Source organism: Pinus tabuliformis, chromosome 2_2 (genome assembly GCF_031772625.1).
Source record: "Pinus tabuliformis cultivar Carrire ecotype Pingquan chromosome 2_2, CPIR1, whole genome shotgun sequence".
Taxonomy (NCBI): Eukaryota; Viridiplantae; Streptophyta; class Pinopsida; order Pinales; family Pinaceae; genus Pinus; species Pinus tabuliformis.
Genome location: NC_142300.1, coordinates 953,817,320 through 953,961,498, shown reverse-complemented (window position 1 = coordinate 953,961,498; position 144,179 = coordinate 953,817,320). Strand labels below are relative to the sequence as shown.

The 144,179-nt window shown below is 36.4% G+C and overlaps 1 protein-coding gene and 1 pseudogene across 2 annotated transcripts; one reads left to right on the top strand and one right to left on the bottom strand.

Annotated features, from left to right (window-relative positions):
• Window positions 1-25,960: 25,960 nt before the first annotated feature.
• On the top strand, window positions 25,961-26,439 carry LOC149196371 (uncharacterized; annotated as a pseudogene).
• Window positions 26,440-33,333: 6,894 nt separating this feature from the next.
• LOC149196370 (ran-binding protein 1 homolog c-like) lies at window positions 33,334-125,310 on the bottom strand. 2 transcript variants are annotated; one of them, XR_016254664.1, is made up of 6 exons: window positions 124,964-125,310; window positions 38,722-38,873; window positions 38,442-38,567; window positions 34,069-34,155; window positions 33,883-33,975; window positions 33,334-33,710 (listed from the first exon to the last, which is right to left on the bottom strand). XR_016254664.1 is itself a non-coding variant. In XM_089405533.1 (5 exons), the coding sequence occupies exons 1-4, from the start codon at window positions 125,137-125,139 to the stop codon at window positions 33,908-33,910; spliced, it is 522 nt and encodes a 173-aa protein (XP_089261659.1). In that variant the 5' UTR covers window positions 125,140-125,310; the 3' UTR covers window positions 33,334-33,710; window positions 33,883-33,907. The 2 variants fall into 2 exon arrangements, 1 of the variants encoding a protein (XP_089261659.1); XM_089405533.1 differs by lacking the exon at window positions 34,069-34,155.
• Between the last annotated feature and the right edge of the window lie 18,869 nt (window positions 125,311-144,179).

Sequence of the window (144,179 nt, the reverse complement as noted above, 5' to 3'; positions counted from 1 at the left end):
ATAAAAGAAGGCCACCACTGAACGCTGGACCGGAGACGTAGCCCTGCAGGATAGCGTGAACTCCTTATTAATTGTTGTGTTCTTATATTTTCTTACTGTGTTTCTCTACTATTTTCCATATTCCCAGTGTTTGTGCATTTTGCAATCTGATTTATCTGTTGCCTAAAATGACACAGACACACACCAGCACATGAGTCTGTAATACCTTCATTCAATAATTAATTAACTGAGGTCACTCAAGGGTGATTTCAGATCAAGTGGTATCAGAGCTTTAGGTCGTAAAGGTTAGACAAGCTTGTGTTGGTTTAGTTATTAAATGCTCACTAGATCAAAGCTCAAATTAGGAGAAGGAGAGTTGGTCAAAACTAATCCTAAAATTGGGAGAGTCTATCCTCGGAAGACAATGTCAGAGGAAGGTTCTATGGGCCCAAACCCTCAATTCATAGAAAGTTTCCTATCCATAAAGTCCGTGGTAGAAGAAATGTATAGGGACTTTAGAAAACACAAGGATGAAGATTCATCAGGCTCTAAACAAGACAAAGAAGAAGATGAGTCTCACTTCCATGACCACTCCAAAGGAAAAGGGAAAGAGGAAAGCTTCCTCACACCTCCTAATAGCCCTGTGCATAACACGAAAGCATATTTAGTCAAGCTAGATGTTAACTTTGATTTTCTATATATGATGGAGAGTTAAATGCAGAAAAGTTGGATAATTGGATTAGACAATTTGATGTTTATTTCAGAGTACAGAACATCGACTCAAACCAGATAAAGATTTAGCTGGAAAGCCTATGCCTAGGAGGCACTGCCTTGGTTTGGTGGGAAGGCAGAACCCAAGCTGATATGAAAAGACATGGTAAGACTATCTCTGTCTGGAGTGAATTTATTTCTGCATTCAAAAAGCAGTTATATCCATTGGCCTACATGCAATAAGCCATGATGAGTTGGCAAACTCTTCGGCAGTTAAAAGGGAAAATGTGCAAGGGTACACTCAAGAATTTAGAAAGAGAGCATTGCTTCTAGGAATCTCAATAGACTCACCAGAAACTCTTTTGAGGTACATTGGTGGTCTACACAGCTACATGAGGCATACCATCCTCATGTTTAATCCCACTAGTATAGATGAGGTATCTGTACAAGCTAGTCATCTAGAAGCTAGAGGAAAGAATGGAAATCCAGAAGTTGGGGGATCATCCCAACCCACTGCAAGCAAGAGCAAGGAGAAAATAAAGCAGAAATGGAAAGCAAAGAAGGCTAACACTGCACAGAAAAGCAAAGCTTCATGCACTCACTGTAAAAAGGACGGGCATGATGATGAGCATTCTTGGATTTTGCATCTAGAGCTGAGACCTAAGAAGTTCGAGGGAAAAAAGAAGAAGATTGTTGCTGCAGCTATTCAGAAAGATTTGGGGTCAAACTTGGGAGATGAAACAACCATTGCAGCCACAGGTATAAAAGGTAAGAATTCTGAAGCACAATCCATTACTGATGAAGAAAATGAGAGAAAAAGACATGAGCTTTTCCATATTCGAGTTATTTCCAAACATCAAAAGATTGATACTTTGTTTGATAGTGGCTCACAAGTAAATTTAATTTTTGAAGCAATTGTAAAGAAATTGGGATTAGCAACTACACCTCAAAAGAAACCATACCCATTAGGATGGTTGAATGACAAAGCACAACTACAAGTGACTAGACAGTGCAAACTCAAGTTTTCTTTTGGGTCAACATTTGTAGATGAGGTTGAGTTAGATATAATTCCTTTAGATATATGTTGAATTGTTTTAGGAAGTCTTACTTGTATGATAGAAAAGCTATTTTCTATAGAACTGAGAACAAGTATCTATTTGTGAAAGATGGAATCGAATACTTTGTAAGAGCTCATAAGCTCAAGAATAATTATACTCTCATAAACTCGGGGTAGATGAAAAGAACGATAAATTCATGCAAAAAATTCTTATTGATGGTTGTAAAGGAAAAGAAACCTGATAAAACCAAAGTATTTGAGCGCTGTAATACTAAATAGCAAGCTGATATAGAAAAGGTTGTTTCAAAGTATGATATCTTGTTTGAAGAACCTAAAGGTCTACCACCCAAAAAGGAAATAGTACATGATATTATTTTGCAGCAAGATGCTCCATTGCCTAACATTGGAATGTACAAGTTGTCTACTTTAGAGAATGTTGAAATCAAGAAGCAGGTGCAGGAGTTGCTCGAGAAGGATTTCATCAGGCCTAGCACATCACCATGTGGGTCACCAATCGTTTTGGCGAGAAAGAAAGATGGCTCATGGAGAATGTGCATTAACTACCAAACATTGAATAAGATAACAATAAAAAATAGTTATCCCCTTCCTCACATAGATGATCTTTTAGATCAATGAAAGGAAGCTATTTATTTCACTAAGCTAGATGTGCACAGTGGATACCATCAGGTCAGGGTTGCAGAATAAGATGCATGGAAGACTGCTTTCAAAACAAAGCACAGATTGTATGAGTGGCTGGTTATGCCTTTTGGCTTAACTAATGCTCCTACTACTTTCATGAGATTAATGAATGATGTACTCAGACCTTTTCTTGATGATTTTGTTATTGTGAATCTGGATGACATTCTGATTTTTAGTAAAACGTGGGAAGAACACTTAAAGCATGTTAAGAAAACATTAGATGTTTTGAAAAGAGAAAAACTTCATGTTAAACTCTCAAAATGTGAATTTTGCAAAACATCTCTAAATTATTTGGGTCATATAGTAGGGGGTGGTGAATTGAAAATAGATCCTTGTAAAGTGGCAGTCATTGTAAACTGGCCTAAACCCAAGTCTCCTACAGAAGTGAGAAGCTTCTTAGGGGCAACACAGTATTGGAGGAAGTTCATTTCTAACTTCTCCTTAATTGCAGCTCCCTTACATGCTTTGACAAGATTGAACAAGGTGTTTCAGTGGGGAGGAAAACATCAAAAAGCCTTCGACACCTTGAAAGAAAAGATTAGTACAACACCTATACTAGCACTGCCTGATCTGCAAAGACCATTTGAGATCCAAATAGATGCAAGTGGCTATGCCATGGGAGCGTGTTGACACAGCACGGTAAACCCATATGTTATCATTCTGAAACTTTTAACCCTGCAGTAGTTAACTATCCTAAATATGATAAAGAATTGTATGCAGTGGTTTAGAGTGTGAAAAAGTGGAAACATTACCTAATGGGCAATGAGACAGTAATACATACTAATCATCAACCACTTCAATATCTACATTGCCAAACTAAATTGCAACAATCAAGACATTACAAATGGATGGGTTTTCTACAATAGTTTCATTTAGTCATCAGATATAAAAAGGGCATACACAATAAAGTTGCAAACATGTTATCTAGACCCATTATATATGCATCTACTATAATTAAGCATAATTCTATGCTACATGAAAGCTACATTGAACAATATGCTCAAGATATAGACTTTAAAGATGTATATGCAACTTTGAGTCAAGGAAAACGAGTAGAAGAATTGGATTACCATGTAAAGGACTGACTCTTATACCATTGTGGGAAACTCTGCATTCTACAAACTAAGAGAGTAAAGATAGTTAGAGAAGCACACACTTCTCTGATATCAGGTCACTTTGGGGTAAGTAAAATAGTTGCACAGCTGCAAAGATTTCGTTATTGGCCAAAAATGAATGAAACAATTTCTAGATATGTAAGAGGTAAGAGGGTGTACTATGTGTGCTAAAAGCAAGCCCAACAATAGAAAATTAGGCTTGTACACTCCATTACCGGTTCCTTCTCACCCTTAGGAAAGTGTTTCCATGGATTTTGTTGGAGGACTGCCTAAATCTAGGAAAGGTCATGATTATTTATACGTTGTTGTGGATAGGTTCAACAAAATGTGTATTTTGATACCTTGTAATAAACAGATTACAGCTAAACAAACTGCAAAATTGTTCTTTGAACATGTATGGCTTCATTTTGGACTACCCACTTCCATTGTATCTGATCGAAACACCGATTTATTGGAAGGTTTTGGTCAAGTCTGTGGGAAATGATGGACATCAAACTAAAGAAAAGCACAGCTTTTCATCCACAAACTGATGGCCAGACAAAAGTAGTTAACAGGACAGTGATCCAGTTACTCTGAGGATATTGTTGCAAACATCCTAAGCTTTGGGATGAAAATTTGTGTTATGTACAGCATGCTTACAACAGAGCAAAACATTCTTCTACACAGAGATCTCCTTTTGAAACCTGTTTTGGTTTCACACCAAGGTCTCCCTTGGATTTTGTCTTTGGTAAAGATACCACAGTTGATGGACACAGTGATGTGGACAAGGAAACTAGGTTCATTGAACAAATCCAGGAGATCCATCAGGCAATACAGGAACAGCTGGAAAAGAGCCAAGCCAAATACAAGGCTAGGCATGACAAGCATCGGATGGAGCATAGTTTTCAGGTTGATGACCAAGTCTGGCCGTATATCAGCAAAGACAAAATGCAAGGTGAAGGTAAGAAGCTAAACCCTATCAGGTATGGACCTTCCAAAATACTTGAGAAGATTGGTGAGAATGCTTTTCGTCTTGATCTACCAACTTACATGCACATCTACTCAATCATAAATGCAGATTGCTTGAGATTTTTTGAACCCTCACTGATTGAAGATCCTGAAGAGTAGAGTCAATTGCCTTCTATTGATGATCTGCTACCTGAATATCTTAATGAATTGCAAGAAGACACAGTTTTAGACAGGAAGGTGAGGACGACGCACAGGGGAGATGTTGAGTACCTCAGAATTGGACTCAAGGGTTCAAAGTCGAGCAGTGCAAAGTGGATAGAGATTGGACAAGTGAGACAATTGTACCCTCACTTAGTCGATGCTTGAAAACCAACTTTTGGTGGTCCAAAAGCTTTTTAAGTGGGAAGGTCGTGATCCGAATTGGATCCATGAAGAATAATCAAAACACCATGGCTATACCAAAACAGGACAGACTTCAAAGAATTATGAACACAGTGTGATCAGGAAGATCTCTGAATAGTGGTAGTTGACAACCAGCGAGGAACGACGAGGACCTCGGTTAAAGGGCGCTGACCAAGGCCCATGGAGACCGTGCAGGAAGCAAAACTAGCACCTGGGAAGCCCGGATTGGGAAAAGGAGGTTGTTTCTGATGCGCGATTAGCGCTTAGCTCTTAGCACTAATCGCGCATCGCTAGGCAAAACACCTCAAGAAGGAGAGGCCCTGAGCACTCGGTCGCATGGCAGCTGGGAAAACCATGGGGAAAGTGCTAACGGCTTAAGGCGGGACCCATGCTCCAAAACCGACGGTATTTATCGGGGGCACCCTTTGGCTGTAAGCGGATTTGGCTGAAACCTAGCAATTCCATTCAGCGCCTAGCGTGTGGCAGGTGGAGGAGAGAGAAAATCGTCGCTCATCGCACGCTAACGGTCAAGCAAGTCAACCGCGCGAAATGAGCGAATGACGTCGGATCTGGGGACTCCAAATCTAATGGCTGAGAACGTGCCCGATGAAAGAACCGGATTTGACAGGGGATTGAGCTGCGATGTATTAGGATTTGAGGTTCGATTTGACTGCTGAGGTGGCGGATGAGTCATTTCCTGACGTAACTGAAAAAACCAAACCGACGAGGCAAAGCTAGCGTAGTTCACAAGAGGACAAGTGGCCACTCCCTGTGAGTCGATGACCATGACGCAAAGACAAGGAATTCCAAGTGAACAACAGCAGGTGATCTGTCGAAGGTGGAAAGGGAATCACACAGTCATGAGATCGATTGGCTTTAAAGCCATGAATAGAGACAGAGAACAGATGGACCCTAAGAGAGGACATCGAGAGGAATAACCAGAGAAAGAAGAAGATGAAGACAGAGAACGAAGAGACAGTAAAGTAAAGAAAAAAAAGACAGAGAGCCGATCTGACCTCCAGCATAAGGCAACAGCAAGCCATCCCTGAGAGGATCTGTCAGGGAACTGAGCACCACATTGGGCTCCTCCCATTAAATACCAGAGAGGTCAAGAGCTGGTAAGGCAAAGAGTTTATGCACTCTAGTGGTTTGGGGAATCCAAGAACCACCCTGCCAGGCAATTCTATTTCAGGAGACTCAGATTGAGCTCCTCATTGTAATTCTCTGCTTTAAAGACACAATAAAAGAAGGCCACCAATGAAAACTGGACCAGAGACGTAGCCCTGGAGGATAGGGTGAACTCCTTATTAATTGTTGTGTTCTTGTATTTGCTTACTGTGTTTCTCTGTTATTTTCCATATTCCCAGTGTTTATGTATTTTGTAATCTGATCAATCCATTGCCTAAAATGAAATAGAAACACACCAACACATGAGTCTGTAATACCTTCATTCAATAATTAATTAACTGAGGTCACTCAAGGGTGATTTCAGATCAGATAGGGTTGCAATTAATTGGATTTTGGAAATAAGGATAACTCTAGGGCCTAAACCATGGTAAAAAAGAGAAACAAGGGCCTTACAAAGGAAAATGAACCCTCTAGGTCCTAAGCATTATGAATAAGGAATCCCACCATGAATAATACCCTTTCTTTGGGGTCTTTGACCCCCAAATGGTATTCTAGGTACTATTAGGTGGTTTTGCATAAAAACGATGAGGTAGGGACATTGAGTGTTCCTAAGAGAGGAAAATAGTATTCATGATTAAGCATTGTGAATAAGGTATCCCACCACGAATAATACCCTTTTGGGGTCTTTGATCCCCAAATGGTATTATACATACTATTAGGCAATTTTGCATAAAAATGATGGGTTAGGGACATTGAGTGTTCCTAAGAGAGGAAAATAGTCTTCATAATAGATATTTTCTTTGCATACGTGTAAAGGTAAGGGAGTTTTTGCATGATATGAATTTGTGTACTAAAAACACCTATGCATTCTTATTGACTTAAATCCATATTAAATTTGAATATTAAAAACTGAAAGGGGTAAAATAGCTAGATGTGCAATTTTTTTATCATTACTTCCATGCTATGCATTAATTCCTTCATATTAAAATATTTACACACTAACAACTTTGATACCTCTAGATTCTTGAAAGATATTGTTTTGAGATGGATCTATTGAACCTCAGAATTACCCTCTCCTTGACAGTTTTTCTCACCTTTTTCTCTCACTTTCTCATAAGATTACAGACCCCAATCAATGGTAAATGCTAAGTTTTGTCTTAAGGAAAGCATTAAAATGATTGCCATATTACATTTTCATGTTCTTGCTATTTGAGTAGATTTTTGCAATTTAGCTACAGAACGCAGCCTATTCTATAGCTAACTGTGGATTTTGTAGCTACTCTCATGGTTTGGCAGGTTCTATGTGTCAAATGAAGAATTGGGCCACATGGGCATTTGTAGAATCATCTCCACGTGGATTCTATCCTACACTCGGTCCAGATCAACAAAAAAGCGAGCCTAAGATCATGGTCAAAGATGGAGTCAAAATACGTTATCCGAAAGCAGTAGGACTCTTGATTTGCTCTTTCGTAGGAAATCAAGAGTCCAACAATCCTATTGAAAATCTAATTCAGATTAGCCACATGTAGCAAGTTTATCTCACAAATAGTTATGTTATTTTCCTTTAAATATCAGTTACATAGAACTGAGAAACAATTCATAAATTAAGTGTTAAATTCGGCCTTTTGCTTATACTTTGTATTCAAACTTTATTTTATCATAATATAAAGTTCCTGTAGTGAATGATTGGTTAAGAACATCTTTAACTAGCTAACAGTCTAGCCAAATTAGTTGTAGAGGGCCCCTGCACTAGAGGAGGTTTTTATTGTTGTTTTTAGTTCAATTTGCATTACTCTGTTTTCAGAAAATTTGTTTTCTAATTAGGATAATATTTCATTCTAGTTTTTGATCAATAGCATAGTGATAATTCATAACTGTGCAGCCTTGTTCTTCTAAGATATTTGATGGAGAAAAATAACTCTGTTTCCAAATTGAATTAAGATTGAAGTGATAAGAATACACAGTTGCTTAGTTTTTCTTACTTTTTTTTCATTCATTTTCTTAGAACAGAATTGTCAATTAACTGTGTTAATGGATGTTTTCAAAAGTCATTTCAAGATGATGATGATCCTAAACTAAATGGTTAAATTTCTAATTCATATAGTGATTGAAATTACTCAGTACATTGTTATTAGCTTCCTAGGAACTTAGGACTTAAGGCATAATTGACTTCTTACACAACACTTCACGAGGGTAATGCTTCACATTTGAATGTTGGAGAAAGTAAAAAATATGTTAGTTTTTTACAGTTAGTTTTACATGTTCTCACCTTGTTGCTTTCAGATTCTCACTTAGTTGCATACTTTGCTTATTTTTCTAGGACGTTAAAGTACAGATAGTTGCTTATACTCCATCTCAAGAAGATCATACTTCATAATTGAATGCTAAAGTAACCAGAAGTACTTTAATTGATTTCATTTTCTATCTTTACTTCAAACAAACACTGCAATTTCATTTTTGGTTTTAAGAATTAAATCCATGGATTAGGACTAATGATAATATAAGATAGATGCTTTGTTTTCCAAATTAGGTTCTTACTAGCCAACAGTTTTTGATTTAGAGAATTAGATTAACTTAGGAACATTTCTTTAGATTCACTTTAATATTCTCATAGTTTTAGGTTGAACATTCTTAGACATCAAAGAACAAAACCCCCCAAAACAACATAAAATACAAAACAACGAAATAAGAAAATGTTAACTAAGCACATATAGTGCACCACACTTCATCAGTTTACAAACCTCGATTGATAATTTATGCAAGCAATTTACGACACTAAATTAACTAATCAAGATCTTAGATGATTTTTTTTTAAATGTTGTTAACATACATATGTGTGTATGTAGTTATTAATTTTTTTTTATTTTATTTAATTTAATATTGTTTAAGATTGAGCTGAGTTGTATATTTTTTTAATGTAGCAATAAGTTTATTGGTTTGTTCTTCACAACTTCTATTCATACTACATTTTAAATGTATGAAATGGTTTTCATAATATGAAATTGTATTGTTATTAACTAGCTCATATTCATCTCAAACTTGAATCTATCAAGCACCTAAAGAGACCAATCTTTTAAATTGTAATTGTTTTATCATTTAATTCCATGTTATGTATTAATTCCTTCATATTAATAAAATTTACACACTAACAAACTCTATACCTTTAAATGCTTGATATATCTAGGTTTAAGATGTATGAATATTGGTTTAATATTTTTTAGATGTTGTCACATACATATCTGTTTATGCATGTGATTTATTTACTTTTTAAAATTAATTTAGTGCCATCTAAGATGTAATTGACTTGTATTTTTTAAAATTTTTAATGTAACATTATATTCATTGGTTTGATTATGAATAATTCTATACCCTATACTACATTGTAAAGGTGAATGAAATTTTGCATGATATGAAATTATATTATTATTAACTCTTGTAGATCCATCTTAAAGTTGAATCTATCAAACACTTTAAGGGATCAAATTTCTTTAAATGTTCTGTCTCACCAAAACACACTATATAATATAATTTTAAGATGGGATTAATTTGTATTTTTCTAATCTTTTAATGTAGCAATATATTCATTAATTGTTTCATCACAATTTTTAACCACATATAGATGTATTTTTCTCTTCTTTTTTTTTTTTTCAAAACCTATTCAGGTGTCAAACCAACAGTGAGGACAGCCATCTCTGGCTGCTATCTGCGAATGTCGGTTTGACTCATCACTGTTATCAAGGAAAAATAACCCGCTGGTGGTCCGTAAGGGAGCATTTCTCTTCTTAATGTAGTAATGTGTGCACATTATTAATACTTATAAGTTTATGTAAATTAAAAAATAAATGATGAGAATAATTTTTCCTTCATGTGTTAAAAGAATTAATTACTTTCATAAATTTTCATTTAGTTATTTGTTTATTTTTTCAATTTTTAAAAATGATTTCTTATTCCGATAAATTTTAAAATATAATTTTTCTTTAATTTGTTTTTTATATTATCTCTCTTCTCTTAAATTTTACCTATTTAACTTTTTTCCTTTTCATATTTGTAATTTTATTTTATTTTTTATTATTTCTCATTTCTTAAATTTTACCTATTTAATTTTTTTAAATTTCACGTGGTTGGTTTTATACTTTTTAACTATTTTATAATTTTGTTGGTTATTTTTCTACTTTCTTCTCTGGTATTAAGGAGCTCTTTGAGCTTTTTCACAAAGTTGGTTTTATACTTTTTACTATTTTATAATTTTGTTGTTTTTTTTTCTACTTTCTTCTCTGGTATTAAGAGCTCTTTGAGCTCTTTAAAGATGAAATTATATAATTTATTAAGATAATGTATGATTAGCTTTTTTAGAATTTTAAATTTATTTCAATCTTGGTGATATATATTTAGAGATTAATGTAGTTAATTGAAATAAATTTAAAATATAACCTTCTAGAGTGCAAATATAATATATAACCCTATAACCTAGAAGGTTAGAAGACACTTGAAATCTTTTCACCTCTCTCATGCCACGAAGACCAACAACCACTGTGGGGAAAACGTTATACGAGTGAATTGATAACACACCAATAATTTTGAATGGAGTTATACAACAATTTCTTTAGATGCGATACCACACGAATGGATTCTCACTTATTCTCCATCTTCAACATGACTTACACATCTTCTTCATTACAGTCGTTGTGTATATATACAAGAGCACACAACTCATGTTCTTTGGAACAATCTGTGGTTGGAAGAATGTGTGGTCGGAAACAGAGAGGATGGATCTTTAATTTGTTTTCCTTCTCTCTTGCCACGAAGACTAATGACCACCATGGGGGTAATGCAATATAGGAGTGAATTGATATATCTTGTCCCTGTGGTAATGCTATATTGTATATGGTTTCAGCGCATGGTTGTGTGTGCGTCCTGGTCTAGGGGTAGGTCATGACTCAATTGTTATTTCTTTCTCTGATGTACAATGTTGTTGCTCAAATTAATTACAAATGAGATACAAGTGGCCACTTCTGGTGTTTTTCCTGTGGATGTTTCAGTCTGTCAGTATAGGCCCGACTTCATGAATTGGTGGAGCAATAGTAGATGCGTGACTGTAACTACTTGTGGTCGCTTGTTGACAACCTAACTGGATCCTTATTTCGTTGTTTTCGTATGAAATTTCATTGGAAGGTATTAAGGGATGTAGCGACCCTCGGAATTGTCTTACTTCTGAGCCTAGATTATGTCTGGGCCAACCTCCAGATTTTGAGACAACCCATTATTTGATTTGTAGGTGTAGCAAAATGGTTCGTGCCTTTAGTAAGGAAAGGAATGGTCAGAGAGGTCGCGACTACGAGAAACAAAGGAAAGAATCCCCTTTTGAGACCATTCAACCTAGCTCATTCATGGGGATTGTAAATCAACATCTCGATTTATCCAGGAAGCCACTCAGACATATCATTCGGGAAGTTCAAACTCATTCAAGAAGTGCATAACATATTGGGAAGAGGAGAATAAACAAATAGAGGAAAGTTTGGAAATTGATTTGGAAGAGTGACAAAATTTTATTCTAGACCCTGGCCATACCTTCCACTCAATACAAGCAAACGGTCCACTTATATTGGATGATGAAGATCCTTCTGGATAAAGCCTTAAAGAAGCTTCCACCAAACATGCATATGTCTTCCCATGGGCACTTGGATTATAATAAAGAGTTTCGAAAGATCCAATTTCAATTGTAGTAGCAAAATGGATGCCTCAACCGCATTGAGCAACACATCCCATGCATTCCCCACCCGAAGTTGCCAGGTTCCATTGTGAAGGACTCTCCTATTGATTCAGCTGATGATTTGTAGAGTGATAGTGCACCGCTGGTTTTAGTTTTGTATGAAGCAATTTCAAAATTTTAGGCATATTATCAGGCATATTATCACTATGTTTATAGGTATCTAGCTAGTAGGAAAAACAAAGACTCTCACACATATATAGTGTGACTAGAAAGTCTTATTATTTTGTCTTTAGATGGATTATTTTTCTATTAGGTGGCCAACATACCCCGTTTCCCTCAGGGTAGGTTAAGGCCACCTAACCTTAAGACATGTGTATGTAACTTGTTGTTTTGATAGAAAAATAATGGAAAGGTCCTACCAAACTTACAAAATAAAAATCTATATATAAATATAAAAATGATCTCATAATCACATGAAAAGCCTTCTTCTTCAAATTCTTTCATTGTAGCAATAGATATTGTGAATATTTTATGTTGTGAGAAATGCATGACTCTTCTTAATAGATCAAAACCTTTTTAAAATTATTCACTTATGTTTATATAAATAATATATTATAAATATAAAAGTGATCTGGCATGATCGATGAACCACATTAGTTGGTTCAAAAGGTTGACCAAATCTCAATGATGTGATTATTTTGAAAGACAATCTCATTATCTCAATTGATACCACACAAACAATTTTCAATGGATTTACCAAACCATTTCTTTTGATTTGACACCACTCGTTCTCCATCTTCAACGTGACTTGTACCTTTATCAGGACCACCATGTATGTATAGAGATGCATGTAGAACACACAACTCACATGTTGTTAGAGATATTTTAGTGGGAGAGAAAGAAATGGTCTTCCATTTGTCATATCATTATTGCTTCTCTACATCATGCTGCCCCTCTACCTGCAACAACCTCTATTAATTTCCATACTCATCATCAAGAAGAAAAATTTAGTGAAGGGTAACCACCCTTATCAATTTTTTTTTTCTCTATTAAAATGACTTAAAAATAAATAAATTAAATCATATTGCTAAATAAAAATAACACGTAATAAATTAATAATCTATAATTTTTTTTCATATTGAATTAATTTTCTTTTAGTTATTATTTTAAATTTGTAAATATTATTGTAACATTTCAATTCCCGTCAAAATTACTATGAGATAATTAATTCATGATAATGATGTTGATGAATAACATCCACTAAGACCAATTTGGTCAATGGAACCTTAAGAAAGTAAGAGACTAATTGAGACTCTTTTATTTTTTTATTTCTATGATCAAAAAGAAGGGAAAGAAGCATTCCTAAGTCACTATAGTTTTGTTGACTTAGCAAGTCAAGAAAGTTGGTAGTGTGTTTTGGAAATGAGAATGGATAATAGCCTAACAAACCAAGAAAAAAAATCATGTTGAACCCTCTTAGTATTGTAAAGGTGCCAACCTCTTTCATCCCAAGGTGTTTTGGGAATAGACCAACTATGAGTTTCACTTGAGAGCTCATGAGAATTAGTTATTGTTTTCACAATTTTCATTTTCTTATTAGTGTTGTTGAAGACATAATGATGAATTTGGTTAGCAAGAGTGAGGTTGATCACCTCCTTATAATACCTTAGCTTCATTTTCCCCTCCATCTCCTTATCATCCCACAACTTATCTTTAAATTTGGAAGAATAGTATTTTTTATATTATCCTTATTCTGTAAGTTGATTTCCTCCTTTATCCCCTAGTGGTCTAGCCAAGACCATGCATCATTGTGCCATCCTTGCTTGACCCGGAGGTGGGGGTTCGAGCTAGAGCTAGAAGCAGTTTTGGGGAACCTCGTGGCATCCATGTTGTAAAGTTTCTTCTTATACATTAGATACCTAAACATGGCCATGCTTTCAATGGGGGGAAAAACTAGCTTAAATCAAGATGATAGAATAGGAAGTATTTCCTTTCATCTTGTGTTTTTTGGTTACAAATTGTTTTTGGATCAACTCAATTTTCCTCCATGATTATCTAGATATACTACAACGCCAAACCTCACAGCCATATAAAATAATATGGGTGATGAGAGTCTCAAAGAGGAACCATTTGTCTCTCCAACCCAAAGATTAATCGACTTACAATTGGTTTCAAGCTAATAATAAACATTTCATCCTTAATGATCCTTTTGTTAATGCTACAATTCCAATTGAGCTAATAAATGTCAATACTTGAATATTTGTATGAAGAAACTTTCTCCAAATAATTATTATGATAGATGAAATTATCATAATTGATTTTTTTTTAGAATTAATTATCATAAATTTAATATTGAGTATATAATATAATTTAATATGTTAATAAATAATATATAATTACACCGAAGGTGTTTCTTTTTGAATTGGCTCACTCCCTACCATTGTCTACCTTTTTATTTTTTCCTGTTAGATCTGTCAAAGCATGTTGCCACACACTACGCACTAACCATGCTCCATCTGGTCATGGTTTCTTGGGTGGGCAATAAATGTATTAGTGGTCCAATGTGGGCCCAATTTCATGCCTCACCTAGCGAGTGCTTTGAGGGTTGTTGCTCGCTCCCTCCGACAATAATTGCACATCACCTTATTACATACATAATATGAATGTTGGTTGTTATCTATAAGAAACTTGACTGAGAAGGGGAATTTCTTATAGATAATGGGAAAGAGTCACTCGGCCTTATCTATATCGCAAGGAGAGCGTGGGATTAGATGAGGTCATTTATGTACTCGACCGACTCTCTGTCCGATTGCTCAACCGCTGCACTTTGAATTCTAAGCCTGCACTACGAGGGATAGGATGGTAGAATAACAACTCAACTCGGTAAGGAGAGTAGGTAGAGGGCTTTCTTGGGTGGGAAATAAATGGAAGCAAGTCAGATGCAACGTGGATCTCTGGAAATCCATCTACACGCACCATTGGTTATCCACCGCCTCGCTTCAGAGTGGGAAGTTGAAATCCATGGTCATGGACTTCGGCGGATTTAGGCGCCTCTATGTCAACTTCCTACACCCTCTTCTCTCTAGAAACAGTAGCAGTAACAAGAATTCGAAATCTCGTTCAGTATCAAAGGGCATTTCATCTTCTTTGAAGCAAAAGTGGAGCAAGGATGAGGTCTGTTTTTCCTTCTTGATACTGGAAAAGAACCTCTGTTCATATGGACTCAGTTAGAATGGGAAGAATTGTGTGGATGCCTGTTCATATGACCAATAGATAGCCTCCACCTCCACAACCTTTAGGAAGGGTGAAGAGGCAAATGCAACTTTCACCCATCTAATGCAAATAACAACACTGCCCCTCATCATTCATCTTGAAATCTCGACATGAAGGCTAAAGATGCAAACTATTGTTGGCAATCCATGGATGCAGGATGGTCTTCCAAATAACCTTGACATACATAGAGCATTTAAGGTAATAGTTACATGTTTCAGAAGACTTGACTATGTTCAGTTTTGTAATATTAGTGTTATTATCGATCACTTTCTTCTAATTACAGAGATATATGAAACAGGGTTTCCTTCTCACAAGTCACAGTATCTATATTTAATTCAATGCCTATCAAAATGAAATATAATTAATTTATTGGGGTTGTTAAAGGTTTCAACCTCATGATATCTATTACAATTTTAAAAACTTCATGAGGCCATGGATTGCACGGGTGTTGTTTTCCATAAGTTAACTAAACCTGCTCAAGGGCATAACATGAGAATTCTATAGTGAAGACGCCGCTTTTGAGATTTTATCTTATACCTGCATCAGTTCTATTGTTTTGGGGCCCAAAATATAGGTGAATTTAGAGGAGAAAATAATGCTACCAATACATTGTGAATAAGAATTATGTTGATATATTACTTATTACTTACTCGAGGTTCATGTTTAATTGTTTGCATAAAATTCAATTCGCTGAGGGTTTGGAAAAAAAATGGTTGAGCGCAACAAGTCAAATAACAACTTGAACTGTTATTCCCAAATTTGAGAGCTAGAAATTTAAATTTAAAGTCTAGCATTCGATAATATAATTCATTGATCGAGAGAAAATTACAAAAAAAAAATATAATGCAAAATTCATCAAATAATATTTCAATATTAAGAAATTTTAATTATAATATAATTATTATATGTTCCTTTCACATATATTGTATTTATAATTCTCTTTAACTATTGCACAATTGTCTATATATTTTAATTTGTAAATTAAAATTATTATGATATGTAATGCCATGTAACTATTAGTTTAGATACATTGTACTTAGAAATCTTTTTAACTAACAAGTATGGATATTGCTCAATTGTATGTATATTTTAGTTTGTAAATTAAAATTATAATGATTTTTAATGACATGTAATTATTAGTAGCATAAACTTATAAAAAATCATTGATTCTGCACCAATTTAATTAAACACTGTCTTGAACCATGAATTAATCTCAAAAAATGTGCTTGCATTCCAATTAGAGTTAAATATAGTAGATAGTTGAAATCTACCTATGTGTTTATATATATAAACATATAACACTATTGATTTTACACTTTGATTTAGCTCAGTGTGTCCTATTCAATGTTCTATGAATGATATCTTCCCACTTGGATACAGGGCTATTATCCTCAGCACCAAAAAATATTACTAGGATTCAAAGAAACTAGCTCTTGGACACTGCATATACAAAAAAATGCCATGAGTGAGAACTAGAAAACCATAGGATTTCTATGGGATTATTACACCCAAAAGGCATTTACTACACATATAACTAATCAAAATTCAGAAGTAAAAGAGAGGGCTTGTCCAACGAAATTATATCTCATCTATGAGTAAATTTCACAACCATAAAAAAAATAGATATACATAATTCAATTTCACAATTACAAAAATTATATATATACATAATTCAATTTTCTAAGCTTCTGCCCCATGAGAAATAGACAGATTACTAATAGTATATATATTTAGGCCGATAGGCCTTCCTATGAAACAGACTTTCGTCGTCCTTTTCAATCTCAGGTTGACACCTGGCATCCATATTCGGCGGGCTTCTGTTTATTCTCAGTGCCGAGAACTTCCTGGTTTCCGTCCGTTTGGTAGCATCTGTCATGATTTCTGTTTATTCGCGCCGAGAACTTCCTGCTTTCTCTGACTCCGAGCTCACATCTCTACACCGCCTTTGACCTCCAATCCAGATAGACCAAACCGTTAGATTCACCGCCTCCTCTAACTGTTGGAGGCTTCCATTACGACAATCTCACAGCATTTACAAACTTTGTAGCGGCTCCTTCAACTGACAGTGGCAATGAGACCACAAATAACCAACACAGGACTCGATGTGAATTTTAATGCAGGTACAGCTCTCTGTTTCCTAGGTTCCCAGGTTCTCAGAATTCCTCTGTTCTGTTTAAATTGCAGGTTAGTGCTCTCGAAAATGGGTAGGCTGAAAAAGAGCGGTCCAAGGTACAGATTAGCATCACTTGAGGTTTTATGGTGCATTTCAGTCCTCAAGAATACAGTGGCTCCAATGAAGGCAACAATCATAATCTGCAAAGAGAAATGGTTCCAGTAAGATATCCTTTAACCTTGTGCTGATGATTCTTATCTAAGATTAACATTTTGAAATAATGCATCAGTTATCTCAAATCAGACAAAATTATAATCTGAAGCATCTCACCTGTACAGTTTTAAAGATATAAACAAAGGAATTCCGCTTGACAAGAAGCCATTCTTTTGCAAAACAGGCCTTGAAGATCTCTATTTTTGGGACAGGATTCCTATTGAACACCAACGCTGCTCTGTGACCTCTGTTCTTAGCATACGGGACTGATAACTCGTTTTGCGAATCCAAACCTACATTAAACTACTTGAATCTGAATACAAATTCCTTGACAGGGACATAGCGATAAGGCCGCCTTTTGGCTGCCCAGTATTGCTCTTGATCCTTCTTAGATGTAACCTGTAACCATGGGATATTGGCGAGGTAATGTAAGTCTAATGTACGATTAGAATTAGAAAGCACCGATTTGATGAAAGAAATAAATATTTTGAAATTTTATAACCTGAATACCTCTTGTAGGAAGTCTGCGGTGCCTGCCTTTTCTTTCAGGACATTTGAAACCACAGCTTTCAAAAAATTCCAGCACATTCTCCCTAGGTCCATGGTAGACAATCTGCCCCTCTGATAAGAGTATTATGTCATCAAAGAGATCAAATGTTTCTGGCGCTGGCTGCAACAGAGACATGAGAATTGTTGCATCCATGAGATGGGTAAACTGTTGTAGGCATTTAACTATCTGATACGTGGTTGAGCTGTCAAGTCCTGTCGACATCTCGTCCATGAAGAGAGTCTTGGTAGGTCCAACAATCATCTCCCCTGATACGTTCTCTAATAACATAATGATATCTAAACTATGTGATTAGTTATATTTTTCTTGTTCTGGCACTGTTTTGGTAGGCTGAGGTATTTATCTATATATTTTTCCAAGCAAAACCTAATATGAACCTGAGGAAAGCTTTGTCACATTTTGGATGGCATTCTTGATAAACCCATCAACATAAACTAGTACACCTGATCAAAAAGCCTTTAATCCAGCACCTGCTATCACAAAAAATCTTTAATTGACAATGTCCATGGAATTAGATGAATTGAATGGAAAATGTGGACAAATTGTTGAAAAAACATCTGGACGTTGTCACATGATTTGCAGGTCAGTAAACTGGTAAAATGCATTTTGTTGAATATTATTTTTGATAATACCCCATTCATCTTTGATAAACATAATTGGTTCCAAGTCTGAAAATTAGATTGTCTAATTATAGCTGTAGGTTATGATATCTATACTGTGTGCATATGGATGCCTAAGTATTTTCAATTGAAAAGCAAAGCTACATACTAATTGTCCATGGCTTAACAAAGATGTTTCTTCAAATGTATCTAGCTTACGGCCATGACAGATCAAAATTAAAGAGAATTTCTTTTGCTTTGCATGATCATCATCTGTAAATACTTCTTCTTGCTCCCAATCATCTTGTGCAAGTTAATTGACCATTCTCAGAGAAAACCAACCACTATTTAGTATTGGGTAGTTAGGTATAGTCTAGAGTTGGGCCCCAAAATTTTTTAGGAGATTGGAAATGCATCACAATGTGATGTTGAATTCTTGTCTACGAAAGGAATATGTATACATATTTTTTAGAATAAACTTACTCGAGAACTATACCCTACTTTTATGTTGAACCATTTTAGTTTATATTTGTATTAATCATAATACCTCTGGCGTAGCTTGTGTCAAACCATTACCCTTGTTTCCAATGATCCATAACAAATTACAGATCATAAACAAAGATATTCAATTGGTACAAATGATGTGCAGGCATTGCAAAGTTCCAACTTCCAAATGGTTGTTTGATTATTTTTCCAAACAAAAGTATCTTATTCACTGCAGTGTCCACCTTCAAAAGAGCAGATAAATAATTCCAATTTGCAATCACAAAGGATGATCCGATTTTACTGCAGTGCCCACCTTCAAAAGAGAAGATAAATAATTCCAATTTGCAGTCACAAAGGATGATCCGATTTTATGTTGCCTTCCCATGTCAACACTTGCTGCTTCATCATCCCCAAGAATTTTTAGCAGATGCAAGGCATTCCAAAGGGCCTGTCAAGGGGATTCTCTGGACGGGCAGAGTCGGAGCAGAGAAAGATGGTGAAAGAAATAAGAGTGAGGAAATATGACAAGTTGTTGGTAATCAGTATAGAGTATCTCCTGGCACATTTTGTTCGCAAAAGTAAGGGTACTTTTGCCCATGGTAATTTGGTTGTGGACCCCTATATTTTGTTTGCGCACCCTCACGCTTGCAGATTTCTGTGGGCTTTTTTTTCTGCATTCAAGGTGGTTCTGTGGTCAGGAAACCTAGAGAGGTCCATGATTTTGTGCTGCAGAACATTTTAGGAGGTAGTAGTTCTGGTAGGATTCTTTCTACCGACAGGGCAATGCAGTTCATGGATGCTATGAGAATTTGACTAGAGTGTGGGAAGATCTGAGAGACATGGTAGTGCAAATACACTTTTAATTGATACTTCAAATGTGGCTAGGGTTAGAAATCAAGATGGAAATGTCATTTGCCCCATTCCCTACTAATATCATGTGCAGGCTTCTCATGGGCAACTAGAGACCTATCTCTTGCCTTATTTGGAATGTTTGGAATCGGTGCCACGTATTCCTGGATTTGAAAATAATTTTCCTGTTTCGCCTGGAAACGGAACTCAGTTGGCAACGGTCTCAATTCGAAGAGGGCAAGGTTATTCCACCACAGAGTCATGGAATTGTAAACAACTGGAATATGTTTCCGAGTAGTGTAACTGAAACTTCTAATTCTCAGTTGCATTAATTTAATACTCAATGCCTTGGGATTAGTAATACTGCCCAACATTTTCCCATTACAAGAACAAACATCTCATTCTCGCAGTCAGTTCCACCTGTTGCTAACTTCGGTATTTTTGAAATGTATCACGGACTCTCGTCAAGCGTATTCTTGGGTTTCAATGATCATATACAGACTTATAGCAACATTAATTATACGAAGGAACTTATTAAGCTGAGTGATGACAATATGAAATATGCGAGGTAACTAAATCGGGGGAACGTTGATTTGCATAACGTGGCCTGTGAGAAGGAAAAATTGGAAAAGACGCTACAAGAAAGGGAGGACTGTCTACAAAAAGCGGTAGATGCCTTAAAGAAAGTAACTGAAGAAAAGAAAAAGGCAGAAGAGAAAAACGCTGACATATCAAAAACATTTGTAGAAAGGGGTAGGGCTTTGAAACAGGTGAAACTGGAGAAGAACTTAGCAATAAAACAGAGAGAAAACATTATTTGTTCTTTGCGAGGAACTGTCTAAGTTCTGCAAGAAAAGTTAGGAAGCTTTGAGAAGAAAGAGAGAGAGAAAAATATTTGTCAAGATGGAAGTTGAGAAAGAAACGGCTCAAGTTCAATCTACAACGGCTCAAGTTCAATCTACTTTGACAACTATCACTGAACTAAAACGAGAAGAAAACTGTATTCTCTCTTTCCTCAGTTGTTTCTTCAAGAGTGAAGTGACCAGCTTCCGTCAAGACTAGTAGTGTTTTGTTAGTTTGATGTTTATGTCTTGTTATCAGAAATCATATAAATTATCTTTTTTCCTTCCCTCAAAATGTTTTATTCATTTTATAAGAGCTTTCAAATGTCCAAAGACTGACAATTGAAAACTGAAAATGCAGCTCTCTTGCTTGTGGACACATGTTTGGCATGTCTTGTATTAGAAAGTGGCTTCAGCGACATGTGAATAACATTGGCAAGGTAAGATTATTCAACCTCACAATTGTTGATTTCCATGGTCTTGATGTTAAGTGAGCTGGTAAGGCTATGAACTTTTTCAAAAAGATTAAGTTTCTATGTTTTTGTTGCAACCAAATCTTGGGGATTGTAATTTTCTATTTCTGTAAATGTGTAGTGTCCGCAATGCAATAACAAAGCTGAACTGGATGACATCAGAATTCTTTATGCCCCAGTTACAGCTGTCACTGCTCAACAATAGTGGCAGATCAGTCGTCTTTGTTGCAATACCCACAGTTTCTAGTAGTGTCCACAATGCAATAACAACGCTGAGCTCGATGACATCAGAATTCTTTATGCCCCAGTTATAGCTGTCACTGCTCAACAATAGTGGCAGATCAGTCGTCTTTGTTGCAATACCCACAATTTCTATCATCAAGAGACAGCTGAAGATAATTTTTTAAAGGCATTAGAAGGCTACTCCCTCCCCAATTCCCATAAATATTTGTTTGGTGAAGGGTAAAGGCTATGACAGAAAGGAAACCTTGCGAAATTCTAAGGCTCTTTTAGTTTTTGTAATGCACCTGAACATCTTCTGCTTTATAATTTTGTATCAATAACACAATGCTTATCAAAGAAGCACAAAGCATTAGACTAAAAGAACAAAAAGTTAAACAGACAAAAGCTAATTACAAATCTGGATCATTTCCGCCTTACCTGGGGAAATTGTTACCAAATTTTGTTGATTTTAAAAAGATCTACCCTTTTCAATGAAGGATGTAATAGTCTTAGATTCTTGGTATGGATCTGCATGCTCTGTAATATTAAGCATCGACAAACATCTTCTAATGTGAAATGCTGTAATAGTCTTAAGTTCTTTGTGTGGACCCTCATGTTTTGTATTAATAATCATAAACAAACATATTCAATGTGAATATTAATAATGGACAAACATTTTCTAATGTGAAATGCTTGAACTAGGGAAATAACATTTTATCTTGTTAAAGATATACTTGAAGCAGAAGCACTAGTGCAAATGATATCATGAGAAACAAGCATGTGGAGGTTAAAGAGATTTGAAGCAGAAGCACTACTGCAAATGATATCATGAGAAACATGCATGTGCAGGTGAGTAAAGTTCTTCATCAAAGCAACATGAGCATTTGAAAGTAGGAGTTGTTAAATGTTCTATGTTTTTGTCTTCTCTTTTTTTGATATATTTTTTGAATGGGATGCATCCAAGCATTGAAATTTCAGAAGTTGGGTTTATTGTGCATATGAAATGGCATATGTTCATGCTTTTGAAATTTTACTCAGAGAAAAGAAAAGATGGATTTGGTATTGCATATGAATGAGATGTATTCTTCATATATGCTTGGCCATCTATAGAGGTTTCTTGATTTTTGGGTAATTAACTTAACCTCTTGATTTTGGGTAATTAACTTACTCTAAAATGAAATAAGGCATTCAACTTGTTCCTTAAAAGTAATTGCACAATGATCCAGTGCAAGAAAACAAGGTTTTCCACAAACCAATTAACTCTTCTAAAAAAATTTAACAATTCCAATTTAATAATCCTATCGGCCTCTCTTTGTACCTTTTGGGACAATTGCTAATTATTTAGATTTTAAATTGAAATATGATTAATCAACCATCAGTGCTCCGTATATTTTGTTTATTTTTAAAACTTATAAACTCTTGACATATCCCCTTTTCTAAAAGGCCAGATTCTTGTCACTTCTCTCGTGACACGAAGACCAAAGGCCACCGCGGGGCTGACGTTATACGAGTGAATTGATACCCCACACCAATAATTTTGAATGGACTTATTCAGCGATTTCTTTGGATGCTATACCACACCAATGGATGCCCACTCCTCAACCCGACTTTCACGGCTTTACAGCCACCGTGTATATATAGACAAGAACACACAGCTCACCTTCTTTGGAAGACTCTGTGGTCAAAACGGAGAGGATGGATCTTTAATTTGTTTTTCTTCTCTCGTGCGGCGAAGACCAACGGCCGCCGTGGGGGTTACGCGAAATAGGAGTGAATTGATACCACACAAATCATTTTTAGTGGATTTGGTATTCAACCAGTTCCAGTCCGAAACGGAGGATGGATCTTTAATTTGTTTTTCTTCTCTCGTCCGGCGAAGACCAACGGCCGCCGTGGGGGTTACGCGATATAGGAGTGAATTGATACCACACAAATCATTTTCAGTGGTGTTGTTATTCAACCATTTTATACCACTCATTCTCCATCCTCAACTTGACTTCTCTCGTGCGCGAAGACCAACGGCCGCCGTGGGGATAACGCGATATAGGTGTAAATTCATACCACACAAATCATTTTCAGTGGATATCCTCTTCCAGGATGCAATAAAAAATACCAGTGGAGACAGTGGCAGTCCGAAACGGAGGATGGATCTTTAATTTGTTTTTCTTCTCTCGTGCGGCGAAGACCAACTGCCGCCGTGGGGGTAACGCGATAGAGGAGTGAATTGATACCACAAATCATTTTCAGTGGAGTTGTTATTCAACCATTTCCGTCCTCAACGTAACTTCTACGCACACGGCTCTTCCTTTATCACAACCGCATTGTATATAAAGGTGCGTAAGAAGAATAAAAAATATATATATATACTTGGCCAAAATAATATAATTAATTTTATACCAACAACCGCCGTGAGGATAATGCTAAATGCGAGTGAATTGATAATACCACAAATTCTACCAAAATCTTGAAGTTTAACAACAAAGCCCAAATTTTTCATAATCTTGTCAAAAATTCTGAATTGGACAAAACATATATTACACAAAATTCTAAATTGGACAAAACATATAATAAAGTATAATTTAAAGTTAAAGTTAAAAGTTAATCAAACATATAATGTTAAAATATAAAATTATTATATTTATGAAAATGATAACTGTTTTGAACTTTAATTATGTTAAATATATTTCATTTTAATATTGTAACAAATATTTGGAAAAAAAAAATATGTGGTGAGTCCCGCATAAAATAATGAAAAATAAAAGACAAATTAGGTCCATGTTGCATACTGTCTGTTTGTTAAAAAAATTATTTTAACATTAATAACTAAAATTAAATTAAACTATATATTTTAAAGATTTAAAAATTATGTAATTACCTTCCTTTAATTAATAAATATTTTTATTTATTTATTTATTGATAAGATATAGAAATATGAAAATAAGAAAAATATTTAACATAAATTCAATATTGTTTTATATATATGTATGTTAATACAGTTTTAAACAATTTAATATATGTGTTATAATTAAGCCAGAAGCCCCCTCGTGTCTTACCTATATTCCTTATACAGGTCTGATGTTAGACAATTCAAATGTTTTCCACCCTTAAATACACTTTACCAAGTGTTACCCAACTCCTTAATTAACTAACTAACTATCTCTCTCGGGTTTTAATGTTCTTTGAGACTATAAATGTTGCGTAGTGTAAATGTTGTGCATAGTTCCGAAGAAATCACTCACAATAGTAGTGAAGAAGACAAGGTCAGATACAGATACAAATGTGCAGAATTTTTTCAAAAGCTTCCCTTTGATTTTGCAGAGATTAGGGACTTTAATAACATAAAGATAGAATACTTTTGTTTGCTAACTAGAGTATGGTGGATGTGATTGTTTGCGATTGATGAACTTATATTTACGATACAGAGGATGGTAGTTGTTGTGGGTGAAATGGTATGGATTTTGTCTCTAATTTGTGCCATGGAGAGTATATTCATATATTATTTATGTGCACCGAAACAAATCTATACGGTGGAGGGGTCCTATTATAGGTATCATTTCATAATTTCATATAACATGACATGATTTCATAAGAAAGTGTGTGGACTTTCAAAAAAAATCTTGAAAGAGACACAACGACCATGACCATGCTCTTCCTACTACTCTGCATTACTTACGCCTTAGGTTAACGCATGAGAGTTCTTGCTGTGAAGCAAAGATCGCCATGTTTATCAACTGGGGACTTAACATGCCTATCAATACCACCGATCGAGACTGTTTCCACAAAGGTAAGTTTATTTGAATGAATTTGTAAACCATCCAAACCACTTGATGAAAAAGAACTCCCACATTGAAAACATCCATCTTAGTAAGGATTTGTTCAAAGAAGTTTGCACATCAATCCTGAAATGCAAGACACTCTCCTGCCTTTTCAATATCATCTATATTAAGCCCTCAAGGACACTTGACTCTGGCACAAGTTTTGCTTCCATACATTTGAATTACTCCTACAATGTGCAATGTAAAAGAATATAGTTCACTATTAGTATTTGAATATAGTTTCAGTGTGTAAACATAAGATCCAAAATTAGGTGGCCAACCCTTTGTTCCCATTTTGTCCATTTTTCCGGGTACCTTGTGAGCCATCTAAATAAATCAATCCAAAATCGATAGCACAGATGGAAAAGGTCAACGGTGGCTTGTTTGTAGAATATGTGCCCACGCGCTATGGTTCTCTGCAATAGAACTACGCTAAGGGTATGGAATCTCCATCCCCAGTTTCCTTCAAATAAATATAACAAATAAATGCACTGTCAAAGAATTAGCATTTCATCAAAATAATCATGATTGATGTCTCTTAATTCTTTTAGTATATGAGCATTTCATCAAAATATCCATGATTGATGTCTCTTAATTCTTTTAGTATATATCATATACTTTCATCTCTTGTGAACTTAGTCATCAAACCATGTTCTATGGCTACGTGTGAAGTATTTTTGGAGAAGGGAGGAAACTAAGCTCTAAAAGTCAATATTCTTAACCCACATTCAAACTCTCAACTTCCAACTTCAATTGATATGAGCATGTGGTCAGGTCTCACAATGGATCAACTTATGCTAGAGGATTAACCTCTTATGGCCCAAACATCATTGATGCAAGGAGTACAACACAACTTTGGTCTTTTTGCAACAAACAAGTTATTAAAATGTATCCCCAGTCCTCTACTAATCTTGCAACAAGTGGGTTCCTTGCAACTATTGTGAATTCTATGGATAAACACCACCAAGGTAAGCCACTTGTTTCCAATGCAGGCAAAATGGGAAACTTTGGAGGAATTATTTTTGGCATGCCGCGGAGAAATTTCAAGGGCTCTCAGGCTGCAAGCTCACAATATATTCAAGGCACTATAGAACTCATGTATAGGTCCTTGGAAACACAAACTAATCATTCTCATGATCAACCTAGCATGGTGCACTGGGGAAGCAAACAATTTACTAATGTGTCGTTGTTGAGGTCTTTTGAATCATCTATCTATGACTCTCGTCAACTGTTGTAGTTTTGATCCATTTGTTCTTACATTACATTTTCCTTGTCCTTGGAGTTGAAGATAATTGTTAAAACTTCATTATGATAATTATTTGTACCATCTACATGTAGACAATTTATTTCAATTACTATTGCTTATTTTCTTGTCATCATGTTGGTTGTGTTTGTAATCCTTATCTAGATTACAATATAATACTCAAATGGATATTGCTAATTTAGGTCAATATGGGTATATCTTATGTGGATGTTGCATCAGTTTATTGATCACATTGGATAGGATGAACTCAAGGAATGGGTTTGTAACTTGTCCCTCTATTGTTGTTCTTGAAATATATCATATATCTTCATTTCTTGTTAATTTACACCTATTTGAATCCATTGATGTCTCTTAGTTATTTTAGTATATATCATATATTTTAATCTCTTTTTGACTTAGTCATCAAACCATATTCGATCGATACGTGTGAAGTTTTTTTGGATAAGGGAGGGAAACCGGGCCCTGAGAGTCAATCTTCTTAACCAACATTCAAATGCTTAACATCCACATTCAAATGCTCAAAATCCACAACTTATTGTGCCATAGCTTCATTAATACTAACATTTGTTTTTTATAGTTTCATGTAAGCCTCCATGACTTCTTCAGCTTCATTTACATTGTGGTACCAAGCCCCTACAACCCTTGGATTATTGTGGGATCCCCATGAAAATGAAGTTGGAAAATTTTTCTATAGAATTTCAATACCAGTTGGTTTAATGGAGCACCTTAATGGTTAAAAACTTAAAATGACTTGTAGTTTGGACCTCATGGGGTTTATGACTATCTTTCAATTTTTATGAATGAGACAAAACTCAATTCTAGTAATTTTATTAGAGCTCATTTAATGGAGGCAACTTGGTTGCTTTAAACCCCAGAAAAAATAGAATGAGTGTATTGTTAGGGATTCATGGGCTTTCTTCTTAACTTATCATACATTGTCTCTCCCCTTTCAAGGTATGTGTTGGACACTGTATTTCGAAATAGTTCTATGTTGATTTAAATTTTTCAGGTAATTCCATTCTACTCAATATGATATTAGAAGCAAGTGAAATCAATTTTGAAAAACATAAGGCCTATTGTCGACTCTTGGATCTCAAATGTTTTGTAGAGAATGAGATTGGAAAAGGTGATACTAAATCTAGATCTGGTACAGAGTTTTTCAAAAACAAACCTAAGGATTCCCAATGCATAAGTTTCTGTTCATCTATGCTCACCCTCCATATGTTACCCACTTACGGTGTTTCCTTTGACACAAGGCAGATGGAGGACAACATTAAAATTTCTCTTTTCTTCAAATTGGGTTACATTTAGATAACATATCATAACACATCACTTCTCATCTATGCTCTCTCCTCATCTGCTACCGACTTACAACATTTCCTTTGCAACATTTGGCACAATTGCTAGTATAGTTTTAAACTCAGTTAACTGCTTGAATCAATAAGCATACATCACTCAACGTCATCTAATCATTAATTGTACAATTTAGGGGGATTAAACATATACATAGTTTAATTTTTTTATTAATATGCTAGATCAAAGCTCAAATTAGGAGAAGGAGAGTTGGTCAAAACTAATCTTGAAATTGGGAGAGTCTATCTTCGGAAAACAATGTGAGAGGAAGGTTATGTGGGGTTAGACCCTCAATTCATATAAAGTTTCCTAGCCATAAAGTCCATGGTAGAAGAAATGTATAGGGAATTTAGAAAGCATAAGGATGAAGATTCATCAAGTTCTAAGCAAGACAAAGAAAAAGATGAGTCTCACTTCCATGACCGCTCAAAAGGAAAAGGGAAAGAGGAAACTTTCTCACACCTCCTAATAGCCCCGTGCATAACAAGAAAGCATCTTTGATCAAATTAGATGTTAAATTTGATTTTCCTGTATATGATGGAGAGTTAACTCTGAAAAGTTGGACAATTGGATTAGATAAATTCATGTTTATTGCAGAGTACAAAACATCAACTAAGACGAGTAAAATTCAACTGGCAATCCTATGCCTAGGAGGCACTGCTTTGGTTTGGTGGGAAGGGGGAACACAAGCTGGCATGAAAAGACATGGTAAGACTATCTCTGGCTGGAGTGAATTTGTTTTTGCAATCAAAAAGCAGTTCTATCCATTGGCCTACATGCAACAAGCCATGATGAGTTGGCAAACTCTTCGGTAGTTGGAAGGGAAAAGTGTGCAAGGGTACACTCAAGAATTTATAAAGAGAGCATTGATTCTAGGAATCTCATTAGACCCACCAAAGACTCTTTTGAAGTACATTGGTGGTCTACACAGCTACATGAGGCATACCATTCTCATGTTTAATCCTACTAGTATAGATGAGGTATTTGTACAAGCTACTCATCTAGAAGCTAGAGGAAAGAATGGAAATCCAGAAGTTGAGGGACCATCCCAACCCACTGCAAGCAAGAGCAAGGAGAAAAGAAAGAAGAAGTGGAAAGCAAGGAAGGTTAACACTGCACAGAAAAGCAAAGCTTCATGCATTCATTGTAAAAAGGATGGGCATGCTGATGAGCATTGTTGGATTTCGCATCCAGAGCTGAGACCTAAGAAGTTCGAGGGTAGGAAGAAGAAGACTGTTGCAGTTATTCAAAAAGATTCGAGGTCAGACTCGAGAGATGAAACCACCATTGCAGCCATAGGTATAGGAGGTAAGAAATCTGAAGCATTTACTAGTAATTCTGCTCAATCTATTATTGATGAAGAACATGAGAGAAAAATACATGGGCTTTTCCATATTCGATTTGTTTTTCAAATATCAAAAGATTGATACTTTGTTTGATAGTGGTTCACAAGTAAATTTAATTTTTGAAGCAATTGTAAAGAAATTGGGATTAACAACTACACCTCACAAGAAACCATACCCATTAGGATGGTTGAATGATAAAGCACAACTACAAGTGACTAGACAGTGCAAACTCAAGTTTTTTTTTGGGTCAGCATTTGTAGATGAGGTTGAGTTGGACATAATTCCTTTGGATATATGTGGAATTGTTTTAGGAAGTCTTTACTTGTATGATAGAAAAGCTATTTTCTATAGAGTTGAGAACAAGTATCTACTTGTTAAAGATGGAATCGAATACTTTGTAAGAGCTCATAAGTTCAAGAATAATTATACTTTCATAAACTCAGGGCAGATGAAAAGAATGATAAATTCATGCAAACAATTCTTACTGCTGGTTGTAATAGAAAAGAAACTTGATAAAACTAATGTATTTGAGGGTTGTAATGCTAAACAACAAGTTATATAGAAAGGTTGTTTTAGAGTATGATGTTTTGTTTCAAGAACCTAAAGGTTTGCCACACAAAAAGGAAATAGTACATGATATTATTTTGCAGCAAGATGCTCCATTGCCTAATATTATAATGTACAAGTTGTCTGCTTTAGAGAATGTTGAAATCAAGAAGCAGGTGCAGGAGTTGCTCGAGAAGGGGTTCATCAGGCTTAGCACATCACCATGTGGGTCACCAATCGTTTTGGTGAGAGAGAAAGATGGCTCGTGAAGAATGTGCATTAACTACTGAGCACTGAATAAGATAACAGTAAAAAATCATTATCCCTTTCCTCGCATAGATGATCTTTTAGATCAATTAAACAACGTCGTTTATTTCACCAAGTTGGACTTGCATAGGGGATACTGTCAGGTTAGAGTTGCAAAACAAGATGCATGGGAGATTGCTTTCAAAACAAAGAAGGGATTGTATGAGTGGCTCATTATGCCTTTTGGCTTAACTAATTCTCCTGCAACTTTCATGAGATTAATGAATGATGTACTCAAACCATTTCTTGATGATTTTGTTATTGTGTATCTAGATGAAATTCTGATTTTTAGTAAAATGTGGGAAGTACACTTGAAGCATGTTAAGCAGACATTAGATGTTTTGAAAAGAGAAAAACTTCATGTTAAACTCTCAAAATGTGAATTTGAAAAAACATTTCTAAATTATTTGGGTCATATAGTAGGGGGGTGGTGAATTGAAAATAAATCCCTCCAAAGTGGCAGTCATTGTAAACTGGCCTAAACCCAAGTTTGCTACAAAAGTGAGAAGCTTCTTAGGAGAAACACAATATTGGAGGAAGTTCATTTCTAACTTTTCCTCAATTGCAGCGCCCTTACATGCTTTGATAGGATTGAATAAGGTGTTTCAGTGGGAAGGCAAACATTAGAAAGCCTTCGACACCTTGAAAGAAAAGATTAGTACAACACCTGTACTAGCACTGCCTGATCTGCAAAGACCATTTGAGATCCAAACAGAGGCTAGTGACTATGCCATGGAAGCAGTGTTGACACAACACGGTAAACCCATATCTTATCATTCTGAGACTTTTAATCCTACAATGGTTAACTATCCTACATATGATAAAGAATTGTATGCATCAGTTTAGAGTGTGAAAAAGTGGAAACATTACTTAATGGGAAAGCGGACAGTAATACATACTGATCATTAACCACTTCAATATCTACACTCCCAAACTAAGTTGCAACAATGAAGACACTACAGATGGATGGGTTTTCTACAACAATTTTATTTAGTCATCAGTATAAAAAGGGCATACATAACAAAGTTGCACACATGTTATCTAGACCCATTATCAATGCATCTACTATACTTGCAGCAAATATCCTAAGCTTTGGGATAAACACTTGTGTTATGTGCAGCATGGTTACAACAGAGCAAAACATTCTTCCACACAAAGATCTTCTTTTGAGACCTGTTTTGGTTTCACACCAAGGTCTCCTTTGGATTTTGTCTTTGGTAAAGATACCATAGTTGATGGACACAGTGATGTGAACAAGGCAACTAGGTTCATTGAACAAATCCAAGAGATCCACCAGGCAGTACAAGAACAGTTGGAAAAGAGCCAAGCCAAATACAAGGCTAGACATGACAAGCATCAGATGGAACATAGTTTCCAAGTTGGTGACCAGGTCTGGCTGTATATGAGCAAGGACAGAATGCAAGGTGAAGGTAAAATGCTAAACCCTGTCAGGTATGGACCCTTCAAAATACTTGAGAATATTGGTGAAAATGCTTTTTGCACTACAACAAAACCAGCGATTTGCGCCAGATTTAGCGCCAGATTTTAATGCATTTTTTTTGTAATTGTGATGAGCAACCTGGCGCTAAATCTGGCTCTATTGTACAATTTTAAAGCGTCCATTTTTGCACCTGATTTTGCATCCTTTTTCACACTAGATTTTGCATTATTTTTTACACCAAACTATGCATCATTTTTTGCGTCAAATTTTGAACCAAGATTTGCATCTTATTTTATGACAGGTTTTGCTTCTAGTTTTGTGTCATTTTTTGCATCTATTTTTCATTCTCTTTTGCTTCCTATTTTGTGTCATTCTTTGCTTCCATTTTTGCACCATCATTTGCATCAAGTTTACCCTGTATTTTGAATCCAATTTAACGTCTTTTTATGCATCCATTTTGTGTCAGTTTTTGCATCTAGTCTTACGCCAGGTTTTGTATCTAGTCTTACACTAGTTTTTGCTTCTATTTTTGCACCAGCTTTGGTGCCTATCTTTGCACCATGTGTTGAATTTGATTTAGCACCAAATTTTGCATCCATTTTTGTGCCCATTTTTGCATCTTTTTTTGGACCATTTTTTACATCCACATTTACGTTTGATTTGTCTCCATTTTTCCCATCTCATTTTGCACCATATTTTGCGTCATTTTTTTCATCCAATTTTGCATCATTTTTAACACCATCTCTTGCATCTAATGTTACATCATTTTTGAGCATCCAAATTTGCATTTATATTTGCATCTTATGTTGAGTCATGGGTTGTGTCCACCTTTGCATCTTATTTTGTGTCTAATGGTACATTCAATTTAGAGCCATTTTTTACGTCTACTTTTGTATTTGTTTTTGCACCAAGTTTTGCATCCAAATTTAAGCTATTTTATGCCCCTTTTACACCATTTTTTTGTGTCTACTTGTGTCCAACGTTGCACCATTATTTACACCGACTTTTTCATCCAATTTTGCATTTTTTTGGTGTCTAGTTTTACATCGTTTTCACCATCCAAATTTGCATCTTTTTTTGCCTCATTTTGTGTCCACATTTGCATATAATTTTGTGTCTAAGTTCGAACCTAAATTTCCATGTGATTAGGAATCATTTTTTACATCCAATATGGCATCCTTGGTTTCACCTTTTTTCAGCCCCATTTTGCATCTTGTTTTATGTCTTTTCTTACATCTTTTTTTTTTCATTTTTTGCACCCAAGTTTGCATCCCAAATTTACACCATTATTTGCATCATCATTTGGCATATTAATTTGTAACGTTTTTTGCTTCTTTTTAACGCTCAACTTTGCATCTTATTTTACATCTAGTTGTTGTCTTTTTTTGCATCTAATTTGGTGCCCATTTATGTGTCCTTGTTTTTGCTCAATTTGATATCATTTTGTATGCCATGTTTTGTTCCCTTCTTTGTGTCAACTATTGCACAATTTTTCACTTCTAATTTAAAACACTTTGTATGTCAATTGTTTGCATTTTGTATTAATTCCTAGTTTAACATCCAATTTTACTTTCAATTTTGCATCCATGGTTACATCCGCATTTGACTTCTTATATAGAGTATATTTTTCTTTACATATATGACCCCCTTTATAGATACATAGTGAAATATATGATAGTTTCTAAATATCATTAAAGCAGATATCACAATTCAAAATCATTTGTAAAGAAATTTAAGAGAAATTGACAACATCCATCCAAAAAAATAACAATGTGTCATTAACAATTTTCAAAACATGTATAAAATAGCAACATAATACTAATAAAATCAGTATTATTTTTAATCAAAACAAGTAAAATTCAAATATGATTAACAAATCAAAATATTTCATGAATATCGTTATTCTACGATAAATTAACAACATACATAAATCAAACTCATCGTATGATTACAAAATCAAAATGTCTCATTGATATAGGGTAAATTCACAACACCCATCTAAACATAACAATGTCATTCTACACAATAATTTCTTCATAAAAAACAATGCATGTGCATGCCTAGCTACCACCACCAAGATCATCCTCATGATCATCTTGACCATCCTCATTACTCTGATCCACATCATCACCAACACTGCAACTATCATCATCATCTCCTCCTTCACCACCATCATCCTCATCCTCATCGTCTCCTGATATATGTTGAACATAATTTGGATCATCGTCTTTGCAATCATTACCTATAGCATTCTGACAAAAAAAATCAATATTACATGTTAGTATTAATTACATAACACAACGCATGTTTTTTTTATACAATGTTAACCATAAAATGAGGTAAGATATAATATCTAATAGTACTAAAAAATAAAATGAAAATATTGTTTAAAAGTATATTGGAAATCCAACTAAGATTACATACCATAGAGTCCATCCAAACAACAAATTCAACCCATCTCTTTTGCTGCAGCACCTCCTTTTCCAAATGATTTGGAGGTCTTCCATATTTTAGTTCCTATCAATCAGTAAATAGGGAGAAATTAGATAACAATGACTTTCTTCTAGTACAAAATTTATTAAAAAAATATCACATGTTTAATATACTTACAAAGGTTGTTATTAGTGCTTTTAAACCTTTCTGGCCACTACGATGAGTGACTTTTGTCTTGGTTAACCTCGCCTTGGATGCCTTGTCCTTAAACATAAACCAATTCAATTTATTTTCACACAAATACATGTCTAAGATACTTAAAAGTATTAATACATTCTAAATAATGTTTAATGAAAAATTCAATACATGAATGCTCTCATTGTCGGCTTTTCTTTGTGCATCCAACTTCTCATATGATTTTACAAGTTCTTTCCATACTTTAAAAGGTATGTCAATAGGTCTTTGTTTCAGTCTTTGATCTTGAGGCATTTTTTTAATTTTTCTTGTTTGGTTAAAAAAAACCGAACAAGTAATCCACATCAATGGCATGGGGACTCTATGGATATGTGTAAAAAAATGGCTATAAAGAAAACATCCAAAAAACATATGAGCTCTCCCTTTGATGGTCACTTGGGGCATATGGCTGGAAAGGAACAACTCCATTTTCGAAAATCAAGGACAATCCTTTCTCAAAGTCCTTCCTAATATTTGCTCCAAATGTCTTAAAATGAAAAACAAAATTCAAACGTCATCCTTAAACATCTCCTTTAAATATAACGTTGGACCATAAATTCTTCACTTTTATTTTTATCGGCTCTGGAATGATTTTTCTATATGCAATTATATAATGAAATATGTGTGCACTAATGAAAAAACATTGATTTTCATTTTTCATAATCACAAACAATGAAAAAAGAATCACACGTAACTAGCATCATTTTGGAAATTTTATATTTATTAAAAATCTTTAACATGTTTTCCTCCCATATCTCATAAAAAGGTGTGAAATCTTTTATATACTCTCCAATAAGCACTACAACAAAACCAGCGATTTGGAGGTTTTACACTAAGTTTTTCAACATCGAGGTTACTAAGGCTTGCACCACCGAGGTTATTAGTAAGAATCTCATGAGGTTTGCATAGCCATGATTATTAGAATCAAAATAGTAGGATTTTCACTAAAAAACAGTTCATAGAGCTTTCCTGCTGGGGAGAAAATCACAAGTTCAACTTCTGCAGTGCAGAGCACCGAGAGCTCGTAAGCTTTCTTCAGCAATCCACCTACGTTTGGAAAATGTAGCCTGCCTGCTGGCGATGTTCTCAATCCTCTTCCTCTGCATCTTTCCCCTCACTATTCTTGTATGTCCTCTTTCGTTTTTCCCTCCAAACAAACCCTCTCAAATTGAGAAAGCAGAACAACTCACTCGATGAGAATCCGAATCCAATTATCGCTTCTAACAATAACCCAATACGATACCAGAAGTGATTACACAAAACCTCATTGACTCTTCATTTGTTTGGAAAAGAGCCAAGCATATACTTCTGACGAGGGTTTCCGATTCAAGTCTGGCTCGCAGGACATCGCTTAGTCAATTGCGAGAAAAGTTTTCTACCTGCCTGTCACATACGGTTTGTCACACTATATATTAAAATAAGGTTGATCATACTAACAATAAGGTTGTATAGTTTAAAAGGAAGGCTCTCCCGACTGCATTTGGTTGGTTTATAGAAAAGATTGCTGGAATGTGTAATGTGAATGCTCTGCTAACTGTTTTTTAAGCATTTGGAAGTATTAAAACCCCCTAGGATAATTAATGTAAGACCTGTTAATTAATGTGTAAAGATGGCTATTGTCCTTGGGCTACCTTAGTTGTTCGTGTTTAGTGATCTGTGGTATTATGACTCCTCAAGTCACTATTAAACCATGAGAACCATGCCCAGGCAGACTAGTGTGACATTGTGGATGAGAACCAAAACTAGACTCCTATAACCTCCTTTTTCATCCTTTAAATTGCAGAATTAACTGACTGTTCTAGTAATCGTTCTTGAGCACCTGAAGATGTGCACCCTAAATAATAAGAATAATACCCTGTAACATATGAATAGTCCATCCTATGCATGTAGGATATGCACATGAGGTCCAATAAAATCACTAACCAGAATACCAGGTGTTATTAAAGCCTCTACAGGTTGATATATATGAATGTTACAGTGTGCAGGAGTATGATTCAATTCCATACGAAAATACAAAACATCTGATAGGATTTCCTTATACCTCATAGGCAAACAACCATTGTCCCTTCTATAGATGAGCAGAATAAGTGCTTGGTTCTCTACACTAAATAAAGACAAAGTATAGTACTTATTGCTGACAAAATAGGATTTAAATCGCGGTTCAATTGCTTGGCATTCATCTGGTCACAGAATTGTAGAGTGCATAATCATAAGTGATGTTGCGAGCCTCATTGCTCAAAGTCTAAGGGTCTTGCGAGCCATAATCACAGCCATGTATGGCATATATTGTGATTATGGCATTTTATGAGGTCAACTCTTGTGAAGACATTTCAGTTTATAATAAATTTTGAACCTCAACAGAGTTTTGGCAAGACCTGGCTGAGCTAGGACATCAACAACACAGCTGATATGAATGACATAATCTAGCCTCAAGAGGGAGCCTCTTTTGTTTCATCACTCTAACAATCTATGAAGTGGTGGAAGCATAACAACTTCCCCTTGAATATGACACCTAAACTGAGTACAAATCCTAAATGATGCAGCCCTTGGTGCATGTCTCTCAAAGTATCGATATTTCAAATGTTGAAAGCTCTTGTGCCCATTTGATATGCATTCGATTGCAGTTCCCCTGAAGAAAGAATCTTATAAAGGTGAGGCCATGGCCAATATGTTAGCCATATCCATTGGAGTTTCCATTGCTTGACAACTTTAGTGTGATCAGTCCCACCATGATTCACATGGGCTTCTACTCAACACTGGTTGTTGCTATTGTAAGAGTCTTCAAGCTCGTTGAACCCATAGTATTGATAAGTGTATTCTTTGGGTCTCTGGTTTTCAAATTCTGCCTATGTTTTCCTCTCAGTATCATTATTTCAAATGCTGAAAGCTCTAATTCCCATTGCTGTGTATTTGATTGTGGTTTCCCTGAAGAAAGAAGCTTATAAAGCTGAGCCCGAGGCCAATATGTTGGCCATATCCATTGGAGTTACTATTTTAGCTTATGGGGAGGCCAAGATGAATGCATGGGAGGTGATTCTCCAGTTAAGTGCAGTTGCATGTGAGACTACCCAATTGGTTCTCATACAAATTCCACGAACATCAAAAGGGATTAAGTTGAATCCCATCACATCTTTGTTGCTCCTTGTTCCCTTGTTTTTCTCAGCACCCCCTGGGCCTTAGTAGAATACCCATTTCTGATAATCAGGGTCTCTTCCTTTGATTTGGATTACATGACATTTCTGCTTGTGCCTTGGCTCTTAATCTTGCAGTGTTTCTTCTGATAGGAAAGACTTCAGCCTTGACTATGAATGTTGCTGGTCTTGTCAAGGACTGGCTGCTCATAACATAATCTTTGTCTGTAATAAATGAAAAGGTTACAGTCATAAACTTGAGTGGGTGTGGACTGGCTTTTCTGGCTGTCTGTTACTATAATCATTTGAAACTTCAAGCTCTCAAGTCCAATGACAACCAACCAAAGTACCTCAGCAGTGAAACTGATGCCAATGATGAAGGAGAAGGTTTGATAATGACGAGTGGGAGATTCTCAATCAGAGATTCAGAACCAGTAGAGAAAAATCAAACTCAAGCTTTAGGATTAGGTATTTAGATCATTAATATTGTCTTGTGCTAGAGATTACTGTTCTTGGATTGGCTCCTCTATGCCCAGATCTATTTGCAGGGAACAGGCCAGTCATTCACAGTGAAGAAGATAATGACAAGATTAGTGTATAATGATGGACAGGATGGTGCCATGGTGCCAACCTAAATCTCAAGTAAGGAGACATCTGTTCATCAATTTGTCAAGAAGCATGGCCTACAATTCAATTGCTCTAAGCCTATCACTTCTTCCACCTGTCAAATAAATTGTTTCCTGTTTGTTTAGTTGACTATGGTTCTAATAAATATACTATTGTTTGATGTAAAAAGACAAAACAAAACAAAAAATATGGAAAGTTGTGACCCCATTTTCTAACTACAAATTGAAATCGGATTACCATAGTGACCACCTCTGCTTATTGGAATCAAAAAGGGGGTGGGTTATGCACAATCCTCCGTATCATTTGCTATTACCAGATATAATTAAAGCCACCCTAAACTCAAGTCTTAACTATGCTGATAGGGTGTTTGGGGAGGGGGATCCCTTACCAACCCACTATAATCTGCACAAAAGCAACCTAAGAACATATGCAAAATCAACCCTTCAATGAAATGATCCAAGAATATAGGTACTCAAACATTGATTTTATCAAAGAAAAATACAAGACAGAAAGAAAAGATCATAACAAGGATTAGAAGAGTCTAAGAACAGTGCTCACTGTCTACAGAGCCAAGACGAATGCAGAAGAGTTCTTCCTTCAGTTCCCCATCTGAGAAATCAGTTGCATGCCAGACCCAAGTTTTATCACTACCTGCATGCTCCTGAAGTGACATTGGGGAATGAACTGCAAGGCAAAAAAAAAAACAATATAATCCAGATAATAAGGATCAACACAAATTATCGGCACAGAAAGCCTCTTAAAACTTGGACGTAAGATAAGTTATTACAATCTCAGGGGGGAAATTACACAAAAAAAACAAACAAACAAATTTACATACTTAAATGGTTTGCACATATTTTCAATGTCTTGGATTGCCTCATGACCAGCCGAACCTTTGTAGTATCCTTGTGCTTAAGAAACTTTACTGTTCCTACACCACGCTCCTTCCATTGATTCCCATCCTTGTCAAACCTGTACAGCTTCGCCTTCCTGCAGGGTCAAACATATAAAAAAGAATGGGAATATTAATAAACAATGAAACTGCATTAGGATCATTTTAAGAGCCCATGGCATCCATTAGAACTAACGTCCGCAATATCCCACCATATCAAATGCATTCAAAGATAAATTACCAACGACCTATTAAAAACACAGGAGATATTCCTTAACATTATCGAAAAGGATCCCACAAAAAAGCTCAATAATAACATCAAACATGTAAGAATACAAATCATCAACTATTTAATAACAAAATAATGCTCATCCCATACATCCCCATAAAGTACAGAAATGATCAACAGCTTGTTCAAAACATCATAGAAAGTCAACGAAAATAGTTGACAGAAGACCAAAACAGACATATGCCTGAATCATACCACCTCACAACATAAAAAGACAAATCACCCTAATGCCAATAACCAAAAGACAGATTATCAAATAGGCCCAATTCAGTATTCAATGGCTAATCCAAAAACCAAAAAACACGAAACCCCGTATGCTTAACAATAACAAATGACCATCACACCCCCCACTAAACCAGAATAACAGAGAAACCATCATAGATTCTTCAAAGACATTGAAAAAAGGATGGCCTATAGTTCAACAAAATATAAAAAGACTCGTCAAAATACAAAACCCCCAATGATAACAAATAAACCATCAAATGCATCCCCGAAAAAATCTTCATCGGCAGCCTATCAACATAGGAAAACAATTATTACAGGCCATAATGAGATCAAAAAATGTTGATCAAAATATCAATGGGACATCAAAACAACAAGAAACTCACAAAATACACAGAAAAGCAAAACCCTAATTACCCGATAAAACAAACCATAGCCCGCCAAAATAGAGTCAAAATTTTCCATTGAAAGCTCAGAATAACTGAACCAGAAATAACCCTTGTGAAATTTGTTGCTTAAAACATTGTTTTGAGCACGACCTCTTTCTTCAGATTTATTTTAGATAATACGGTAGCTTATTTAATGAAATATTTCCAGAAAGTTGAAATATGGCCAATTTTTCCAATCAAGAACTCTAAATAATTTCATTAGGACAAGGCGTAGAGGATTCATGACGGTGACAACAAAATAATGGCGCTTTGCAATTTTAGCACTCTCTTGCAGAAAAATACCTTTTTCAGAAATCGTTTTGACCACGAAGAAACACAGATGAACTGTTGGAAGTCGTGCAAAGAGAGATATGGTGGCTCGTGGATCGATTCTGGGGCAATGTTTAAGCGATTGCAAACCATGATTGTTCATATGCGAGCTACTGAGCTCGTTGAGAGGGATACGCGCAATGGCGCCAAACTACCAAGAGGATTTGAATTTAAAGGCGGGATAGAATACGATCATGTCATCGACGACCATATATTTGTGTTTCAGTAAAACAGATTTTCAAAGAATTTGAAATATTATACATTTTATAGAATTTGAAATATTATACATTCTATTATTTAAGTTGAATAATAGTTTTACTTTGGAAAAATAATTGGGCACATCAAATAAAATATTGATGCGACGGACATAGAACTCCGAAACAATAATGCACCCTTCTCTAGCTGATGTGTCAATGCTTTCTTTGAAGTGGAACTTAAAGAATTAAGTAATTATTCATTATTAAGTTGGGATTTTATATAAATTAATTGATTATTTATTAATGTTAATTTCATTTTATAATTTTATAATAAGTTTTAATAGATTTTTGTTAAAGATAATTATTTGAGCTATTATTGTATCAAGATATTTGTTGTGTCTTTTATTATTATATTTTAATCCACTTTAAACATGCTCAAAATATGTTTTCATCTTCATTTGTGGAGATTATCTACTTGCATATTCAAAAAGTTTTGATGTAGCTTTTGCCTTGAAAAATGATTATTGTGATTGTAATGGTGAGAAATTATTCTATAAACAGTGTTAAGTGTTATTTAGAATAAATGAGAAATTCTTTTTGAATATATAAGACTAATCTTTGAGAGAATAGATATATATTCCCTAATTATCACAGAAACAAGGGGTTAATATTGCATTTAGTGCTTTATCTGTGTAGAGTTTCGCTAAACAAAGGGAATACCTCCTCCCGCGTGACTTCGATTGTCCCTCCCTCTTACAGGATTGCAAAGCATTAAGAATTGAATCTTCTTTATTTTAAAGATGTAGTCTTGTCGAATATACCAAAAACATAGTAGGATTCTTTCATTATTGACAAAATCAAGCACATGTGCAAGGGAAGTATTCATCTATGGATGGTTAACAAGTTCATTAATAACTACAAGCAAACGCTTCAAACTATGTATTTAATGATCTCTAGTCATCATCTAAAGAGTTAAAGAATCAAATCAATTCCAACCTAAGTTCTAAGTATATGGTAAACCTCTACTCTAGAGGTTCTATTATTGTAAAATTTCACAACTATGGAAGTTGTGGCAAGGTCTCAAAGGAGGGACTTTCTTTTTGGGGCAAAACTAACCTTTTTTCAAAAGGTAGTTTCTATAATTGAATCCATCTTCAATATCCATTTCTTCAACCCCACTCTGTCGGATTTGAATATTGAATCCCCCCTACTTATTTTGGGATGAGATGATCTTTCAAAAGCCAACATAAATATATTGGGGACTTACAACAATATACAAACTAAGCAAGGAAGGGTATACACACATGTGGTAGAATTTGAATTGAAGTTGACTTGAGCAAAGGTATAACAATGCATATTTAATTAAATATTGGTGATTTTAACAACCACATCCATTAGATTAAAATAATGATACTTTATGTGTATCTATATGCAAAGACAAAATACTTGAAAGGCACCTTCCCAACAACAAAGGTCATTATAAGAAAAATGGAAAAATAACAAGTTGATGGGTGGTATGATTGAATGAAGAATCAAAGGGCAAGAAAGAAGAGACATCCAAGTTTAGTCCTAATAAAAGATTTTATGGCCCCTTCCAAGGAGTGCGTTATTAAGAGGGACACAAACATGATCATGGAGTCTGTGCTAAAGTCTTATGGGAGAAATAGGAAGCATGTGAATGAGATATTATGGATTTCAAAAGAGAAATCATGTTATTCAATCCAATAGAAGCAAGGGGATTGGTGCTACTTGAGACTCCATAAGCTCTAAATCAATTGGTGAAAGCAAGAAGTCTAAAAGATAAATGAAAAGAAAGGAATATCCATCTATGTACAAATCTACAATAAATAAATTCAAAATTATACAGTGTTTCCATATAGACAATGTTAGGTCCCTATAACACTAGTGATTCCCCCATTACTAGTGTCATTGTGGCCCTTACTGTTATTGTTGTGCCCTTATTGTCCCCATATTGTTATTATTGTGCCCCATAGAAGCCCACTATTGTTATTTTTGTGCCCTTATATTATTATTGTTATGTTGACTTTGATTATATTGTGACCCCTTAGACTCTTATATATAGAAATGAGGCTTTGTCATTTGTATCATCCAATAATTGTTCTTTTGTGTAATGTAAAGGAGGTTGCCCCCTCGAAGAGGATGATTTCTAAGTTGTTGATCTATCTTTTCTATCTTTTTGTGAGTTGGTTTCATAACAGACAACCTAGGTTCGAACCATAAAAAGTGTAGGGTCTTTGTGAGTGTTTGTGAGGGAATGTGTTTGACATCACATAATTGGATTCCCTTCATCATCAAAGAGACATGTGTCCCAAAAGTCAATTTGGTTTAAGTGGATGTTAATATGATACATTGTATATTTTCTCAGGGTAGTAGCACAATTGGAAAAAAGCATGTTGGCAAGCCCTTGTGTATCCAAGTGATCGAAAGTTCAATCCCCCAGATATATCTCACCAATTGAACTTAAAAAAAAATATGATACATTGTATATTTCAAAGCCATTAAGTTAAGTAATGACCTTGGCTAACCCAAATATTTAATTAGAATTTAAGCTCAAACACAACATTAGAAATGAAACCTTCACTCTAGATCTAAGGATATAGGGGTCAACATTGGATATTGGATACAAGGCAAGGTGATCAAATGTATCTCTTGGACTAGCATTTTTTACAAAGGAATACAAATTTTAATGCTTATATTAACATGTATGTATAATATAATAATGAAATAGTCACTCTTTAGTTCATGGATAAAAGTGTTGGTGTGGAAGGAAATCTCGAGGGATGTGTCACTATAGTCATAAAAATTGCATTTATTGTGGCACATGGAGAACTTATTAATTGGGTGTAGCTTTAAAAATGGATAGGAGTGTTATCCTCCCCACCTAACTGCAATTCCTACAAATGACATATTTAGTGATTAATGAGTATATTGTTGTAATAATTTTGAACCCTGTGTTAAGAAATCCCTATGCAATCCAATTTAACTTAGGTACCATCCTCAAAATGAGGAGAAGTCATATTTGGGTTTCCTTAGAATGTGTATTTCAAGGAAGAATGTGTACTTTGTCGATATGTTGAAAGGTTTTACGGTCTTTGTGTTTTAGTGTACCATGTCATGTTTGGCATTGAGCGTTGGGTGTGTTGGAAGCCAACTCTTGGTAAACTCAAATACACTTGTCCTAAGGAGGGAATTGGGGTTTTAAGGTTGTCTGGTTGTTAAAGCTTTCAAAGTCAATGTTTTTCATCCTCTTCTTGCATATTGCAGCCTCAAGGCCATTCGATGAGTTGGTGGTCATGCTTAAGGTTTTCATCCTATTCTTGCATTGTGCTTAAGGTTGATTGGTACCTTGTTCCATGAATTATGATCAACTTTGGGTCCTCTTTCAATAGACACCTCCTAGCCACAGTATTAAAGGCAACATATTGGTTTCCTTTACTAATTTTAGCTTGTAATAAATTTAGATGTAATGGTTGTCACACGCGTTCATATACAACTACCTCATAACAAAGCTAACACAAGCACTTCTACCCATGCCTACATCACATCACAGAGGAGGAATCAATCAATATTATTCAATATCCCGCATTCGAGTATCCCTCCTTTGAGGATTCAATCCAACATTTATGGAGATCAGGTCATCCATTTACAATAACTAGCTTTGCCATATAGCATGTTCATATTCCTATTGTCATGGCCGAAAGTACCACCGACATATATCTTATGCAATACGAATAAATAATTAGAACGCCTCAATGGATGCAAGTCATCCTATAATGCATAATGCATATATTAGATAACCCGAACCATAGGCTCTACCGTTTCAAAACAAAATCATTTATCATACATAATCAATAATTCGTCTGCCACAGTTGCATGACACGTTAACATGTGTATCTTAGGGATTATGCACAATTAATCAGAAGCGCAGCATTGGATGCATAGCACAAATAACTTGTACCATAGTTTATACAGTCGAGCCTTAACCACAGTTAACAAATTTGCATAGCGGCTCAAGCACGACTATTCACTATCTTAACAAAAGACAGGTTAACACCAATTCTACATAAGATCCACATACTCTGACTGTAATTAGAATTTCATTTATGTGCATCCATAAAATCATCTCATTAACGCCACATGCAGTGCATTTAAAACTCAAGCAAATTCTCTCATATGCTAAGGAATTTATAACATAGAGGGTAAGAAACCAACATACAGAACAATCCACGCAAGTGAGTCAAACTAGATCAATAGAGAGAACGACACTTGGAAAACAGAGCACCGCTACCCAACCTAGAAATGACTCTTCAATTCACCACCGAGTCGAGGTTCTTGCCATGGATCAACCACCTCCAATTGATCTATGCAATGGGTATTTAATACCTTCTTTCATGATATGGTTTCCATTAGCGGTGTCTCGCTTTTATGGATCTTTTTATCCATTTGCGTAGGCTTATCTCATAAAAGCTCACCTTTCTCTCCCATGAGGATTTTCCTCATAGAAGATTGCCTTTCTCTCCCGCACAACTTTTATGTTTTTCTCAATGGATATTTATCTCCAATCCATCCAGCTTATCTAGAATTAAATCGAAAAGTTTTACCATGAAAGAATTATCCTTTCCCATTCACCAATGTGATTTGGCAAGAATCTCATCTCTTGGTGTCTCGCTTTTCCAAGTGATTAATTTATTAATAATGTATTTACTTTTTATATTACACATCATACCTAGCTTTTCTCAGCTTAGGTTTGCAAAGTTTGACACACAAGGGAGGGGTGTTACATTTTGGATCCCTCTCTTTCCTTAAGATCCCTCCAACTGCAGCTAGAGTTCTTAGATGACTGTAAGGAGGAAGCCCCTATTGGAAAGGGATAGACAGTTTGAAGGTGTCTATCTTGTTGGTAATTCCTATATCGAAAAGTTGTATTTTCATAGTCCAGGGGTTGGGAATACACAATTCCCATCCACTTGAGCTCAATTTTATCTCGCAAAACTTCATTGGGATCTACCTAAACACATATGCAAACATAGGTGAAAATGCCTTTCAAAAGTCTTTCCCTGTCTACTTTGACGAATCTTCCAATAAAATAGCCCACTTTTTCTAAGAGATCTATATGGGTAAAGTGAATGGGAAAACTGGGAATCTTACCCATACTAGAGTAGTCATCGGCAACACAGTGAGAGGATTGAAGTTGGGAAACCATGGCTTCACTAGAAGACCAACTCATCCCCAAAACCATGGACCTTGGTCAAGGATTTTTTTCTTATCCTCAAGACATTTGAAGATCGCCACAAAAAAACATGGGTCTACATCCACCCAAACCGACGTTCATCCAATCCTATCATAATCGAACAGAAAAACGCTACTTTTTCAATAGAAAATGGGGAATAAAAGTATCACCCAAGGATAATGACCATCGCATCAAGCGCTCAATCATAAGGGAGGAGCAATAATTTGACAATCACACGTCCTTGATTTCTGTTGATTTAACTCTGAACACTCACGTAATATTCTCTTGCTTGGCGAATTAAACACCACTGCATGGAATGGACGAGGATTGAGCCGAACCCTGGATGAAGCCCACTTCATTCTCATCTAAACACAAAACTATATATACGTCAAAGCTATTACAATAGATTCTGACTGTCAACACCTCGAGGTTTTGTTTATATGTGGCTACCTTTTATGGTTACTATTGAATGTGTGATTGGAAAATAGTAACGGCAACTTAGGGCTGCCAAATTTCCTTCGATTCCCTCACTACATCCTAATGAAAATAGTTGTTCAATGCCTTGGTTGTCTTTCAAAACTGGTAGGTAGCGTCTTCTTTGATATTTCTCGATGGTTTTAATTCCACTACAATCACAACTTTCATTTACATAAACTTCGTGTTTTCGCACGAGCAACGATTGTTCCAAGGTGAAATGTCACTTGGATGGTTTCAATGTTGTTGACCCATCATAGCTAACTAACGGATATGCCCATTACAATTTTATACCACCCCATTATCAATATCAATTATGCATGGGAACCAATTAAAGCAACTTTTCACATTAATTTTATATGAACATGAAAACATGTGTTAACAAGCAGCCCATAAAGCCTCATTTTGAATGCCATAGTCACTTAGAAGGAATTCCTCTTGTAGTAGCATCCTCCCTACTAAACTTTGCTAGTGCTAACATTAGAACCACCATTACAACAAGATATCTTTCTAGTGTTGACAACACCATTATAGTAAGATACCTCAAGAGAGACAGAAAATTTAAAAAGTATGATAGTAATACGTATCCAGAAGATGGTATTGAAACTAGTAATTGTTCACGAATCCATAAGATTGTAAGGTCATTCTCATTATCATAATCATTGTCATCATCATCACCATCATCTTTGTCATTGTTATTGCCATCATTACATTATCATCATAATCACCATTCATGCCATCATCATCATCATTATGGACATTGTTTGCAATTGTTCATAATTGTAGATGTTGTGAGAAATATCATCAACCCAAAAAATGTGATTAGTGCTAGAAAAGGGTTGTTTAGGACACATTGATATACGTAAGAGAAATAACAACTCTATTTTTGACAGATGATCGATGATGATCATCATCACCACCATTATCATCGTCATTGTCATTTTTATCATCCCCATCATCATTATTAATGTAATTTCTATCGACATTGTTGTAATCATGCATCATCATCATTCATGCCATTATTGTTTTTGATGATGACCTGGATGAAAATGATGATCATGACACCAAAGATAATGCTTATGATTATGACAATGACAACATCTAAAATTGGGAAGATTCGCCAACGTCATTAGCATCGTCATCATCATAATCATTGCCATCATCATCATTGTCATTGTAACCACTATCGTCTTTATCATCATAATCACAATTCATGTCATCGCCATCATCTTCATTTTCTACATTGTCAATATTATTGACATTGTCATCAATTGTTCATAATTGTCAATGCCATAAGGAATATCATCAATGCAGAAAATATGATGAGTGTTGGAAAAGGGATGCAAAAGCGAACATAGAAATGGGGGCAACAATAGAAGTAAAATTGGATGAAAAGTGGATACAACATAAGTAGATGCACAACAACATGAAAAACCTGACACAAAAGTGGATGCAAAAGTAGATGCAATTGTCAATGCAAACTTGGATGCAAACATGAGGCAAAAGTGGAAGCAAACATGGGTCCAATGGTAGGTGTAAAACTTGGCACAAATTGTGGTGAAACAAATGTGGATGCAACAACAGAAACAAAAGTATATGCAAAAATGGATGAAACAAAAGTGGATGCAATAGGGGATGCAAACGTGGAAGAAAATGTGGTTGCAATGGTAGGCGCAAGATATGGTGCAACAAAAGTGGATGTAACAATAGACAAAAAATATGCAAAATAAGATGCAAAAATGGATGTAAAAGTGGAAGCAAACATTGATGCAACAGGAAAAACAAAATTGGATGCAAAAAATGGATATAATGTAAGTAGATGAAAAAGTAGATACAAAACGAGATGCAAAACCCAATGCATAAACCTGACATAAAAGTGGATGCAAAAATAGATGCAATATTTGATGCAAAAGAGGATGTGAACATGGATGCAAAATTGGAAGCAAACGTGGATACAACAGTGAGTGCAAAACATGGTGCAAATTGTGGCATAACAAAAGTGGATGTAATGATAGATGAAAAAAAAGAATCAAAGTATGATGCAAATGAAGACGTAAAAAGGGATGCAAAAAGTGAAATTTATAATGGGTGCAACAGTGGATGCAAAATTGTGTGCAAAAGTGGATGCAATAGAAGTCGATGCAAAAGTAGATGCAAAACGAGACACAAAACCCGATGCAAATCCCGGTCCAAAATTGGATACAAAAAGGGATGCAAAAATAGATGTAGTAGTTGATGAAAACCTAGACGCAAATGAGGATGCAAACGTGGATGCAAAATTATAATCAAAAGTGGGTGCAAAAGGAGGTGCCAAACTAGGCGCTAATTGTGGCACAAAAATATTAGATGCAATAGTGGGTACAATAATATATGCAAAAGAGGATGTAAATATGGATGCCAAACAAGAGGGCAAAGTGGATGCAACAAAAGTAGATGCAAAATTTTATGCAAAACTAGACACAAAACACGATGTAAAACTTGGCGCAAAAGGGATGCACAAATGGATGCAAAAAATGATTTAAAAAAGGATGCGAAAGTCGATGCAAAAGTTGATGCAAGTGTAGGTGCAAAAAGTGGATGCAAATGAGGATGCAAAAGTATGTCAAACAAAATTAGGTGCCAAACTTGATGCAAAAACTGGAACAAAACCTGGTGTAAAGGATGACACAAAACTTGGCATAAAATTTGGTGCAAAACGTGGTGCAAAACCTATTGCAATACCTGGTGCTAAACTTGGTGTAAGATTTGGTGCAAAACTTGATGCAAATTTTGTGTCAATTTTTGCACCATATTTGATAAATGGATGCAAATAGCACCAAAAATGGGCTCTAGATGCAAAAAAAGAAGTAAAAAGGGACGCTAATCGCTGGTTTTGTTGTAGTGTAGTGAGCATTCCACAGCTAAACCAACACAAGCTTGTCTAACCTTACAGCGTATAGCTCTGATACCACTTGATCTGAAAATCACCCTATGAGTGATCTCAGTTAAAGATTTATCTGAATGAAGGTATTACAAACTCATGCATTGGTGTGTGTCTATGTTATTTAGGTAATGGATCGATAAAATTGCAAATACACAAACACTTGAAATGGAAAACAGCAGAGAAATACAGTAAGCAAATACAAGGACACAAGAAATTAATAAGGAGTTCACCCTATCCTCCAAGGCTACATCTCCGGTCTAGCTCTCAATGGTGGCCTGATTTTATTGTGTCTTAAGCAGAGAATTACAATGAAGGAGCTCAATATGTGTCTCATGAAACAGAATTTTCTTGGCAAAGTGGTTCTTGGATTCCCCAAGCCACTAGAGTGTACAGATTCTTTTCCTTACCAGCTCTTTGACCTCTCTGATCTTTAATGGAAGGATCCCAATGTGGTTCTCAGTCCTGATATATCCTCTCAGGGATGGCTCGAATCTCTCAAGCTCTCTGGTGCTCGACGCTGCCTTTAGTCAGCTCGACCCTCTGTCTTCTTGCTGCTTGTTGCTTCACAGTTTCTTCTCTTCTCTCTCTTTTGTCTTCTATTCTTCCTCTTCATGTTCAGTGTCTTCTACCATATCTGCTCATGGTTTTAAAGCCATTCGGTCTCATGGCTGTTCGATTCCCCTTCCACCTCCGTCAGATCACCTACTACAGCTTCGCTTGGAGTTCCCTGTCTCGACGCCAACATCAGGCTCACAGCCTATCTCGGCGCTAACATCAGGCTCACAAGGAGTGGCCACTTGTCCTCCCGCAACTGCGCCAGCTCGCTTCATCGGTTAGTTTTTTAGTTACATCGTGGAATGAGTCATCTGCCACCTTAGCGGTCAAATCGGACTTCAAAATTCTTTATTCCGTAGCTTAATCCCCTATTAAATCTGATCTCCCCATCGGCGCATTCTGAGCTGTTAGATTTGGGGCCCTCCAGATCCGACGTCATTCGCACATTTCGGGCGATTGACTTGCTTGACAGTTAGCGCGAGATGGGCTGTGGTTTTCTCTCTCCTCCACTTACCACGCGTCGAGCATTGAGTGGAATCACTCCGTTTACGCCCAATCTGCTTACCGCCCAAGGGTGCTCCTAATAAATACGGTCGATTTTTGGAGCGCGGGTCCCGCCTTTGCCTTTAGCCTTTTTCCTCATGGTTTTCCAGGCTCTCATGCGACCCAGCGCTCAGGGCCTCTCCCTGAGGGGTTTTGCTAAGCGCGCATCAAAAACTGCCTCCTTTTCCCGATCCGGGCTTTCCAGGGGCTAGTTTCGCAACCTATGCAGTCTCCATGGGCCTTAGTCAGCGCGCTTTGACCGAAATCCTCATCGTTCCACGCTGGCTGCTAACTGGCACTATTTAGAGGTGTTTTTGATCGCTGCTCTTAATTCTTTGAAGTCTATCTCAATCTGATAGAGTCATGGTTCTCTAATAACTCTTCATGGATATAATTCAAATCAATTAAAATGACTTAAAAATAAATAAATTAAATCATATTGCTAAATAAAAATAGAACTTAATAAATTAATATATAATATTTGTTATAAATTAATCTATAATATTTATTAAATTACGGTATAATATTTGTAATAAATTAATTTATACTATTTATTTTACATAGATTTAATTGTTTTTAGTTATTATTTTAATTTTGTAAATATTATTGTAACATTTTAAATCTTCTCAAAATTATTATGAGATAATTAATTCATGATAATGATGTTAACATCCACTAAGATCAATGTGGTTATTGAACTTTAAGAAAATAAGAGATTAATTGAGACTCTTTGATATTTTATATCTATGATAAAAAAAGGGAAAGAAGCATTCCTAGATCACTATAGTTTTGTTGACTTAACAAGTCAATAAAGTTGTAACGTGTGTTGGAAATGAGAAAAAAATGTTTTTCATCTTGAACTCTCTTAGTATTGTAAAAGTGACAACCTCTTTCATCCGAAGGTGTTAATAATAGAGCAACTCCGAGTTTCACTTGGGAGCTCATGAGAATTAGTTATTATTTTTACAATGTTCATTTTCTTATTAGCACTCGTCAAGACAAAAGGATACATTTAGTTAGAAAGAGTGAGGTTGATCGCCTCCTTATAATACCTTAGCTTCATTTTCCCCTCTAACTCCTTATCATCCCACAACTTATCTTTAAATTTGGAAGAATAGTATTTTTATATTATCTTTATTCTCCAAGAAGATCTCCTCCTTTATCCCCCAATGGTCAAGCCAAGACCACGCATCCTTATGCCATCCCGGCTTGACCAAGAGGTAGGGGTTCTGGCTAGAGCTAGAAGAAGTTTTGGGAAACCTCATGGCATCCATGTTGTAAAGCTTCTTCTTATACATTATATACCTAACCATGGCCATACTTTGAATCCACGCATCCTTATGCCACCCTGGCTTGACCAAGAGGTAGGGGTTCTAGCTAGAGTTAGAAGAAGTTTTTGGGAACCTCGTGGCATCCATGTTGTAAAGCTTCTTCTTATACATTAGATACCTAACCATGTCCATACTTTGAATGGGTGAAAAACTAGCTTGAGTCAAGAGTTTAGGATGGGAAGTATTTGCTTTCATCTTGAGGTTGTAGGTTACAAATTATTTTTGGATCAACTCAAATTTCTTCCATGATTCTCTAGATACACTAGAACCCCAAACCTCACAAACATATAAAATAATAGGGGTGATGATAGTCTCAAAGAATAACCATTGTTTGCTCCAAACCTCATAATAGATTTTTCATCCTTCAATAATTTTTTGTCAATACTACAATTCTAGTTGAGCTAATAGATGTCAATATTTGAATATTTGTATAAAAAATCTCTCTAAATAATTATTACAATAGATAAAATTATCAATTTTTTAAAATCTAATATTCATATATATATAAAATATAATTTAATATAATAATAAATAATAGATAATAATATATCTATTTAAATTTAAATTGGAAAATGATTAATCATTGTTAGTATATTTTGTTTGCTTTTTAAAACTTATAAACTAGACACACACCCTTTTCTAGAAGGGCAGATTTTTTCACTTCTCTGGTGCCACGAAGACCAACGGCCAGCGTGGGCTGACGTTATACGAGTGAATTAATACCCCACACCAATAATTTTGAATGGAGTTATACATCAATATCTTGAATGGATTGAATTGATGACATCGCAATTTCTTTCCATGCGATGCCCACTCCGTGACTTACACGGCTTCTTCATTATAGCCGCCGTGTACATCAACAAGAACACACAGCTCACGTGCTTTCGATGGATCTTTAATTTGTTTTCCTTCTCTCGTGCGGCGAAGACCAACGGCCGCCGTGGGGGTAAGGCGATATAGGCGTGAATTGATACCACACAAATCATTTTCAGTGGAGTTGGGCCAAGTAGATATTAAGAAAACAAAGGCATTTAATTCCATGTCACTTGGAATAATAGAGGTTAAATGAAAAAAATGGCAGAGTAAAATTGCAATGCAATTGCAAGGAAATTGGTATATTGACTTGGATAATTGGGACAGAGGGCCAAGTAGATATTAAGAAAAGAAAGGCAATTTACAATTTTTTTCTAACAATTGACTTGATTTTATGATAAATTGACTTGACTTTATGATAAAAATAAAATATTAGTGATTTTTCAAATTCTATGTAAATTGGTATGAGAGAATTAGTAAAAGGACGGTTGGTGAGAGTTATAAAGTTGTGAAAAAGTTGACATAAGTAAATAAAAAGGAAAATAATAAAAGTTAAAAAGTTGAGTTAATTTTAGAAAAAGGTAAAGGATATTATTCAATGTATTTATTTATCTACATCAAATTGATATATAAGACTCTAGAGAATTAATTTCTAAAATTTATATAAGTGTACATATTCTAATCCTTTTAAATCTGAAATTCTAACTTTTTTTAAAAAAGATATATTTTTAATAATAAATCTATCTTAAATATTATTTTTTTGATGTAAATAAAATATTAAAATTATTTTAAAATCTGATAATTCAGATTATAGCAAAAAGCATTTAAACAAATTAAAAAAACTATAAAATATTATATGCTTATCTTAAATATTTAACCATACATATTTAAACTTGAACTAATTCATATGGTAAAATTTAAAAAGTTGCGAGTTAATTTTAGAAAAAGGTAAAGGATATTATTCAATGTATTTATTTATTTACATCAAATTAGTGTACAAGACTCTAGAGAATTAACTTCTAAAATTTATCAAAGTGTATGTATTCTAATCCTTTTAAATTTTAAATTCTTTCTTTTTTCAAAAAACATATATTTTTAATAATAAATCTTACTTAAATATTTTTTTAATGTAAATAAAATATTAAAATTGCTTTAAAATTAACTTCTAAAATTTATAAAAGTGTACGTATTCTAATCCTTTTAAATTTGAAATTCTTTCTTCTTTCAAAAAACACATATTTTTAATAATAAATCTTACTTAAATATTATTTTTTTAATGTAAATAAAATATTAAAATTACTTTAAAATCTGATAATTCAATTTATACCAAAAAGCATTTAAACAAATTAAAGAAAATATAAAATATTATATGCTTATCTCAAATATTTAACCATACATATTTAAACTTGAACTAATTCATATTGTGAAATTACAAGTAAAATGTATAATTAAAACTATCCAATTTAAAAAGATATAATTTTTTTTAAAATATAGAATTTTCATGAACTAATGCACATTGTGAAATTGCAGAAAGATCTTATATATATAATTTTTTAAATATAGATTTTTCATGAACTAATGCACATTGTGAAATTGCAGAAACATCTTATATATAAATATATACATAAATAATGTAAAATATACAATTAAAACAATCCAATTTAGAAAATATAATATTCTTAAAATATAGAATTTTTAATTTTTAAGTTAATACATGTGTTAAGTTGCATTGTAATGGTGAATTAACCTCGTGCATGTGAATTGATAATAACATACAAATAACTAGGTATGAAAATAGCCTAGAAATATAAAATTTTAAAAATACAGATAATTTGGACAAAAAAAAGTCAAAATTTAAAAAATAAAATAAAATAAAAAAATATATAATTTTAAAATTTTAATAAATAATATATTATTACTTTAATTTTTTATGATAACTATTATAGTTAAAATGATCGGATAATATTTACAATTTTAATTATTAATTTATTATTATTTTTATTAAAAAAATAAAAAATGCTTAATATTCAAGTTATTAAATTTTGTAAGCCTGATAAATCCAAAAAATTTAGTCACTTAAATAATTATCTTTAATTTTTTTAAATATATAAATTAAATGATAATGATAAATGAAATTATTAAATGATAAATTAATTTCTATTATTTATTCCATGTAAATTTAATTTTCTTTTAATTCAACTTTAAAATTTTAAAACATCTGTGTAACATTTTATTCTTTAATTTAATTTATATATTTATAAATTAAATCAGAATGATAAATATAAATATTAAATGATAAATTAATTTTTATTATTTATTTAACATAGATTTAATTTTTATTTAATTGTTATTTTAAAATTAGGAAATATCTATATAACATTTTAATCAAAGTTATTATGAGATAATTAATTAATAATATAATTAAATATATTAATATATAATATAATAATAAATAAATATTTTCGAATATAGATAATTTTCGCTTAAATTTTAAGTGAGACGCGATTAATAAACCATAGATATTTCATTTGCTTTTTAAAACCTATGAACTCCACATAAATCCTTTTCTGGATAAGGATAAGGCTTCATTTTTTTTCAGTTATCTTTGCGAGGAAGACCAATGGCCACCGTCACACATAATATATCCGTGACTTAACACGGATTCTCCGCATCTTCACCGTGACTTAACAAGGATCCTCCATTATCAACATTATTATACTCAACCTCACTTTAAGTCCGTCCTTTTAAACTACTTTGTAATCATCAATTAAATATAAATACAATTATTTCATTTTATCTTGCTAAAAAGAAAAAGACCAATGGCCACCGTGAGGCTAACGCTCCACAAGTGAATTGATACCACATACATAATTTTCAATGCACGCACTCAGCAATTTCTTTTCATTTCTGGCCCCACCAATCCTTCCGCATCTTCACCGTGACTTACACGGATTCTCCATTATCAGAACCGCCGTGTGTATATATAGAGATGCATGTACAACATACAACTCATGGGTTGTGAGAGAGATTTTGGTGGTAGACAGAGAGAAATGGATCTTCCGTTTGTCATATCATTATTAGTGCTGCTCTGCATCATGGCTGCCCCTCTGCCTGCAGCAACGCATCGGGAAGATGCTGCTTCTTATAAGCACATGGCCGCTGGATTCCCGTGGCTTCCGGTGGGTCATTCTGATTCTGAGCGCAGGGTGGAGGAACGTGAATTCAATTCATCTTCAACGGACGCCCACGATAAAAGCGACCTCCATGCCCTCTTGTCGTTCAGAAATGCCGTGACAGAGGATCCATTTGGCCTACTGTCCAACTGGACGGCGGAAAACTCCGACAAGATGTGCTCCTGGTTCGGTATTCGCTGCAAACCACGAACCAAAACGGTGGCCGCCATTCACCTCTTTAATGCATCATTGGAAGGTACAGTTTCATCGTTTGTTGGCAACCTCTCATCATTGCGCACATTCAATATTTCTTTTAATGAATTCACTGGAGGAATTCCGGCCGAGTTTGGCAAGCTCCATAATCTGCGCACCGTGGATCTTTCTTTTAATGATTTCACTGGAGGAATTCCGGCCGAGTTTGGCAAGCTCCATAATCTGCGCACCGTGGATCTTTCTTTTAATGTTTTCACGGGAGGAATTCCGGCAGAGTTTGGCAAACTCCATAATCTGCGCACCGCGGATCTTTCTTCTAATGATTTCACTGGAGGAATTCCGGCAGAGTTTGGCGAGCTCCATAATCTGCGCACCGTGGATCTTTCTGATAATCATTTCACTGGAGGAATTCCGGCCGAGTTTGGCAAGCTCCATAATCTGCGCACCGTGGATCTTTCTTTTAATGATTTCACTGGAGGAATTCCGGCCGAGTTTGGCAAGCTCCATAATCTGCGCACCGCGGATCTTTATTTTAATGCTTTCACTGGAGGAATTCCGGCCGAGTTTGGCCACCTTAAAGCACTACAAATACTGGATCTCAGCGACAATGAGCTCCGTGGTCTTATTCCAATGCAATTGGGCTTGTTACAGCAACTAAAGTCCCTGTACCTCTCTGACAATGAGCTCAGCGGTCCTATTCCAATCGAGCTGCACAAGCTGCAGAAACTAAAGTACCTGGCCCTCGGTGGCAATATGTTCAGTGGTCCTATTCCAGTCGAGTTGGGCATGCTACAGAAGCTACAGTTGCTGGATCTAGAGAGCAACTATTTCTCGAGCGGAATTCCATGTGAATTGGGTAATTTGACACAACTTTCATATCTATACATTTCTGGTCGTAGTATTTCCGGTTCTATTCCCTCTAAAATATTTAGACTTCCCCTCTCCACTCTCTCTCTTAGTTTTAACGTCACACGGAGGATACCTAATTCCATTGCCAATTTGACCAAATTAACTGACTTAGAGCTTTCTGAATGTGGACTGACTCACATATGTGAGGGCATTACCAATTTGACCCAGTTGACGTACTTGGATCTCTCTCGTAACCAACTCGCTACCATACCGGAAGGTATTGCCAATCTGGTTAACTTATCCGGCTTGGATCTCTCTGGTAACCAACTCGCTACCATACCGGAAGGTATTGCCAATTTGGTTAACATTGAGACATTATATCTTTCTCAAAATAACCTCATTCATATACATGAAGACATTGCCAATTTATCTAAGTTGACTACTTTAGATATTTCCGATAACAAACTTAGCCATAACATACCTAAAGGAATTTTCACTTTGAATAATTTGATCACACTATACCTATCTCAAAATAAATTCACAGGTCCCATTCCTAAAACCATTGCCCGTTTAAAGAAGCTTGAATATTTAGATTTCTCAAACAACCTCCTCAAAGGGAAAATTCCAAGAGCTATACGAGATCTCCATTCCTTGGAAATCTTAAATTTATCAGAAAACAATTTGGAGGGACCTATTCCTACTATGTGCTCTTATTATTCAACTTCTTTATACATTTTCTCCGCTCATTCTAACAATTTCTTTGGGACTCTAACCTCATTTGCTAATTGCAAGGAGCTTGTAATATTGGAATTAAGGAAGTGTGGATTTACAGGTGAGCTTCCTTCCACCCTTGCAAATATGGGTAACTTGGGAGTTTTAAGCATGAGTTATAATAATCTTCATGGTAGTATTCCTCAATGGATCACAAACCTCACTGGCTTGTTTTTGTTGGATTTATCCAACAATAATTTTAATGGAACAATACCATATGATCTTGAAAGGCTCCAAGGATTTGCTGTAAATATTGCAAAAAAATATGATTGGAAAAAATATCCAATTATCATGCAGGAATACATAAAAGGGATTAAGTATAATGTGTCATATGTGTGGAGTACAAACATTATACTTGATTTGTCTAAGAATGCTCTTATCGGAGAAATCCCGGTAAGCATAGGCAACATGAGAAGCTTGAGGTTACTAAATTTCTCTGGGAACCAATTGGAAGGAAACATACCTACATCTTTTAGTGAGATATCTACTTTGGAGCAGTTGGACTTGTCCAAAAATAATTTGGGTGGAGCAATTCCTCGAGAACTCTCTCAGTTATCAATGTTGGCTTTTCTAAATGTTACATCTAATAACCTTTGTGGGCCAATTCCAATAGGGACACAATTTTACACCTTTAATGAGTCTTCATTTCAAAAAAATAAGTGCTTATGTGGATATCCTCTACCAAGATGCAATCAAAACTATACAAAAACCTCTGGTGGAGACAATGGCAGTGAAAGTAACATGAGAAGAGAATGGCTCAGCTATGTAAATGAAAAAATGTCTTTGATAGCATTAGCCATAGGAATGGGGATAGGATTTGGTGGAGTTATTGCTATGTTCATTGTTTGGGATAAAGCAAGGTATTGGGTTGTGGGTTTGCCTTCCACAAGCACAAGACGACCCTCTTATGGCTTATATCGATTCCCTACATAGCTCAATCAAACTTGTCCCTCTACATCACTATCTTAATATATGTAATGCCACTTAATGATATGGTTTGAATGTTCTTTATCAATATACCTTGTTATTTCAGTAAGTGTCCATGTATTATTAGTTGACATAATGTTGTTTGAATATGGATAAATTTACCTACTTTTGTAGGATGTAAGATAGAGTTCACATAATTTCTTTCAATTGTTATTAATTATTAATATATAAACAAAGTGAGATTGAAATAGACAATAATTTTAAGCTTATGATATATATATTGTTTTAAAGTTATTGTTCATTATTGAAAAACTAAAGTAGATGGATCTACATTAATTTTTTATTAATAACTCACTATTTTTTTTAATGTCAAAGCTTTTTAATACAATCATTTTATAATAAAATAACAAAATTAATTGATAATGAAAACTATGGATGATTAGTATATATAATAATTAATAAATCTCTAAATTTTAATAAATTCTCCATACTTATTAAGTGTGCTAAGAGATGAAATATGCAATATTTAATTGTTTGATATTGTTGAAAAATGTTGATTAAATTGCATCTAAATAATAAGAGAGAAAATTTCAAAACATACTAGTTTTATATGATTAAATTCAAATTATATAATTATATGATTAAATTCAAGTTATATGCTTAAATTTAGATTAATATTCATGATGTTATAAAATATGAATATTTTAATATTCACTTAAATATTTAAAATAAAACATAATTATTAATATCATTAATTATTTTATTAATAAGATTTTATATATGATTTTAAAAATTAAAATTTATTATTATTAATTATAATTAAATATAAATGTAAAACGAAAATCAATATAATTATTAAAATTAATGTTAATTTTGATTTCTTATATTTGTTAATATACACAAAATTGTTAATTTAAAATTTTAATTAATAAAGCTTTGATTAACATAAGATATATGTTAATGTTTTAACTCGTTGAGTGCAATGCATATGGGATTTTATACATGTTTTAGTTAGCTTTAAATAATAATTACATTATTATTTAAAGAGAGTATGAAAGATATATGTCTATGTTTTAACTCGTTGAGTACAATGCATATGGGATTTTATACATGTTTTAGTTAACTTTAAATACACTATTATTTAATAAGTAACAGAGTATGACATTATGCATATGGGATTTTATACATGTTTTAGTTAACTTTGAATACATTATTATTTAATAAGTAACAAAGTATGACATTTTGATATGATATAATATTTTTATTGTATTTAATCTAGTCAATGAGTTTATTTTGCGAAATTCAAAGTAAGAATATGTAATTTTAAATTTTAATTTATAAAATTTAAGAAATAAAGTTTTTTATTTATTAATAGAGTTTAGGCTTCTGTGATCCATATTAAGTTAGAGAAAGATTTCGGCGTAAATCACATGAAAAGTCATTTGTCGACGCGTTTCGAACCAACCAGTGTGGTTCATCGTCACGACGACACGTTTCGAACCAACCAGTGTGGTTCATCGTCAGGACAAGATGAAGAAAACAGATCTAGCTTAGCATGCTATATAGACCGAGCAGAGCCTCCAACGGCTAGTTTGACCCAATCGCTAATATTTTTTCTTATTTTTAAATAAAGTTTTATAAAATAAGAAAAAATAAGCATGTTCTACATCCAAATACAAAATGTTCCGGGTATCATTCGACCCATTATTTCAAACTTTTTCGAACATTTTATATTTGCTTATAAACAAAATATTAAAAGAGAGATACTTTTATAGTTTCAAGAAGTATGATACGAAAAGACATTGTCCTTTCAAATTTTTTTATATGTTACTGTAAAGATGTTCGAAAAAATAAAAAATAAAAAATTATTAATAAAATTAAAAAGTTACGAGACAATTTAAAAAAAAATGTTTTATTTAACTTTACCGCATGTTTATTTTATATATATATATATATATATATATTTTTCGATAATTTTATAAAATTTAGTGTAAAAATAATAATAAAATGTTTTATTTAATTTACCGAATGTTTATTATATATATATATATATATATATATATATATATATATATATATATATATATATATATATATATATATATATATATATATAGTTTTCAATAATTTTATAAAGTTTAGTGTAAAAATAATAGTATTTATAAGATATTATTTATCATATTAAATTGATTTTAGGATTATTATGATTAATTACATTTTAGTCAAGTGATATAAATTTATTTTGGAAAAAATTATTAGCCTTCAGCTTAAATCCAAGATATAAAGGCTAAAGGGAAAGTTGGGTTTAAGAGATATCACTCCAGTCTGGATCATCTGGTTACTCTCGTTACTCTTAAGGGAATGCCAAATAATAAAATTGATCTCTATGTTGCTTTGTTGACTTTAGAATTTTTTTTTAACATTGCTCCTAGGGAAACACTATGGAAGAGGCTAGAAGAGATAATGGTTACTCTTAAGGGAATGCCAAATAATAAAATTGATCTCTTATGTTGCTTTGTTGACTTTAGAATTTTTTTTTAACATTGCTCCTAGGGAAACACTATGGAAGAGGCTAGAAGAGATAATAGTTCCTATTGAGATGAGGGTTGTCTCAAACAGTATAATTGTTCTACTTAATGCACCTTTTTTATTCATATGATGCCTTTGTTTTACCCGTTTATAAACTCTTTCTCCATTCTTTTAATGGAATAACGAAGATTTGTGCATGTAATGTATTTTATATAAAAATACCTTCATTATATGCATTTCTAGGATTAATTCTCATTAAAATGTTGTTAATGTAGATTGTCTTCTTGCATCTCATAAGGATCTTGCACCAAGTATATGTGGAGAACTTCATCATTCAAGCTTCATCATTCAAGCTTGTCACAACTGGTAGTACAAACATGCATTTCGAATAATCTTGGATCCTTTTCGAATAATCTTGGATCCTGCACTAGAGAGCAACTAATTTGGAGCTTTCATACATTGACACATTTTCGAGAAAACACAACAAAGGTTTTTGTTGAAAATGTTGTTTCAACACCTCCACATCAATCAAAATGCACCGAGGTCGTACGTATGCATTTTTAAGTAATACTTAATGCTTCAAACCCCAAATTCGCAACAGCGTTCAAATGACCAACCTACTCCTATATTTGTGTGCAAATGAAGAAGAACATGAAAATTATGAAACATGGTTTTTTATCCCAATATAGGAAATTGAGTAACACATGGACAATTTTCCAAAATTCACCACCGTTTGGGAGATCCGAAGGGGTCTTTAAGGCATATTTGTAGAAAGTCGTGTGCCGGGGACGTTTGGGAGATCCGAAGGGGTCTTTGAGGCATATTTGTAAAAAGTCATGTGCCGGGGACGATATGTATTCTCCCCTTCACCAATTGCGATTTGTGATTGCCTCAACACATCGAAACCTTGAACTTGTTGAGCGCTGATTTGAAACTCCTTTTCCGCCTACCGTTGCGATATGAAATTTTGCGAGAGCCAATTTTGGGCTTCCACTTGGTGCCTCCTTATTCGCTGAAGACTTGCCACATCATCCTAATCCTGCCTTGTAGGAGAGTCAAACCTGAACTTTGACTTTCTCTAACTTCTACTTACTAACTCAGTTTTCAGTGTCGTTCACATTGTTGGATTCAGAATAACGAGCTTCCACTTGGTGCCTCCTTATTCATTGAAGACTTGCCACATCATCCTAATCCTGCCTTGTAGGCAAGTCAAACCTGAACTTTGACTTTCTCTAACTTCTGCTTACTAACTCAGTTTTGAGTGTCGTCCACACTGTTGGAAGATAATCAATACTTCCTCTTTCAGTTGTCCTTGTCCTTTTGTATCAAGATATTCTAGAGAAAAGTCTTCAATAGATGGAATTTGAACACTCTTTCCTGAATCTTCAATCAAAAAAGGTTCATACAATCTTAATTTTTCAACATTAAAAACAGAATAGATTTTCATATATGAAGGCAAATCAAGCATGAAAGAATTATTACCAATCTTTTCTTGAATTTTAAATGGACCATAAAAAATTGGTTTCAACTTTTTACCTTCACCTTCAAGCATTTCTTTACTAATGTATAGCCAAAATTCATCACCTAATTGAAACTAATGATCCACACGATGCTTATCATGCCTTGGCTTATACTTGCCTCGACTGTTTTCTAGTTGTTCTTGAACTGTTTGGTGAATCAATTGAATTTTCTCAATGAGATTATTTTCCCTATCTATCTCACTATGTCCATCTATAGCTACATCTTTCTCAAAGATGAAATCCAAAGGCAATTTAGGCAAATACCCAAGACATGCCTCAAAAAGAGGAGTTAGAGTAGAAAAGTGTTTTGCTCAGTTGTAAACATGCTGAATATAATGCAACTATTCATCCAACTTAGGATGTTTTCTGCAATATCCTCTTAGCAAATAAATGATTGTCCTGTTAACCACTTCAGTTTTCCCATCCTATTTGGGGATGAAAGGATGTACTTTTCTTCAATTTCGTGTGCATCAATTTCCATAAACTTTACAAAAATTCCCAACAAATCAAGAATCACGATCACTTACAATAAAAGTAAAAAATCCAAAGTGAACCCATACATTTTGAAAGAAAAGTTGAATTGTTTGTTCCGCTGTAATTTTCTTTTTACAAAGCATTAACATGCACACCTATTGAACCTATCCACAACTACATACAAACATGTTGACAGGGTGCTCAAACTATTGGAGGAGACAATTATATGCAAAAGCCTCCAAATTTTTCTTTGGAGTACAAGAGGTGGAATATCTGGGTCATATTGTATCATGAGGGTGTTAAAGTAGACCCTAGCTAAATTAAAGCCGTTAAGGGATGGAAAAACCCAACATCCATAAAGCATCTACGTGGATTTCTAGGGTTGACAGGGTATTATCGCATGTTTGTTAAGAATTATGGGAGAATAGCAGCACCTCTAACAACATTATTGAAGAAATATGCATTTTCATGGACTCCAAAAGCATCAAAGGCCTTTGAACATCTTAAAGAGGCAATGTGCCAATCACCAGTCTTAGCTACGCCGAGTTTCACAAAAACATCTATTGTGGAATGTGATGCTTCAGGAATGGAAAAGTTATTGTTTAAATGGAAGGTCAGAGACCCATTGCTTTCGAAAGTCGTCTAATCAAACGAAAGTATTTACACAAAGCTATTATGAGAAGGAAATGTTGACAATACTACATGCACTTAAGAAATGGTGACCCTACCTATTGGGAAGAAACTTTAAGGTAAAACGGATCATGATAGTCTTAAATAATTTTTAGAACAACGATTATCCTCTGAAGAGCAACAAAAATGTTGGGTTATGACTTTGAAATCATCTACAAAAAAGGGAACCAAAATGTTGTGGCAGAGGCACTCTTAAGAAAGGATGAGGATGTGGAAGCGTTGTTGTGCAACATTTCTATTATCCAACCAAATTGGATAAACGAAGCAAGCGATGAATGGAAGAATAACAAAAAAGTGTGGGCACTCATTCAAAAGTTACAACAAGGTCCTAGTACATATGATACATTTAGCTGGAAAAATGATTCGTTATGGTACAAAGATCTGTTATACCTATGTAAGACTTCCCAACTCAAACAAAATATTCTTATGGAATTACACACTTCTCTCTTAGGAGGGCACTCGGGATTTTTAAAAACTTACCAAAGTGTTAAGACGAAGGAATTTTTTTGGGATGACCATAAATCAAATATTCAAAAGTTTGTGGTGGAATGTTTGGTTTTCCAACAAAATAAATTTGAAACAATCAAGACCCCAGGTCTATTACAACCTTTATCAATTCCAAGCCAACGTTGGGAGGAGGTTTCAATGGATTATATCACAAGTTTACCCAAGTCTGGAGGAAAGAGTGTCATCATCGTGGTAGTCGACAGACTTACCAAACATGCACACTTTTGTGCATTATCGCATCCATTTAAAACCAGTACAGTTTCTACTGCATTTACATAAAGAATTCAAAAGCTACAAGGAAACCCAAATATTACTCTAAGCGACAGAGATCCTATTTTCAATGAAAAGTTTTGGACAGAATTATTTTTTTGTCTTGGTACTCTGTTAGCTCATAGCTCATCTTATCATCCTCAATCTGATGGGAAAAGTTAGATAGTAAACAAATGTTTGGAAGGATATCTTCGTTGCTTTTTATCTGATAAACAGACACAATGGGTCAAATGGTTTCCTATGGCTAAATGGTGGTATAACGCTTCCATACTGCAACAAAAATGACCCTATTTATGGCACTTTATGGATATCATCCACCATCCATTACATCGTATTTAAGAGAAAATTCTAAGGTTCAAGCAGTGGAACATCACATCGAGCATCAACAACAAGTTCTCCAACTCTTAAAAGGATAACCTCACGTTGACGCAAAATGGAATGAAACAAAAGGTAGATCAACATCGCAGCGAAATAAGTTTTGTTGTTGGTGACTAGGTATTCCTACGGCTACAACCATATAAACAAATGTCCCTCAAGCAAGCTAAGAAGGATAATAAATTATCACCGAAGTATTATGGTCTGTACCAGGTGTTGCAAAAGATTGGTAATATGGCATACAAATTGGAGCTTCATGCAACATCCCGAGTGCACCCAGTTTTCCATGTTTCATGTTTAAATAATGTTATACGTGACAAGATCCTAGTGCAAACAATATTGCTAGAACTTGACGAGGAAGGAAAAATCATATTGGAACTAGAAGAAGTCACAGAAACAAGAACTCGACAGCTACAAAATCAATCAATTTCAGAGTATCTCATGATGTGGAAGAACTTATCCGCTGAGGATTCCACATGGGAGGGTGAGAATTTTATACAGAAGCATCCAGAACTACTCAGGCATTGAGGACAATGCTTTTCGGAAGGAGAGGGGCATGATAGGTCCCTATAATCCTAGTGATTCCCCCATTACTATTGTCATTGTAGCCCTTATTGTTATTACTGTGCCCCCATTGTCCCCATATTGTTATTAGTGTGCCCCATAGAAACCCACTATTGTCATTATTGTGCCCTTATGTTATTACTATTATGTCGGCTTGATTATATTGTGACCCCTTAGAATCCTATATAGAAGGGAGATTTAGTCATTTGTATCATCCAATAATTGTTCATTTGTGTAATATAAAGGAGGTTTCCCCCTCGAAGACACTGAATTCTAAGGAGTTGATCTATCGTTTCTATCCTTTTGTGATCTGGTTTCATAACATTAGTTTTGTGTTTATTCCGGAATCAAGCGCTTAACATTATCGAAGCATTCTTATCGGGGATTCCCACTTGTTTCCTATATGCCAGCAACAAGAAGTCGTCGATCGTCGATGTGACATCATCATTGCCACATGGCATCTCCAGAGTGGTGAAACGTGTCACCAGGATATAGCGAATTACGCCACGTCAAAAAACAAAACTACCTGCCACGTGTCCCTCCATACCATCTCGTCATGTTGATGTTAGTAGCCACTTGTCCCTTATCGAAACCAATCAAATCCTTTGAATTGTCCACATCGGAGCTCACCTGAGACAGTTATATGTCGTTTTCGGACCCAACTGAATGCCTCCATGTGTCTTTCCTAGAGGAGAGAGAAAGAGGCCTCGCCTACCCTGTTTTTTCAGCGAATTCCTTTGTAAATACCTTTTTGCCTTCCCGACGATTTAACAAAGAATGCATTGTCCCGTCTTATTAAACTCAATTAGAATTTGTCGATCGATTGTTTCCTAATGTCGATCACTGATATGGCCTTGTCCTTTGACATGGGGATCACAAGTCGCTAATCGAAGAATTGCCTTAGTTATTGTGCCGCACCTTGAATCCTCCAATTGTTGATATGTCACGACCTCCATCATGCGATATCGCTAATCGCTGATCGAAGATTTGCATTCGTTTTGTGTGTTTATCCTTAGAACCTCCAAACTCTGATGTGTGAGTCTTACGATGCTTCAATATTTGATTTGTGAGGGTTTCGATATTCGAGACCTCCAATCTCCGATCTTCAACCCTGCTTAAGGCTTTAATCACCCTGAACTTTAGTAGGCCATATAGTTTGAACCACAAGACCATTTATGGAATTTCGCATACCGTTGGAAAGATTTTCTAGAGAACTTTTGAATGGAAGGTGTCTAGTTAGCCATTGAGTCCATATGTTACCTAAAAATATGGCTCCAAACTCACTTCCAATATTTTTCTCCTAAAATCTCCAGAAAACTAGGAATCACACCCACAATGTGTCCTTAGCATGAGGCCTACACCTCCTATGGACTTCCATCCTAGGGCATCACTGCAATAATCATTTGATATCTTCTCTAATAAGATTACTACTATGATTATTCTCCACATGTAGCCTGCAACTACCAAGATATTCCTCATGAACCATCACTACCAACATCTCTGTTGCAACAAGCAACCAAGCTTGTCTGGTTGACATCAATGCCAACAATCCTACCAACTGTTCGGAAAGCCAAATGCCCAACAAAACTCCGCAGGATGATTGTTGACATCAATTCCAACACACTTGCAGATGCCTTCTCAAGGCCAGTGACCATGCATAGAATGCCAACTGTCCAAAAATCTCCCCCTTTGGCATTGATTGAAACACACCATCCCTTTCTCCAAGTGATGGAAAAACCTCAAGCTGCTTCCACACATCTCATGGAATGAGACACCAATGACCTTCTTGGCATAAAAAATTATACACAATTTTTCTCCCCCTTTAACATCAATGGAAAGGGGCTACAAGTTTCCTTTCTCTCCCCATGATCTCACCGATTGTGAGGACCAGAGTCTCGCTGTTGAGATGTGCATCATGCCTCACAGACCTCTCTTCCAAGGTTGTTGCTTGTACTGCTCCATACACTGGGAGAATGTGATATGCTCCCCTTGAACATATATTGCCTCTGATTTTTCCTTCCAGTGTTGGACAAATTATGTCTACAGGTTGAGCACTTTATCCACTAAGGCATCTTTTATATCAAAAATATTGATACCCATTAAATAGTGCATGGTATTGATGCTGCTGCAAATACCAAGTTATAATGATGTATTTTGGCTAGCCCTTCTTCGTCGTTGTTGTTGCTTCTGAGATTGTGGTCACTTTACTTGAGCATCTCCACTTCTCCCCTTCAGATCATTTTCATACTATGGGGACTGCTTCACATCTGATACCAATTTCATCAAAAGAAATGATACAAGTGGAACACTGCACCATGAAAACTCTATTAATTGCTATCTAAAAAATAAATATCCACTTGCACACATGGTTACTTGAAATGAGCCCATCAGAACCAATTGACATAGCTATACCAATTGAGGGTTAAGGGACATTAAAAATCATACACCAATTGTGTTTCTTGAACACTACACTGTTAATCATAATCAAAGTTACAACTTAAATGAAATAAGAGTATTTCACCAACTATCAAAACCTTTTATTTCCTCAGGAATCTTCCTTTCTAAGGTTGTCCATTGTTGCCTGCTACTGCTTATCAAACAAGCTCCCCCTGAGCCAATGTTCAGTAATATCCTTTAAATCTATCTCGCGTTTTCTAGTGGACTGATCCTGTGGACCTGACAAGACCGTGAGATTCCTGTCATTCCACACTTCCATTGCAGCCCCTATTCTTCCCACAACAAAATATATTTTTGTGTACTCCTTATGTTTGCTGCACTCCACCTTCATCAATCAGATGTGCCATACTGTTCATCTTCTTGGCCTCTTTCATCTGACTTAATCGGCCTCCCTTGAGTCCCTTCTCTTCCTTCACTAAAGAGAAACACAGGATCTACTCCCCCTGAGAAGATCATCCCCTTACTTCTCTAGACCTTTAAAGGTCGAGACTTGACAAAAACATTCCCATATTTCTTCTCCTTTACCCCTGTTTGGGTCTTCCCTTCGCTGCACATGGATAGAGGAAATATTTCTCTCAGCTCCTCTTTCTACACCCCAACCCTATTGAAGCCTTTCTTAGTTTTAGAGGGTTCTGCCACATAATTTGGAGGACCATTATTCTGATTTCTTCCTCCTCTTTTCATCTTGCTCTTTTGACGCAGAGCACTGAAGACAAGTTTATATTTTTCCACTTGATTCTTTCTCCTTGTCTTCAAACCGCAAGCTGCTACATTTTCATGCATATGCTGAGAATCATTTCATTTCTTCTCGTTTCTGCAGCCATTTCTCTTGAGCCCAAATTTTCCACAATCGTAGCATTTGATTTTGTCTAAGAATGGGGTGGAGTTACTTCTTTTGACAACTCTTATATCAAAACTCCTCTCGTGGCCAACTTTCCATCTTCTAGCATTATTGTGCATCCTTGCGTTGCTGCTACCCAATACATTTTGTTTCCTTGCATACCATCTACACTCTATAGATTTATGTCCAAACTTATTGCAAGAAAAACAAAAATGGTGAAAATTATTTTGATGAGAAAAGTTATATTGTATATGAAGGTTCTCTTGATGAGGAGGTCCTCTGCTGCCTCTTCTCGTGCCTTTCATAACAGAAAGCATTGTTATCATGCCCTCTTACTTGCAGTTGCCTTTCCCTCTTCTACTACATTCTTTTCTTCTCTTGCTACTACTGTTGTCCAACAACCTTTATATTATTGTTGTTGGAACCCTTGAGCTTTTGATATTGAGACAACTCTTTTTTTGATGTCTCAAGGTCATGTCTCAATAAGACTACCTCAATTTGTAGTCTTTTGCAAAAAGCCTCCTTTATACTCAGCTGACGGGTTTACCTCAGTCAGTCAGCTAGCGTCTTCCTCTTGAGCAATTAGTTCAACTATTGTTTTGCTCAACTTCCTATTCTCAAGCTCATAAACTTCCAATTTCTCCTCTTGCTTGATATTTTCCTCTAATAAGTCCTTGATCTCTTTTAGAGCATATTCAACTTCTTTATAGAAAATATCCTTTCATTTAGATCCTTCTCTTCTCTATTAGAGGTGATAGATGAATTATTGTAGTGATCTAAGCCCATCTTTGTGTCAACGGAGTCTTCCATAGGTCTAAGGGTTATTCCTTCTTCATATGAGGATCCCTTATTTTCTATTTCTACTAAAATGGGTCTATCTTCATTACATCTACTAGATGCATGGTTGTCTCTATCTTAAAGTGATTCAAATGAACATCTAGATAATGAATGACCTACTTCTTTACATTTATCACAAGGCAATATCATACCTTCTGCGCAACATGGTCTCTCTTCTGAGACTTATTCATACCCACGAGGAGTGTGATGGGTAGAAAATTCTCCAAGTTTTGATTCATTGCTTGAGCAACAATGCTCCTCAAACCCTTCTTGAGCCACATGGCTATCTCCACGATACAGACATTACAATTTGTTCAACACTTCCTCTGATAACTCACAATGCCTTATGTTAGAGCCTAAATCTACTTCGGGCTGAGAAAGGTAGGATCTAGGACAACATCAAACCACGCTTAACCTGGTAGATAGCCCTACCAAGTTGGGAGAGGGCTCTCTCGTGGTCAATCTCAACAAAATATGATCGATGAGGGCTTGAGATGACTAATATGCTGACTGATTTTAGGATAGGTATGTGTGCAAATGAGTTTTGATTGGATAAAATGATATTTTTGTTGGCCCAAAGGGAAAGGTAGAAGAATAAGCACATCATGGCCATTGGTAAATTAGAAGTTATTGTTAGATTTGAATTGCAAAATTCTCAGACAAAAATAGACTTGATTTCTATACTTAACCTAATCACTTCCACAAATTATCAAATTATCCATACTCATAATTAAAGATATACATAATAATAATAATAACAACATCTACTTATAATCATTAAAACTTATAATCATATCTTAATCGTATTTTAACATTAAAAATTAACCATTATCACATCTTAATGAGTATAACCTTGATATTTATATGAAACTAGGTTTTTTTGAAAATTCGTTGCTCATGAATATGATGGTATCATTGACGCTTTTCATCACAATTTTCTAATGAACATGAAGTTATATTATTTAATTCGTTTAAAATAATAATAAAATTCACAGTTGCTTGTTAGTTTAAACTTGATCCTTAACAAACACACAAATATTTTCCACCCCACATTAATGTTAGTGTGCAATAAAATAAATTCAAATTTTCAATTTGTTTACGTATAATTAATATTAGTGAATCGCAACAAACACTTTCAGTGACAGCTACAATATTGACTCTTCGGCGCTCTGGTGCAGTTGGCCATAACAACAAGCAAGATGTTGTTGTTCCAACACCCTTTCATCTGTCATTTATCAACAACCAGCAGAATAAACAAGTGTTTAACTTCCTTGATTCTATCAAAGTTCTCAATTTCTCCTCCTCCTCCACTCACCATAAGATCTTCTGATATCCATAACTTCGTTTCAAATATCAAATCCCTGCAATCCTTGAGACCTTATATCGCTTCATACAACACTAATCACCATATATGTTTCGTGCCAGCTGCTGGGATGGGTCTATAACCTCTATGGGTGCAGTTTCATCAATTTGTGCCTGTTGCGCCTCCTAATGTACTTTTTCCTACTGTGCTTCCTTCTCTCCTCTGCGTAACTCTTGTTCTTCCCTAAGTTACCGCATCAACTCCTGCAACTCCTTCTTTGTTTCCTCCATCCTTTGTTTCTCTCTTTGCCATTGCATGATCATCTTGTCGTGTTTTCACTTCTTAGTCTCAATCTCCAAATATGCTTTCATCACAAGTGGATCTTCTTTGAACTTGCAGCTTTGCTCCGCTTTTGCACTGTCATAAACTTTCCTCTTGCCTTGGTCATGCGCAGGTGTGCTACCCTCTGATGTTGTTGATGGTGCTGCTCTCTGCGATGTCGCTGCCATTTCATTCTTGATATCCTTATCTATGAACAACTTGATGTATTTATAGATATGTAACCTCATATACACTCGCTCAACTACATCTCCAGCTGCGCCCTCAATAGTGATGTTTGACCCTACTCTCTTAGAGACCATTGTACCTATAATGCTGGGAGGAAGAGGAACACCTATGATACCTGGAGACATAACAACACTAATGGAAAGCAATATGTCAATTGAAAACGAGAAAAAAAATTAAGCACTGACATGCAACATACCTGTGTGAGTAACTGTGAAGATTGCACAATTTCCACCGGGAGGCTGGGAGACTGACTGTCAAAATTGCGCGAGGTACACTCTGCACTGTCACGAGGTTGATTGATTGTTGGAACTACACAACGCAGTCCAACCTAGCTTGCTGAGGACTAAAACTGTGCAATGCACAATTTCAGTCAGCAATGACATGCAAACTAGCAAACTGCATTGCACAGTTTCTAGGGCCAGCAAGGCACTGTCTCCCAGAATTGCGCAATTCAACCCTGGAGGCTAGTCCTAGGCCAGGTTTGCGTAGTTTCTAGAGGGATGGTAGAGACTTCACTACCAAAAATGCGGATTGCTAGCCGAGCAAGGCAAGGTCCGGGCCAAGGTAGCCCAGACCCGCCAACAAGCGACTGAAAACATGTTAAGTATGAATGCATGGAGAAACTGAGTGCAAACAAGAATGAATTATCATGCATGCAAATAGTGAGTGCAGGATTCAAAAAATGGGAAAACAAACATGTGTGTGAAGCAGGTCGTCGCGACGACGACTATAAGTGCAGAAACAGTGTCATGCATACGACAACAATGAGATGCAAAGAAACACTGAAACAGTGCTTCTAGAAGCTAACATACATCAAAACGAAAACAAGCGTTCACTGAAACCAAGCATACAACCCTCACACAAGCCAAAATACGAAAAGTGCCATAAAAGCAACACAAGACATGAAAAGCGGACTCGTCCAGAATAGTTGAGTCAAACGTGCCAAAGACTCCTAGATGTGATATAGAGATGCAAGATCGATGTGAGGAATAAGCTCTGAAGCATCGAATAAATGAGTTTTGATCAGATCAAGGTTATCATGCGCATGCCACAAATCTAGGAAAAAGAGACACTTGGCGGGAGGTTTTTACAATGGCTTTTGCGTGTAACATCCAACTGTTAAAAATGGATCCCTAAAATCTAGGGATGCACTTTGCTTTTCACTTTTTTTCTTTTTTACAAAAAGCAGCATGCATGAAAATCATGATTACTCAGTCTTGGAAGGAATCAATCAACCTGAAGCACATGTTGCAGTTTGCAAGGCTAGGGATGAGATTTGCGGAATCTCTCGGCTGAGCTAGACTAGTTGTCCCTCATGCACTGCACAATTTCATGAATGAAGCCATGGCTGTCATCCAAAACTGCGCAATTCCCAAGCTGAAGCCCAGTGTCAGGCTGAATTGCGCATTTTCCAGAGGGAAGCCTGCCTGGTTGAACTGCGCATTTATGGAGCCCAGCACGATTGCACAATTTCTGGAGGGAAGGCGAGTTCCCCTCCAAAACTAGACATTTTTCAAGGGGAGCATCTCGGCCAAAAAATAGACTAAGTCTAGAATGACTGCCTGCAGTGGGAGACAAACAAGTTGACATGCACAGGTTGGTAGGCCACTGAAATTCAACGGAACCCTATGTACTTGGACAGTGCAAGACATGCTGCTAAGGATGGTTGGTAGGGAGGCTCCACAATGAAGCTAAGAAAAAAATTTGGAGGGTGGTTGTAGCTGCTACAACACTTGGCGACACACTGGTAGAACTCCAGTTCTCTGAGTGGACCTTGTTTCGTGAAAAGCAAGTCTAACTCCTCCAGATGTATTGTTTGATTCTTGGATCATCTTGATTCCCACACTAGCTTGATTGAAAGATGTAGCACCTGCCATGCTCTTGGTCGGTCAGCACACATTCCAAGCCAACTCAACACAGTTTTTTTGACTGGGGATGAGTGGTACATTGGTACACAAGCAATATAACAGTCAGAGTTTAAGTTTCATCTTTGGTGTTGCTCCGCTACCAGCAAGACTGGATAATACCTTGGCAAAGTCACGCAGGAACACAAGCATCACTCCACAGCCAGCGAGCCCAGTCAATACCTTGGTGGAGTTACTTGCATCACCTCTCTGTGCAAGAAGCCTTTATCTTCTTTCACCTTATTCATTTTTCAAAATTTTTCATTTTTTCATATTTTTCATTTTTTTTTCGAAAATTGTGAATAACACTTATTCATTTCAGAGGTGTAGACTTATTGAGAGAAGAAGAGGTTGTTCCTTAAGAGAAGTATTTTTGTATATACCTCTGACATACTTGTTAAGGTTTTCCCCCTCACCTTACTCTACTTGATTGAGATGACAATGGTCAACCCAAAAACAACTGACTAGAGTAGGTGATACTAGTTAGCGTGCAAGCGTTGTGTTTTCATCAAGATTCACTTCAAACAAAACGTATTTTCCATTGGTGTATCATGGACTAAAGACAAGAATCTCTTCATATAGAGACAAGATGATAGATAACCAAGTATTGATAATTGCTCAAGTCCTCTTGTAATTTACCCAACTTGTTTCAAGAGTCGCACACTGTTCATGCGAAACTAACCTACGAACGTAAACAAGCAAACAAATAGTAGAGCGAAAAGCAGAAGCAAAATGCGAAAGAAAAGCGAGTAAGCAAACAATCAAGCAAGAAAAAAAACAAACAAACAAGAAATCAAACATGCATGCAAGCAAACCAAATAGGAAGAAAACACTACTCCTACTACTAAGCTAATGGTGCACGGATCTGCTCACATGAAGTGATACTCCCAATGTAGCCACCAGCTCATTGGTCGACCCATGTTGGTCGACCAATATTGGTCAAGGCGTGGTTCCCGAATAACACAGTCACGTGAACCAACAAACATGAAAGATATAATGATGAATACAAACAAACTCTAAGTTTAAATGCGTCCAAAGAAAAGAAATCATTGAAAGCACATAGCATGCACTCTGTGGACTTTCCATAGAGTTGTGCTACACTGCATGCAGATGTTAAGCATACACATTCTCTTGACTACAACATGAAAGCAAACGTCAGAATGGTACACCACTTATGTCGTCCAAGTGTGTTTTCTTTGTAATATTCCTCCGATGTAAGAGCGATGGGATCATGTGATTCGAGTTGAGGAAGCAAAATCTGGGTGTTTGGTTGATCTTCAATGCGAAGCAAAGAGTGATGAAGAGTCTTGCGTGTTTCACCAATTTCCTGACCGAAAGTGAAACCAACCTTAAGACAGCGAGGGCTTGACATAACCATTAGCTTGGTCTGAAGTGGCCCAATAGCCTTCGGGGTTTCGACTTCATCAATAGGTAGATCATTGGAGACTAGTGGCTTAGATAGATTAACATCGAGTGAATCAACATCGTGATCAAATGAAGTATTTGGGATGTTCGTTGACACACTTATGATTTGATTAATCATGCAGAGGGGTAGATAAGAAGCAAGGATGTTCACCCTCTGCGTTTTCAGGAATGATAGATGACAGATTGGACGGATTTTCAGAGGAAGATATGTCCTCTCCGCAATGTAATGAAAGACTGGCATCCAATGTGTCCTGTGAATGATCAGAAGTAGAAACATCTGGAAATGAGTTTTCAAAAGGGAAATCAACAGTGGAAGAATCACAAGGGATGTTAGGATAGAATGGGTGAAGCGCAGGTGTAAGGGAGTCATACTTCACTGTTGGTTCTTCTTTAGATTCCCGCACACACTCATCGTGAATGATAGCGCGGGTTGGCTGCACAACACCAACTCCATCAACAACTTTATCCATGTTCGGAACTAGTATGGAGTCTGGAACCGAAGAACACAAGACAGTACAATTTGGAGGATTAGTAGAACACAGGGACAGAGGTCGATGGAACGAATCCACGCGACAACCAACAAGCTTGCAAGATAAATCTTTGTTGATATCAAGAGCAGGTGGGGTGCGAAAATGTGACAGTTCAACAGATGTGTGTGCATGTTCTCCCACATCACTATGTGGTGGTGGCACTGTTTGATGAGGTGAAGGTGGACAATCACTTGTGACAACAACTATGCCTGCCTAAGATTGCGCAGCTCCATCACCGAACTATGCTAAGCGAGATTCGAATGATTTCAAGAATTGCATATTTTCGGATATGTAAAGAAGATACTCGAATCTTCCATCGAAAAATTCCCCATCAATTTCATCTTAGAGAAATCGGTATGCAAGATTAGAAAAGCGTGTGTGAAATTGTTCAAAAGATTCATTGGCTACTTTTAGCAATTTCATAATTTTTTTATTGAGTGATTTATGGTCAAAATTATTAAAAGCACAGTCTATCTCGGTGACCAGATAAGAAAGAGTGAATATATTTTTCATGCACCGTGGCACACCAATGCATTGGGTTCCATCGAAGCGTGTAGGCGAACAACGCACAGGTCATGTAATCTTCAAAGATTTCATGTCTTTCACATGAGCCTACAATGCTAACCGCATGCCTAACTAAGGCTACTTGGCCTCCACCATCGTATGACTTATGTGACAAGTTATCCCAGATATCTTCCGAGACTTGAAAGTCGTTTCCATAAGACATACACTCTGGAAGAGAGACTTTGTAGTTAGTCATGATAAATATGTAGATATTCAAAACATATGTGAGGACTCAGCTTGTGATCTGGTCCTCCTTCTAGCACCGGAATGTTTATGTTGCTAGACCAGCCAACATGTCAGGGTATCTCTCTAGTAAGAAGTCCCAACTAGACCTCATATCATTTGGTGTAGGAGTCCCAGTGGTGGGGTAGTACGCTATTTCCTTGCCCACGGTTGCACGTAGAGCTAAGTAAGATGTTCTTGTTGGTAGCAAGGGTTTGACCAACACAGCAAACCAATGAAGTTGCATGATGGGTTCTAACACATGCAAGGGGGAATGAGTGCACCCCTTCCAAACCTGTGGAAACATGAAGCTTGAAAGGGAACACACAAGCAAAGATACATCAAAATTTGAAAAGAAAGTTAACCAAATATTCAAAGTGATGATTAAAACAACAACACATCTCAGTAAGATTCATACAAATATATATAGAAGAATCCATATATATGCATAAGCAAACAACTACATATATCATTAGAGTAACCAAGACATTTGAACTCCAACAACAACATATGCATGAAACGTGTTGGATCTGTTATATTAAGAAAGTGAAGTTCCAATCATACATAAAACCATGACCAACCACTAGTTCCAACAACGGAATGTTACAGTCACTGCTGCCTCCTCCTCCAAAGAGATATACTAGCTCTGCACTGTGGAGAAGTCAAGGCGCGTTACAATACACTCCAAAATTTCTCTAAGTTACACCTATAGGGAGCTTAGCTCCCAAAATCCTGTACAATGACTTATGAGTTTCTATAAATAGCAAAGGGTGGGGTGACCCTTGACATTTCCCTTTGTGACTCTTCACCTACCCTCATGACTCTTCAACTACTACATGACTGTTACATTCAACTATCGACACTTGGTCTTTCACTTTTACAACTTGTTACATTACAATCTGCACATGTACCCATGTGATACAAAATAGGCTTGAACAAACCATGCAAGACATCAATGACACTCGGACAACTATGGGAAGACTAACTCTTCGACATCCTCGCAATGATCGAGAGTGGCGAACCACTGACAAGATTCGTAGTATGTGACGGTGTCCGCGTAATTTGTGCTGACATCCTTCTCGAAGCGAACTCTTGCCTCCGTTGCATACGAGTACACTGCTTTGGCTCCTCTGTCCAAGTCGGCTAATAAAATGCACATCATAGCCTTGAGTGTAGTCGGACCAGCAATATACTCCTCCGTTGCATACAGGTACACTACTTTGGCTCCTTTGTCCAACTCGTCTAATAAAATGCACATCATAGCCTTGAGCACATCTGAACCAACAATATATTGATTCATAGTGTCTGCGTTGATCTCCAAGTGTGCGTTGGTGGCTATGCACATCAACTCATCAAAGTACATGTCCAACTCCAGTCAGACTTTCTTCTTTGTCTTCACCTCGGTGAATGTGCCAATAAACGAGATCGCATGCCTACACACAATGAAATCCATGCTCCTGAACACCCATGCATGTGATCGACAACACTACTCACCCTATCTACTCTATGCTAGTTGTTGGGATGGGTTTATAACTTGTATGGGCACAGTTTCATCAATCTGTGCTTGTTGCGCCTGCTGTAGTACCTGTTCCTACTGTGCTTCCTTCTCTCCTCTATGCAGCTCTAATTCTTCCCTGAGTTACCGCTTCAACTCCTACAACTCCTCCTTTGTTTCCTCTTTGCCTTTGCACGATCCTCTTGTCGCATTGTTGCTTATGCTTTGAACTTGCAGATTTTCTCTGCCTTTGCACTCTCAAAAACCTTCCACTTGCCTGGTCAATCGCATGTGTGCTACCCTCTGATGTTGTTGATGGTGCTTCCCTCTACGATGTCATTTCCATTTCATTCTTGATATCTTTGTCTATGAACAACTTGGTTTCTTCATCGATATTCAAGCTCATAGACACTCACACAACTACATCTCCAGTTGTGCTCTCAACGGTGTGCTTTGACCCTGCTCTCATGCAGGACATTGTACATATACTACCGAGAAGTGGAAGAACACTCGTGATCCCTGCAGCCATAGAAATACTAATGGCAAGCAATTTGTCAATTAAAAACCAAAACAAATTTAAGGACTGTCATGCAACATATCTGTGTGACTAACTGCGAAGATTGCACAATTTCCACCAGGAGGCTGGGAGACTAATAAACCAAACTGCACAAGGCAAAGTCCAGGGTGTCTGGAGGCTGACTGACTGTTGGAATTACGCAATGCATAGTCCAACCTAGCCCGCTGATGATTGAAACTGCACAATGTGCAGTTTCAGTCAGCAATGACATGTAAACCAACAAACTGCATTGCATTGTTTCTGGGGCTAGCAAGGCACTACCTCCCAGAATTGCGCAATGCAAGCCTAGAGGCTAGTGCTAGGCTAGGTTTTCATATTTTCTTGAGGGAAGGCAGAGCCTTCACTTCCAGAAATGTGGAATGTTAGCCGGGCAAGGCAAGGTTTGGGCCAAGGCAACCTAGACCTACTAACGGACGACTGAAAACATGAGAAGTGTGAATGCATGGAAAAACTTAGTGCAAACAAGAGTGAATGATCATGGATGAAAACAGTGAGTGTAGGATCGATAAAACAGGAAAACAACCATGTGTGTGAAGTGAGTTGCCACAATCACTACCGTTAATGCAGAAACAGTGTCATGCATCCAACAATGATGAGATGGAAAGGAAAACAGAAACAGTGCCTCTACAAGCTAACATACATCAAAAAAATAGCAAGCGTCCATTGAAACCAAAAATACAACACTCACACAAGTTGAAATACAAAAAGCATTTGAAAAGCAGCAAAAGACATGAAAAGCACACTTACCAGGAAACGCTGAGTCGAACCTGCCGAGGACTCCTATATGTGATCTGGAATGCCAAAGCTCTAGGTTTGATGTGAGGAATAATTTCTGCAGCGTCGAATAAATGCGTTTTGATAAGATCGAGGTTATGACACACATGCCACAAATCTAGGAAAAAGTGACACTTGGGGGGAGGTTTCTAAAATGGCTTTTGCATGTAACCTCCAGTTGCTAAAAATGGATCCCTAAAATATAAAGATGCTCTTTTTTTATCTTAATAGACAATTTATCATGTGTTTATCTTAAACCAATATATCAGAGATTTATTAGACAGTGCAGTAAAAGCAAAATAAAGCATCCCACATAAGCAACACACATGAACACCAAGATGTAAGGTGGAAACCCAATGTGGATAAAAACCACTTGTTGCTGTCATCTCTGTCTTATTTTAATAATAAGAAAATCTGCTTACAATCTTGTACTGGTGCAGACTCGTAATAGTACGCAGGCTTCTACTTGCAAAAGGTTACAACCTTCTCTCTTTCTCCAACTTCTACTGGAAGGGAACTACAACCCCCTAGCTCTTGTACTAGCCAATATGTTTACTAGTACGTAGTTGCTACCCTATAGAAAAACTCCACTCTTCCACCAGGTACCACGTTTCATGAATTTTCACACTGGATACTCTTGGATCACAACACCATAATCTAAAGGCCATGTTTCATCAAATTTTCACACTGGACCCATCAACACTTTTAAACTTAAACTGCATCAACCAATATTCAGTTAATCTAAACAATCAGATCACTAATACCAGAAATACTGTGCTAAACCCAAAAACCCTGCATCATCATTCAGAACTAGTTGTAACCATCAAAATCATGCATTAGAGTGTATACGCTACTTAGATAAAACCAAACTGTGTATATACGCTACTTCCGTTAACTGAATCTGCATATACCTTCAAAACTACTGCAAACATAAATTTTTGAATCAAGTCTGTACCAACTATCAATATACCGAGTATCTACTGTCAACTTTCAAATATTTACAAAGCAGGGACCGAGATCACTTCTTCTCACTTATACAGTCAATCAATCAAATGCGAGCATCCTTATGCATTCAATTTTATATTCAAATCTAAGAAGACTTCATTGACAAACAGCAGTAAAAAAATAGAATTTTATCGGATAGATCAGTCAGATATGAAAAAATAAGCTTTTCTTTTGTATACGGTACTTGAAAGAACCGAACCTGCATGTATATGCTCTTTAGCCGAGAAGAACCTGCGTACAAATCTGCAAATATTGACTTAGAACTTTGCTGCAATTCCAGACTTCAAAGAAACCCAGATCTTGATAGATAACGAATAAAACAGGAGCAAAACATCAGATCTAGTCTCGACCAATATCAGATCATTCAAGAATAAGTCATTTCACGTCTCATGATCCTGACCCAACGTTGAACTCGAGGTGCACATAAATATTTCAAATCTAGTCCCAAACATAACCCTGCAACATAAAATATACTTCAGATAGAAGTTTTCCTTAGAATCTTATTACTTGCACTCCTGGCATAATGAGCTTCTCCTCCTTATATACTCTTAGGCCTTTATCAATACGTTAGACCAAATACCTCGGACCAAAATATCTTGGACCAAATAGCTCTGACCAAAATTTTGGTTTTCCAACATGTACATGCTTTTCCTCCTATGAAAGTGCGTGTATACGTTATACACTCCTTTTCTGTTAGCCCGCGTGTATATGCTTCTTGGAGAAAGTGAACATGCGTATACCTCTCCTTCTTCATTCTTTGGAGTCTGACATGTAATCCTTTGCTGTTAACCTGCGACACTGTGAACTGTCATCTGAGTGAGTTGCCATCAAGGACAACACCTGTATCATAATGCCAACAATCTCCCCCTTTGGACTTGATGGCAACAACAACACCAAGTCACTCTCCCCCTTTAGCATCAAGGGCAAAGGGCGCACCAAGATATTCTTCCCTTTTGATATACATTATGATGTCCATGCTCCCCACGAGTATACGCTGAATTCTTTGATGAAGCTCCCCCTATGCTAAGATGTACTAAACCATCCATGCGAGGTCCATGTTTCCCCTAAGCACATACAGAAACAGCAGGAATAATATGACTCTATAACTCAACTAGGTGATTATGACCTTCCTATCACCAATGACTCGTACATACATCAATCTCCCAACCAAGGGGCGATACACCAGATTTGACTCATCCACCAACCAAGTGGGGATATTAATTACATCATTTGTCCAAGAGGACTCATTCAAATGTATGAGAAGACATATCACACCCTAGACTTTTACATGACTTGAGCAACAAATGGTATAAATTTTTGAGGTCGTCGTTGGACTCAGCAACCATAATGCTAATAATGAAGAAGCACGTTAAGGCTAATGCTCCCCCCGAACCTGTGCTACCTGTGCATTGTTAACAAGTCGATAAAAGTTAATGAACAAAGCATATCGATAGACTGTAGTCATCAACATCAGACAGAGCACCCATATCAGAGCCTACCCCACTGTTATTCCTGTCTAAAAAACATATATGCTCCTGGACCCACAAAAACCTGCGTGTGTAAGCGACTATATTTCATGAAACACGCGTATAATAACCTTTCTCTGAAAAACCAAAAAAATAAAAAAATGGATTTAACAGCAGGATGATGCAACAACTACTCCCAGATTTTGTCTGAGATATTCAAATGTTTCTTTGGGCAGTGGTTTAGTGAATGTATCACCAACCTATTCTTTGGAGGGAACATGCTCCAATTTGACCTTTTGTTCAAGCACTTGGTCACGTAGAAAATGGTACTTGATGGGCATGTGCTTGGTCTTGGAGTGCATGACTCGATTCTTTGAAATATTGATGGCACTTGTATTATCACATAGAATGGAAATGGGTGGAGTACATGTGATTTGAATGTCTTGCAAGGTTTTCTTTATCCAAAGTAGTTGTGTGCAGCAAGATGCAACAACCACATATTCTACTTCAGCTGTAGATAAAGCAATTAAAATTTGTTTCCTATTAAACCAAGACACTAACCTGGAACCCATATAAAAGGCACCACCACTAGTGCTTTTTCTATCATCAACACTTCCTGCCCAATCTGCATCTCTAGGATACCATAAACCAAAGTCCTGAGTTCCTCGAAGATATTTCAAAATTATTTTGACTGCCTGAAGGTGTGATTCCTTTGGATTTGCTTGGAATCTTCCAACTATTCATACTACATGCATGATGTCAGGTCGGGTGCCTGGGAGATAAAGCAGACTGCCAATCATGGATCTGTAAGTTGGTTGATGTACTGCTGCTGATTCATCATTTGCGCTGAGACTGCATCCTATTACCATTGGGGTACATACAGATTTAGAATCTTCCATTCCATACCTTTTCAAGATCTGTTTGAAATATTTGGTTTGTGAAAGAAAAATACCATCTTTATTTTGTTGAACTTGTAAACCAACAAAATAGGTGAGTTCACCAAGCAAGGACATTTCACATTCTTGCTGCATTACAGAAGCAAAATTCTGACTCATGGATTCTTCATTGCTACCAAAAATGATATCATCAACATAGACAATAATAATTAGAAACTTATCAGTTTCAATATTTGTATATAGATTGCTATCTGCTAAACCTTTTGTAAAACCTTGTTGGTGTAGATATTTGTCAAGGCGGTAATACCATGCCCTTGGAGCCTATTTCAGATCGTGGAGAGCCTTTTCAAGTCTGAATACAAGTTTTGCATCATTTCCAAGAATGAATCCTTCTGGTTGTTCAATATAAACTACTTCTTTTAAATCTTCATTTAGGAAGGTTGTTTTACATTCATTTGGTATACTTCGAATTTTTGAAAGCTAGAAAGAGCAAGAAACATCCTTATGGCTTCAAGTCTGGCAATTGGTGCAAAAGTTTCTTCAAAATCTATACCTTCTTGTTGAGCATACGCTTTACAAACGAGTCTGGCCTTGTTTCTAATGACTTCTCCATTTTCATTCAGCTTCTTTTTGAATATCCATTTAGTTCCTATAATATTTTTATCATGAGGTCTAGGAACTAATTCCCAAGTATCATTTTTTTTAATTTTCTCAAGTTCTTCATCCATAGCCTTGACCCAACATTCATCTTTGCATGCTTCATTTACATTTTGAGGTTCGGTGGAGGATGGTAGATAGCTTGAGGTCCCTATAATAGTTCTTCTTGTCTGTACACCTACCTCTTTTTCCACTAAAATTTGAGTTTCTAGATGATTTTTCTAAACATACTTGGACGGAGTCTTTTCTTCTACCAATATCTCTTCTTTTGGTGCTTCATTGGTTTCTTCTTCAATATGATTTTGATTTGATGTGGGAAAATAATTGCCATCTTCTTCATTGTCATAATCTTCTGTTGATTTTATCTGTTTCGGATTTTTGCATGCTTCATCAACTACAACATCAATGCTTTCAACAATTTTTCCAAGTCATTTATTATAGCGTTTATATCCTTTACTTATGGAAAAATAACCAAGAAGAATACCTTCATATGCTCTGGGTTCAAACTTACCAAGTTTTTCATCAGTCCTTTTGATAAAACATTTGCCTCCAAAAACTTTAAATTATTTTATAGTAGGAGTCTTACCATACCAAAGTTCATGTGGAGTTTGAGTGCTATTTACCCAAACATTTTCTTTGTTGGGAATAGTTACAACAACGAATGCAGCTTCACCCCAAAAGGTTGGAGGAGTTCCAGATTCATCTGGCATAGCTCGAGTCACTTGTTGAATTGTTCTATTCATTCTTTCTACATTTTGCTGAGGAGTCCTTGCGATGGAGAATTTCCTTTTTATTCCATATTCACAAAAGTCAAAAAACTCATCCGATGTAAATTCCCCTCCTCGATCAGATCTGGGGTATTTGATTTTTCAATCTGATTCATTTTCAACCAAAGCTTTGAAGGCTTGTAACTTTTCAAATGCTTCATCTTTATGCTTTAGAAGGCCTATCCAACACATTCTGTAAAAATAATCAATGAACAAAATAAAGTATTCTTCTCCATGAGGTGACTTTTCTGTGATGGTCCACATAAATCAGTATGGAAAAGTCCAAGAGGCTTACTCGCCGACCTTTCTTTTTCCATCAAGTGAACTCTGGTTTGCTCAAGGATTTGACATGGTTTGCATATTATATTTTTTGGGATGCTGATATCTGGAAGATCACGAACAACCTTGAGTCTGCATGCTTTTCTTATTTGAGAAAAGCTTAGATGTCCCAATCTTCTATGCCACAACCAGTTTTCATCATTTTTGCTTAGATATCATTATTGTTGTCCTCCCTTGAGTATGTATAAGTTGTTTGGAGTTCTTGTACCTTTGATCACAATCTCACCTGTATCAAAGCTCACGAACAACACATCTGTTTGATCGAAACACCACTTCATTTCCTTGATCACACATTTGACTGACACTCAACAGATTATGCTTTAAACCATCTACATACATAACATTTCCAGCTTTAACCTTTTCTTTGAAGAAAACAGAACCTTTACTTTTATGACAACAAGAGTGTCATTTCCAAATGAGACATTCTTTTCCTTTTCTAAGGCATTATGAGTGAAGTTTTTCTTTGTCACATGTCATGTGTTTGGAGCATCCACTATCGATGTAACACTGATTTTCTTATCCTTCGTCATACAACGTTATACCACATCTTTCTATTTGAGATTCTTTCCTTCTCCATATCTTGGGATTTAATGACGTTTGTTCCTTTTGAAATGTTTGCTGAAATTTGCTCCTGCATTCAGATTCTTCATGACCAAAGTTTTTACAGATTGAGCATTCTATTTCATTTTCAAGAGGAGAAAAGTTATTATAGGAACTTCTCTTGATCCCTGTTACATTGAATTGATTTCATGCTTCTCTAGTCATGATGGTTTTGTAAGCAATGCATTGGGCATCTTTGTGCCCAAAATTATGACATGAAAAACATTGCCCATTAAAGAAGTTCTCGCGATTATCGAATCTATTAACCTATTGATTGTAGTTTCTATTGATATTCATCTTTGGAGCAAATTGAGTATGAGTTGCCTGAGGTTGGTTGTGGCTTCTATTCATTCTTGGAGTAAATTGAGTATGATTTACCTGGTGATCAGCTTTATGCCTTTGCTGGCGATTGTCATATTGTTCACTGGTCTTTGTTGCATCAAGATATCTTTTGGTGGAGTTTGACGGCTTTTGTGATTGAGATGCTTCTTCAGTATATCCAAGACCTGTCTTTATCAGAGGAGAACACTAAACTTTGATAATTTCATTTAAAGTTTCTGATCCCTTAGCAAATCTAAGATTGAGAGATTTCATTTTCTCAAGATCCTTTCTTAGACCCACAATTTCACATTCTAGTTTTTCATTGTGTTTTTCTTTTTCAGCAAGTTGGTATGTCAAGGTATCCACAATCATATTCTTTTATTCTAAAGAGATTTTGAGTTTAGAGATTTCTTCATGCAGGTCTTCCTCTTCTAAAGCATCCCAAAAATTATCATTGTCATAAGCCATGAGAAGTCTATACTCATCACTATTAGATAAACCATCACTATCCTCTTCTAAACTATCCCAAAAATCATTGCTATCATAAGCCATGAGAAGTTTGTAATCTCGTCCAGTTTCATCTTCATCCCTACTAGATAAACCATCACTATCTTCATAAGTATAGTAACTCCTCTATTCACAACTTGTTTTCTATTCCATTTTGCATATTCCTTTCTTTTTCATATTTATCTTTATGAGGACATCTGGTAGCATAATGACCGACTACCACAAGCAAAGCATTTGAAGTGTAGCTTACCTCTAAACCTTCCAGAACCTCGTTGAAACTTCTTCACAAAGTTTACCTCATCTTATTCTTCTGAAAATATGTCTTGATTCATTGTGTTCTTCCTTTCATTTCGCTGGAGCTTTAAATGAGGCTTCTCTCATATCTGATGGTCCTCCTTTTCTCATGTCAAAGGCAGTTAAGATTCCATGAAGCCGTGTCATAGTGATATTCTACAGATCCTATTTTTCTTCTATGGCAAGAACTTTTGATTCAAATCTAGTAGACAAAGATCTCAAAAATTTCTCAACTAAGGTAACTTCCTTTATTTCTTTAGTGAGATTCTTCATATAATTAACAACTTCATCTATACGTAAGAAGTAACTAGCTATACTTTCATCACTATGCATCTTAAGAGTTTCATACTGAATTTTGAGAGTTTGAAGCTTAGAACATTTTACATGAGAGTATCCTTCGTAGCTCAGAACAATTTTGTCCCATATTTCTTTGGCTGATTTGAGCTGCATGACTTTGACAAACTCTGATTGTGACAGACTTCCCAATAAAGCGTTGCCAAGTTTGGCATTGGTTTCATATTGCTTGTTACCTGCCGCATCTATAGGAATTGCTATTGGAAATGTATATCCTCCTTCCATAATTTCCCAAACATCCGTTCAAAGCGATTAAAGATTGGTTGTGGTTCTTATTTTCCAATAAACAAAGTTGCTCCCATCGAAGATTGGCGGTCTGATGGATCCCATGCTTTCTTGATTATTCATGTTGATGGATCTCCTTTTAAGCGATCAAGCTTCTTCTGAAGCACCTGCTCTGATACCAATTGTTGGAAATAACACTGAGAGGGGGGTGAATCAGTATTATCAGATCAATAATTTTATTTCCCAAACAAATTTATATACACTACTTCAATGAAGCGAACTAGCGTGTACACACCACTGTGATTAAGGAAACCAGCGTATATCCAGAGAACTTGTGATTTAGACAATTTATCATGTGTTGAGCTTAAACCAGTATATCAGAGATTTATTAAACAGTGCAGTAAAAGCAGAAAAAAGCATCGCACATAAAAAACACACATGAACACCAAGACATAAAGTAGAAACCCAATGTCGGTAAAAACCATCGGTTGCTGTCATCTCTCTCTTCTTTTAATAATAAGAAAATCTGTTTACAATCTTGTACTGGTGCAGACTCATACTAGTGCGCAGGCTTCTACCTGAAGAAGGTTACAACCTTCTCTCATTCTCTAGCTTCTACTGGAAGGGAGCTACAACCCCCTAGCTCTTGTACTAGCCAATATGTTTACTGGTACGTAGGTGCCAGCCTACAGAAAAACTCCACTCTGCCACCAAGGACCACATTTCTTGAATTTTCAGACTAGATACTCCTGGATCACAACACCACAATCTGAAGGCCACGTTTCATCAAATCTTCACACTGGACCCATCAATGCTTTTAAACTTAAACTGCATCAAACAATATTCAGTTAGTGTGAAGAATCAAATCACTGATACCAGAAACATTGTGCTGAACCCAGAACCCTGCATCGTCATTTAGAACCAGTTGTAACCTTCAAAATCTTGCATTAGAGTGTATACGCTACTTGGCTGAAACCAAACTGTGTGTATATGCTACTTCCGTTAATTGAACCTACGTATACCTTCAAAACTACTGTGAACATAGACTTTTGAAACAACTATGTACCAACTATCAATACACTGAGTATCTACTATCAACTTTCAAAGCTTTACATAGGCAGGGACAAAGATCACTTCTTCTCACTTATACAATCAATCAATCAATTGCCAACCTCCTTATGCATTCAGTTTTACATTCAGATCTAAGAAGACTTCATTGACAAATAGCATTAAAACAACAAAATTTTATCAGATAGATCAGTCAGATCTGAAAAAGGAAACTTTTCTTTTGTATATGCTACTTGAAAGAAACGAACCTGCCTGTATACGCTCTTTGGCCGAGGCGAACCTGCGTACAAATCTACAAATATTGACTTAGAACTTTGTTGCAATTCCAAACTTCAAACAAACCCAGATCTTAATATATAAGGAATGAAGCAAGCGCAAGACATCAGATCTAGTCTCAACCAATATCAAATCATTCAAGAATCCTAACCCAACATTGAACTCGAGGTGCACATAAATATTTCAGATCTAGTCCCAAACATAACCCTGCAACATAAAATATACTTCAGATAGAAGTATTCCTTAGAATCTTATTGCATGCACTCTTGGCCTAATGATCTTTTCCTCCTTAGATACTCTTAGGCCTTTCTCAATACCTTGGACCAAAACCACTTAGGACCAATACCTTGGACCAAATACCTAGGGTCAATACCTTGGACCAAATACCTCAGACCCAAATTTTGGTTTTCCAATGTGTACACGCTTTTCCTTCTATGAAAGTGTGTTTACGTTATACGCTCCTTTCTTTCTGTTAACCTGCGTGTATACACTTCTTGGACAAAGTGAACATGCATATACCTCTCTTTCTTCATTCTTTGGAGTCTGATCTGTAATCCTTTGTTGTTACCCTGTTAAACTGTGAACTGTCATCTGAGTGAGTTGCCATCAAGGACAACACCTGTATCATAATGCCGACAGGGCACTAAAACTCAGTTGAAGCCTATGTACTTGGACAGTGTAAGACATGCGACTAAGGATGGTTGGTAGGGAGGCTCCAAAATGAACCTAGGGAAAAATTTTAGAGGGTAGTTGTAGCCGCTACAACACCTTCATAGACATTTTGCATAAACATCAATGATTTCTCTTTTCTATAAGGATTATGACAGTCCTCCTTATTTTATGGAAGGACTTTCGAATATCTAACCGGTTTATAAATCCCCTTGCAATCAAGGAATCATTTAACCAAATCCGATTATAAAATTGAAAGATACTTACTTGGTGTGTGAAGAGGAGATATTCACCTTGATTCATCTTTTTCTTGAGTTGCCCATCATTAGTGTCCTTTCAGCACTACTTCCTTAGAGGCCTTCTATCACAATGACATCAGTGGTCTTGACATCACCGAGACTGCTTCACGACCTTCATAACTCATTTTTTATGTATTTTTAACTTCAACATATTATTGATATGTTAGTGATACTATGATCTGATCCGAGCACCATGCTATTGAGATCATAATCATATACATAATTCAAGACTACGATAATTATATTGGTATGGCATTGCACAGTGATGTCTATGTGCATTGTGTAGAGAGGAAATGCCTTGAGAGCCCAAACTTGTCAATGAATAACATCACTGAACTATGGGTGGAAATGTATAAATAGACTGTCTCATCATCGAAACTCCCTTGATGTAATAATTATACTGAGACAGTGAAGTAATCATGGATTGTAAGAGGTACTCTTTTGATTACTTCTGCAATATATATATGCCTGAGACTATATTTTATGGCATGGACAAAGTTCAGTGATCAAGAAGTGAGGCTCACTGAAATACATCATCAAACTGAGCAAGTGCTAATTACGACTATTGTTGACCTTCCTGTTATATACTTGCTCTTTTAATTCTTTCACCCTGCTTTGATATCCTTGAAGACAGATCCTTGTGTGTCTCTTTTATTTCCCTTCATTTGACTTTATCACCTTAGCTCTAATATCATGTTGAAGAACATAGGGCAAGTGGGATTAATGTGATTCTTATACACTTGATAACAATTTGTGAAGTGCTATTTTGATTTATCTTAGCTTGATCTTCTTCATATTATTAGTGTGTGTGTTTGCTTCATCAAGGTGCTACCAAAACAAAGAGACAAGAACAAAAGATATTTGGCTTTCTTCCAGGGCCAAAAACTCTCCCTTTTGGAGAGGAAAAGCCGCACGAAATTCTTCTTATGGATATTCAATTGACGAACACCAAGACCATGACCCTTGACCTACTAGGCCACTCCAAGATAAAGTCACCAATCCTCTTCTTTAACACTTCATTACTGCACCAGAGGCCATCACTACTGCATCACTTCATTACTGCTGTAACATCGTTTTTGTCCCTTGACCAAAGCCTTCACCAAATAGATCTTCCATATTGAGATATGTATTGGAAAGTTTCCCTTTGATCCACCGAGATCATGAGTGTCTTCTTGTATCCTTTAATGAGATCATGACCATGTTAGGGTCATGACTACACCTTGACCGAGAATGTAACTATGTATGTACAACAGTCATCCTTATCTACAGCTGTGGGAGTATGTGAGAGTGTACAATAGTCATACTCATCCGAAAATCCAAAGGGATCCTTCCCCTAATCGAAACAACATCCTGCACCTTTTCCAAGACATCTGTAACCTTAAACTTGACCGAGATTTCAGAGAGGAGTGCGAGGATACTCTTGTCCAAATGTAAGGGTGAAGGCTCCTATATATAGTGGTTTGTCCCTATATTTGAGCTGACATGTCCAACAAAAGTGTTGTGTCTCCTTTGTGATTTGGCTTGTCATTTATATTTATCTTGAGGGCAATATGACTTCCTTTCTTCATCATTTTGCTAAAAGACATGTTCATGCTTGTCTTTGGAGGATTGTGCTTGTCTTGGAGGGACTTTTAGACTAGTATATATATTTACACATATGCTCACGAAGATCACTATAGATGTCTTTGACTCTTGGAATTTCCTAGACCTATGGAATGAGCAAGAAACTCATTCTTATAATTTACAAAAAATAATATTTATTTTTCTTAACAAGTACAAATATCAGTGTTAAATTTGTAATACCGAACCTAGTTACACTTTCTTCAACACTTGACTAGCTGAGTTTGAAATATATTTCAACCAATTACATTTACTACATTAACTAAGTACGCTAGAAGAGTTAAAGTCAAATTGGTCTGCCCTAATGACGTTAGAAAGATGGAGCTATCAAAAAATGAATGGTCCATGAATTAGCATGCATGGACATGGTATCATGGACATTAATGATCACTATCTGCATTAATTACACTAAATCATGGAGCCCTTAGAGTTGGAGTGATAAAACCTTGTGAAAATGTATGGACATGTGTAATTATACATCATATGCTATGGCATGGTGTGAAGCAATAAGAAACCAATAATTGGCTTAGTGACTTGTTCTCAAGAATTGCCCACTCGTTCTCCATCTTCAATGTGACTTGTACATTTATAAGTATCGCCGTGTATATATAGAGATGCACGTAGAGCACACAACTCACACATTGTTAGAGAGATTTTAGTGGGAGAGAAAGAAATGGATCTTTAGTTTGCAATATCATTATTTCTTAAGAAAACTTTAGTGAGCACTATCATCATCAATTTTATTTTTTTTATTAAAAGAACTTAAAATAAATAAATTAAATCATATTGCTAAATAAAAATAACAAGTAATAAATCAATCTATAATATTTATTTCATGGGGATTTAATTATTTTTTAGTGATTATTTTAATTTTGTAAATATCTTTGTAACATTTTAAAGTCTATGAAAATTACTATGAGATAATTAATCTATGAAGATGATAATGATTAACATCCACCAAGATCAGTGTCATCTATCGAACCTTAAGAAAGTAAGAGATTAATTGAGACTCCTACATATTTTATTTCTATGATAAAAAAAAGGGAAATAAACATTCCTAGGTCACTACAGTTATGTTGACTTAAGAAGTCAAGAAAGTTGGTAGTGTGGCAAATGTTTTGGTAATGAGAAGGGATGTGAGTAAGAGCTGAGCAATACAATAAAAAATGTTTTTGTTGACTTAAGAAGTCAAGAAAGTTGGTAGTGTGGCAAATGTTTTGGTAATGAGAAGGGATGTGAGTAAGAGCTAAGCAATACAAGAAAAAATGTTTTTCATCTTTCTTAGTATTGTAAAGATGACTGATTCTTTTATCCTAAGGTGTTTTGGGAATAGACCAACTCCCAGTTTCAGTTGGGGGGTCATGAGAATTAGTTCTTATCTTCACAATGTTCATTTCTTATTAACATTGCTCAAGAAAAAAGGATAATTTTGGTTAACAAGAGTGGTTTGATCACCTCCTTGAATACCTTAGCTTTCTTCTCCCCTCTCCTTATCATCCCACAACTTATCTTTAAATTTGGAAGAATAATATTTTTTATATTATCGTTATTCTCCAAGATTAGCTCCTCCTTTATCCCCCAATGGTTGAGCCAAGACCAGGCATCCTTTTGCCATCCTCCCTTGACCTTGAGGTGGGGATTCTAGCTAGAGCTAGAAGTAGTTTTGGGGAACGCCCTGGCATCCATTTGTAAAGCTTCTTCTCATACATTAGATACCTAACAATGGACATGCTTTCAATGGGGAGAAACTAGCTTCAATCAAGAGGATAGGATATGAAGTATTTCCTTTCATATTGAGGTTGTAGGTTATAAATTGTTTTTGGATCAACTCGAGTTTCCTCCATGATTCTCTAGATATACTACAACCCCAAACCTCACAACCATATAAAACAATAGGGTTGACGAGAGTCTCAAAGAGGAACCATTTGTCGCTCCAAACCCAAAGATAAGTCGACTTACAATTGTTTTCAAGCTAATAATAAAATTTTCATCCTTCAATGATCCTTTTGTCAATGCTACAATTCCAGTTGAGCTAATAAATGTCAATACTTGAATATTTGTATGAAGAAACTTTCTCCAAATAATTATTATGATAGATGAAATGATCATAATTAATTTTTTTAGATTTAATTATCATATATTTAATATTGAGTATATAATATAATTCAATATAGTAATAAATTATACATAATAATATACATATTTAAATTTTAAATTGAAATATGATTAATCAACCATCCTTGCTTGGTATATTTTGTTTGTTTTTAAAACTTATAAACTCGACATATACCCTTTTCTAGAAGGCCAACGGACACTTATTTTTTCACCTCGCTCATGCCACGAAGACCAACCACCACCATGGAACTCATGTTATACATGTGAATTGATAGAACACCAATATTTTTGAATAGAGTTATACAATAATTTATTTAGATGCGATACCACACCAATGGATGCCTACTCCTCCTCCATACTCAACGTGACTTACATGACTTCTTCATTACAACTGCCATGTACATCATAGACAAGAACACACAACTCGTGCTTTGGAAGACTCTGTGGTTGGAAACAAAGAGGATAGATATTTAATTTGTTTTCCTTCTCTCGTGCCACGAAGACCAATGACCGTTGTGGGGTTAACGTGATATAAAAGTGAAGTGATACCACACAAATCATTTTCAGTGGAGTTGTTATTCAACCATTTATTTCCATTTCATGCCACATCAATCGATGCCCACTCGTTCTCCATCCTCAACATGAATTCTACGCACATGACTCTTCCTTGATCGGAATGTAGTGTATATATAGAGATCCATGTAGAACACACAACTCAAAGGTGTTAACTTTTTTGCACATTTCACATTTAAATATAAACTCCACATATACGTATTGATACTAATGCTATATAGGAGTGAATTGATACCACACTAATCATTTTCAATTGATTTGTGTCAATCATGTCCATGTGGTAACGGTATATTGCATATAGTTCCGGCGCATGGTTGTGTGTGGATCCTGCTCTAAGGGTAGGTCACGACTCAACTATTCTTTCTTTATCCGACGTATAGTTTTGTTGCTCAAATTAATTAGAGATGAGATTCATGTGGCCCACTCTCCAGTTCTTCCTGTGGATGTTTCAGTCTGTCTGTATAGGCCCGACTTCAGGAATTGGTGGAGAAATAGTAAACGTGGGACCCTAACTCCTTTCGGTCGTCTGTTGACAAAATTTTTTCTAAGTAGCTCCTTATTTTGTTGGTTTCTTATGCAATTTCGTTGGCAAGTATTCAAGGTTGGAGCAACCCTGGGAAGTGTCTTACTTTTGAGCCTAGATTATGTTTGGGTCGACCTCCAAATTTTGAGACAACCGATTATTTGATTTGCAGGTGTAGAAAAATGGTTTATGCCTCTAGTAAGGGAAGGAATAGTTGGGGAGGTTGCAACCATGGGAAAAAACCAGGCCAATGAACCTAGCTCATTTGGGGGGACTGTAAATCGACATGTCGAATTATCCAAGAAGCTGCTCAGGCATATCATTTGGGCAGTTTGAACCCATTCAAGCAGCTTAGAGAAGATTGGGAAGAGGAGAATAAATAGAAAGAGGAAAGTTTTGAAAGTAGTTTGGATGAGTGGAAATTTTTTATTCCTGACCCTGGTCATACCCACAAATGATCTACTCAATACAAGAAAACGATCCACTTATATTGGATGATGAAGATCCTTCTGGATAAAGCCTTGCAGTTTCCACCAAACATTCATATGTCTTCCCATGGGCACTTGGATCATACAAAAAATCCAACTTCAGTGCTAGTAGCAAAATGGACACCTCAACCGCATTGAGAAACACATCCCATGCATTCCCCACACGAAGCTGCAAGGTTCCACCATGAAGGACCCTACCCCTATTGATTCAACTGATGATGAGTAGAGTGATAGTGCACCCCTAGTTTTAGTTTTGTATCAAGAAGTTTCAAATTTCTAGGCATATTAGCAGTTATGTTTATAGGTATCTAGCTAGTATGAAGAACAAAGGCTCTCAAACATATATAGTGTGACTAGCAAGACTTCTTATTTTTTTGTTTTTGGATGGCTTATTTTGCTATTAAGTGGCTAACACACCCGGTTTCCCTCGGGGCGGGTTGAGACAACCTAACCTTCAAACATGTGTATGTAACCTTCGTTTCTAATAGAAAATTAATGGAAAGGTCCTACCAAATTTCCAAAACAAAATAAATCTATACCTAAATATAAAAGTGATCTCATAATCACACGAAATCCTTCTTCTTCGAATTCTTTAGCTGTAGCAATAGATATTGTGAATATTTTATGTTGTGAGAAAGGAATGACTCTTCATAATAATTCAAAACCTTTTTAAAATTCTTCACTTACGTGTATATAAATAATCTATATATAAATATAAAAGTGATCTCATGTTGGGATGGGGTCCCGTAGGTTAGTTTGGGGTTAAGATAACCAAAATTTTGATATAATTTTGTAAATAATGTAAAGTCTCCGCAATTTGTGGATGCGGGGCGTGTAGATGAATATAAGTCATAGGGGCTTAGCCCCTTGTCTTATGTAAAGTATGGGTCAATTTTGAGATTCACCCATGGTCCGCGAACCATTGCTTTGTATGAAAAAGACTATAAATAGGTGTCTTAGAGAGTCGAAGGCAATAGAGACGACGAGTAGGCGATAGAAAGGAGAAGCAAGTAAGAAAGGAGAAGAAAGGCTTTGCAGTTAAGTGCGCGGAGGCCTAGGTAAAGTCCGTAATCCCCTGCAGTTGTGTGCTCAGGGCAGTTTTGAGTCTGTAATCCTGAATTGTAGATCAATAAAGACAATTTTCTGAAGAATTCTTGCGCATTTATCTTTATCTCTGTTAATGTTATATGTTTTCAATGAATGATGTGTTTTATAGAATATTGATTGAATGTTACATGATTCTCTTGATACATGTCAATGATGTACGCAATGAATGTCTAAGTACTTTCGCGAAGACTCTGATGAATTCTCTTATGTTTACTAATAACTTAAGTAAATTTGTGCGACCACTAGTATAGGACCACTCTCTGATGTGCGTAAAGGTCCGCAAAGATTGATCATAGACCTTCGTGAAGGTCTGAAGGCTATTTTAACAGAGTTGCGGCAATGTGCCTTAAGAGGTTATCAATCTACGTGAAGGCAAATATGAGGTGTTGAAAGACATCACACTAGTCTTTGGCTACAGAAACTTGGTTCTTGCATCCCCCCATACTTCTTCACGTGAGACTGCACCGTGCGCTACGTGGGTTGTTGCCGAAAGGGCCAGTAGTGTAGGGTTTTGTTAGTTGGCGCAACTAACTCTAAACTTGGGTCAGGACCCCCTAAGCCAACAAATGGATCCGTTGTCGGGACTCGGATCTGTTTGAAGGAGATGTGTGATGTCACATCATTGGAATCTGACCAAGAAAGAGATTGAAAAGTGGTTGGATCGAAAGATTCACAAGTTTGCGACGCAAGAAATCAGGAATCCGCACCTGTCGAAGGAAGAGTGGTTGAACAGATATCTGTATACGGAGATACACAAGATCTTCTTCTGCACCTTCCCCATTGAATTGTATCAATGGTTGGCTAAATTGATAGATAGCCAAGGAAGGTGGAAGCTCGATAATACTATAGTGTGGACTCCAGAATTAGTGCGACGATTAGAAGCCTCTAAAAACAAGATCACGCGGGCTGTCGATCACTGGATTGATCGAATTATAGGAGGATTTGTTACAGAATTTGCAGTTGATACCTCAGTCAACTATAGCAAAGCGGAGCGAAGATTTTTCAAAGGACCGCAACGTAAGTACTTAATATCATTGAATACTTGGATTAAAATGTTGTTATGTGAAAAAAAGGTGATTCCATTACCTATCTGTTCGTAGCTATGCGGAGTGGATGACTCTTTAAAAACCGTGAAGGATCAAAACCTGAGTATAATCCATTGATTGGACCTCCTTTAACTAACGACAAAGGGGCAGAACGGACTTCGCTGCGATGCGTTGTTCAGCTAATCACTCAAGGGATTCCTCGAGAAAATCATCCTTCCACTCCATCTCCACCCTCGCCTCCACTACCTACACCTTCACCCACACCTCCACCTCCACCATTCAACATGGTGAACACGATGAAGCTACCGATTTTCAAGGGCATAATGAGTGAAGATACAAAGTAGTTTTGGTTTGTTTAGAACGTTGTATGGACAGTGCAACAAATTACTTATGACAACATAAAGAAGGCATAATTGCTTACCTCTCTCAGGATAATGCGCTAACCTAGTATATTAAGTATTGTTCCAATAATCCACTTGCAATGCTAGCAAAGACTAAGGCAGCTTTAAACAAGGAGTTTAGTAAGCCTAAATTTGACTCACATTCTATAATTGGATTCAAAAAAATCATGATGAGGGTCGATGAGACGCCTTTGGAATTAGATAAAAGGTTGAAGTGTCAGAATCGAGAAGCTAACATGCAGCTCAGAGATAGTCAGCATAGCGAGTGGTTTATAGCTTCGCTTCTACCCCATATGAGAATTTCTCTGACACAACAAAAGATATGAACACAGGCAGAATCGTTGGAAATCACGATGAGGTTGCATGCATCCTATTCAGGATGTGACCTTGGGGATACAACAAATCCACTCTTAGTTAACGCCTACGCCTAGAATTACAGAGTTTGAAGAAAGACAAGGACACTAAACCAAAAGTGCGCACTGAAGTCTAGTGTTTGAAGTGAAAGGGTCAGGGGCATGATAAATATCATTGTCCTGTATACACAAATTATATTACAGGAGGGGGGCCAATTCCCCTAAAACCTGAAGCCCTAGCAGGGCCGAACGTGGGGACTGCACTATGGTGTGCTATTTGTCAAGTTGTTGAACAACATACGACAGACAATTGTCATTTACTTCAAAAATTTGTCCAAGCACCCCAACAATTATTCTATAACTTTTGAAAATCTATGGGCCACGATGAGCGCCATTGTCGAAGCTATGCGCTGATGATGGAAAGGACGCCTACATACTAGATGTAAGTAGAAACTCGACCTCCATATCAGGGCACCAAAGGAGCGCACAAAGGATATCAAGGTCGAGGACAGGGCTGCGGGGGAGGAGGCCCTGGTAGAGGAGATTATCTGCTACAACTACAGACAACCCGGGAACCATGCACAGAGTGCTAGAATCAAATGTGCCCATCATGTCAATACTGTAGCCAGTTTGACCATACTATTGAAGAATGCCCATTTTTGATAGCTAAGATGCAGGAGAAGAAAGCGCAGCCTCAACAACCTACACAGAACTTACAGATGATGATAGTTGAGCTCCTTGAGGAGGATCAAAGCGTGAATATAGTGTTGAGAAGTGCAATAACAACTAGCGATGATAAAGGTAAACATCCTGAAGAGGACAGATGGGTCCGCAAGGCCCAAGAGAAAGAAGTCGGCTTTGATTTGGATCACGCTAAGGAAACATTTATGGAAGCCAAGAAGAGCTTCGTTGAGGCCTCCACCTCACGAAGCCAGGACAAGGTGCAAGAAACCAACGCGCCTGCAGAGGTTGATGCCTTTGTACTCACTATGTTTTTGGAGACCTGCATAAAAGTGTTGCAGTGAAAACAAAGTTGTGGAAGGCCTGCAGGAATTAATAAATAAATGCGCCAGCAAAGAGAAAGTCCCTGATGGACACCGACTGGTCAGAAAAATTTGCAAACATCAAGCACGAACAGGGCGCGAGATGAGGCTCACCGCGCAGATAGGTGATTATGAGACGGACCAAGTCATTTTGGATCTGGGGTCCGATGTGAACGTATTACCGAAACAAACATGGGAAAGAATGGGGAGACCTGCGCTCCAGTGGTCTTCGATTCAACTCAGAATGGCGAACCAGTAGAAAATCATCCCCATGGGACGATTATATGGAGTAACAGTTGATATTGAAGGTGCGAGCACAGTAGCAGACTTTGAAGTTATATAAATTGCTGATGACAGTAATCCCTACCCTACGCTCTTGGGAATTGATTGGGTTGTTGATATGAATGGGATAATTAATTTGAAGAAGAGGACAATATCATTTGAAAGAAAGTCGCTACGAGTTATCATGCCACTGGATCCTACAGAAGCAGCACGCTATACTGAACCAGTCCACGATTACGACGAAAGTGATGATGAACTAGATCAAATCTACAAAATAACAACGTGAGATGAGGATTGGATCAATCAGACAACATATGGGAGGATTACATAGGATCGAGAGAGTTCCTGCACCTCTCATTCAGAGGAAGAGTTTGAGCATTGGTAGAATCGCTTGCATGAAGTATCTACACTACGATGCAATATGATGACGAAGTCACTATGCTGTGTTTCATTAGAGGTAAGAAAGTTACCCTATTATGATGGTTTAACTAATGTAGATCTATTTTTGGATAAATTTGAGCACAAAATCCTCGAGGATCGCCACTTCCAAACATTAGATTTGGTACTATAAGTGACGCCTACACGATGGTGCGGAACACATAAGAATAACTTTGCTAGATGGCCAGATTAAAGAATAATGATGAAGTTGCGGTTTGGGCATATTAACACCAGAATGAATGAGAAATATAATGGAAGGGACGATCCACGCGATCACCTAGAAAAATGGAATAAAGCTTGGGGAACAGAACTGTAGCCGGAATGGGTACCCATATTTTTCCATATTTTAAATATTATTCCCATGAACTGGTATCTGGAAACGGAGCTCGACCATGGCACCGCGGAATAGGATGTGTTGAGGGAAGGGTTCTTATTGAACTTCATCTTTGAAGATGGCTTCCCAAGCATTGATGAAGCGCTGCAAGATATTAAGGTGGTTATCTTTTGAACGCTGACGAAACCTATGGAATGGACCCAACCAGGATAGAGCACCTAGCTGCGCCATGCGATGGAATGCTACAATGTAGCCACTGAAGAGAGATGAAGATCAGAGAAACATTAATATTCCAGAGGCAGAAGGGCATCGCAAAGTCAAAGGCCCACAAATAGAAAACTCAAACATCTCTGCGTCGTTGAAGACAAAGCAAGTAAACATTGGCACTGAAGCAGAACCAAAGTTCGCGAAGATTGTAGATTATTGGGACGACGCTACCATGGATAAAGTTGTTGAGTTACTCCGCGAATACAAGGATCTCTTCCGCACTAAGTTTTCAGATTTGAAGGGCATTGTTGGTGATGTGGGTGTTATGAGGATCACTCGAACGCGAAGCCTATTAAACAGAGGTCGTATCACCTTAATCCTAAATACAAGGAAAAGGTTCGCCAAGAGTTGGATAAGATGTTGGAGGCAAGTATCATAGAATCGGTTGAAGAATCTGATTGGGTGAGCCCAATGGTGGTTCAGGAGAAGAAAAAAAAGGTGAAATAAGGATTTGTGTAGATTTGCAAAAGCTTAAAGATAAAGTGTTCACTACCCATTCCAAACAATGTTTATAGATAAAGTTTTAGATAATGTTGGAGGGTAGGAGGCCTATTCCTTTACTGGCAGGTTTTCTGGGTATCATCAAATCAAGATCGCGCCAGAGGATAGGAGCAAAATGACCTTCGCAACAAAGTGGGGTTGTTTTCAATACACTTTGATGTCGTTTGGGCTTAAGAATGCGCTTGCGATATTTCCCGCATAGTCATAGTAGCGTTCAAGGAGTTCATTCATAAGTTCCTAGAAGTATACTTTAATGAGTGGACGGTGTTTGGATTAGTGAAGAACCATGTACCAAGTTTGCCCCTGATGTTGGATACGTGTCGTAGATACCAGATCGCGCTGAATTTGAAAAAATGCATATTCTGTGTTCCTTTTGGAATCTTGCTAGGTCATGTGGTGTACAAACAAATATTGATAGTGGACCCTGCAAATATTGCAATAATTGTGAATATGGAGGCCCCTCGGAACATTAAGTAGCTGCGCGCGACGCTAGGACATACAAGATACTATAGAAAAATTATCAAAGCTTATGCTCAAATTATTGCGCCCCTTCAAAAACTACTAAAGAAGGATGTAGCATTCTTTTGGGACGAAAAATGCCAATGCAACTTAGATGTGTTGAAAGAAAAAATGGTCACAACGCCAATCTTGGTATTCCCTGATTGGAAAAAGGAGTTTCACGTACATGTGGGTGCCCCTTGCATTACGTTGGGTGCAGTACTAACACAAGCAGGGGAAGGAGAAATGGACCATCCTATAGCCTTTGCAAGTAGGAATGTATAGAAGGCCGAGAAAAATTATTCAACGACTGAGCGCGAAGGATTGGCTATGGTGTACGCGCTGCAAAAATTCAAGCATTATGTGTGAGGAGGGCACTTCAAGATGTACACAGGTCATTCTGCCTTGAAATAATTGGTCAACAAGCCTGTGTTGGGGGGAAGATTTGCAGATGGTTGTTATTATTTCAAGAGTATGACTTTGAAGTCATTGTGAAGCCAGGAAGGTTAAATGCGGGACCTGACCATCTGTCACGGATCAAAACAGGGGAGGAACCTAATAATCTAGAGGAAGGGTTGCCAGATGCGCAACTCTTCACGGTGCGTGTAGCGAATGACCACTTTGCAGACATTATTCACTTCTTGACTATGGGGATGGCACCGGAAGGATATATAGGCGAGCAAAAGAAGGAATTGGTAGTGCGCATGGCTGATTTTTCAATCATTGCAGGACATTTGTATAAATTAGGGGCTGATGAAATATTGCGAAGATATGTGGCACACATTGAGCGGGACACAATTCTTGTTGAAGCTCATGCGGGCGCTGTGGGAGGCCATTATGCAAGCAAGGCAACTACGCAAAAGATTTTGTGTGCAAGTCTATGGTGGCCAACTCTGCACAAGGATTCCAAGGAGTATTGTAAGGCATGTGATGCATGTCAACGAACTAGAAGACCCTTGTGAAGGGATGAGTTACCACTAAATCCTCAGGTGTCCCTGCAACCATTTGAGAAGTGGGCAATCAATTTTGTTGGGCCAATTCAGCCCCCGGGAAAGAAAACAGATGCGCGCTATATTATCATTGTGACGGAATATCTAACCAGATGGGAGGAAGCACAATCGGTTAAAGATTGTACATGAGCTACGGCAAAAAAGTTCTTGTTTGAGTATGTCTTAACCAGATTTGGCTGCCCGAAAGTGTTGATGAGTGACAGGGGTGCGCACTTTCTAAACTAGAAGAGTACTCCATATCACCCTCAGGCCAATGAAATAGTGGAAGCCTTTAATAGGATTTTGGAGAACATTCTAACGAAGATCTGCAATGTGCAGCAGAATGACTGGGATGTGCGCGTACCTGCAGTACTATGGGCTTATAGGACTAGTTGTAAGAAGCTGACAGGGAAAATGTCGTTCAGACTAGTATATGGGGTCGAATCCGTAATGCTGATGGAGTACATTGTGCATGTCTACACATAAAAGCTCTCATGGGTATGGCAGATCATGAGGCCTTGGAGGAACGGCTCGCGCAACTGATAGAGCTCGAAGAAGATCAATTTTTGGCGAGCTTCCATTAAAAATTACAGAAGGAACACGAAAAAGCATGGCATGATTGCCACATCAAGCTTCGCACATTCAAGGTAAATGATCTTGTCCTGTTATATGACAGTAAATGCACTAAATTTCCGGGTAAATTCTAGATGCATTGGTTAGGGCCATATGTTGTCAAAGAAATTACAGATGGAGGCGCAGTTCAGCTTGTGAAGCTGAATGGGGAACCCTTCCCGAGAAGAGTGAATGGGAGCAGGTTGAAGTTGTATACAGACGATCCTGCACAATGACTATATGGCAACAAGATAGTCTTAGTGCTCCAGGAAGTTGCAAGGGAGCGCGAGACTATAAACTACACTACCCCACTTGGAGGACAATGCAACGAGCAGGTTGCGCGAAGAGTGACGAAGATGCAACCTATGAAGCACCGCTAAGGAAGTTGTGCCATGAGGGAAGGTACCGTGCAACACAGAAGGAAACTGACTGTTGAAGTTATTGTTCATGACTTAACGACGAGAAGACGGTTAAGTGGAGCAAGGTGGCAGCATTTAAGTCAAAAGTATTTGAATATCTTCCACCAAAACAACATTTATTATCAAAAAATGGGTGGAACAGTGGGATTGGAATTCAAAACTCCCTATAAATTACACGTGCCATTCCAACAGAGAACATTTTGCGCTCTCAAAATTGTTAGTGAATTTCGTTATCTATCGCCTATGAGTCAAGCGTTTTGGGAAGAATCCATGTCATGAACAAACATTTCTTATGAAGCCCCCTAGTTGTTTATGGAGAAAATGACTGCCACTAACCCCACTAAAGCCCTGAGTTCAGAAGTGGCTGTGTCCAACGCACGAGGACTAGAAGAGTGAAGTGTATAGACTACGCTTGCGATGCTCATGGTGCCGAGGTTGCCCAAGCCGAAACAAACCATGGAAAAAGACAAACAACCTGCCATGAAAGAGAAGCAACCTGTAGCAAAGGAAAAGCAAAAAAATCCAGTGTTGGTGCGCACATCCCCAAGGAAGCATACCGAGACACAGAAGCAGAAGAAATATAAGAAGCCAGCGAAAGTAGTAGACCTAGAGGCAGAAGAAGCCTAGGGAACAGAGGACATTAACAAGGCTCCCTAAGTATATCCCTTTGCGGAAGGGAAAAGCAAAGGTCACAAAGGAACCAGATGTCAAGAAGTTTACAATATCCAAGCCCCTGCTACCTGAGCAGGTCCCTATTGAAGGCCCTCGGTTCACAAGGGTCCCGCTGTTGAAAATGGAGGATTACGACCTCGCAGGCCACGCTAAGTTTCCACACTTGGCAAGGCAAGAGAAGCCGAGGGAACAAAGGACATTCATAAGGCTCCCCAAGTATAACCCTTCGCGGAAGGGAAAAGCAAAGGTCACAAAGGAACCAGATATCGAGAAGTTTACAATATCCAAGCCCCCGCTACCTGGGCAGGTCCCTATTGAAGGCCCTCGGCTCACAAGGGTCCCGCTGTTGAAAATGGAGGATTAGGACCTCGCAAACCACGCTAAGTTTCCACACTTGGCGAACAACAAGTATATGCGGAGGGTCTACTATGAAGAAAAAAGCGTTCCAACACTAGAAACAAAGGAATGGGTCCGCAGTGTCAAGCAATCAAGGTTACTCAATCTGCTATGGGTGCCACATTACCACCGCACCCCTATTAATATGATATGTGTGCACTAGCTTCTCACACTAGTGCACGATGGATGTTTGTGGCTAGGGGGGCCTATCCTCATTATAGACATGCTAATTCACAGAATCACGCAACTGCCTTAAAAAGGCCTGAACCCAGCTAAGGAGTTTGGCGGAAACACTGGGGAGAAAGACCTTGTAGAAAGGATGAAGAGGGATTACAGCCCCCTCAAGAAGTCATGAGGGTATTCCATTATTTCCATAACATACCCAGTAGCTCAATTGGATGCCCACATTTTGGTAGGGAAGGTGATGAGAAAATGTTGCACGAAGAAAATGTAAGGGAGCTGCAATTGAGGAAAAGTTAGAAATGAACTTCTTCCAATATTGTGCTGCTCCTAAGAAGCTTCTCACTTCTGTAGCAAACTTGGGTTTAGGCCAGTTTACAATCACTGCAACTTTAGAGGGATCTATTTTCAATTCACCACCCCCTACTATATGACCCAAATAATTTAGAGATGTTTTGCCAAATTCACATTTTGAGAGTTTAACATGAAGTTTTTCTCTTTTCAAAACATCTAATGTCTGCTTAACATGCTTCAAGTGTTCTTCCCACATTTTACTAAAAATCAGAATGTCATCCAGATACACAATAATGAAATCATCAAGAAAGGGTTTGAGTACATCATTCATTAATCTCATGAAAGTAGCAAGAGCATTAGTTGATGCCAAAAGGCATAACCAACCACTCATACAATCCCTGCTTTATTTTGAAAGCAATCTTCCATGCATCTTGTTCTGCAACTCTAACCTGATGGTATCCCCTATGCAAGTCCAGCTTGGTGAAGTAAACAACGTCTTTTAATTAATCTAAAAGATCTATGCTAAGAAGGGAATAACAATTTTTTATCGTTATCTTATTCAATGCTCAGTAGTCAATGCACATTCTCCACGAGCCATTTTTCTTTCTCAGCAAAATGATTGGTGACCCACATGGTGATGTGCTACACCTGATGAACCCCTTCTCGAGCAACTCCTGCACCTGCTTCTTGATTTCAGCATTCTCTAAAGCAGTCAACCTGTACATTCCAATATTAGGCAATGGAGCATCTTGCTGCAAAATAATATCATGCACTATTTCCTTTTTGTGTGGCAGACCTTTAGGTTCTTGAAACAAGACATCATACTTTGAAACAACCTTTTCTATATTAGCTTCTTGTTTAACATTACAGCCCTCAAATATATTGGTTTTATCAGGTTTCTTTTCCTTTACAACTAGCAGTAAGAATTGTTTGCATGAATTTATCATTCTTTTCATCTGCCCTGAGTTTATGAAAGTATAGTTTTCTTGAGCTTATGAGCTCTTACAAAGTATTCGATTCCATCTTTAACAAGTAGATACTTGTTCTCAACTCTATAGCAAATAGCTTTTCTATCATACAAGTAAGGAATTCCTAAAACAATTCCACATATATCCAAAGGAATTATGTCTAACTCAACCTCATCTACAAATGTTGACCCAAAAGAAAACTTGAGTTTGCACTGTCTAGTCACTTGTAGTTGTGCTTTATCATTCAACCATCCTAATGGGTATGGTTTCTTGTGAGGTGTAGTTGCTAATCCCATTTTCTTTACAATTGCTTCAGAAATTAGATTTACTTGTGAGCCATCCACTATCCAACAAAGTATCAATCTTTTGATATTTGGAAACAACTCGAAAATGGAAAAGCTCATGTCTTTTTCTCTCATGTTCTTCATCAATAATAGATTGAGCAAAATTACTAGTAGATGCTTCGGAATTCTTACCTCTTATACCTGTGGCTGCAATGGTTGTTTCATCTCCCGAGTCTGACCCCAAATCTTTTTGAATAGCTGCAAAAGTCTTCTTCTTCTTGCCCTCGAACTTCTTAGGTCTCAGCTCTGCATGCAAAATCCAACAATGCTCATCATCATGCCCATCCTTTTTACAGTGAGTGCATGAAGCTTTACTTTTCTATGCAGTGTTAGCCTTCCTTGCTTTCCACTTCTGCTTTCTTTTCTCTTTGCTCTTGCTTGCAGTGGGTTTTGATCGTCCCCCAACTTCTGGATTTCCATTCTTTCCTCTAGCTTCTAGATAAGTAGCTTGTACAGATACCTCATCTATACTAGTGGGATTAAACATGAGGATGGTATGCCTCATGTAGCTGTGTAGACCACCAATGTACTTCAAAAGAGTCTCTGATGGGTCTAATGAGATTCCTAGAATCAATGCTCTCTTTCTAAATTCTTGAGTGTACCCTTGCACACTTTGCCCTTTCAACTGCCGAAGAGTTTGCCAACTCATCATGGCTTGTTGCATGTAGGCCAATGGATAGAACTGCCTTTTGATTGCAGAAACATATTCACTCCAGATAGAGATAGTCTTTACCATGTCTTTTCATGTCAGTTTGGGTTCTGCCTTCCCACCAAACCAAGGCAGTGACTCCTACGCGTAGGCTTGCTATCTGAATCTTACTCTTGTCCGAGTTTATGTTTCGTACTCTACAATAAACATCAATTTGTCTAATCCAATTGTCCAACTCTTCAGCGTTTAACTCTCCATCATATATAGGCAAATCAAATTTAACATCTAGTTTCATCAAAGATGGGTTTCTTGTTATGCACAAGGCTATTAGGAGGTGTGAGAAATTTTTCCTCTTTCGCTTTTCCTTTTGAGCGGTCATGGAAGTGAGACTCATCTTATTCTTTGTCTTGCTTAGAACCTGATGAATCTTCATCCTTATGCTTTCTAAAGTCCCTATAAATTTCTTCTACCATGGACTTTATGGCTAGGAAAATTTCTATGAATTGAGGGTCTAGCCCCACAAAACCTTCCTATGACATTATCTTCCGAGGATAGACTCTCCCAGTTTCACGATTAGTTTCAATCAACTCTCCTTCTCCTAATTTGAGCTTTGATCTAGTGAGCATTCAACAACTAAACCAACACAAGCTTGTCTAACCTTACAGCCTAAAGCTCTGATACCACTTGATCTGAAAATCACCCTATGAGTGATCTCAATTAAAGATTTATTTGAATGAAGGTATTACAAACTCATGCGCTAGTGTGTGTCCATGTTATTTAGGTAACAGATTGATCAGATTGCAAATACACAGACACTTGAAATGGAAACCAGTAGAGAAATATAGTAAGCAAATACAATGACACAAGAAATTAACAAGGAGTTCACCCTATCCTCCAGGGCTACATCTCCAGTGCAGCTCTCAGTGGTGGCCTGATTTTATTGTGTCTTAAGCAAAGAATTACAATGGAGGAGCTCAATATGAGTCTCCTGAAACAAAATTTGCTTGGCAGGGTGGTTCTTGGATTCCCCAAGCCACTAGAGTGCACAGACTCTTTTTCCTTACCAACTCTTTGACCTCTTTGATATTTAATGGAAAGAGCCCAATGTGGTGCTCAATCCTGACAGATCCAATGAAGGAGCTCAATATGAGTCTCCTGAAACAAAATTTGCTTGGCAGGGTGGTTCTTAGATTCCCCAAGCCACTAGTGCACAGAGTCTTTTCCTTACCAGCTCTTTGACCTCTCTGTTCTTTAATGGAAGGAGCCCAATGTGGTGCTCAATCCTGACAAGATGCTCTCAGGGATGGCTCGAATCTCTCAAGCTCTCTGGTGCTCGACATTGCCTTTGGTCAGCTTGGCCCTCTGTCTTCTTGCTGCTTGTTACTTCACTGTTTCTTCTCTTCTGTCTTCGGTTCTTCCTCTCCATGCTCGGTGTCTTCTGCCTTGTCTGTTCATGGCTTTAAAGCCATTCGGTCTCATGGCTGTTCGATTCCCCTTCCACCTCTGTCGAATCGCCTGCTACAGCTTCGCTTGGAGTTCCCTGTCTCGACGCCAACATCAGGCTCACAGGGAGTGGCCACTTGTCTTCCTGCAATTGCACCATCTTGCTTCGTCGGTTCAGTTTTTCAGTTACGTCGTGGAATGAGTCATCTGCCACCTTGGCGGTCAAATCGGACTTCAGAATTTTTTATGTCGCGACTTAATCCCCTATTAAATCCGATCTCCCCATCGAGCCCATTCTCAGCTGTTAGATTTGGGGCCTCCAAATCCGATGCCATTCGCACATTTCGGGTGATTGACTTGCTCGATTGTTAGCGCGCGCCATTAGCACATTTCGGGCGATTGACTTGCTAGACTGTTAGCGCACTATGGCAGCGGTTTTCTCTCTCCTCCGCTTGCCACGCGTCGAGCGCCGAGTGGAATCGCTCTGTTTTCGCCAAATCTGCTTACCGCCTAAGGGTGCCCCCGATAAATACAGCCGATTTTTGGAGCGCGAGTCCAACCTTTGCCTTTAGCCTTTTTCCTCACAGTTTTCCGGGCTCTCATGCGACTGAGCGCTCGAGGCCTCTCCTTCTTGAGGGATTTTGTTAATCGCGCTCTGTTTTCGCCAAATCTGCTTACCGCCCAAGGGTGCCCACGATAAATATAGCCGATTTTTGGAACGCGAGTCAAGCCTTTGCCTTTAGCCTTTTTCCTCACGGTTTTCCGAACTCTCATGCGACCGAGCGCTCGAGGCCTCTCCTTCTTGAGGGATTTTGTTAATCACGCATCAAAAACTGCCTCCTTTTCCCGATCCAGGCTTCCCAAGGGATAGTTTCGCCTCCTGCGCAGTCTCCATGGGCCTCAGTCAGCACGCTTTGACCAAGTCCTCGTCGTTCCACGCTGGCTGCTAACTGCCATTGTTTAGAGGTGTTTCTGATCGCTGCTCTTAATTCTTTGAAGTCTGTCCCGATGTGATACAGTCATGGTTCTCTGATAACTCTTCATGGATCCAATTCAAATCAATTAAAATGACTTGAAAATAAATAAATTAAATCATATTGCTAAATAAAAATAAAACTTAATAAATTAATATATATTATTTGTAATAAATTAATCTATAATATTTATTAAATTAAGGTATAATATTTGTAGTAAATTAATTTATAATATTTATTTTATATGGATTTAATTGTTTTTTAGTTATTATTTTAATTTTGTAAATATTCTTGTAACATTTTAAATCTCCTCAAAATTATTATGAAATAATTAATTCATGATAATGATGTTAACATCCCACTAAGATCAATGTGGTCTATTGAACTTTAAGAAAATAAGAGATTAATTGAGACTCTTTGATATTTTATTTCTATGATTAAAAAAAAAAAGGAAAAAAGCATTCCTAGGTCACTATAGTTTTGTTGACTTAACAAGTCAATAAAGTTGTAACGTGTGTTGGAAATGAGAAAAAAATGTTTTCCATCTCGAACTCTCTTAGTATTGTAAAAGTGACGACCTCTTTCATCCGAAGGTGTTAAAAATAAAGCAACTCTGAGTTTCACTTGGGAGCTCATGAGAATTAGTTATTATTTTTACAATGTTCATTTTCTTATTAGCACTCATCAAGACAAAAGGATACATTTAGTTAGAAAGAGTGAGGTTGATCACCTCCTTATAATACCTTAGATTCATTTTCCCCTCTAGCTCCTTATCATCCCACAACTTATCTTTAAATTTGGAAGAATAGTATTTTTATATTTCTTTATTCTCCAAGATCTCCTCCTTTATCCCCTAATGGTCAAGCCAAGACCACGCATCCTTATGCCATCCTGGCTTGACCAAGAGGTAGGGGTTCTAGCTAAAGCTAGAAGAAGTTTTGGGGGGCCTCATGGCATCCATGTTGTAAAGCTTCTTCTTATACATTATATACCTAACCATGGCCATACTTTGAATCCACCCATCCTTATGCCATCCTGGCTTGACCAAGAGGTAGGGGTTCTAGCTAGAGTTAGAAGAAGTTTTGGGGAACCTCGTAGCATCCATGTTGTAAAGCTTCTTCTTATACATTAGATACCTAACCATGGCCATACTTTGAATGGGTGAAAAACTAGCTTGAATCAAGAGTTTAGGATGGGAAGTATTTCCTTTCATCTTGAGGTTGTAGGTTACAAATTATTTTTGGATCAACTCAGCTTTCTTCCATGATTCTCTAAATATAGTAGAACCCCAAACCTCACAAACATATAAAATAATAGGGGTGACGATATTCTCAAAGAAAAACCATTTTTTGCTCCAAACCTCATAATAAATTTTTCATCCTTCAATAATTTGTTGCTAATACTACAATTCTAGTTGAACTAATAAATGTCAATATTTGAATATTTGTATAAAAAATCTCTCTAAATAATTATTATAATAGATGAAATTATCAATTTTTTAAAATCTAATATTCATATATATATATATATATAAAATATAAATTAATATAATAATAAATAATAGATAGTAATATACTTATTTAAATTTAAATTGAAAAATGATTCATCGTCGTTAGTATATTTTGTTTGATTTTTAAAACTTATAAACTAGACACACACCCTTCCTTTTCTAGAAGGGCAGATTTTTTCACTTCTCTGGTGCCACAAAGACCAACGGCCAACATGGTGCTGACATTATACGAGTGAATTAATACCCCACGCCAATAATTTTGAATGCAGTTATACATCAATTTCTTGAATGGATTGAATTGATGGCATCGCAATTTCATTCCATGCAATGCCCACTCCGTCTCCATCCTCAACGTGACTTACACGGCTTCTTCATTACAGCCTTGGATGGATCTTTAATTTGTTTTCCTTCTCTCGTGCGACGAAGACCAACTGCCGCCGTGGGGGTATTCAACCATTTCATACTACTCATTCTCCATCCTCAACGTGACTTCCATCTATGCACACGGCTCTTCCTTTACCACAATCGCAATGTATATAAAGGTGTGTAAGAGGCATTAAATATATATATAGTTGGGAAAAAATAATATAATTTATTTATTTAAAATAAAAATTAAAAGAAAACAAATAAACTAAAAAAAATTAAAACAAAAGAAGAAAGAACAATAGAAACAAAACATCAATAAAACAAAAATAAGAAAATTAAATTAAAAAAATGCAGAAATAAAACAAATAAAAAAAATATAAAAACAAAAAAAAAATAATATAAACAAAAGCATATAATTTCAAAACATTTTGGAATAATAAATGTTTGGTTTTTTTATTTTTAATGTAAAATATATATTTTTAAAAATTAATACAAAAATATGAAATCAAATATTGACATTTAAACTTATATCTCACTAACGTTGAAATTTAAATTATTTTTTATTAAAGAGAAAATAATAATTTATATATATGTTATATTATTTTTATTAAAGAGAAAATACCAATTTATATATATATGTTCGACTAATGTTTAATTCTCGTTTGCTTATTATTTCAAACTTTTACAATAACTCCTCCGTAATATAAATGGACATAACAATTTTCACTTCAATTTGAAGTTTAATATATTTTGCTTTTTAAATCTTATAAACTCCTCATATATCCTTTTCTTTTACGTTGTAGCAAGACCACTGCATTTGTTCCTGAGAAAGACCAACGACCATTGTGAGGATAACGCTAAATGTGAGTGAATTGATAATACCACACAAATTATTTTCAAAGGAGTTGTGCAACACTTTCTTTCGATTTGACACCACACCATTCGATGCCGACTCCTCCATCTTCAACATGATTTCTACCCTTATCAAGACTACCCTGTATATATATAGAGATGCATGTGGAACAAACAACTCACTAGTTGTTAAGGAGAGATTTTGGTGGGAGAGAGAAATGGATGTTCAATTTGTGATATTATTATTATTGCTTCTCTGCATCATGGCTGCCCCTCTGTCGGCAACAACGACTATTAATTTCCATGGGGAAAGACTATTAATTTCCATGGGGAAGATGATGGTGGTTCATATGAGGACATGGCCGGATTCCCTTGGGTCATTCTAAATCTGAATGCATATTTGTGGAGGAACATGAATTCAATGTATCTTCAATGTACGCCCACCATAAAAGTGACCTCCATGCTCTCTTGTCATTTAAAAATGACATCACAAAGGATTCATCTGGCATGCTCTCCAACTAGACAGCGGAAAACTCTGTCTTTTAATGTGACTGTATATTAGAAAAAAAAAAAATTAGGTGGAGTCGTTACACTTATGCAAATGATTTGATGTAAAGTTTTTTATTATGTAATATTGGAGAATTTAAGTGATAGGGAGGCAGTTGGGATATTGTGACAAGATCCAATTCTACTATTTTATGATATCCCAACTTGAAAATAAATCACTTTGTTTTTTTAATACTTATTGTAATGTAGTTCACGATCATCTATTCACATATTTTAGGGAATAAGTGGAGATTTTATGAGATTTTATTATTTTAGAATAAAGCATCGAAAATTTAGGGAATAAGTGGAGATTTTATGAGATTTTATTATTTTAGAATAAAGCATCGAAAATTTTAATTTAATTATCAATAATAAGTAGATGGGTGATAGAGATTTGAAACCTTATTGGAATATTCTAAAATCTTTTAATAGTCACAAATAAAAGATTGAGATTTATCTCAAAAATAGTTATGTTCTTTTTATCATTTTAATTAAATTGATTAATTAAAAAAACATTATATGAAACTTTCTTAATTGATGTGTATAAGTAATAATATATATAAAATTTGCATGATGTAATGGCTGGGGCAGATGGCTTTCACACCCCCCACCCAAGTTCGAATCCTGCGGAGGTTGTAAAAAGAGTGGGTCCTACCGAAGCTTACAAAAAAAAAAAAAATAATAATATATATAAAATCTGTAGCATAGGAAAGAGTATATGTTACGCTAATTAATTGAATATTTAAATTATAAATTTGAATTATTTTATTTAAAAATAAAATTTAAGTTGGGAGAATTGTTTGGATAAGGAATCTAGTTTTTTATAGCCTAAGGTGAAAGTAGATAGTATATAGAGTATATCCACTTAAGGACACAACAAACTGACTATATAACCAACCATATAATCGATGTAGAAATTATGTTGAGTTATAGTGCAATATTTATGAATGTAATAAAGACTACCTGTAATGAAAATTGATATCATTGTGAAAGTTATCTACAATTCAAAATGTTTGGAATTCCAACAGTGAAAATTGTTGGCCATCATATGTTGGAGCCCTAAAAGAAAGTGCATTAGCCTAATGGATTGTTGATTGGTGAAACTGATCCCATTCCTTGGATTACAACTAGACAGGAAAGAATGTTGTGGATTGGGGTTGTTGTAGGTTGAGAATTGATTATGAATAGAGGAATTGGACTATATGAGGAGAGTTTAACTCAACCATAGTTAAATCAAATTGGTGGATTTATAATTTTAGCTTAAAGGGCGACCTCTATTACAATGAGAGTTGGTGCAACAAGGAGCCTATGGTTGGATGGAGTGTCCCTTTTTCACAATTAGTTAGTAGATACGTCCTACAAATATAAGTGTTCGTAACTAGAGATTATGTGCCATGGATTATATTACATTCCAGTTTGTTCAATTCTATTTGCAAGTTTAAGTGTGCATTTTAAATTTATGATTTATGATGACCAAATGGTTTAATTATATTACATAAGAAACTTATCTAAATTTCTCTCATGCCCTTATATCAAATAATATTAATCTAGAGTAAAGTAAATGGGCATATGAAATGAACATCATGGATTTGCACACTTGGAGAAAGACAAACATTGATGAAAGTAATCATTGTTGGCTTAAGACGTAAGTCGAACACTATCCTTGTTTGTAGAAATATTTTCTCAAGCTTAACTTAAAAATTTTGGATTACCATGGGTATTTTATATCTAGATCTACAAGTTAATAGTTCGCTAAGCATGCACATGGTATTTTTTCATAATATATTGGTATTTTATATCTAGATCTACAAGTTGACAGTTCGCTAAGCATACACATGGTACTTTTTTAGAATCTAAATTCCAATCTAACTCTCTGGCATTTAGGGACTCTACCACAAACATTGATTGCATTTAATGGTCATGTTTATCCTATTGATCCTCCTTGGCATATGTTTGAATTTGGATACCACCCTAAAACAAACCTCAATAGTGTTTCTAAAGCTATTATTTTTTCCTAGGAATGCTCAACTGCAAAGGATTGTTAGGCATGTATTTGAATTACTTAGTTATAAAAAATAATGAAGCAACATCGACCTGTTGTTTTAGCTTAGATTCATAGTTTTAGCTTAAGGGTTGGCCTCTATTACAATAAGAGTTGTTGCAACAAGGAGTTTATGTTTGGTTGGAGTGTTTCTTTTTCACAATCAATTAGTATATTCATCCTAGAAATGTAAGTGTTCATAACTTGTGATTATGTGTCATGGATTATATTACATTTCAGTTTCTTCAATTATGTTTGCAAATTTAAGTTTGAATTTTAAATTTATGACTTATGATGACAAAATGGTTTAATTATATTGTATAAGCAACTTATCTGAATTTCTCTCATCCCCTTATATCAAAGAAATTTGATCCAGAGCAATGTGCATGCACATATGGAATGAATGTCCTTGATTTTCAAGCTTGGAGAAAGAAAAACGTCCATGAAAGTTATCATTATTGGCTTAACAAGTAAGTCGAATGTTATCCTTTTTTGTTCAAATATTTGATCAACCTTAGCTTAAAAATTTTGGATTACCATTGGTATTTTATATCTAGATCTACAAGTTAACAGTTCGCTAAGCATGAACATGGTATTTTTGCAGAATCTATCATTATTGGCTTAAATAAGTAAGTTGAATGTTATCCTTGTTTGTTCAAATATTTGATCAAGCTTAGCTTATAAATTTTGGATTACCATTGGTATTTTATATCTAGATCTACAAGTTAACAATTCATTAAGCATGCACAAAATCTAACTTCAAATCCACCACTTTGGAATTTAGGGACTCTACCACCAACATTGATTGCATTCAATGGTCATGTCCATCCTATTGATCCTTCTTGGAATATGTTGGGATTGGGATAGCACCCTCAAACAAATGTCATTAATGTTTGTAACGATCTTGTTTTTGGCTGGGAATACTCAACTGCAAATGATTATTAGGCATGCATTTGCATTACTTAGTTATAAAAAATAATGAAGCAACATCGACCCATTGTTTTAGTATGGATTCATAGTTTTTGCTTAGGGGCTGACCTCTATTACAATGAGAGTTGGCGCAATAGAAATCCTATTGGTGGGTGGATTGTCCCTTTTTCATAATCAATTAGTAGATAGTTCCTAGGAACGTAATTGTTCATAACTTGTGATTATGTGTTATGGATTATATTACATTCTAGTTTGTTCAATTCTATTTGAAAGTTTAAGTCTACATTTTAAATTTATGATTTATGATGATGGAATTGCTTAATTATATTGTATAAGAAACTTATCTAAATTTCTCTCATCCCCTTATATCAAGTAATTTTTATCTAGAGAAATGTGCATGGGAATATGGAATGAGCATCCTTGATTTGCAAGTCTGGAGAAATACAAACATCCATGAAAGTTATCATTATTGACTTAAGAAGTAAGCTGAATGTTATACTTGTTTTTTCAAGTATAACATAGTAAAGCCTTGTGTGATAAACAGTTGAGATCTGAGAGTTGCATTATAAAGAAATCCAAAATATTGATATTTTTTCAAGAAGAGGTATTTGAGTAAAGTGATGCAATTGAACATTCAAGAGGCTAGAAACCTGCCAGCTTCACAGAAAAATGATTAATCAGGACTCAAGTGAATATATGTTTCACGGAGAAAACATTTGAACTGAAAGGAATTAAAATTGTGAGCTGTCTCACTTTACTTATCAAAGTAATGATGGTATTGTGAATTTGTTTGTTTCTTGTCATGATAGTTGCAACTAAGAAGTATATGAAACCAAGAAGACACATTTCTACACGACTGTTATGAAAGATTTTCCTTAAACATGACACAACGAAATCTAAGTACGGTAAAAGTTAAACATTCATGCAAACAGCATGATACCGCACATCGATAATACAAAGTTACAAACTGATGGGCAACGCTAATACTAGATACTGAGATATATTAATGGTATAGTGTATATTGCATCTTCATTTGAAACCACCAAGTAAGTTGAGTAAAATTAAAAATTGACAAAGCACCAAAGGGGAAAGCTGGAGAGTGGAGGAAATTCCTAAAGGAGGAGAGGAGGGACACATATTTTTTGTCAATGCCTGAGTAAAATTTTTAAAAATGTGGTAAAGACAAGCACTACAACAAAACCAGCGATTTGCGCCAGATTTAGTGCCAGATTTTAGTGCATTTTTTTTGTAATTGTGATGAGCAACCTAGCGCTAAATCTGGCTCTATTGTACAATTTTTAAAGCGTCCTTTTTTGCACCTGATTTTGCATCCTTTTTCACGCTAGATTTTGCATCATTTTTTACACCAAACTATGCATCATTTTTTGCGTCAAATTTTGAACCAAGATTTGCATCTTATTTTATGACAGGTTTTGCTTCTAGTTTTGTGTCATTTTTTGCATCTATTTTTCATTCTCTTTTGCTTCCTATTTTGTGTCATTCTTTGCTTCCATTTTTGCACCATTATTTGCATCAAATTTACACTGTATTTTGAATCCAATTTAACATCCTTTTATGCATCCATTTTGTGTCAGTTTTTGCATCTAGTCTTACGCCTAGTCTTACACTAGTTTTTGCTTCTATTTTTGCACCAGCTTTGGTGCCTATCTTTGCACCATGTGTTGAATTTGATTTAGCACCAAATTTTGCATCTATTTTTGTGCCCATTTTTGCATCTTTTTTTGGACCATTTTTTACATCCACATTTACGTTTGATTTGTCTCCATTTTTCCCATCTCATTTTGCACCATATTTTGCCTCATTTGTTTCATCCAATTTTGCATCATTTTTAACACCATCTCTTGCATCTAATGTTACATCATTTTGAGCATCCAAATTTGCATTTATATTTGCATCTTATGTTGAGTCATGTGTTGTGTCCACCTTTGCATCTTATTTTGTGTCTAATGGTACATTCAATTTAGAGCCATTTTTTACGTCTACTTTTGTATTTGTTTTTGCACCAAGTTTTGCATCCAATTTTAAGCTATTTTATGCCCCTTTTTGCACCACTTTTTTTTGTCTACTTGTGTCGAATTTTGCACCATTATTTACACCGACCTTTTCATCCAATTTTGCATTTTTTTGGTGTCTAGTTTTACATCGTTTTCACCATCCAAATTTGCATCTTTTTTTGCCTCATTTTGTGTCCACATTTGGATATAATTTTGTGTCTGAATTCGAGCCTAAATTTGCATGTGATTAGGAATCATTTTTTACATCCAATATGGCATCCTTGGTTTCACCTTTTTTCAGCCCCATTTTGCATCTTGTTTTATGTCTTTTCTTACATCTTTTTTTTTTCCTTTTTTGCACCCAAGTTTGCATCCCAAATTTACACCATTATTTGCATCATCATTTGTCATATTAATTTGTAACGTTTTTTGCTTCTTTTTAACGCTCAACTTTGCATCTTATTTTACATCTAGTTGTTGTCTTTTTTTGCATCTAATTTGGTGCCCAGTTATGTGTCCTTGTTTTTGCCCAATTTGATATCCTTTTGTATGCCATGTTTTGTTCCCTTCTTTGTGTCAACTATTGCACAATTTTTCACTTCTAATTTAAAACACTTTGTATGTCAATTGTTTGCATTTTGTATTAATTCCTAGTTTAACATCCAATTTTACTTTCAATTTTGCATCCATGGTTACATCCGCATTTGACTTCTTATATAGAGTATATTTTTCTTTACATATATGACCCCCTTTATAGATTCATAGTGAAATATATGATAGTTTCTAAATATCATTAAAGCAGATATCACATTTCAAAATCATTTGTAAAGAAATTTAAGAGAAATTGACAACATCCATCCAAAAAAATAACAATGTGTCATTAACAATTTTCAAAACATGTATAAAATAGCAACATAATACTAATAAAATCAGTATTATTTTTAATCAAAACAAGTAAAATTCAAATATGATTAAAAAATCAAAATATTTCATGAATATCATTATTCTACGATAAATTAACAACATACATAAATCAAACTCATCGTATGATTACAAAATCAAAATGTCTCATTGATATAGGGTAAATTCACAACACCCATCTAAACATAGCAATGTCATTCTACACAATAATTTCTTCATAAAAAACAATGCATGTGCATGCCTAGCTACCACCACCAAGATCATCCTCATGATCATCTTGACCATCCTCATTACTCTGATCCACATCATCACCAACACCACAACTATCATCATCATCTCCTCCTTCACCACCATCATCCTCATCCTCATCATCATCATCTCCTGATATATGTTGAACATAATTTGGATCATCGTCTTGGCAATCATTACTTATAGCATTCTGACAAAAAAAATCAATATTACATGTTAGTATTAATTACATAACACAACACATGTTTTTGTTATACAATGTTAACCATAAAATGAGGTAAGATATAATATCTAATAGTACTAAAAAATAAAATGAAAATATGGTTTAAAAGTATATTGGAAATCCAACTAAGATTATATACCATAGATTCCATCCAAACAACAAATTCAACCCATCTCTTTTGCTGCAGCACCTCCTTTTCCAAATGATTTGGAGGTCTTCCATATTTTAGTTCCTATCAATCAGTAAATAGGGAGAAATTAGATAACAATGACTTTCTTCTAGTACAAAATTTATTAAAAAATATCACATGTTTAATATACTTACAAAGGTTGTTATCAGTGCTTTTAAACCTTTCTGGCCACTACGATGAGTGACTTTTGTCTTGGTTAACCTCGCCTTGGATGCCTTGTCCTTAAACATAAACCAATTCAATTTATTTTCACACAAATACATGTCTAAGATACTTACAAGTATTAATACATTCTAAATAATGTTTAATGAAAAATTCAATACCTGAATGCTCTCATTGCCGGCTTTTCTTTGTGCATCCAACTTCTCATATGATTTTACAAGTTCTTTCCATACTTTAAAAGGTATGTCAATAGGTCTTTGTTTCAGTCTTTGATCTTGAGGCATTTTTTTAATTTTTCTTGTTTGGGTAAAAATTTTGGTTAAAAAAAACCGAACAAGTAATTCACATCAATGGCATCGGGACTCTATGGATATATGTAAAAAAATAGCTATAAATAAAACATCCAAAAAACATATGAGCTCTCCCTTTGATGGTCACTTGGGGCATATGGCTGGAAAGGAACAACTCCATTTTCGAAAATCAAGGACAATCCTTTCTCAAAGTCCTTCCTAATATTTGCTCCAAATGTCTTAAAATGAAAAACAAAATTCAAACGTCATCCTTAAACATCTCCCTTAAATATAAGGTTGGACCATAAATTCTTCACTTTTATTGTTATCGGCTCTGGAATTATTTTTCTATATGCAATTATATAATGAAATATGTGTGCACTAATGAAAAAACATTGAGTTTCATTTTTCATAATCACAAACAATGAAAAAAGAATCACACGTAACTAGCATCATTTTGGAAATTTTATATTTATTAAAAATCTTTAACATGTTTTCCTCCCATGTCTCATAAAAAAGGTGTGAAATTTTTTATACTCTCCAATAAGCACTACAACAAAACCAGCGATTTGGAGGTTTTACACTAAGTTTTTCAACATCGAACTTACTAGGGCTTGCACCACCGGGGTTATTAGTAAGAATCTCTTGAGGTTTGCATAGCCATGATTATTAGAATCAAAATAGTAGGATTTGCACTAAAAAACAGTTCATAGAGCTTTCGTGCTGGGGAGAAAATCACAAGTTCAACTTCTGCAGTGCAGAGCACCGAGAGCACCGAGAGCTATAAAGAAAACATCCAAAAAACATATGAGCTCTCCCTTTGATGGTCACTTGGGGCATATGGCTGGAAAGGAACAACTCCATTTTCGAAAATCAAGGACAATCCTTTCTCAAAGTCCTTCCTAATATTTGCTCCAAATGTCTTAAAATGAAAAACAAAATTCAAACGTCATCCTTAAACATCTCCCTTAAATATAAGGTTGGACCATAAATTCTTCACTTTTATTGTCATCGGCTCTGGAATGATTTTTCTATATGCAGTTATATAATGAAATATGTGTGCACTAATGAAAAAACATTGAGTTTCATTTTTCATAATCACAAACAATGAAAAAAGAATCACACGTAACTAGCATCATTTTGGAAATTTTATATTTATTAAAAATCTTTAACATGTTTTCCTCCCATGTCTCATAAAAAAGGTGTGAAATTTTTTATATACTCTCCAATAAGCACTACAATAAAACCAGCGATTTGGAGGTTTTACACTAAGTTTTTCAACATCGAACTTACTAGGGCTTGCACCACCGGGGTTATTAGTAAGAATCTCATGAGGTTTGCATAGCCATGATTATTAGAATCAAAATAGTAGGATTTGCACTAAAAAACAGTTCATAGAGCTTTCCTGCTGGGGAGAAAATCACAAGTTCAACTTCTGCAGTGCAGAGCACCGAGAGCTCGTAAGCTTTCTTCAGCAATCCACCTACGTTTGGAAAATGTAGCCTGCCTGCTAGCGATGTTCTCAATCCTCTTCCTCTGCATCTTTCCCCTCACTATTCTTGTATGTCCTCTTTCGTTTTTCCCTCCAAACAAACCCTCTCAAATTGAGAAAGCAGAACAACTCACTCGATGAGAATCTGAATCTAATTATCGCTTCTAACAATAACCCAATATGATACCAGAAGTGATTACACAAAACCTCATTGACTCTTCATTTGTTTGGAAAAGAGCCAAGCATATACTTCTAACGAGGGTTTCCGTCTCAAGTCTGGCTCGCAGGACGTCACTTAGTCAATTGCGAGAAAAGTTTTCCACCTGCCTGTCACATACGGTTTGTCACACTATATATTAAAATAAGGTTGATCATACTAACAATAAGGTTGTATAGTTTAAAAGGAGGGCTCTCCTGACTGCATTTGGTTGGTTTATAGAAAAGATTGCTGGAATGTGTAATGTGAATGCTCTGCTAACTGTTTTTTAAGCATTTGGAAGTATTAAAACCCCCTAGGATAATTAATGTAAGACCTGTTAATTAATGTGTAAAGATGGCTATTGTCCTTGGGCTACCTTAGATGTTCGTGTTTAGTGATCTGTGGTATTATGACTCCTCAAGTCACTATTAAACCATGAGAACCATGCCCAGGCAAACTAGTGTGACATTGTGGATGAGAACCAAAACTAGACTCCTATAACCTCCTTTTTCATCCTTTAAATTGCAGAATTAACTGACTGTTCTAGTAATCATTCTTGAGCACCTGAAGATGTGCACCCTAAATAATAAGAATAATACCATGTAACATATGAATAGTCCATCATGTGCATGTAGGATATGCACATGAGGTCCAATAAAATCACTAACCAGAATACCAGGTGTTATTAAAGCCTCTACAGGTTGATATATATGAATGTTACAGTGTGCAGGAGTATGATTCGATTCCATACGAAAATACAAAACATCTGATAGGATTTCCTTATACCTCATAGGCAAACAACCATTGTCCCTTCTATAGATGAGCAGAATAAGTGCTTGGTTCTCTACACTAAATAAAGACAAAGTATAGTACTTATTGCTGACAAAATAGGATTTAAATCACGGTTCAATTGCTTGACATTCAGCTGGTCACAGAATTGTAGAGTGCATAATCATAAGTGATGTTGCGAGCCTCATTGTTCAAAGTCTAAGGGTCTTGCGAGCCATAATCACAACCATGTATGGCATATCTTGTGATTATGGCATTTTATGAGGTCAATTCTTGTGAAGACATTTCAGTTTATAATAAATTTTGAACCTCAACAGAGTTTTGGCAAGACCTGGCTGAGCTAGGACATCAACAACACAGCTGATGTGAATGACATAATCTAGCCTCAAGAGGGAGCCTCTTTTGTTTCATCACTCTAACAATCTATGAAGTGGTGGAAAGCATAACAACTTCCCCTTGAATATGACACCTAAACTGAGTACAAATCCTAAATGATGCAGCCCTTGGTGCATGTCTCTCAAAGTATCGATATTTCAAATGATGAAAGCTCTTGTGCCCATTTGATATGCATTCGATTGCAATTCCCCTGAAGAAAGAATCTTATAAAGGTGAGGCCATGGCCAATATGTTAGCCATATCCATTGGAGTTGCCATTGCTTGACAACTTTAGTGTGATCAGTCCCACCATGATTCACATGGGCTTCTACTCAACACTGGTTGTTGCTATTGTAAGAGTCTTCAAGCTCGTTGAACCCATAGTATTGATAAGTGTATTCTTTGGGTCTCTGGTTTTCAAATTCTGCCTATGTTTTCCTCTCAGTATCATTATTTCAAATGCTGAAACCTCTAATTCCCATTGCTGTGTATTTGATTGTGGTTTCCCTGAAGAAAGAAGCCTATAAAGGTGAGCCCGAGGCCAATATGTTGGCCATATCCATTGGAGTTACTATTTCAGCTTATGGGGAGGCCAAGATGAATGCATGGGAGGTGATTCTCTAGTTAAGTGCAGTTGCATGTGAGACTACCCAATTGGTTCTCATACAATTTCCACGAACATACAAATTCCCCTTTTTAATGAAGTGGCCTCCTTAAGAGATGACAGAAATTAGTTCTGGGCCAGAATGTATATCAGCAAGAATATTAGCATCAAATAGTCATTTTAAATAAGTTCAGTGCACCAAATTAATATTCGTCAACACATTCCAGCTCAGGTACAATGTTTCACAGGACCCAACACAACTTACTCGCTGAAATGAAGATATTACAGCCATATAAACCACATTTACCCCAATGTAAATTACTCAAAAATGTATATCATCAGAATAGTGACATTACGTACTTAATTGAGTAAGAGTACAGTGCACAGAAATGAAAGACTCAAAGAGGAACCTGGTCCATATCAGTGGGAAATATATTGATAGAATGGTGGCTCTTCTTATGGTGTAGCAGTGATCCCTTTTCCGAATAAAGGATATTCTACATGCTGTTTTGATATACATATTAGGCCAGAATTACAATAAAAACTGATAGGAAAGAGACTGATATCAGATTTAAGAAGACACAGACCTTACATTTAATTCAGCCATACAGACAAAATAAAAGAGGTAAAGAGAACCTGAAATACACAGTGAATTCTTAAGGCAGTGGACAGTCTTATATTGTTTGCAAAATTCCAGAGTATAAATTGGAAGAAAACCCTCCTAATCTCTGTCTTTCTCTTCCACAACACGTCCAGAACTCCTCCAGTAAATCTGAGATAGTTTGGCACTGATAAGGGAGATGTACGCACATGTAACAGGATGATATCAGCTCTCACACCCAGGCAGAGGTATCACGGCCTGTTTGTTTTCAAGGCAGCCTCCAAATCTGTAATATGTCCCTCACACCAAAGAGAAAACTCAAACTTGGACCCTTCAATAAGAGTACGCTCAGCCAGGAGTAAATAAAGCCTTGATGCGGATATAAACTTGGTCTCTCAAAAAACAGAACTTGGCCCATAAGTCAGAACTTTTTACCCTTCAGAACTGTTTACTTCAACTCAGTCATGTACCAAACTTCTGGCCCTTTCACTGCTGGAAATTCATCATTACATCACTGACTAATTGTGGTGATTACACTCTTGATAACATACTATTCATGGTAACAATTTGTCCTAGATTACTGTGGTAAATGTGCTTGTATCAGTTCACTGCTCACTCATGTCATTGATTACAAATCTGCTCTTGAATTACTGTGGTAAAATGAGCCTTAAGGCTGGTATATTTCCCCAATATTGATGCCTTAGCCCTATTTCATCAGATGCAACTGGCAGACGTGAAACCTAACTCAGTCACTTTGGTAAGTGTGCTCCTGGCATGTGCGCATTTAGCATCGCAGAAACAATGTAAGTTGATTCATGGTTATATAATTAAAGGTGGATGTAACTCTAATCTTGTTATAGTCACAGCCCTAATTGACACATATGCCAACTGTGGCATTTTAGAGGTTGCACACCAGTTGTTTGACCAGATGTCTGAAAAAAATGTGGTATCATGGAGTGCAATGATTGCTGCCTATGGAATGCATGGTCTTGGTGAGGAGGCAATTTCTCTTTTTCACCAAATGCAGATGACGGGCATACTGCCAAACCACATCACCTTTGTTTCTCTTTTGTCTGCATGCAGCCATTCAGGCCTGGTGCTTGAGGGCAGACAATATTTCAATTCTATGGTTCAATATTATTGCATTGTTCCCAGGGTAGTGCATTATGCATGCATGGTTGATCTCCTTGGCCGAGCTGGGCATCTACATGAGGCATGGGACTTGATTAAAACCATGCCTTTAGAACCAGGTGCGAGTGTGTGGGGTGCTTTGCTTGGAGCATGCAGAGTTCACTGCAATATTGAGCTGGGGCAATATGCAGCAGAGCAACTTTTCGAGTTAGAACCTAAAAATGCTGGATGTTATGTACTGCTGGCAAACATCTATGCTGCAGCTGGCGGATGGGGAGATGTAGCAAGGGTAAGAACAATGATGAAGGACAGAGCGGTTAAAAAGACTCCAGGTTACAGCTGTACTGAGGTAAATAATAGGGTTGATGCATTTGTCATGGGAGACAGATCACACCCTCAATCAGAGGAAATTTATGAGATGCTGGAGACTTTGGAAAGGAAGATGGAGGCAGTGGGGTATGTTCCAGATACAAATTTTGTACTACATGATGTGGAGGAGGAGGTGAAGGAAAGTATGTTGTCTACTCACAGTGAGAAGCTGGCCCTTGCTTTTGGGCTAATAAGCACAAGCCCTGGAACCCCACTTTGGATTACAAAAAACCTGCGCATTTGTGGCAACTGCCATAGTGTTACCAAGCTCATCTCCAAGATTGCTATGCGAGAAATTTACATGAGAGATGCAAACCGTTTTCATTATTTCAAGGATGGAATGTGCTCTTGCAAGGATTACTGGTGATGTTGGTTTCATTGCACTAGCAACATAAGCCCATGATTAGGGACAAATGTCGCTCCACGTGTTGTTTTACATTGTGCAGTAGCCTGTTTGTGGAAGATCTTGTTTCCATTAATTAGGCTTTGGACTTTCTTCTAGGATGTAATGGTGTAACTCCAACAAACCCATGTTTGCATGTGTACATGCATATGCAAGTCTGTCTGGCTGTCTGCCATGCTCTGCAGCTGGCCAATGCTACTATTTAGCAAAAGCAACCAGGTTAAAAGAGAGACGGGGATTTAGCTTGATTAAGGTAAATAATGAAGTTCAAGCATTCATTTGGGGAGGTAGATCTCACCTTAGACAAAGGAAAATTTATGAAATGATGTAGACGTTTAAGTTCTATGGCAGACACTGTGAAGGTGAGGCCAAGATACATATGCTTCCTACTTTACTAAGAAGGGCCATTGATTTTTCGGCCTATAAAGAAAACCCTGTTACATCACCTTGGAATACAAGCTATTGGGCGTTTGTGGCAACTGCAACAGTGTTTCTACATCCATCTCTAAGGTTATGCTTTTATAAACTCACTGTTACAAAAAATGGATCCTTGGGGATTAGATTTTTATAAACCCACTGTTACAAAAAATTGATCCTTGAGGATTAGGAAACTAATAGTCTTGATTAAAGTAAATAATGAAGTTCAAGCATTCATCTGGGGAGGTAGATCTCACCTTCGACAAAGGAAAATTTATGAAATGATGTAGGCGTTTAAGTTCTATGGCAGACACTGTGCAGGTGAGGCCAAGATACATATGCTCCCTACTTTACTGAGAAGGGCCATTGATTTTTGGGCCTATAAAGAAAGCCCTGTTAAGTCACCTTGGATTACAAGCTATTGGGCGTTTGTGGCAACTGCAACAGTGTTTCTACATCCATCTCTAAGGCCATGAAAAGAACTTTCAAAACAAAATCATGAAATAGCCATGGATTAAGAAATTTACATGTCAAGAAGGACATCCTCCTCTTCTTCGCCCGTGGTGACAGTAACCTCCTCAAGCTTAACAATGGGTGCAACCTGAGCTCCAGTGTCCTCTTCCTTTCCGGCATCATCCTCGTTCTCTCTCGAATCGTCATCTACTGCCCGTGTAAGAACAGGATCCTCCTGAGTTCCAGCCATCCCAATACCGGATAGTGCACAGAGGGAGGCCTCGAATGAAATCGATGGATCCAAAATATGCCAGAAACTCGCCCAATATCAGACACGAATGCGAAACCCCGAGGATTTTGGACAAAGGATTTAACTGTGCAAAAATGCTTCGAAGGCAAAGGGCAAAGAGGTCGACGAAGAGAAAACAGGGTTTTTGAGGTCGATGGAGAGAAAACACTCTATATAAGGGTTTTGAAGAGGGAAGGCCGGTAGCTGTTAAAGATTGAGAGTAAAAGTAGCATCGTTAAAGATAATATAATAAATTATTACAGGGATGGTTGGGGGGTTTCAAAGGGAGAGAAGGCCATGGAATAACTCCTAAATCATCTCCAACATGAGAGGCCTACTTCATTCATGTTGTCATGTTGGGATCAGAGGTTGTTGTGCGTTTTTTGTTTTCGCAATTTTGAACTCTTTCCTCTGTGATATATTATTGTGTTTATTGTAATAATAATGGGATGGGGTTGAGGGGTTTGTAAATGAGATAAATATGGAAAAGTAATATGAAATATTGGTTTTAAATTATTATAATAAGTATTGTTGTGGTTGATCCATGATAAGTTGTAGGGTAGTTGGTTTGTATGGGGTTTAGTTGTTATGAGGTCTTAAGTTCAAATGTCATGGGGAGGGGTTGAGAATGGAAGTCATTTTGGGGGCATCAAAACTATTCTAAGGGGCATCTTCCACTGAGCTTTACACAATCCTCGATGTTGAGGATGAAAATAATATGAATATGCCAAGCTCACTCTACAGCCTAGTATGGTTACAACCATGTTTGTCCATCATTCCAAGGGCATGTTCCACTAAGATTTACACAATCCTCAATGTTGAGGATGAAAATAATATGAATATGCCAAGCTCACTCTACAGCCTAGTATGGTTACAACGATGTTTGTCCATCATCAAAGTTGAAATTTTGCTAGTGTCGGCCAAAATAAATTAAAAATAAAAAAATAAAAAAAACAAAAACAAAAACAAAAACAAAAACACAAACAAAAACAAAAAATACAAAACATTTAAATAATGTTTGCTCATAAAAAATAATTGCCAATGAAGAAATTGGGTCCCTCTCCGCTCATATTATATCTATATTTAAGATGGGTCTATGCTAGTGGATAACACAAAAATCACAAAGTGAAGAAGAGTTTAATTTCAAGTCAAAGCAAAACTTTGGGACTAGCGCAATTCATCTAACTTCTATTGAAATGCGGTATTTATACGTGTAATGTGATATATATATATATATATATATATATATATATATATATATATATATATATATATATATATATATAGATATATATTTATATATATATATATATATATATATATATATATATATATATATTGTAATTGCTATTATGTTGTTAAATGGTTGTTTAATTAATGTTGGTTATTCGATGGCAAGATGGTTTTGTAACTCTTAATGATGTAATTGTTCATCTTCTTGGTTGTAGTGTGCCATGTTGTTGACATACAAATATTGTAATGGAGCCAAAAAAAATGACAGTAAAGCATAGTTGGAAGTTATAAGTTTATCCTCCTGGAAAAGCAAAATTGTGGAGTTAAAGAACCACTTCTAGGAAATCAATTTCCATCACATCCATAGGGAGCTAAATACAACTGTAGATTCTCTCTAAAAAAGAATTATTTGTCTGGAGACAGGTTACATATATTATGATGAATTAGTTGGCAACCCAGTTCAAAGTTCTCATTCGATGCCCATATACTAATATGGATCAGCTTTAAGTCAAATTTTCAATTAGTTATCAACTAGCTTACTATAAATTTCAAGTGAGTCTACATTCAACTTTCAATTAACCTCAAATACAATGTCTTTCTTTCTTTTTCTCTTGACAGGGGCCTCTTCATGGTTGTATAATACACTTTCGGGAATTTTTGGTTACAGGCTAATGTCATTTCTAGTCACTGTCTTCATTTTTCTCATAGTAGGGCCCTCTTCGTGGTTGTATAATACACTTTCTACAATTTTTGGTTGCATGCTATTGTCATTTCTAGTCAGTCTTATAATTTGCAAAAGAAGAAAAAAATTGTAAAACCCTGGTTTTACAACAACTTCTTTTTCTCTTCTTCTGGGTCGTGATGCCTTGTCTTCTGGCAACCCATTGTAATGACAGAAGTTACAATCTTTTTGTCAATGTTTGTGCTTTTTTTCTTCCTCGTGAATAACAAAAGGGTCCTTTTTTTCTATAGTAATAAGAAGAAGAAGAATAAGAAGAAAGATATTGTAATGGTTATGTCATGGTTGGCATTCCTAAATATAAGCAGATAGAGGATAAGCATGCATGCATATTAGAACTTGGTGTGCATGGATGGAATTCAATGTGCCAAATGATGTAGATGTTTCACAAGCATGGGGTGTGACATTTCAACCCTAGTTATCAATATTGATGAGAGGCCACCAAGGACAATACCCCTTGGACCCTATGATAAGTGTTGCACATTTTGGTGTTAGGAGTGGAAGAGTAAGCTTGGTTCGAGGAGGTTGGTTATGGGATGTTTTCTGGTGCACATGAGGTTGTGCATCAACTAGCATGGCTACACTTGAATTAGTGGGTCTTTACAAAAATAAAGTGGGAGAGTTAAGTTTTGTGAACAAAAGTAGCCTATGGGTGATATTTGCATTGATCACTTGTGTTAGGAACCTTTTTAGGCAACTTAACTAATACTTGGAAGGTGTGAACCATGTAATTGAAATAATTCAATAGTGTCCTCCTTCCTTCAAATGAAGCAACAAAGCCAAGAACGTGACTATCAAATAAATATTAGCCCCCTATTGAGCCCTTGTTGCACATTTACAAATTGCTCAGACATTGATGTCATGGTGTTTCACACTAAGTATATCTAAGATTACATGTGATAGTATATGCCTCATTTTAGTACTAACAACTTCATTAGTTTTGTTCTTATATATTACATACTTTTTTTATTTGTGGTTGTTATGTATGTGATGTTTATAATAATTACAAAACTAACTATGTGAAAGCATCCCTAACATAAATTTTCATTTGGCACTAATAATATTTTCCTTACAACCCCCTTCCTTCATTGGCGGTGGGAAGGAAGCTGATCCTTCCTTCCCCCCACACCCCCCTTCCTTCCTTTGGAAAGAGAGGTAAGAGCAAGAGTTGGAAAGATGCCGGAAAGAATGCCTACCTTTGGTAGTTGTGTTGTCTTATCGAGAGAAAGAAAGTCAGTTACTGTCGTCCTCCCTTCGGTAGATGAATGCCTACCTTTGGTAGTTACCTTCGGTAGGAGAGAAAGAAAGTCGGTTACCTACGCTTCGCTTCGGTTGTCGTATCGAGAGAAAGAAAGTCGGTTACCTACGCTTTGCTTCGGTTCGGTAGGAGAGAAAGTCGGTATGAGTACTTTGGGTGTTGTTGGTTGTTCTTTTTTTTCGAACAACTGTTACTTGTTTGAAGAAAGAAGTCTATCTTACTTTGAAAGAGGTAAGGGGCGGCACCGCAGGAGAACGGAACGCTCTCCAGAGGAGCCATCAAAGGTACGAGTTCAAGAAAAAAGATAAGCGGTAAGCAATCATAGGGCGAGGATAGGGGAAGGCACGCTTGAGGGCCGTCCGGGCGAGGGTGGGGTACAGGTAGGGAGAGGGGGGAAAGGACAGGGGAATAAGAGAAAGGAGAAAAGAAAAAAGAATAAGAGAGAGGAAATAAGGGAAAGGAGAAAGTAGTCGACACTAAATTCAACAACTAAAAAGAGGCTCTTTGAGCCATGGCCAGCTCTCAGAGAATTTCATTCTCTTCGAGCTCTATACATATTATACTCGTCTAGACATATGATACTCGCATCTCTACGTTTCACTTCTTTACTCTCTTCTCTACCGAGATAAAGATCTAGATCTAGTATAACTTAGCCATTCCAATAGCCAATAGTCTTTAGTCCTATTTAGTACCCTTCTAATAGTCCCCTTGGCATAGTAGGTAGATATTGATTCCTTGTCCATGCATGAAGTTCCATAGCAAGAGATTAGACCCACTTCACCATTGACCTTAGAATATGGAAGGAAGGAGGTGTAGATGCCAGTCATAAGGCCAGGAGGTGCCCTTCTAGATAAGCCCATAGCCGATTATAGAGGAATCCCCTGTTTCATCGCAGATTGATGCTTAATATTGAATTTGCCAGAATGTTCCTTGCTCTCGACACGACACTGGTGAATAAGAAGCGGGGGGGGGGGCTTGACAAAGCACCCAACCCCTACTTTAGCCCATTGATCGGTGAGGCATCCAACCCTTCACCTTCTCTCTTTGACCCTGCAACGCTTAACTACGGTACTCTCTCACTTCGCCTAGCTAGGTTGTTCCTAAACTTGACCTTGCCTAGCCGGGTTGTGAGCCTAACAATTGGTTGGTCGGGGGAACACCATCAAATACTAGAATTTCTTAGGTAGGGGTTGTGAGCCCTAGCTTTCTATCTTCTTCTGTGTAATTTGAATAGAACACCATCAAATACCAGAATTATCAATTCCCATTCTCCAAAACTTTTAAATGTGCGGAACTGAGACAGAAATCATTCAATCAAACCACTCGAAATGCATCTGAATGCTGATCCATTAACTTAAAGAACTTCTTCCCAAACTCTGCCATCTTTTAAACAAAATTTTGAGCACAACCTTGTCTAATCCATTTATAGAGAGCGTTAGTTTATGAAATCTTTCCTGTAAGCCAAAATAGAGTCAAAATTTTCCATTGAAAGCTCAGAATAACTGAACCAGAAATAACCCTTGTGAAATTTGCTGCTTAAAACATTGTTTTGAGCACGGCCTCTTTCTTCAGATTTATTTTAGATAATACGGTAGCTTATTTAATGAAATATTTCCAGAAAGTTGAAATATGGCAAATTTTTCCAATCAAGAACTCTAAATAATTTCATTAGGACAAGGCGTAGAGGATTCATGACGGCGACACGAAAATAATGGCGCTTTGCAATTTTAGCACTCTCTTGCAGAAAAATACCTTTTCTGAAATCGTTTTGACCACGAAGAAACGCAGATGAACTGTTGGAAGTCGTGCAGAGAGAGATCTGGTGGCTCGTGGATCGATTCTGGGGCAATGTTTATGCGATTGCAAACCATGATTGTTCATATGCGAGCATCCATAAAATCATCTCATTAACGCCACATGCAGTGCATTTAAAACTCAAGAAAATTCTCTCATATGCTGAGGAGTTTATAACATAGAGGGTAAGAAACCAACATACAGAACAATCCACGCAAGTGAGTCAAACTAGATCAAAAGAGAGAATGACACTTGGAAAACAGAGCACCGTTACCCAACCTAGAAATGACTCTTCAGTTCACCATCGAGTCGAGGTTCTTGCCATGGATCAACCGCCTCCAATTGATCTATGCAATGGGTATTTAATACCTTATTTCATGATATGGTTTCCATTAGCGGTGTCTCGCTTTTATGGATCTTTTTATCCATTTGCGTAGGCTTATCTCATAAAAGCTCACCTTTCTCTCCCATGAGGATTTTCCTCATAGAAGATTGCCTTTCTCTCCCGCACAACTTTTATGTTTTTCTCAATGGATATTTATCTCCAATCCATCCAACTTATCTAGAATTAAATAGAGAAGCTTTACCATGAAAGAATTATCCTTTCCCATTCACCAATGTGATTTGGCAAGAATCTCATCTCTTGGTGTCTCGCTTTTCCAAGTGATTAATTTATTAATAATGTATTTACTTTTTATATTACACATCATACCTAGCTTTTCTCAGCTTAGGTTTGCAAAGTTTGACACACAAGGGAGGGGTGTTACATTTTGGATCCCTCTCTTTCCTTAATATCCCTCCAACTGTAGCTAGAGTTCTTAGATGAGTGTAAGGAGGAAGCCCCTATTGGAAAGGGACAGACAGTTTGAAGGTGTCTATCTTGTTGGTAATTCCTATATCAAAAAGTTGTATTTTCATAGTCCAGGGGTTGGGAATACACAATTCCCATCCACTTGAGCTCAATTTTATCTCGCAAAACTTCATTGGGATCTACCTAAACACATAGGCAAACATAGGTGAAAATGCCTTTCAAAAGTCTTTCCCTGTCTACTTTGACGAATCTTCCAATAAAATTTCCCACTTTTTCTAAGAGATCTAGATGGGTAAAGTGAATGGGAAAACTGGGAATCTTACCCATACTAGAGTAGTCATCGGCAACATAGTGAGAGGATTGAAGTTGGGAAACCATGGCTTCACTAGAAGACCAACTCATCCCCAAAACCATGGACCTTGGTCAAGGATTTTTTTCTTATCCTCAAGACATTTGAAGATCACCACAAAAAAACATGGGTCTACATCCACCCAAACCGGCGTTCATCCAATCCTATCATAATCGAACAGAAAAACGCTACTTTTTCAATAGAAAATGGGGAATAAAAGTATCACCCAAGGATAATGACCATCGCATCAAGCGCTCAATCATAAGGGAGGAGCAATAATTTGACAATCACACGTCCTTGATTTCTGTTGACTTAACTCTGAACACTCACGTAATATTCTCTTGCTTGGCGAATTAAACACCACTGCATGGAATGGACGAGGATTGAGCCGAACCCTGGATGAAGCCCACTTCATTCTCATCTAAACACAAAACTATATATATGTCAAAGTTATTACAATAGATTCTGACTGTCAACACCTTGAGGTTCTGTTTATATGTGACTACCTTTTATGGTTACTATTGAATGTGTGATTGGCAATAGTAATGGAAACTTAGGGCTGCCAAATTTCCTTCGATTCCCTCACTACATCCTAACGCAAATAGTTGTTCAATGCCTTGGTTGTCTTTCAAAACTGGTAGGCAGCGTCTTCTTTGATATTTCTCGATGGTTTTAATTCCACTACAATCACAACTTTCATTTACATAAACTTCGTGTTTTCGCATGAGCGACGATTGTTCCAAGGTGAAATGTCACTTGGATGGTTTCAATGTTGTTGACCCATCATAACTAACTAATGGATATGCCCATTACAATTTTATACCACCCCATTATCAATATCAATTATGCATGGGAACCAATTAAAGCAACTTTTCACATTAATTTTATATGAGCATGAGAACATGTGTTAACAAGCAGCCCATAAAGCCTCATTTTGAATGCCATAGTCACTTAGAAGGAATTCCTCTTGTAGTAGCATCCTCCCTACTAAACTTTGCTAGTGCTAACATTAGAACCACCATTACAACAAGATATCTTTCTAGTGTTGACAACACCATTATAGTAAGATACCTCAAGAGAGACAGAAAATTTAAAAAGTATGATAGTAATACGTATCCAGAAGATGGTATTGAAACTAGTAATTGTTCACGAATCCATAAGATTGTAAGGTCATTCTCATTATCATAATCATTGTCATCATCATCACCATCATCCTTGTCATTGTTATTGCCATCATTACATTATCATCATAATCACCATTCATGCCATCATCATCATAATTATGGACATTGTTTGCAATTGTTCATAATTGTAGATGTAAGAAATATCACCAACCCAAAAAATGTGATCAGTGCTAGAAAAGGGTTGTTTAGGAAACATTGATATACGTAAGAGAAATAACAACTCTATTTTTGACAGATGATCGATGATGATCATCATCACCACCATTATCATCGTCATTGTCATTTTTATCATCCCCATCATCATCATTAATGTAATTTCTATCGACATTGTTGCAATCATGCATCATCATCATTCATGCCATTATTGTTTTTGATGATGACCTAGATGAAAATGATGATCATGACACCAAAGATAATGCTTATGATTATGACAATGACATCATCTAAAATTGGGAAGATTCGCCAACGTCATTAGCATCGTCATCATCATAATCATTGCCATCATCATCATTGTCATTGTAACCTCTATCGTCTTTATCATCATAATCACAGTTCATGTCATCGCCATCATCTTCATTTTCATCATTGTCAATATTATTGACATTGTCATCAATTGTTCATAATTGTCAATGCCATAAGGAATATCATCAATGCAGAAAATATGATGAGTGTTGGAAAAGGGATGCAAAAGCGAACATAGAAATGGGGGCAACAATAGAAGTAAAATTGGATGAAAAGTGGATACAACATAAGTAGATGCACAACAACATGAAAAACCTGACACGAAAGTGGATGCAAAAGTAGATGCAGTTGTCAATGCAAACTTGGATGCAAACATGAAGGCAAAAGTGGAAGCAAACATGGGTCCAATGGCAGGTGTAAAACTTGGCACAAATTGTGGTGAAACAAATGTGGATGCAACAACGGAAACAAAAGTATATGAAAAAATGGATGAAACAAAATTGGATGCAATAGGGGATGCAAACGTGGAAGAAAATGTGGTTGCAATGGTAGGCGCAAGATATGGTGCAACAAAAGTGGATGTAACAATAGACAAAAAATATGCAAAATAAGATGCAAAAATGGATGTAAAAGTGGAAGCAAACATTGATGCAACAGGAAAAACAAAATTGGATGCAAAAAATGGATATAATGTAAGTAGATTCAAAAGTAGATACAAAACGAGATGCAAAACCCAATGCATAAACCTGACATAAAAGTGGATGCAAAAATAGATGCAATATTTGATGCAAAAGAGGATGTGAACATGGATGCAAAATTGGAAGCAAACGTGGATACAACAGTGAGTGCAAAACATGGTGCAAATTGTGGCATAACAAAAGTGGATGTAATGATAGATGCAAAAAAAGAATCAAAGTATGATGCAAATGAAGATGTAAAAAGGGATGCAAAAAGTGAAATTTAAAATGGGTGCAACAGTGGATGCAAAATTGTGTGCAAAAGTGGATGCAATAGAAGTCGATGCAAAAGTAGATGCAAAACGAGACACAAAACCCGATGCAAATCCCGGTCCAAAATTGGATACAAAAAGGGATGCAAAAATAGATGTAGTAGTTGATGAAAACCTAGACGCAAATGAGGATGCAAACGTGGATGCAAAATTATAATCAAAAGTGGGTGCAAAAGGAGGTGCCAAACTAGGCGCTAATTGTGGTACAAAAATATTAGATGCAATAGTGGGTACAATAATAGATGCAAAAGAGGATGTAAATATGGATGCCAAACAAGAGGGCAAAGTGGATGCAACAAAAGTAGATGCAAAATTTTATGCAAAACTAGACATAAAACACGATGTAAAACTTGGCGCAAAAGGGATGCACAAATGGATGAAAAAATGGATGCAAAAAATGATTTAAAAAAGGATGCAAAAAAGGATGCGAAAGTCGATGCAAAAGTTGATGCAAGTGTAGGTGCAAAAAGTGGATGCAAATGAGGATGCAAAAGTATGTCAAACAAAATTAGGTGCCAAACTTGATGCAAAACCTGGTGTAAAGGATGACACAAAACTTGGCATAAAATTTGGTGCAAAACGTGGTGCAAAACCTATTGCAATACTTGGTGCTAAACTTGGTGTAAGATTTGGTGCAAAACTTGATGCAAATTTTGTGTCAAGTTTTGCACCATATTTGATAAATGGATGCAAATAGCACCAAAAATGGGCTCTAGATGCAAAAAAAGAAGTAAAAAGGGACGCTAATCGCTGGCTTTGTTGTAGTGAAGTCACAAAAGGCCTCCTTATGGGTATGAAGTTAGGCATTGAAAGAAGATATCAGAAGCTAATAGTGAAAGGAGATATGAAATTCCTCTACGAAGTTGTGTCACCGCATTCGATGAAGACATGGTTCTAAAAGAGCATCCTCATAGGTTGGTTGAGATACCCCTTGTTTACAAATGGTCTAACAGTGATGCTTAGCTTCTTGAGCAACAAGAGTTGTTCCAGAATCTCTAAACAAATTTTGGTTGACATCTAAACTCATTGAAAGAATTAATAGCTTAATCATTATGTTGAACAGGGACCTGCCCGCCCCCCTTAAAAAAAACCGGTTACCCACTGTTCTGGCATTTCAGGCACTTGGGGAGCCCTAGTAAATGTACACAAACTGCTGAGAACTTCATCAGGGACTCAGGGACTTGCTGGCCATTTCAGGGATGCTCTGGGCAGATTTCATGGATATTCCAGGCATGTAGTTTTAGTTTTGAGTCTTGAAAATGGACATGAATAATTAAATACCATTATCATTTTCTCCATCAATATCTTTTCGTATTACACTGAATCTAAATCTGCTGTACAAATTGCAGCTTAAAAGATGGGTTTAGTATGATGGATTTGTATTTGGATCCTACAACTAGCATATTGTAAATGACCAGAAAATATGCCTATAAAAGGGTAAACACATAGAACAGTTAGACTCTGCTTTTATGAAGTGGCTAAGAGTTTTACAATTCTGGAAGTGATTAGATCACAGGATCCATATATTTGGGGATTCTACTTGTCTATTGTGCACTGTGGGCATGGCAAAGTTTAAAAATTCTATTAGAACCAATGCCATTTCTAGGCCTAAGCCATTTCAAATTCATGATAATGCAGAGATGTCTATGATTTCCCCGAGACTAATTATTCTGGGGAAGATGGATTCATTTGGATTCAGAATGAATCCAACATAAATGTCACATTTTTGGGTACTCCAGAATATAAAAAAATGATGAAAAAAGCTCATTAAATATACCTTCTGTGGAATTCTAGAACCTAAAACTTTGTTTCAAATAATTGAACCCCATCGATATTTTTAAATGCTGTCAAATTTTATAAATTATGTTAAGGGAAATGAGCAAGGACAAAAATTCTTGGAACATTTATAAAGTGTAATGTAACATGGGATTTTGTATTTCCTAGAAAATGCCTAAGCCCTTTCAACTATCAGGGATAGGTGGGTATAGGAATATTGTCATTACTATATGCATCAAAAAACAATTTGATCAACAACGGAAATACGGTGAAGGTAGCAGATTTCAAAGAATGAATCAGTGTTTTCATTGGCATGTTTGAGGAACATAGATGGAATAGAGTGGACACTTGCAAGGATCTTCCTTATTAGCTTAAATTGGTTAATTAATAATTTAAAGGGGTTACCATTGGAATGATAAGTATGGTGATTGCAACGGATCTGCTTTACTGACATAAAAAGGAAGATACCAAAATGGAGTGGAGTTGAACATCAAAAGTTTGGAAGTATAACAGATTGCTAGCAAGAAATTCACTGCAATGGATTTCCTTATATTCAATTTATTACAAAATGCTATAACTGTTTCCTCAAGACTGTGGAAACTACCACAGTATTGAATAATACTTCCCTCGTGCTTCTAGAGCATCATTTCATGTAATGATGCTTATACAAAAGATAAATTAATCTATCACAACTTTATCAATTGCTGTACAACTGGAAGTTGGAAAACCATGGACTAGATAAAATACAAGCCTTCAACCATGACCATCACTTCCATGATGCGTTTTACAACAAAAAATATTTGTATAGATAAACATTGTGTGCTTGGAAAAAGACCACATTGTGTGCTTGGCTGAGAATTTATGTCTTCCACATTGAGGTTCAATGCATGGACAATCTTGGTTGGAAGCAGAACTATAGAACAACTTGAAAAAAAAGAGCATCCACGTTAAAATTTTGAAAATTAATCAACACCATCATTATCCTAGTAGACCATAAACTATATGTGACCAGGAACTTCAACATGCATATATACACGAGCACACAAGATCTAAATAAACACTTTCACTGAACACACAACTAAAAGATAACAATCGACGTTGATTTGGGCAATAGGACAGTTAACACTTTATTGCAGGCATAAAAGGACAGAACAACGTTCAGTGAACATCAACAAATCATGAAGAGGGAATGTTCAAAATAGCATAACAATCTACTACGCTATCATATACTATTCCATGAAGGCAAAATCAGCTTGATGAAATCATGAAAATCCAATGAGATCTCTGACTGGAGGCAAGGAATCAAAAATCCAACAACAAAAAACGCAATGATAAGGTTCAAACCTCATTGGCCTTTAACCATCTAACCATAAATTTATAAAGATGTAAAATATAAAGATCTATAAATCTAATAAACACCGAACCATGAACATAGGTATGAGAACATAGTAACTACATGTTTAAGTATAAAAATCAAATATGTTGTGTGAACATAAATAAGTAAAGAGATTATATCTGACAGCCAGCATGATGGATAGGGAAAAAATAACAGCATGAGCAATGAACCCATATGATGGTCCTTCTCCTCAACCATGAACAAGCATAAAAAGGCACGTAAAGCCCATGACTTTGGCATAGGAAATACAATTAACACCTTAGTGGGGGAAAGGTGTTGACGACTGAACTTTGTTTCAGTGAGAAATGCATGGGAAGAAACATAAGCACTCACAAAGACCACATTTGGCAATCCTAATTTTTCAGTGACCATGAATAGATTATGAAAAAGGTATTTTCATAACAACATAACAATAGGAAAACATAAATATACTTATCATATGAAAAAGGGCAACCCACCTGACAAGGCCATGAAAACCTAACTTATCTATTCTTTGTGCATACCTCATTGATTCCCACTAGAGTTGAAGTCCTTCCATAAATGATCTATCATGGTAGAAGATGATGCTTCTCCACTTATTCTATAGTTACCTAGAAAAGTGTCAAACATTATCGCAAATAATGCTAGAGCATCAAGGTATATGTGCACACACAATGAAAGAGTGCCAAATGTACCTGGCATGGGAGGTAAAGTTGGATGGTCTTGCATCTCTCTTTGGTCTTGGGTTATCGCCATGGTTGGGGATTGTTGCATTGCTATAAAAATAAACATACCACATGTTAAAGAATGGTGATGATTAAATACTTAAATATAAAACCATGACTCTATTCAACACATGAAACTAACCTGGAACCATAGACAGGTCATTATTTGATCGATGGCGTTCTCGCTTATTGAGGTATCGAAACTCAAATGGTTCATATTCTGATGGATCAACATTTAAATCAATTTCCAAACCATTGTTTTTTTTCTGTTGCTTCTTCTTTTCTTTGTGGGGCTGAGGAAACTCTTCTTCCTCTTCAAAGATGGATCAGATAACCCAATCCAGGTGTGAAGTCGAAATCAGTAACGTGCAAATTATTGGCTTCATCCAACATTTTTTTAAGCATACCAGTCAACTGGATTGTGTTCGTCAAATTAGTAGGAGGGTTATCTAAAATGAGATGTGTATAGCTAAACAACTCCTCCCTTGCCAAATGAAGTGCCTCGACATCTACATCAACAATATTTGTGGCCATAAGAGTAACATCGACATCTACATCATGGTTTTGAGGCTCTATATTCATCTTAGGTGGGTCATTGCATATGTTATCCTCTGCATGCTGATGAAGCAATGGATTTGAATTATCCGGGTGGAAATACAACCAATTAACCTTTATGGCATGCTTGCAAATGTTTCCACAGATAGACCATGAACATTCACATGTTATAAAATCCGTACGATACCAGGTGACAAGGTATTTCTTACCTTGATATGTCTCACTTCTCACCCAATAAGCACGGGTTATGCTCTCATGAGGACAGCAATCAATATCCAGAATTTTTCTTACTCGTTCCACTGATGATTCTAGCTACTTTTCTCTCTTGTAGTTGTTTAGAAATATTTCTTCTTTTAAGATTTCCTTGAACCGATAACAAGGTTCAACTTTTGTTAGTAGCATATGCAATAACCAATCCATCCTTCGGGCACATTTTTTCCTTCTATCAGATAGAAATGTTGTTTTTAGGTAACAATGGTATGACTCAACAACATTATTGGTCTCTTGATTTGCATGAAGAAACTCCCGACAACCTTTCACCCACATACCTAATTGCAAATAGAACAATTTCAATCTCATTATATTACATTTATAGAAGAAAAAAATGCATATAATACGAAAAAAATGTTTAATTACGAATCTTATCTCCAATGACCCAATTCTTGTTGAAATAGTCTAAGAACTTCTCTTCATCTGCAAATTTGATAAAAAAATTGATTGATTGCATCTTCCACTTCATAACTGAGACTGTATTTCATGATGAAACCTAACTCACTAAACATCTCATTAGCTTTTATGGAACTAGTGGCCAACCGATTGACATTTTTTAACCAAGCCCTCCGTACATGCCAAACGCATAAGATCACATCACAACCTGTGATCCTCCTGCTATATTCAATGCATTTTAGTGTGCTATTTTTAGAAAACAATGCAAGTTTGGTTATATCATGACAATGTTAAAGTTACCTCAAGGCACTGATTTCAGCCAATGCATCATCAACCATGAAAGCATTGACTTTCCAATCAGGATGGGTTTGGAAACACTTGCGCATGAGCTGCTCCAGCCATATTGCAATATCATCTGATGTGTTTCTTGATGCCACGACCCATGCAACGGGCACCCCGCTTTGTTGTTCATCAAATACCACAAGTGTATACAACTGATACCGCCATTTTCAACATTACATAAAGTCAAATACAAGTTATTAATCATTCCAAATGTGTACAACTTAAATAAATATATTCAATCAATGATTGGCATCTGACTTACCCCGTATTTATTTGTGTTAAATGTTGAATCCATGGCTATTAAGCTATTGTGCGATAGCTTGACCATTGTCTCCAACATCCACTTTGTTTGAATCCCTATTATAAAAGGGACCTTCACACCATTTGGCTTTTGGTAACAACAAAAAAAATCTTCCCGATGCTTTTGATACCAAAGGTTTACACTCATTTCATCCTTTTTTGTGAAGTTGATAAATTTCCCTTCGCCAACCTATTATAGATGTTTACAATATATTTCCTGAATAAGAAGAAATCTCTATCTCGAGCTGCCACATCGATGTCCACATGTCTCTTAATGTGGGTTTTATACACTACATCAACAGGGACTCCCAAAAAGAAACAACTTTCTAAATATGCAACAATGTCCCTTGAAAGCTTTTGCCTATGCAAGATCTTGGTCTCACCTGAAGTGTCACATTGAACATGACAAGCCCAACCTTTTCTATCTTCAGATTCATACATATTGAAAGTTAATATTGTTCTATCAAGAATTTCATGCATAACTTTCACAATAAAGTGGCATTAGCAACCCCTCTTCTGCACAAATGAGGTCCTTTGTTTAGTTGGAAGATTTCCTCTTTTGTCCTCTGGGCCAAATGAACAATGATAACTACACCAAAAATTTAAAATGTTAGTACATACAAAGAAAGATAACCGTGGTTTCAAAAGATCTAAACAATACATATTTTAAATACTCACATCTCATATTGCAATGCAGCGGTAGCTCTTTCTTTCGGTTCTTTTTTTGTTTTTCGTATGAATTTACATGGAGAAATAGGATTTTCTTCCTCTCCTTTGATCAAGTCAGCAACTCGTCATAATGGAATTATAGCAACTCGATCAATACTATTGTTTTTTCTATTTATTTCCATCCAAACCAAGTCTTTACTAGAGAACGTCATTTTGCCTTTGAGGTCTTGCACCTCAAGATCCATGATATATTGCCATTTGCTTTGCTTGCCCATTTTGAACTAATATGGTCAAACAATATGCAAGGACATGAGAACTGAACTTTCAATCTTAGTAATTTTTATGGGCTTAATAATTGAATTAGATCTGGAATTTTTACATGAGCTAGAACACGGTTTCTATGGATACCTGGGAATATTTGTAGTCTTACATGGAATTTCTCTGGCCGTGCATAAGATTTGAAGTTAAAATGAGACATACCAGTTTCAGAAGAGCCAAATTTGCAATGGCAACCACATAAATCCAACATGGAGAGATGATTTTAGATATGAACGATAATATTTCAGTTTTCTTCAGCCTTCTAGCATTTAACCTTTTATGAAACAGTGGGTATTATTTCCCCTTTACTTATTGTTTACCTATTATTTTATTCTTTCCTCTTTACTTATTGTTTACTTGTATGGTTCATTTGTGTTTAATTTCCATGTTCTTGTGTATGGATGTAGACATCATCATCATCACCATGTGCTAATATTTATTGGTACCATTATAATTATCTCACTTTGACTTCTTGCATCCATCATGCTTCACTATGCGCCATGGTTGAAAGTCCCTGGGGTGATCTATTAAGTCCAAAATATATTACGGGCATGGAAGATCAATCATCATAGTAATATCCCTGCTAATCACATGGACCACCTAGCTAGTCGAAATTGATGTGTTTCTATTGCAATTGATTTTTTTCCACAAATTTCATATAGGGTCAACCCACACATGTGCCAAAAATTGATATATGATTGTATTTGTTGCTCCCATTTGCTACATAACAGGTAGCATGAAATTCCAGCTAGGTTAAGTGTTCAGTGCTAGTAAGGCATCAAAGAGTCATCTCGTGCCCATGGTTATATGGTGGAGTGTCTAGTCATGTTAAGCTACTTGCCGGTTTGATTTATTAGTTATGAAAACATGGTGTTTGACCTATGGAAGGTGGTCTCCACAAGAAGATTGGATTCTAGCAATCAATCATTTTTCTTTCCTTGATGATGCAAGGTTCTACATTGTGCAGACAATACATTAGCTTAATGAATATACTCCCTGGGGTTGATTCTGTACAATATGTTGCATGCTAACCAATTTTACAAGATTGTCAAATTTGTCCACTGCTTAATGAGTTCACTCAGCTCAACTCCAAAACAAGCAAAGTCTTCTCATTTTAGCAAAACTCAGTTAAATCTTGTCAAAGTCACCAGAACTCAACAAGTTTGACTGATCTTACGCAATTTACTCAGCAAGTTTGACTATGTTCAACCAACATTTACCTATTTTAAGTTGTTTTTGAGTTTTAGAATTTCCTGAAATTCACCTCAATTGTGGATGTATTGAAAATGTATTGTTCCTCATCAATATAATTCTAGGCAATCCCTTCCACTTGCACTGGTATTATGGTACTCTTATGTGTAAGAAGGTAACTCATGTTAGCCTTGAGTTTTCACAATTCGATTATGTTGGACATAATCTTCTGGGATTTCTGCCCTATAAATAAAATTGTAAATAAATAAAGTAGGAGAATGCAAAGATGAAGGGACCCTTTGAAAATGAAACAAAGGGTTGCACCATTGTATATCTCTGATTGCAAATTAATGAAAAGACCATCATGGAGTTACCTATTATGTCCTGACAGATTCAAACTCTTACTCTTTGGCTTTGCCCAGTCGTTTCCCTAGTCCAGGTCATGTGACTGATGGTAACCCCCAAAATGTGTTGTGCTCTAGGTCTGCAGTAAAAATCTTTTAATAATATAGTTTTCTAGGTAGTGGCAATAAATCAAACTACAAGAATCACTAGATATTTGATAAACCATGTTTGGTCTCACCTATGTGAAAGTGACAACTATGAAAAGAAGCCTTCCTATTAGGAAATAAAGCTACAGCCACTACATAAGAAACAAAAGACTTGCTCAAATATTTTGGTAGAATATTTTGTCTACTTTTAATCGTATCCATCAAGTAGGGCATTATCCTCCTCAATAGTTTTTGGATTTGATAAAAGAAACCATGCAATTTAGAATATTTTCAAAACTAATCCGGTCCGGCCTCATCCTTGCCCTCAGCATTCGGACAAAATAACCAAGTGCCTTCTCCTTGTCCCCAATGTTTGCATATCCTGCCTCATTGACTTGCTTACATAAAATTGATAGTTCGATAGCGCGATGGATTTTCCTTGACCCATGGAAACGACATGTTATATATAATAAAACACACATATGATAAGATTTTTCGAATCAACAGACTAGACCAATCGACATGGCTTTAGATCTTGCTTGAAGGGAGAGCATTGTAAATCATCAAGTTACCTAATTCCAAATGTTAGTTTTAGACCCCCGACGGATCATTTGCCTACGAACCCCTCCACACAATTAATTATTGAATTAGTTTTTAGCTTCTGGGGTTCAGTGATTTTATTGCAGCGCTGTTATGTCGAACAATTTGGTACCTCAGTGTGATAATGTTCATCATCATCACCAGCAGGACCAGCAGCAGGGCATGGGAGCCTGCGTTGAGGTTGGACAATATGCTAGGAGAAATTGAAGGGCTTAGAAGGGACAAAATCATTTTAATGATGGAAGTCGTGAAGCTGAGACAACAACAACAATCCACTAGGAATTAAGCAAAAGAGTAAGACCCTGTTCCTCGATCATACATGCACACAACGAAAAAGAGCAGAAAAATGAACCAGATGAATGAACCTGCCTTTGTCTGTCGCCTAGTGATGGGGAGCTTGGTTTACTGCCTGTTTGTCGCCTGGTGATGAGTCAATGGTGGTGAGTTGCAGAGTGCGGGATGGAGTTTCTGCGCGGAGGCAATTGGTGCGCTGCAGAGTGGGGATGGAGTTTCTGCGGGAGTCGAGCTAGTGAGAGGAGCTGTAGAGCCAGGATGGAGTTTCTGCGGGAGTCGAGCTGGTGAGGGGAGCTGCAGAACCTGTGGTTTGGTCCAAATTCAAAAGGAAAGGATCATAGAATCTGGCGGACTCCGAAAATCTGTCAGACGAGATTCCATCGGTAATTAATGTAGAACGGTGGCGGACCTAGCAAAGGTTGGCGGATGGCGGAGGAATTGCCGGTGGTCGGAGCTGGACGTTTTTCCGGGCGGTGACGGAAACCGGGCAATTCCTCCGCCTTGTTAGACTACTCCATTTCTTTGCATGCGATGCCCAATTTCTTCATTACAGCTGCCGTATACGGATGGATTACCCACACCAATAATTTTGAATGGAGTTATTCACCAATTTCTTTGCATGCGATGCTCAATTTCTTCATTACCGTCGCCGTGTACGGATGGATTACCCACACCAATAATTTTGAATGGAGTTATTCACCAATTTCTTTGCATGCGATACCCAATTTCTTCATTACCGCTGCCGTGTACGGATGGATTACCCACACCAATAATTTTGAATGGAGTTATTCACCAATTTCTTTACATGCGATGCCCAATTTATTCATTACATCCGTCGTGTACGGATGGATTACCCACAC

What these genes read in the sequence shown, in the direction of transcription:
- LOC149196370 (XM_089405533.1), bottom strand. Translation starts at nt 125,139, where the DNA reads ATGGCTGGAACTCAGGAGGATCCTGTTCTTACACGGGCAGTAGATGAC. An exon ending in AATATGTGCAAACCATTTAA is followed by an intron (nt 38,568 to 38,721) that starts GTATGTAAATTT and finishes TTTGCCTTGCAG; the next exon opens with TTCATTCCCCAATGTCACTT. An exon ending in TCGTCTTGGCTCTGTAGACA is followed by an intron (nt 33,976 to 38,441) that starts GTGAGCACTGTT and finishes ACTGATTGATAG; the next exon opens with GAACTAAAATATGGAAGACC.